The sequence below is a fragment of the Aythya fuligula genome, chromosome 1, assembly GCF_009819795.1.
Source record: "Aythya fuligula isolate bAytFul2 chromosome 1, bAytFul2.pri, whole genome shotgun sequence".
In the NCBI taxonomy this organism is placed as follows: Eukaryota; Metazoa; Chordata; class Aves; order Anseriformes; family Anatidae; genus Aythya; species Aythya fuligula.
Window position 1 is genome coordinate 127,831,505 of NC_045559.1, and position 117,358 is coordinate 127,948,862.

General features: G+C 39.6%; 2 protein-coding genes across 2 annotated transcripts; one reads left to right on the plus strand and one right to left on the minus strand.

The window, feature by feature from the left end:
- The first annotated feature begins 3,323 nt into the window (after positions 1-3,323).
- On the plus strand, positions 3,324-27,037 carry ACE2 (angiotensin I converting enzyme 2). The gene is given in 19 exon segments (XM_032202495.1): positions 3,324-3,561; positions 6,174-6,332; positions 8,174-8,267; positions 8,861-9,004; positions 10,064-10,176; positions 10,678-10,786; positions 11,496-11,593; positions 13,104-13,273; positions 14,301-14,527; positions 15,351-15,495; positions 17,116-17,214; positions 17,863-17,985; positions 18,443-18,566; positions 18,568-18,616; positions 19,024-19,076; positions 23,081-23,178; positions 24,167-24,283; positions 25,524-25,718; positions 26,376-27,037. Coding segments are annotated over 19 exon segments (2,418 nt in total). The 5' UTR covers positions 3,324-3,378; the 3' UTR covers positions 26,494-27,037.
- Positions 27,038-31,500: 4,463 nt separating this feature from the next.
- Positions 31,501-58,349, minus strand: BMX (BMX non-receptor tyrosine kinase). Its single transcript, XM_032198613.1, has 18 exons — positions 58,312-58,349; positions 57,448-57,594; positions 56,319-56,423; positions 54,067-54,148; positions 52,234-52,353; positions 50,338-50,399; positions 45,747-45,925; positions 42,537-42,596; positions 41,925-41,979; positions 40,656-40,738; positions 40,046-40,173; positions 39,561-39,635; positions 38,627-38,798; positions 37,500-37,716; positions 35,866-35,930; positions 34,701-34,819; positions 33,057-33,214; positions 31,501-32,050 (listed from the first exon to the last, which is right to left on the minus strand). The coding sequence occupies exons 2-18, from the start codon at positions 57,583-57,585 to the stop codon at positions 31,976-31,978; spliced, it is 1,893 nt and encodes a 630-aa protein (XP_032054504.1). The 5' UTR covers positions 57,586-57,594; positions 58,312-58,349; the 3' UTR covers positions 31,501-31,975.
- Positions 58,350-117,358: the final 59,009 nt, after the last annotated feature.

The following is a 117,358-nucleotide window of genomic DNA, read 5'->3' on the forward strand; positions in this document are numbered from 1 at the left end:
CCCATGGCTGCTCATCTTCCCAGGGGATGCTCAAGGCCAGGCACCCAGTGCCATGCAGCCACAGCCCCTCTGAGCTCCTCTCTGAAAATCAGTCTCTGAGTACTGCTTGTGTCCATCTCTTATGCACTGGGCAGAAAGGCAGAAGACGAAGTATACGAGAGAGCTTAAGCTGCACTCCTGCCTGGAAAAAATGGCCTGATAATGGTATTTGATGTTATTTTAAGGGTGTGGTGCCCAATATGCAACTCAGTGCTTTCTTATTGAGGCATGCCCTAAATGCATTTCTGTTCTTCCAGCCCTAGTTTCACAGTACAGCTCAGCCAGTGACATGAGTGGTGAGGCAGAAACAGCTCTAACAGTCATGGTGCAGCTGAGTATACATGTAGCAGCAGGCAGCTATTCAAACAGATGTCAGACAACAAAGACCAAGGGGACTTGGAGGAGCTGGGAGACATGGCTCATGCTGCAGACCCCAGTGGCAGAGGGGAGAACTGGCAAACTGGTGAATGAGCCTATGCTATCATGTCAGGTTATCCTCACCCTTTGCACCATAATGGTAGCAAACTGTCATAGTCTCAGAGTGAGCCCAGCAGACTAGCCACAATCACATATAACAGCATCTTTGGTTGAGACCAGAACTTAACTCCCAGTTGGTTTCCTTGTATCACTGAAGCCCAATGGCTGCTGCCTCACAGCCTCTGATAGAGGTTTGGATGTCCTGAAAAGGTTCCAGGTACTTCATTTTCTCATTTTGCTGTTTCCTTTTCACTGTGGTACAAATGGTCTGGGTGCTCTTGCCAGCTTTCCAGAGCAGCCTGAAGGCCCACCCCAAGGCATGCTCCAAGCTCATCCCAAGATGGGCAGGATACACAAATCAATCCCAGCTCAGGACCCAGCATACATTAAAACATATCTAGAAGTAAGACAGAAATTTCACACTGCATTTTAATGTGACTCTCCATATTTCAGCGGTGGCTCACTGCAACATGTGCAGACACTTAAATACAGGCGCAGGTGCACTCCCTATACAAAATGAGATTATGCCCTTCAACCCCCCTGAGGTACCTACCAAGTATCCCACTACCAGGAAATCCCTTGGTCATGCAGGAACCTGTTAGGATTTTGGGGCAGTACATGGGTAGGTAGCAGGCATAGGACAGAGAAAGGAGCATGGGTTACTCGGGCACCATGACAGGGAAATAAGGCCTAGCAAGGATGCCCCAAGGATGATGCTAGAGCACTGTAACAGGGAAAAATAATATATATATATATAGTACCTGCATGTAAAACAGGAATTTTCAATCAGTCAGCCTGCTTTTAGTATGCCAAAAGGTACCAGGCTCAGTGATTGCAAGGTTACCTTACCAGAACAGAAGAGAAAATTAAAGGGTTAAAGCAAATAATCATCATAGTCCCTGTTCTCTGCTGGAAAAGAAGAAATCATATCAAGGTAATAGATATAATTCTCTGCTTTGACAGACAACAGGGTTCGTGGATAAGGGAGAAGCTGCAGCCAAAATGGCAACAACAAAAAAAAAATATCAACATTTCACCACATGACCAATCTCATAGGCAAATGAAAGAAAGATGAACCAGAGGAGAATTGCAAAATGCACATAATTATTTAAAAACCAGGCTCCATAATTCTCAATCAAGAAAAGGGGCTGTTTAAAGTGATAGTTCTCCTGGGCCCTGCTGTATCCTGAATGATCTGGATATAGGAATAGAAAACCTGGTAATAGGTTTATGGTCATTGCCAAGCTGTGAGTCCTTTGAAGGATTACAATTCCAAATCATCATAAAAAAAATGGAAAAATTGCCTGAAATCAGTGTGATGGACTTCAGCCCAGAGAAATTCAAAATGCTCTAATTAGTGCCACCCTAGAGCCAGATGTACAGAGGCAAAAAGGGAAGGGCTGGACAAGCAGCAGTGCTACCAGAAGGGACCACAGTGTGTCAGATACAGTGACTGTGTTACTGATAATTGATAAAGTGTCAGTTATGATCAGTTTTAGACATCATCTTTGAAGAAGCACAAATTGTGGAGAGTCTGGACGGCATCAGCGAGAATAACATGCCATTTAGAGAATGTGACCTCTGAGGAAGGGTTGCATGAATGTAGGATCACGTCCCAAGAGAGGCTATGAGTTCCTCTTTGCGTAGGCCTGTGAGAGCAGGTTAAGCTAACATCCTGGAAGGAGAGTACAGGAGTAATGAGTGCTGCTTCCCAGCAAACACCTGGGTGAGGTGTCTTCTCAAGGCCTTCTCGAGGCCTTCAAGCTGCTGCTTGTTGGTGGTGGCCCTGCTGAGGCCATGCTGTGCTCTGCCCTTCACAAACAAGAGGGCTGCAGCTTCTCTCTCATGATTTGGCAATGGAAGGGCTGATTGCTGCTGCCCCTGTGTAGGCAGGCTCGTAAAGATTTCTGAGCGGCTCCTCTAGGAACTGGAAATCAACCCCATGGATGTTTCTGCACAGTCACATCTCCCAGTCCAAGTGATCCTGAAGCAGAAATAGGCTAATTTAAAAAGTACTAAGGTATTGTCTGATCAATAACACTCAACCCAAGCTGCATTTCCAGAGCTAATTCACGCATTGATTTTCTCATTGATTTGCAGTAAGAACTCAGTCCCTAACTGGATTAGCAAACGTATTTAGATATTTAACTGAAATCATCTTAGTAGTCTTAGTTATCTTAGTACTTAAATCAAATTGATTTATAGTTAAAGTTAGGTCACTGCACAAGCTGCTGTGATTCCACTGTTTCTCTTGCTTCTTTTTGATAGTTCATAAACACCTTTAAAATCTGGTTTTATATGCCCCAGTCATTTTGAAAATGAGGAAGAGTCTCCAAATTACTCAGGCTTTGCAAAGACTTTTAAAACATGGTCCTGAACATCTAACCACATACCCTATGTTGGGCTAAGTGGATTTTCTTTCTGCCTGGGAAATAAGGTCATGGCTTGGTGTTTCAGTGAAGTTTCTAAATATTTTTACAGCTTATCACCAACCTGTTAAAGGATTCACAGATTCTGAGCTACCAAAGACACTGGCAGGCTATAGATAAAGTGACCAGCTGTATCATTGACAGCGCATTTGGGAAACATTAACCAAAAGTAAAAGCCTTTTATAAGAAGGCCATAAAATGGTAGGAGTAATTATGTTTTTCCAAAGTTAATCATTGACTTCTGTTTATTTGACTTTTTATAAAAAACTTTTTCCTTTCTCTCCTCAATGGATAAAACCTATAAAAGGCCTGGAAAATTGGATTCAGCCTCTTTAGTTCACATTAGCCATGCATAAATGCTGATGAGAAGAAGGTAGAGAAGCTCATCTGAGGAAAACTACTTCATTGGGAGGTTCTCAGCCTGGACACGAACATGTTGGCTCACGTCTTGCTTCTCTGTGGTCTGAGCGCTGTTGTGATCCCACAGGATGTCACAAATCAAGCCAAAATGTTTCTGGCAGAGTTCAATGTGAGGGCAGAAGACATCAACTATGAAAACTCCCTTGCCTCATGGGACTACAACACCAACATTACTGAGGAGACCGCCACAAAGATGGTAAGTGCTCTATTCTATGGGTTTTAATAGTGTTTTAGGAATCTGATAGTTACTTTCCAGTTTGTTTTGGTTCCACCATGGTTGACAGAAATTTGTGTGCTGCTTTGGGAGCTTGCTTTAACTCACTGGAGGTGCCTGGGCCATTAGCAACATCTGAAGCCTAGGGCTGGTGACAGGGCTGTCCTCACACTGCATTGACATGGCCAGAGGCTGGACTTGCCCTCAACTATGACCCTGAGTCACCCCAGTAAGTTGGGGGAAAAGGTGAAGGAGGAACATTTGGACCCAAAATCAGCTGGATGGAGAGGGGCACCTGCCTCTATATTCACTGATGTCCTGAGCTTATCCCTGTCTTGTATAGGGGATCCCATTCTTTATAGAGGGGAAGACCTACTGACCACATTCATCTCATAGCCCTGGCTGTTAGTAGACTGACTGCGGGTATTAAACTGGAAAAAAAATGAAGTGAGATTACAGATTTAGAAAAGCCACCACTGGAGTTTGCACCATGGTGGTCTAGAACATTGCTTTGGAAGTAAATATCTATCTGAAGTAAGGAATAGAACATTTTTACTTGAAGCACCTTGCAGCACAGTTTGCCCTGCTTTCCAACACCAATATCTTGCTGTCCCAGTCAACTGGGTCTCTTGGCAAGTACTGTGTTTGTTCAGAGCACTCAGCCATGATCTGACTGCCTGCTAATACAGCCGTGCTGCAGCCTGGCATCTCATAACCTTGGAACCTTTAAAATGAAGAAGAAAAAAAACAAAAACAAAAACCACCTTGAGTTTTGTAGCTACTTGCATTTTAAAGTTAAGTCAAGTTTTAGAGAAAAACAATTCAGAGCATAAAAATGAAGCTGAACATCCTACATCTACTTTTGTGTAACAGTACAAGTCTTCCACTTTGTCTTATAGCTTAATTAAAACATGGTTTAATTATAGTATTTCTTAATTAAAGCAAGGAGACTGGTTGCTGGAAGAAATCCTAATGACTAATCATTGTCAATCTGGAATGTTTTCCAATGCACCAGGTACTTAAACTATAATGTTTCCAAACACGTAAAATGAAAGCCCCATACAGCACTTTCAGCATTAATGAGATGATAATATAATACGTGAGGAGATACCAGCAATAAGAACCAATTAGTCCAGTGCTCAGAGAGGACGTTTTCTCTTGCTTGATCTCTTTTGTAGCGCTGGTAATAAACCCACTGCTTCCCCTCCTCCCTTTCTGCTGGAGGAGCAGAGTTAATGACTACTGTCCCTTTTGGCTCCTTCCCATCCATTTTCCTTGTAAATTGGGCCACAAACCTCATAACTATTCCTCTGACTTATCAACCAGTCTCTCTAATTAGGGAAAAAACAGACAGCAAACTGTTTTCCCCCAGCTTTTGTAACTAAAGAGCCCCCTCTCCTGCCCCACTGCTCCTAGAGCTCCTCTTCTTCTCTGGTCAGGACAAGCAATTCAAATGCAGATTTGCACAGTGCTGCTCTTCCTCTGGGTGCTTATTAAGCTCTTGCCCAGTGAGTTTTGCAAGCTGCTGAGCAATGGGCGGATCTGTTTGCTTTGCTCCTGAAAAGGATGAGTGTTTGGAAAGCATTCTGGGGTCTGAATGGGCATGTTATGCCTGTTGCTGTCTCTGTCCAGCAGAGCCTGAAGCTTGGTCCATCCTGCACAGTGCTGGACAACGTGGGCACAGCCCTGGAAAAAGGGTTGGCCTCACCGTGCATTTGTTGCATCCTGATGTCTTAGCAGGGTGGGACAGGCATTGCAGGTGCCCTCTTCACAGCCCAAAAAATCGTCATGTGCACAATTAATAACATTATCCCAAGGGCCCAGGTGAATTAGCACTACTCTTTTTGCCATTTTGGACAGGTGATGATGTGCTAATCTATGTACAAACATATACAAAGAAAGATGAAAAGAATAAGATGGACCTTTTAAAGATGGTCTCAAGTTCAAACGATGTTCTTATGGTGTTGCTTCATGCACTGAAATTTGGGAGTTTCACATGTATGTAATTGCAACAGTGAAAAAAGTAATTTCATGTAGCTTTCATGTTCTCAAGTTTTGCATGCCTGATCTAGGCACCTGTTTAGAGTCTTCCATGCCCATGTATAATCTTTTATTAATTAAAACTTCAGGAGAAAGTGATATTTGCATGAGAAGACTCGATATCAATATCTTGGCTGCTGCTTATTACTGCTACTGAAGCAGAAATGAGGAATGACATCAGGGTCACAGCCCTCCTGGGCCCTGGCTTGTACCTGTGCTTTGTTAGGCCCAGGTGAGCCAAAGGAAGCACTAAAAGAAGAATTTATGGTGATTTAAACTATCAGGAAACACAGCTAGATGATGCTGGATCAATTATAACAAATATGTTGTGAGGAGACAGTCCTGCTTTTTGCTATCACCAAAGAAAAATGTTTATTTGGAAAGTGAAGTCAGAAAGTTCTCCAGCTGCACAGTGCAAGTGCTAAACCTACAGTCCACATGTGGACTCCGCAAATGAAGCTCTTCCCCAGAAGAAATACTTTTGCTTGTTGAGTACATCAGGCTACTGCCCTCTTTCAGGGAAGTAACCCAGGGCTTGTGTGACCCTCTTGCAGAACGAGGCGGGTGCCAAGTGGTCTGCATTTTACGAGGAGGCCTCCAGGAATGCCAGCAACTTCCCACTATCTGACATCCAGGATCCTCTCCTCAGGCTCCAGATCCAGTCTCTCCAGGACAAGGGATCCTCCGTGCTGTCACCAGAAAAATACAGCAGGGTAAGTTGCTGAGCACAGCTTATTTGTGCCAGGTGAGCAAGGGCATGGTGCTGTCACCACCCTGCTTGGCTGAGGATCATGCTTTTTACAGGAGCACGTACCTGTGCTAGGTGACCTCAGCAATATGAGGGGCGTCTGGCTCAGGAAACTGCTTCCCTCTCAGGTCATCACCTTGCTGTGTAATCCGTGCCATAAATTGCAAACTCGCACCCGCCTCAGGGTTGCCCTTGCACAAATGACCAGGTTAGTCATACAGGGAAAGGAGGACCTGTGTCAAGTGCATGGCCAAGTCCAGAGCGAGGGCAATAAGCAGGAGATGCGTGAAAGGATGTTCAGTGAGCCAGACAGGCGGAGGCAGAGGCAACATTTCTTTCCCTGCACACGCTGCATTGTCAGACTGTGAAGGAGAGGGGATGCTTCTATGCAGCAGGTGCCCTGGGATGCTTGAAAGTGGTGAAGGTCAATGGCCCCTTTCCACAGCAAACTGCTGAAGGCCAGCATTAAGCAAGATTCAGAATGAGGTTTGACATTTCCACTGTAAAGTTCACATAAAACTCATGTGTATGGATAATGAGCATATGAGGAGTTGGGCTGAGCATCTCTGAAGACTCAAAAGGGATCTATAGCCCAGCTCTTGAGCGTTGAATTGGTTTCTTATTGTTGGAGTTCAAATTGAAACATACTGCCCAGATAGGGGATCCTTCAGTCCTGATTATGCAAGGATCCTGCGATTTTTCAGCTAGGATCAGCAATGTTAACCACCTCACACAAAATGCAGCAGGCTGGCTGGACATCCAGTTTGGTCTAAATGAGATGTCTCTCTGGAAAGACAGATTGCCTTGTTGGGAATGCTGGAGGATCATACAAATATGTATTTATTTTTGAGCACAGCAGTGCACTGATGGTAATGCTATCGCTGTTGAGGAGGTATTTTCTTCAGTATTGTCCACATTTAGACACTTGCAGGTTCCTAGATAAATGGCCTTTGGGGCTGAAATGATTGATTTTCACTTGAAAAGTGACTTTTTCCAGTCTGATGGGATTCCACAGAAATATTTAAATATTTTTCACTGACACAAAAATTTCCCAGGGTCCCCACTCATTTTAAAGCTGACAGAGATAAAGTTAGAGCTAGTCATCAACAACCCCTCCCACTGACAGCTCTAAGTGGTTCTGGTTTAAAGCTTTAAATGCGGAAAAGCCTAGTCCTAAAGGAAAAGCTAAAAGTGCTGCGTGCTTTTCTTGAGGTATGAAAACTTGAAAACATAAAAAAAAAAGATACAAAGATGCAGCTGTGTATCATAGCTTCTGAGCTGGGTGATTTCAGATGCACTTGGCCTTCAGCTGACCCAAGACACGAGCAGTAGCTTCTCTGCGGTGGAGGTTAAGCATTGGTGCGATATAATGTCATGCTGGCAAGCAGCAGTCAGCCTGACAGCCTCTGCAGATGGGGCCCTTCTTGCTCTTGCTCTAAAACACGAGCTACTGGGAGGCTTTAGGTGGGTCCACATTCATGGGAGCGTGCTGATAAACTTTATTGCTTTATTGCTGCTGTATATTGACAGTTCGTGTTCATCGAATGCAGAGATCTGCTGACTGGATATTAAGGACCTGTAGATTACATCATATATTCGAGAGATTATCTGTCTTTTCCAGCTAGGTCCTGGTTCAGTAATGCATTCGGGCAAATTCTTTCATTAATCTCTGCTGAGCTTAGACATAAGCTTAAATGTTAAACTGGTGGGTGAGGCATCAAATTGAGCTTTTAAGGAATTACCATAACTGGCTATTATTGTGCACATAGCGTGTTTCTAATGGGCTATCTCACATCTAATTTGTAGCTGAACACCGTGCTAAATACAATGAGTACCATCTACAGCACTGGGACTGTCTGCAAAACCACCGCACCATTCGACTGCATGGTGCTGGAGCCAGGTATGGTATTAACAGCTGCCCATATGGTGCCCTTCATATCACGGGTTCAAAAAGAGGAAGGAAACCCATGACTGTGAGAAAACAGGCTGTAGTTCCCATAGATATATCCTGCTATCTAAAGCTTAGTCTTAATTTCACTGTACCTTGGAGTCCAGGGACCTGCAGCAGGCCCGCAGCAGGAGAGGGCTGCTCAGTTTATGTGGCAGCCTGCCTGTCACCCGGGGCTTGCCCACACCGTAGAAAGTCTATAATTTTCCCTCCTGGCATCCAAGTCTTGCTGGGTTCGACATTGCACTGAGGCCAGTCTCAAGAACACGGTCAAGGCAAGGGAAGCTGATGCAGGGAGAGAGCATGGTTAATTTGAGTGACTCATGATCTGCTCTGTGTCTCTTAAAGATAAGAAGGGGAAAATCTTAAATCAAAAAAGGGTGCAATAAAATAATGGGATTTTTTAGTATATCAAACACAAAGTGTTATCTTCTTAGCTCATGAAATTTCTTTGGCTTTGGCTCATTTGCCTGCTGTAAAAGAAAATAAAGAGATTCTGCTTTTTCAAGGCCTAGTACTTATATACATATTTGTTGTTCTGACAGGTCTGGATTCTATTATGGCCAACAGCATAGATTACCATGAAAGACTGTGGGCATGGGAAGGCTGGAGAGCTGATGTTGGCAGGATGATGAGACCATTATATGAAGAGTATGTTGAACTTAAAAATGAGGCTGCAAAGCTTAATGGTAAGTTGCCTATTTTTATTTTTTTTTTTTCTGGCTTCCAGAAATTAAGAAGTATACCTCAGTCTTGCACACGTTTCCCAGAATTCACAGCCCAGACTGTTTTGCACATTGATGATCAACATTTTGTATGTATTTTGCTCTGAGTGTGCATGACGCCAAATAAAAGGTAGTGCAGACAGGTGCCAAGGACCAGATCAGAATTATGTCACTAGCCTGGAACAAAAATGGGGTATCTTTAGTGGCACTTTCCCAAATGCCATAATGTATTAGTGCCCTTCACTAGACACAGACTGCCTTTCCCAGAACTGCACTGTTTGTGACTTGAGGGCAAACACACTCAGTTTAAAAAGCTTTTGAGTGCTGCTGTATGTCCCTGGTGAGGTTTCTTCTTTCCTCTCGGCCTTCCTGCACCAGCCACAAGCAGTGTTACTTCTGCCCCAATTGGAATGATCAGGTTGTGCAGGTCTGGGGCAGCAGACACAGCCAGGTGCTTTAAAAGGATTTTGCACTAAGGGAAATATGCTTTCAGTCAGAGATCTCTCCACAAATCACAGGGTATTGTCTTTTCAAGGAGCAATGGCAGGCTGCTATTATTTTTCTTTGCAGGACTTCTAAAATAGCTGCTGAAGCAGTTACATTATCTGCCTCTTGGTAAAACTGCTGCTGGATCACCTACTTTCCTATAAACCTTGTTTCTTGAAAACTACCAATCTAGAGCTAGAGATCAGCCATGAGACATTATACTCCAAAGAGTTGGACAGGGGAAAAAAAAAAAAAAAGAAAAAAAAGATTGAAAATTTTAATCAAGCACAGGCATCACCTTCCTCTAAATCACTAGGGAAAAGACCTCAGCTATGAACCATTTTGTCTCCAGGCTCGATGGAGCTCAGTGGACTGGAAGATGTAGTGCCACTGGAAGCTGAATTTCACTCCTGGTGTTGGCTTTGGTTTTGGGGAAAGTCTGTGGCCCTGCACAGGGTCAGCAGGGAGCTGCACTGCTCCTGCTGGCTGAGCCACACCATGTGCTTTGTCATGGGGTAACACCTCCCTGCTTTACAGGTTATGCTGACTATGGAGATTACTGGAGGGCAAATTATGAAGCAGATTACCCAGAAGAGTATAAATACAGCCGTGACCAGCTTGTTCAAGATGTGGAGAAGACATTTGAGCAGGTAGGGGCAGAAAAATGCCTTTACCAAGTACAGCGGATTGTGTTTTGTGAGGGTAGGCTCATGTTTTGATGTTGTGAAGGAAGAAGACTAGACCTGCTGTAGATGGCCCAATCTCAGTGCACATGAGGTTAGCAGCTGTTGGGGGTCATAGGTGACAATTTTTACCTCTGCAGCAATGCCAGGACAAGCTCAAAAGAAAGGCGCAGAGAGCACATAGCCTTGTATGAATTTCTGGAGTGTCCTTCTCCCCATGATCCTTTTGTTGCAAAAACTTTGCAGCCAGCCTCTACTAGGGCCTGGCACCCATTTCCACCGTCCCCAAACAAACATACCACATAGGGACGGTGCAGCTTGGTCCCTTTTGCTGCTCCATGCCAAAGGCTTCAGGTTCATGAGGGAAGAATTTTGTCAGAGACACCTTCGAGGCTCTCTGCTCAGGAGGGACGAGTGGGGTGGAGACAGGAGAAATTAATGTGCTTCCTTCTCTTTCTCTGCCTCCAGATAAAACCGCTGTACCAGCAGCTACATGCCTACGTGAGGCACCGTCTGGAGCAGGCCTACGGCTCCCAGTTCATCAGCTCCACAGGATGCCTCCCCGCTCATTTGCTGGGTACGACAACGCGGCCGTGTCGCGTGAGCCTGGCCTTGTACACAGGACGACCACCTTCAAGGCACATGGGAACAGAGTAATCTGCCTGTTTAATATTAACAAACAGGGTACAAATAAGAGAAGGGGAGAGGAGAAACAAGAAGTCCCTGGCAGAGATGGCAGAGGTGCTTAGCAGCAGAGGCAGGTGGGGAAGGCAAGCATCCTGCCTGCTGGAGCCATGGGCACCCAGCTCAAAACTCCAGCATAGCACAGTGACATTTTTCTCCCCTTGGTGGCACTTGTCTTCCTCTGAAATTAGATTTTGGAGGGATTTATATTCTTTCCCTTTCAAATCTTGCCGTTAGTGGTGGTATTTCATGACTTTGCCTTCAAAGTGTGCAGCATCAAGCTGCTGTAATTTAATGTGCATGAGCACAACAGGCAGCAATCTCATGGGCTAACAATATGGGCATTCAGTTTTAAGCAGACCTTTGGAAGGTGATCAGTCCTGAAACTATACTGTACAGCTAGTTTTGGGAAATAAAAGGATCTGACTTTAACTTATTCATGGCTTCCCAGAACTGCTTCTCTCCACATCTGGATCTGACCTGTGTAGGCATATAGGAGTCCCTTCTTATGATATCACACAATTTATAGAACTGTCTTTAACAATTTAAACAATACATAGTCAACCATTTAAAGTATTTCTATGTTTCTTTCTCTTCTGAAGGTGATATGTGGGGTAGATTTTGGACAAATCTGTATCCCTTGACTGTTCCCTATCCAGCCAAACCAAACATTGATGTAACTGATGCAATGGTTCAAAAGGTAAGACATGATAAATTATTTATGCAATATGCATTATGTAATGAATTTAGATAGCATAAAAATTGCACATGTCAGCCAGTGTCTATAAAACTATAGCTGTCCAAAGGTAGCCATGCCGCCAGCAAAGAATTGCTTTCTGCATCCTTTTTTGCTCTTCACCTTAATATGTTCATTCATTTTCCACTGTACTTTTTCTTTCCCTTAGTTGTTCTCCTCTCTTTCTTCCCCACCCTCTTTGACTGGCTTAATCTTGGCTCCGAGTCTGTATTCCTCGGAGACACCTGTCCATTAAGAGATATATTTTGTTGATATAAATATTTCAGGACTCATGGAACTGGCTGTTATCAAATATGACCTTTGCCAGCCATTACAATAATCAAATAGTTTGTATGTTGCAGTTCTTTTTTTTTTTTTTTTCTTTTTTTTTTTTGCCATTCTTGTTTATTTGGGTACAGCTAGGAAACTGCAATTCTGCCTGTTATCTTTTGATAACTGCATAGCACCATAAGGTCTGTATTTGAGATCTACAGTGTTAGCAACCATGACACCTTTGCCAGACTGACAATGTGGATGAAGAAAACTCTCTGTATGCTTGCCTAAATCATGCTCCTTTTATAGAAAAATAAGGTATTAAATGAAAGTTTTTGAACTGCGATTATTTACCTGAATTCTACCCTCCTCACAGAGGCAGTGCTCCATTTAAATGCTATACTGGCAAGAGAAGGAATAGCTACATTTGATTCATAAGCAGCTTGCATTAGTGTGTATGAATCTCACTCATATTTTACAGAACTGACCCCCCCCGTAGTCTTAAATTACTTATACCAAAGCACCACCATGAGGAAAAGAAGCATTGCTTACAGAAACTCAGGGATGAAGGCTGGACTCGTTCTTGTTCATGCCTAATTTAGGACTGTTGTCCAAATTAACCATCTGCCACGTAAATCTCTGCAAAAACCCAGCCCAGCCAATGCAGACCTGCTATTTAGAGTAATAAAACTGCCGAGTGGCATTTGGAAATATTCTGGACATTAATGTGCAGTTACAATCTGATAGACAACTCCCATAGATACATTTGCCAGGTTTTATGGTTCCAGCCAAGACCCCCTCTCACACACATTTGCTACAAGCACAGCTCCACTCCCACAAACAATTGTTCCTGACTGAAGTGGCTGAAGAAATGGATCCCAGATCTGTCGTGTTTCTGACCTTTTTTATCTCCACCACCTTATCTTTTACTAAAGGCTTCTCTGGTCTGAGTCAGGTGCTATCTGCTGACTCTCGTGAGTGCAGAAGCCTATATGTTTGTGGGGAAAACACTTAAGTCCAGTTCCCAGCAGCATTTACAAAAGTGCCAATGATGGACACTGTCTCCTGACTTTCAGTAAGCCAGGTGCTGACCTGAAATCCCTGATAGACCAGCGTGAATTCAGCTGCTCTGTTTTAAGTTGACTGTTGGGAACGGGCTCCATGCAGAAGAAATGGTCAATGGTGTCATTGTTTTTTTCAGAACTGGGATGCAGTGAAAATATTCAAAGCTGCTGAGGCCTTCTTCAGCTCCATTGGCCTCTACAACATGACTGAGGGCTTCTGGAAAAACTCCATGCTCACAGAGCCGACTGACAACAGGAAGGTTGTCTGCCATCCTACAGCATGGGATATGGGCAAAAATGACTACAGGTACTGCAGCTATTATAAACCTTTCTCATACCATTTCCTAGAGCATTCATATTTTCACTGAAGGTGCACCATGCTGTTTTAAGATTTAATTGTTCCTTATTCATTATTTTTATTCTGTCTGATAAGAGAGGAAAGGAAAACAAGGGAGCAGGGAGCCTGCAGGATTGTAAGACTTACTGTGTAGCTTTTCCTGTGAAGATCTAAGGACTACTGTCAAATTTAAGCAGGGAAGTGACTATTATCTACTTGAATTAGAAAAATAATGACTGTTCCAGGGCTTAAAGAATAAACACAAATGCAGGTGCTTGTTGGTATCATTGGGATTTCTGGTCACCTACACATTCTGCAGCAATGGCACAGGTCCCTGGGCAGCAAATGAAAACCTCCTGAGACACCACCTGCTACCTTTAGTTGATGTGTCAGAACTGGTAGGCAGACTTCCAGAGTTTCATGAAAAACATCAGTTTATTTCATATTCCGGTAAGGAGAGAGACTGCAAGTTCCCACACAGTGAAGTGTCCTGGGGCAAAATCCATCCCCTCTTGCAGCTCCCTGGTGAAAGAGGCTGGTCCCCAACAGAGCTGTAATAAAAGCTGCCAGCCTCCATCCTCAGCACTCTCGGGAAGGAGAAAGGAAATCGCATTTGGAAGAAATAATTTCCTTTATTAAATGGTACCCACATGAGGATGAAAGCAGGAGTGACCAACACAGTTTTTTTAACACTGCCATCTGCTTAAATTTGACGACGGATGCTCACTCCAACATGCACAGCAAACTTATTGCCAAGTTTTAGGGAGCACCTGCTTCTTACAAAGCAAACATTTTCCCATACTCCTGGTGCACTAGGTGGATGGATGGAAGTGTTTTGCTGAGTTCCCCTCCAGTCCTCACCCTTGCAAGATAACCTCATGACATGCTAGAATTGCTCGAGGTGTGGGGTGCTCGCTGGCTCTGGAGGCTGCTTTGCCCCACAGCAGTGGCCCAGCCACCATATCGCTAACCACAAATGCTTTGCCCTGGCATGCAGGATCAAGATGTGCACCAAAGTGACCATGGATGACTTCCTGACGGCGCACCATGAGATGGGCCACATCGAGTACGACATGGCATACTCTGTGCAGCCCTTCCTGCTGCGGGACGGGGCCAACGAGGGCTTCCATGAAGCAGTAGGTGAAATTATGTCACTTTCTGCAGCTACGCCACAGCACCTGAAATCTCTCGACCTCCTAGAGCCAGCTTTCCAAGAGGATGAAGGTAAATAAATACATAAATACTATATATTTAACTGAGAACACTCACAGGCCTTCTTTTTTTTTTTTTTTTTTTCTTGTAGCAGAGTATTTTGTCTGCAAGATGAGTGAGCGACTCAGAGGCTTCTGCAAATTCTGCCCCAGAAACTTATCAGCAATCCTATTTTTCTCCCCAAATTGCATCACGAAGCGAGGAACACGACTTCATAATGCAGCTACATAATTTAGAAACAAATAGCTAGCTCTTCATTACTGAATAGTTCATTGCAAAATCTTCATAGCTCACCTAGATGAGACTGCAATAGTCTTTTCAATTTCTTGAAGACTATTTTCTTGAAAAAATTCTTGATTACATAAAGCCATACCTTTCTTTCAGAGGTATGCACTTAGCAGTTAAAATGAAACTGAAGCCTTGAGATTTACATCCCTCTTTTATGTGCATATTGAATGGACAACATAGGTGAGGTAAGCCCTCATTGCAATGCAGTTTGTTTGCCTTCTTGGAGCATTGCATTATAAGGATGGAGGTGTACTAAAATCTTCAACTTAAAATTCCCCATCGGAGAATGGCATGTAAATACCAAGGTGTTAAATTATTTAAGAGGTGGTGGTGGTGGACAAATAGATACAGAATGGTATACATTATTTAAGTGATCTTTCCTCGTGTAATTTTTTTTTTTCATTAGTATCCTTCCTTCCACTTTTTTCTTAGTAAAGCCTCTAACTCAGACATCTGTAAGCATTAGCTGTAATAGGAAGCAACTTTAGTTGCTTAATTGGATACTAACTGCTAACATAACCGTTACCTTAACTACTTCTCTCTTCAGAAACTGAAATCAACTTTCTGCTCAAACAAGCACTAACGATTGTTGGAACAATGCCTTTTACTTACATGCTGGAGAAGTGGAGGTGGATGGTTTTTAGGGGCGAGATTACAAAGCAGGAATGGATGAAGCAGTGGTGGGAGATGAAGTAAGTTTGAGAAATGAGTATTTTTCTGCAATTGACTCTGCAAAACCATTCCTTCATAGTTATTCAACATAACTGAGATGCCTGTGCCCCCCTGTGCAAGATCTGTTTCTCAGGATGTTTCTACGAAGCCCAGCAGAGTGCCATGTAGAAACACCCAATGTGGTGAAAACGTGGTCAAGGTCTCACAAGCAGTCTATCCCCATGAACACTGTGTTCAGCTTCAGGTAGCTCCCCTACCTTTCAGCAGACTTTCTCCTCGTTTCTAATGTCAGCTTCTCTGATAAAGACAGCCTGTGGCCTTTACATGGGATGTTCCAGATCCCAGGCTCAGCATTGCTGTTCCCCATGATACATACCTCAGGACATCACTTAGCTTAAGTACATCTCTCTTCCCTGAATCTCACTGGCCACATGCTCCTGTTTGCTCCCCACCTCCCCAAGGACAAGAGGAAGGTGAGGTTCATCACACGTGCCAACCTGAGAGGCATAGAGATATCAGTCCAAACCAACATCTCTGCATGCTTTTCTCTGTAGCTTTTCCTTCCCACTTAACAGTGGGTTTGGATGTAAGCTGTTCAAAAATCTCCAGACTGCTTTCCTCTCCTATGTATTGATATTTCTGCTAACTACCACTTTTCTCAATCAAGAAAATACACTTCCCTTGGTAAGAAGCAGCCAGAGGTGCCTCAAAGATTATCCCCACCAGCCAATCCATTTCACCTCCCTGGAGTTCAAGATTAAAAAGAGGCTTGATTCAGGCTGGAGTCCATCATTTCCCAGGGTGGTTACATGGGGGCAGAAAAATGCAAAGAAACCAGGCAATCCCCACACTGAAATTGAGTCTACACTCTAACAGGAACACAAGCAGTGAGCCTTCATCAACAAACAAAATCTGTAACAAAACTTGATGTCAGCAAGCCTCCTGACCCACCATAAAAAATCAGTCAGCTTCGATTTATTCAAAAGTAGCAGAGATGTCAGAGGAATGGAGAGTGACAAATTGTTCAGGGAAGCTTATCACATCTGTTGTAATGACACTGCAAAGCTTTGTGCTGAAACAAGACCTTGTCATCCAGGTTTGCAGATAAAATATTTCTGTGTAAGTTTATTAGCATTCTCAAAAATTAGGGTATGGGCTTGTTTCCGTAGTACTGATCAGGAAGCATGCTCTCAGGGGAGGAAAAAAAAAAAAAGAAAAAAAAAAATCACCTCCATCCCAGTGGGACACAGCAGGTCGTTCACCTTTTGGGCCACCCAGTCTCTGCATGCACTTACCCAGCACAAAACTTGGGGTGTCGCAGGGCATGAGGTGTATGTGAAGCATATCTTCTAAGATATTTCATACCACCAACTACTCCCTGCACACCTGCAAATCCTTTCTTTGTACCATCAGTTTCAAAGCAGCTTCTTTGTGGTCTTCAGCTGTGGAGCAGTATTCTTTTGGGGTTATGGAGAGCTGTATATACCTCTCGTGTTTGGAAGGGAGAGAGCTACCCATAGGTATCTGACAATACAGAGGAAAAGAATCTTTTTTTTTTTTTTTTTTTTTTTTTTCTCTTTCTTTCTTTCTTATTAACTATTAATGAAAATACCATGGTTTTTCTTTTCCTCCACCTGCAGGAGAGACATAGTTGGTGTTGTTGAACCAGTCCCTCATGATGAGACGTACTGCGACCCTGCTGCACTGTTCCATGTGGCCAATGATTATTCATTCATAAGGTAACTCCAGCCTTGCTCAATGTTTAATTCATGATTTACGTTTTGGGTGCAGAACAAGCTCTGATTACCTAAAACATACTGGAGATTTTTATGACACCATCTTATTTTGTTTTACATCCTGATTGAAGGCAACTGATTTCAGTGGGGGGTTTTCAGTGGACATCAGGAGATTCTCTGTAGCAGTCTCTGAATGGCCGGGTGTGTTGCCAAGCGGAGCAGCTTTGTGCTGCTATCAGACTGGTGGGATTATGTCGATATGATGTGCCTGCCTCATGGGGAGGCATGCCTTGTGCCACTGTCACCTGGGCCATGCACATGCAGCCCTGAAGAAACTATCTCTGGTCCCTCCGTGTCCCAGCCACCTCATCCTAGAGGCTCAGCTGGAGCAGAGACCCGGGAAAGGAAAAACCTTGAGCTATGTGGCAGCAAACAGATTTGGGGCATTTCTGCTGCCTTTGATTTTGGCATTTTGTTAAGTCAGAGTTAGCACAGGCTATAAATACCGGCTGGCCTCCCATTGCTGCAGTGCTTATTCCAAGCAGGAAAGAGAGCTGATGCTGCGGAGCCTCCCAAAGTCCAAGGACTTGGGATTTTCTTGACAGACAACTAACAAAATGTGTGCTTTCCTTCTCCCTGCCTTTTCTTTAGGTATTACACCCGGACCATTTACCAGTTCCAGTTCCATGAGGCACTTTGCAAAGCGGCCAACCACACCGGCCCTCTTCACAAGTGCGACATCACCAATTCCACAGCAGCTGGTGAGAGTCTGAGGTAACAAGGACAATTTCTCATAAGTAGCAAGTCAGAGCATAGCAAAGCAGAATCATTCCAGAATCATTGAGGTTACACCAAGAATGAACTTAGCTTGAAAATTTAGCATTTATCTTGTCAGTTCATCTTGACAATTTGGCTAAATTTATATCAGCTGAGGAAGCAAACCTCAAAGATTTAATCTCCTGTTAATGAAAAATAATTTATTTTTGTTAATAAGAATGATGGGAGTGAGGAGTGGATTCAGAAGCCAAAAAAATAATAAAAAAAAACAACACAAAAAACCAACCAACCAACCAAACAAACAAAAAAAAACCACAAACCAAACCAAACCAAACCAAACCAAAACAAACAAAAAAAAAACCAGAAAACTTTGATATTGATTGCAGATTGTTTTGCTGGATGCCTAGACGGAACATGTCAATAACATGCATTGTCTCTCCTTCCACATACACAGAGGATTGCTTGAATTAGGCAGATCTAAGCCCTGGACTCAAGCACTGGAAAGCTTAACAGGAGAGAAGTACATGAATGCAACACCTCTACTCCATTACTTCGAACCTTTATTTAACTGGCTGCAAAAAAAACAATTCTGTCAGATACATTGGCTGGAATACAGACTGGACTCCATGTATGTATTGATTGCGCATTGATTCTATTAACTCTTACATGTACAGTGCTGTGCCTGTCTCTGGTAGTGAGATTCACCTCATCAAACACCAATTCCTGCTTCTGAGCTGCCTATTCTCCGTGGAGGGAAAGACATGTTTCCTTTGGGAGATGTCTAAAGAAGGCCGGAGGACTGTCCTCTAGACGTGCTCCTTCTTTCTATCTAAACAAAACAAGGCTTGGGTGGCTTACAGCTCAGATGCAGATGTTGGCGGTAGAGATGGCTGAAGGGAAACAAGATAAATCCCACCAAGCTGGCCAGGGAAAGCAGGTGAACCTGCAAGAATACTGTAGCTGTCCCAGCATTTCCCAGTGACTACCTTTACGTCACTGCAGCTCTGACCCAGGTCTTGTTTCTTTTTCAATCAGATTCTGAAAATGCCATCAAAGTACGCATCAGCCTGAAAGCAGCAGGCCAGACGGTAAGTGTGCTTGCACTGGGATGCTCTGTGTGTCGCGTGGGCAACAGGAATGCTGTGCTGGTCACTCAGGAAGTATCTGACAAGTGGCATCAGCTGAGATGGAGGGTTATCCCATAGATGTCTCATCTGAGTTTGTGGTCAAGACTGCTGCTACAGTTAGCAGTGGGACCTCTCCTGGGAGTGGTCTCACCCATGGTAAAAAAGACAGCTGAGCTAGATGAGCTAAGTTATACCATGGAGTTACCAATCATTTTTTTTACCTGGAGGGCTAGCATAGGAGGACCTGTGTACCTAAAAACTGCAATATTTTGCCCTGCTATGCTGCTGTGGCTAAGTAAAAGACAAAAGCCTCTACCGACATTTTTTCCTAATTTCCATCATCATGACTGCAGTCAGAAGTTATCAGAGTAGCTACTTCACGTTTAAATATGAAGCTAAAACAGAGCGGTTAAATCCCACCCTGTATTCTCAAATGGTTTCACGCTGCAGCTCTCCTGTTACTGCCCTTTTGTAGATCCTTGTTTGCCTGTTTGCTGTAGCCCTGAGGTATTCTGCTGCCCCTGTGCAGTCACAAGCTTTATTATAAAGACTGAGAAGGGCAGTGCAGCTGCTGTGTTTCAGGGAAGGAGAAGGGCTTTCCTTTCCAAGAGTGTCTGCTCTCCCTGATTACACCAGCTGGCCCAATAAAATGTATTACAGCAACTGACAAAACTCATCAAAGCAAAAGAGGACTCTTCAAGATTTTAAGCAGAGCATTGGCTTGGCCCATCTGTTTAACCCAGACACCTGGCTAAAAATTTGCTCCTTATTCTCACTCTGTCTCTTCATGACAGTCTCATGGAGGCGTCCTAGAAGGTTTCAGGGCAGACACTTTGCACCTGTTAATCTCTGTTTTCACCTTGCAGAGCGTTAGTAATTTTCCGAGAAGGAGCATGTCATCAGGCAGGCCATTTAGACATGCACGCCGGAGCCTATTGGACTAGCAAGGACGCAGTACCTTGGGCTCATTTTTCATATGAATTGATGCTCTTGCTTCTATCACTGTCTCACATGCAGGCCCCACTGGAATTTTATTGCTTCCTAGACCACTGAGTCGAGTTAGATACAATTCAAAACTCATATCAGCAGCATGAAAAGGCTCCCTATTACAACACATTTATTAGTCATTATGGTTAATGTTTAGCTTAATACCATTTTTATGCTTGCCTTTTGCCATCACAGCCTTTTGTTGTGCAATTGAGCAGCTGTAAAACAATCTCATACAGATTACTTAATTTGAATTATTGTATGGACAGTAGGTTCCTATGCTCTGAAGAGCAAGTCGTGCATTTTCCTCTCACAACCAGTCCACGTCACCAACTTGCAAGAAACCTTCTCCATTCGGCAGCTTTATACTTTGCCCCAATTTTCACTCCTGTGGGGCTCCTGGGGATGTGTCTCTAGGCACTAGCGTGCAGAGAAGCAGGCAATGGCACACACAAGGACTGTCACTGCACAGAGCAATATGTTTCGGCTGCTTTATGCAGCTCACGGCACACAGAAGCCGGGAATGCGGAGCAAGTGTTTAAGATGGATTTGGAGGTGCATTGCTCCATTAGGACAGCAGAAGGCATTCTCAGTACACCAGCAAATCTATTTGCATTTCTGCTCCTTAGCATCGGCTAGAATGCAAAAGGAGGAATCCCCTGCTCTTCTGCAGGGGGATGGAGAGTGTTACTGGGGGATGGGGGCACTGGGGGCAGTACAGGCAATATTGTAGCTCTCAGCTACCTACCCTGGATGCTACCAGCAGGGAAGTTTCAATAGCACAAAGTGATAGCAAATTAAGCACCCAGGCTCACAGATGGGCCCGTGCCAGCTATGCCAGTGTGTGTTTGGCTGAAATTACCCTGCTAACTGTTCTCAGGCTGATGAGATTAAAGCTGCAGCCACAGCATCACCAGTGTAGCTGCTGAGGCTGAAACACCCACAGCTTTGTTCCAGCTGGGGCATTAAGCAAGCGCCCTATCAAGGGAAACTGTTAAAAGTCCCTTGAATGGGAATCCCCCGACCACCATTTGAAAATAAACCTTCCTTCAAACATCAATTCAGAATTCCCCACTGGGTGACTGTCACTCCTGTGGTCGAGTTGTAAAAGGCGGGCACAAAGGTGGTGTTTGGAAATGGAAAGCAGTCATCCTGCAGGCATTTACGTGTATTTTATCACGGAAAAGCCTTTTTGAATTAGAGGCACTGACTTTCAAGCTACACGTGGGGGTCTTGCAGGGAACACGGGACATTCATTTCACTCTGAAAGCCAAGCAGCCCCTGTGGCGAGCAGCAGGCACCAGGCTAGATCTCTGAGGTGCCTAGGGACAGCGTGCAGGCAGTCATTGCTCACACACAGACCAGAAGCCAGCCAGGTGCTTCTCTCCACCCAGCCAGTAATGTTATTTATAAAGGCACTTGAGAGGCACACTGGCAATTAAAGTACATTAGACATAAAAGACAAAATGCTACAGAAAAAAAAAATGTTTAAAAAGCAAAGGTGCTAAGTACAGAAAGCAGCAGTAGAGGAAACAAGCTCAATTAGCTCCTGGTTAAAAAAAAATAAATAAATCAAAAATCCCTATGGAGCCTAAAGATATTGGGCTAAACAAAAATAAGAGGAACCCTCCTTCCCCTCCCCCCCCCCCCAACAGCCTGCAAGCTGTGATGGTGAATGCTGCCAGCTGCCTGAGATAAAGAGTGGGAAGCGCTCCAGGGCAGGGCTTTGCCTGGCTCCTGGTGAGCTCCTGGTGAGCAGAACACCATTGCCTTGCCAGGGCAGGGGCAGACAACAGCCCCTGCTCTTGCTGGCAGGAGAAACCAGCCTGGCATGGGGGGGAAACGGGGGCTGCTCTTCCTGGGTCACCAGTGCCTTTCTTGGGGCATGATGCAGCACGGACCAGCGTCTGTGTGGGCTCCTGCTGTTCCCTTCTCCAGTGTGTTTGTCTTTATTTTTTTGCCAGTGGTGACAGGAGGACAGAGTAGAAGAATGCAGCTAGATTTTATAACGTCCTGTTACAACAGAGCTGTCTTCTACCGCACCTTCCCGAATGATGCTTGAGAAAGTCAGGAATGGTGTAAAACTACTACTGACAGCATTTATAGGCATTCCTGCAATGCAATCAAATCCAAGCCTTCAGGGGTTAGATACTTCAATACTGAATAGTTCTGAAAGGAATTTTCCCTTTGTGCACACATGGCATTGCACAACAGGCTGGGGTGCGTTGTCAGCTCTTGAGGAGGTTTTTGCCCTCTGTGAAGCTCCCGGTTCCTGCTCCAGAGAAGCTGTTTTTGACTTCTGTGCCCCAGGATAACTTTGGACTCATAAGGCAGGCTGGGAGGAGCCTGCACACAGGCAAGGAATTTTTTATATTGCCTGTTTGTTCTTAAGGGAAGAAGAACAGTAGAAATGCTGATGCAAAGAGCTTTTCATCTCTGTGGGCACAGGAACTAGCAGGGGCTTTTGAAACTCCCACTCCGGCTGTATTTCTGTACCACAAGCATCAGCATCATCAGCTCAGCCCTTTTGGCCCTGGCAGGTGCTACTACTAGCTTAACCTGCTGATCTGAATCATGAAGTGCTGTCATCATTATGGTCACTTTATTATCCTCTCTCTAAAGCACAGACTATGAATTACAGTAACTGGGACAGAGCACATGTTGCTTCTGCTGCCTTTGCTTCCTGCAAGGCAGGACTGCAACATCTTCAGCAGCCCCACATGATTGCAGAGGGATAGCACGAAGAGTTGTTTGGCAGTAGGGATGCCTGCTTGGTTGTTCTTCTGCAGAATGCTCAGATTAACAGGGAGAAAATGTTTGAGTAGGTTCCCAAAGTGCTATCAAGGTGCAAATAAATAAAGCAGAAATGCACGCCAAGAATTACAATTACTATGTCTTTTTAGAATGATTTCTTAGTGTCAGCTAACTTGCCATACAACTGTCACCTCTGATGAATCTCTCTTGTGCTGTTTTTGCAGTATGAGTGGGATAAAAGTGAGCTCTTCTTGTTCAAGTCATCCATCGCCTATGCCATGAGGAAATACTTCGCAGAAAAGCAGCAACTCATCGACTTCGAGTGAGTGGCTTGCCTAACTATGCTGGCTATGCCTGTATTGATTCTGGCTCACTAGTGGTATGGGTTGGTGGAATTAATTGTGATTTCTGTGGTGATAACAATGTTAAACATCAGCTGGTTGTAAAAAGCGAGGTGCCAGCTTCATTGCATGCAGTTCTTTCTCTTCCCCAAGAAGCATGAAGTTCAGGAGTTGTGTGCTAAGATAGGTAACTTCAGTGGCTGCAGAGGCTTTGTCTCCCACTGCCCATCGGTGATGAAAGTGAGCCTTGAGAATTTTTGCCCAGTGAAAATATCAGAGAATTTTTTTGCCCCGTGAAAATATCAGAGAAGACACATTGGTTAGAAATAAAAATTCCAATTGTATACATGTACGATACTGAATATCCAAGAGGTTTTGAGCCCAGGAAAGATAAACTTGTTCATAATAATGCACTTAGATTCCATATAGACTTACTAATCTTCTCTGGGTTTACTTACAAACAGAATCTATCATTTGAGATTGATTTTGGTAAGAAGAAACACAGTTTTTTAAGGTCTCTTGGAAAAAATTGAGAAGCTATCTATTTTAACTATTTGATATTACTTCATAGAACATCAGTCATGTAATGTCTAGGACCTGTTCTCTGCAGAGCATAAGAAGGATTTTTTTTTTCCCACTTGGTATTTCATGTATCACTTCCCTCATGAGACCTGCCCTAAACACACCTTAGAGGGCCTGAGCAGTCTTTGTTCTGTGTGCTGATTATGTGCTTTGAAAATTCGGATTGTCCCAGGTATAGAATCGACTTTCTCCATCTGAGGTTATTCCTTAGCACTTGCAAAAAGAATTTCTAACAGGATAAGTTTAACTTCCAAGTTGAGGTCACTAGGAAGCTTTCACTTGGCAAAAACTAGCATTACCTATTCAATGCAACCGTTCTCTTACTTGAATTTAAAGCTAATGTCATCTCAACAACCACAAAAGCTTTCTCTTCTGTTTCTTGATCAGGGCTACAGACGTGCATGTTTGGGAAGAGACGCAAAGGGTCTCCTTCTACATTACTGTCAGCATGCCAGGTAATGTCAGCAATATTGTGCCCAAAGCTGACGTGGAAAGTGCCATCAGGTGAGATTTTGCTTTCTGGGAAAAAACAAATTAACAAAAAAAAAACAAAACAGTATATGAAAAGATGAAAGGAAAAGCAGAGGTTAAGCGTGCTAAAACAGGAAGGGTAATAAGAAAGTCAGTTCTGCAGTTAAAATGGAAATACTAGGAGAGAAACGGTTAGGATAGAAAGAAAACAGTCCATCTATCTGATGGTGTCTTGGACAGCAGCCAATGTAAAATGCTTCAGGGGGCTTGTAAAACTGTCATAACACACCTAATTGCATCATACTTTGCCAGGAAATATCATTGCTTCAACTTTAACGGGAACTATTCTATATTCTGAAATATGAGGCACGGTAATGGTGTGTACATGCACAAGAGCACATGTGTTTTCTTTCTCTCATTAGAGAAAATTCAGTGTGAGAATTATTGTTAGTGACAACTGCAGAATGATGCATTAGAAAGAAAGCCAGTTGTATTTGACTGTAGAGAAAAGGAGTCAGAGCAGGAGCTAATTCCCACTTATGGGTCAATGAACAGCTCTTTTATAGCACAGTATGAAACCACTGTCAGTTATTACTGTAAAAATGGTAAGTAAAACTGCAAGTCTGCAGATGGTCACGGATAATGTACACTGGGAAAAGAAGACGGCACAAATCTAAAAGTAGCAGCAACACAAGATGGGGCTGAGAAAGCAGTTAGAGAAAGCAGTGAACCAAGGGAGAGGTATGACTATGAAAATTGTTGTCCAGATCAAACTGACAGAAGCAGAGGTTCAGGGAAAACAAGACACAGAAAAGACAACAGGGAAAGTATTTTCAGGGCAGTAAAGAGCACAAATCAAGGTAGTGGAAGGCTGTAGGAGGGAAAGAGAATAAGGCAAAGCTGAAGTTTTCTGTCATATAACCAAGAAAATTATGGATAAAGAGAATAAGAGGCAAAGCACAAATAGAGAATGAGATCATAAGGCTGCTTGCTGCATTTTGATAAGCTTTTAAGACTGGGTTTAAGAGCTTAGTCAGTGTCTGAACATGTTATTTAAGCTGCAACATGTTAAGGGCTTAAGTTATCATGTTTGTTACCTGCCACCCTGTGACTGAAGGAAGACGGAATATAAGTTTAGCGGTACCTCCTGTGCAGCCTGTTCAACTGAACAGTTCAGTGGGAACTTGGCCTACTGGAGAGTTATAAAGCAACTGAGAAATGTTTCTTTCTTTCCAATAAACATGTGAAACTTCTAATTTCCTCCTGATGGCAGCATGTCTCGAGGACGAATCAATGAGGCTTTCAGGCTGGATGATAACACGCTGGAGTTTGTGGGCATCGTTCCAACCCTGGCCGCACCTTATGAACCACCAGTCACCATCTGGTTAATTATATTTGGAGTGGTCATTAGCCTGGTTGTCATTGGAGTTATTGTCTTGATCATCAGTGGACAGAGAGATCGGAAAAAGTAAGTAGTATTTTTGACACAGTAATCATGACTAGTGGGAGAAGTCCCAATGGTTGACTCATCAGGGTGCTTACAGATTGGCCACCAAATCTAACTGAAGCATATCAGGGAATTACTGCTTATCATCTCCCTCCCTTCAACAGTAGTGGCTAACGGTTCAGCTCCCTGCCTTTCAGTGCATGGCAGCTTTGGCAGTGTAGTGAATGTTCATTTTCATCAGCAGTTTAGCCAAGGCAGCTGGATGTGCTGTGGCTGCAAAGAGCTGTGGCACGGCCAGGCTTCTGCCAGCCCTGCAGCAGGGCTGGTGGAGCAGCCTGTGTGTTGCGTGCTGCCTTCTTCAGCAGCAGAATTTGCCTGCACTCATCAGCACCTGCAGTCTTCAGTGGTCTTGTTGGGGGTTGTCCAGGAATGCCATTTCTCTTAAATATTATTGCATTTTCACCAATATGGTTAGGTTGTTCTCGTAAGTCTCTCCGATAATGGGATTTCTGAGAATGTAGTGGGCTTGCTGCTGTTCCCTTTAAAGCCAATGAAAAATTCCTTCTGGCACGAATTTTCCCAGTTGAGAACAATATTATTTGCAATTGCTTATTCTGAGGATCCAGAAGGACTTGAACAGAGCAGGGGCTTGTAATATAAAAATAATTTCTATTACAGGAAGGCGAAAGGAAGAGAGAGAGAAGCAGAATCAAACTGTGAAGCGAACCCTTATGATGATGATGGAAAAAGCAACAAGGGATTTGAACTATCTGAAGAGACACAAACATCATTTTAGATGACATGGCACAATAAGGGTTTCTGTTTTTCGTTTGGTTAGTTTGGTTGGTGTCTTTTTTCTTCACTTGTAGCAGTGATGCCTAGCAAGGACCAAAATGCTATGGATGTCATCAGACACCATGACTTCTGGTACACCCTGAATGTACTGGTTCCTAGACAACAGTAACTAATTCTGCCATATATGTGGTAACTAAAAAAATATGCAAAAATGCAAGATGTGTATGTCCTGTGGCTTTTCTACAAATTGTGTGCATCATATTACACACTGTCTCTGCTGCTTTTCATAGGTGTGCTGCATCCAATTTGTCTTTGTTTCCTCTCTAAAGAGATATAAACTCTTGGAAGTATAGAGCTGTATACAGAACAAGGCAGACAAGAATAATTCATATTCTTGTGATGCCCATAAGAAACATCCTGATCTTTCCAGATGGAGAACTCAAAAGTCTATCTGATAGACAATGAGAAAAAACAACTGTCCACCACAAGAATGTTTGTGATGAAGTACTCAATTTGATATGAAATAAATGCAATTTTTGCACCTACAGGAAATCTGTATCATTATAAAATGGTTACAGAATGAAAACTAACACGCACTGGAACTTAGAAAGCTGTAAGATAAGTTATTTTTCTAACTGGTTGTTGGATGTATTGTAGAGAACAATTAGCATGTGACCCCTCAAAAACAAACAAACAAAAAATAAAAATAAAAAATCCATGTTATGTTGTCATCTGAACATGAAATACATTTCATTAATACTAAATGTTCAGTACTTCAGCCATTGCCTCCACTGTTGCAAATACTGCATATTACAAATACAAATTGCACTATTACCTAAATAATATTACTTACTATAGTAAGCATGCTATATTTATTATATTCTATAATATACTATTATTCATACCATTGTGTAATTGTTATTACAAATAATTATCTCACAGATATGGTCTTAAGCTCACAAGAAGAATTTACACTGCATATGCATGGGTGTATAAATTGCAGTTTGCAGGTCCATTTCTGACATAATTTTATTTCATAGTTTTGGGAGTTTATTTTCTTAAACCTCTGTGTGTGTGCATTTGCAGGCATGCATTCATGTATGTAAACATGTATGAAAGTAACAGAAACCAGGCCAGGAGCTGTGCAGAAGATAAGAACTTCATTTCATGGAAGAGTTTCTACATTTCAGCAGTTTCCACTGTTACAAGGCTCAGAGCTCTCAAAATGTATAACAAAAAACAATAAAATAGGACATCTTCTCCTTGCCATTATTAACTATATAGGGAACTTGGAAAATCCCTGTTTTCTGTATGCTTAAAGCTTGATAAGATTAATCCCCTGTAATATTTTATCAAGTGGTGTATCATGACCTTGTCAGTTGCCCTAGATTCTCCTTTTGATATCTTTGTACCCAGTACTGTTGTCCTGTATCTGTCTCTAGACTTCACTTTCATCAGTTGATATATTTTATTCAGAATCTTAGACATGTAGCATGTACTTCACAAAACAATGTGGTGACTTTAAATACCAGCAGATTGCAAACAGGCAATCTCAACACCTCTCTGCAATCATACATAAAATAAATGTTATTAGCATTAAATATAAAAGCTCCAAATTGTGGAAAAGCTAGGTACAACATTAAATGACACCATAAAATTCTGAGAACCTATATACAGACTCTTTTTCTGTTATGTGGTGAGATCCTGAAAAAAAAGTCTACCCATTCTTCCCTCCTCTGCTATGCACTTTCAGTGGAAACCTGGGTGGAGTTTAGAAACCTGGGGATAGATGGCTAGTACCACTTTAGATGCTCTAAGGTAAACTGCCTTGTATCCAGCCACCCTTGGAGCAGTGGCAGCAGAAGGAGTAGGTGTGTTGATACGACAAGTGGCAGAGCTTCTGTCTAGAGGGATATGAATACACTCGGTGACTGGGCCAGCAGAAAGCTCATGAAAATGAAGAAGTGGAAGTGCAAAGTTCTGCACTTGTTGTGGAATAACCCTATGTATTGATGCAGGCTGGGAACTGAGTGACTGAGTAGCAGCCCTACCAAAAAGGATCCGAGAGCTGTGAACTACACCAGGTTGAACATGAGCCAACAGTGCGTGGCTGCTGTGAATGAAGGAAATCGCAGACTGGAATTCATTAGAAGGAGCATGACCAGCTTGTCAAGGGAAGTTGTTATTTTCCTCCGTGTAGTGGTTTAACCCAGCCGGCAGCTAAACACCACACAGCCGTTCGCTCACCCTCCCTCCTCCCTCTCTGGGATGGGGGAGAGAAACGGGAAAGTAAAGCCCGTGGGTTGAGATAAGACAGTTTATTAAGACAGGAAAAATGATAATAACAATAATAATAATAACAACAATGATGGTGATAATAGTACTACTACTAATAATGTGTACAAACAAGTGATGCACAATGCAATTGCTCACCACCTGCTGACTGATGCCCAGCCTAACCCCGAGCAGTCCGGCCCCCCCCATCCCAGCTAACCACCCCTATATATTGTTTAGCATGACACCAGATGGGATGGAATACCCCTTTGGCTAGTTTGGGTCACCTGTCCTGGGTCTGTCCCCTCCCAGCTCCTGCTGCACCCCCAGCCTGCCTGTTGGCAGGACAGAGTGAAAAGCTGAGGCATCCTTGGTTTGGTGTAAGCACTGCTCTGCAACAATTAAAACATCGGGGTGTTATGAGCACTCTTCTCATCCTAAGCCAAAACATAGCATTCTACCAGCTACTAGGAAGAAAATTAGCTTTGTCCTAACTGAAACCAGGACGCTTTGTTTTCCACCAGTGAGACAACTCTGCAATAACTTTTTGGTGGCTCCTGGTTCAAGAGGGATGTGGAGAAACCAGAGAGCTTTTATAGAGAGCTCCCACGGATAAAGGGCCTACAGTACATGTCCGATGAAGAGAGGCTGAGGTGTCAGGCCTTGCTGAGTAAGGCAAAGAAGAAGCTACAGAGAAACCTCGTAACTGCCTACAGCTACTTGTTTGCTCAGTCCTCTGTAGACTCAGGGTGTATATGTATTAACGAGACAGCAGGCTGAGGCTTAGGATGTTCAGTATGCACCTGGAAAGGAAAAGCTGTTCATGAGGAAGGTAGTACAGCGCTGGGACAGGTCGCCTATCCCACGCTATGAAAGCCTGTGGGATCGCCTTCCTGGAAAGCGTTCAGGGTTCAGGTAGATAAAGATATGTTGGCACAGTCCTTGGGAAAGTCCCGGTCTGTGTGTGAAGTTCGGTGGATGACCTCTAGAGGTCCCTTCAGCCAACATTTCCACGATTCTGTCCCTTGTAGGTCTCTACTGATCTAAGAGACAAGAACCAACTAAAGACAATTCAAAATGGTAGACAAATGATACTGGTTAGCTGCAAACTACACAGGAATGTAAAGGAATGGAAACATTTTTTTTTTTCTTTGAGTTGTCTATACCACATATCTCATTGCCATAATATCCCTAAACCTTAGTAGTTTAGCTGAACTTTAAGATAAATAATTCAACTATATGTAGTTTTCTCACTTACAGTGCAGCAACAGAAATGGGGAATGACAAATCTGAAAAAAATTAAATAATGTAATTAGACATGCCAGCCATCTTCGGATCTGTTGTTAAGATTAACATTTCCATTAAGACAAAGCTTTCATTTCAAAGCAATTAATCTTAAAAGCTGTGCTATAAATCAAAAGACCACAATTCAGAATTGTTAATATATAAAACCACTAAAAAATATAGCAGGATGTTGGAAGGACAGAAATAAAAAGACGACGTTTATATTAAAAAACCATCCCCATACATCAGCCCCAATGTCATTTCCTCACCCTGCCTGTCCTTGGGGCCCACCCTTCACTCATATGTTGTCCTTTAAATGGGTCTGCACCTCTTCCTTGAGGCACAGGCAACGTCATTCCATGCCCAGCCTCTCTCTCAGACCATACAAGCCTCCCATGCCCTCCCCCCCCCCCCCCCCCCAGGCTGTGTGTAGTCACACACATAATTATTTTCATGGTCCCAGATGCTATTTCCCCGGAAAGACACACTGCTCCCATTGTAGACAGGCATGTGCTCTGCAAGGGAGCTTCCAGTGGAGGGACTGGGCAACAACAAGAAGCACAGGCACCAGAGCCCCAGATTGGCCCCGGGTCTTCATTTCTTTCTCCCCTCTCCTCACATGTCTGCACCCTGCATTTCTTACTCCTTAGGCTCAGTTTAGGCTCAGCACCTCTGGACAGGTGCTGGCCCCAGCTCAGACGTGAGCTGCAGAGGTGTCCCCATTAAGGCTGGGACAGCTCCACCAGGGCAGCTGGTATGCAGCAATCACTTCGGCTCCTAGAGGGGACTCACAAAGACTTAGCTCAACTCTAAGGAGAGAGGAGATGATATATATGTATATATATTTTATTTTATTATTATTTTTTTTTCTTCCAGAAATTGCTTTATTTTATAACCCCTTCTTTTCATATACATTAGATCAGCATTTTACAAATGTCAGTGTCTAAGTTTAGACTACTCTGTTATGGTTAAGTAACTTCAGACGTATTTGGTATCTCTAGACAGAATGAAGTTAGTGTTAATTAGCATAGTGCTATGAGCAATTGAAAGTTGGGAGTTCTTATTTAAGAACTCAGTGTTAACATTAGGAACCAAATTTCATCTCATCACTAGTAAAATATCTGGCTAAGCAATTATATTAATAACATTTTCAGTTCTTCTAAAATTTTGGCTTCTCAGGTTTTATAGAGATTAGCATAATTTACCACCTACTATTGTAATGGCTACAAAATTCTGCAAAAACTTTTTTTTTTTTCCATTTTCTAAGTGCAGCAGAAAGCAATAACACTCCAAAAAAACTCCTCATATGTAGGTAAGTTGCAGATATCTTAGATACATAGTTTAGAATAAATTCCAAATCAAACACATACCCAGAAGGCCAAAATTAAAATCAATACTACTAGTAAACAAACTGATATAATAGAAATTTCTAAGTAATTGAAAGCGAGGCTATAACTTCTTATGTTACTGTTACTTGCAGCAGTTCTAAATTTGACCTCAGGCATCAGCTTCAAGGGATTGCAAAGAAAAAAATACATTCAGATGAGTTATGATAATCAGAAAACCTAACAAGCATGAATTTCCCTATTTACATTTCCAGTAAGGCCAAACAATGACAGCTTGGAAGCAAGGAAGGTGTATACACAGTTGCTGTATGCCTCAGTGTCTGCGAAGTCCTTTGAGACAATGCTAACAGAATGAATTATATTCTTCCACAGCATCCTCCCAGATTCTATCACCTGCAGCATATCATAAAAGCTTTCTCCATACACTTCTTGGTCAGCTCCCTGATTAAGTCAGAAAAAGACTAATATACAGAATAATAGAGATGGTTAATGTCAGGAAGAGTTCATATTTAATTCTCTCACAGAAGACAGGTGATATGAAACCAGTATGCACAGTCATCAGTCTATGAATCTTCTTTTTCAAGCCCTGCTGTCTTCTCTCAGTGCCTCAAAAAATGATAGAAGCTGAAAAAAGGCAGGACGTTTTTCTGGTAGCTGAATGAAGCAAAGATGATAGATACAGTTATTTACTTTTGAAATCATTCAGGAACTGCAGTCTGCATTTTTTTTTCCTTGACTTTAGCATGAAGAAAACAGAGAGACAATGATGTTTAAAGGGTAAAGAAAATTAAAGTTACTTTGTATATTTTCCTTATATTGTGGTAGTTAATATTCTTCCTTTGCATTAACAAGTCCTACAGTAAGTTTTTTTTTCTTTTTTTTTTTTTTCTGTCAGTTATATTTAAAAAACTATCATCACTGTCATTTCGTGGTATCACCAACAATATGCCAAATGGTCCTTTTTTGCTGGTGATAAACAAGTCATGGTTCATAGAGAACAGACTAAAATTTAGTTGAGGAGGAAAAATAAATCAGGATTAATTCTTGGCACAGCAGACACAAATCTTTAAAAATAATATGAGCGTGTTCAGCATTTGATTCACAACTCATAGAAGAATCACAGATGGGATAACACAACCTTCCCATAAAAATAACCCCAGTGGGGTTGCACAGCTTTAGTGATCTAAAAATGTAGAGATCTGTCTAAATTATTTAAGGCACATGTATATGAATAGAGATAAGTTAATTCTATAATGGCTAAGATAGAAAGGACGAATGACCATAGGGAGGTATAGCGGTAATGGTCCTGTAATCATGGAAAGGATTTAGACAATTACCTTGGATCAGGACTCAAATTTTAGAACAGTAAAATTAGGTGAAAATAAACTCACTCTGCATATTATGTTGACAATCAAGCATATTTTAATGTTATTTACTTAAATTTGTGGTTCTGAGGAGAATCTTCTTTTATGTCCTATTTCTTGTGCTTTCTCCTCTTATTGTTAACAAAGTCCTGAATTAGACTGTTATATGCAATGTACTACATACAAAGCAAGGCTTTTATAAGAGAATTTACCATTTTGAACATTAATTCATCTGTGAATCCCAGTAACTCCTAATAATCTTTTTTTCTGCAGTTAATATATGCAGTTATACATACCTCATGCCAGCAGTTGTACATTATCTGGTAGGTGATGTCTGAAACCAGTTGTGGTCTATAAAGTCTGTATCCCTGAGAAACTTTCTCAATCACTTGCATGTTATCATACAGCTCGTAGGGCTGCTTTCCCAAAGTGAACACCTCCCACATTAAGATACCTGCGAAATATTCACAGCAATGGAAGACAAGAAATGAAAGGCAAGGGAATCCTTTCCCAGAACAAGACGCACATGGAATGTGTAACCTACTCCACTTATTCATATTAATTAATTCATAAATTAATTCATAAAAACAGCCAGCTTTGTTAGAACTATTTTGTTGTAACTAAACATGTGATACAAACAGTAAAGTAAAAAAAAAAAGTAAAATTTTTATTTTATTCACAATATTTATTATTAAGACTGACAGTAAAGATTTTTTTTTTCCACTGAGAAATTTATTGGATTTTCAACTTCTCTCCAGCTTGACGACTTAAGCATTGTAGTGTCACAGTGAGATCAGAATAAAATTGTATCTGAATTCCAGCTTTCCCTGATGAAAGCATTAAGTAGCCAATATTATTTGTTCTCAGACATCTACTTTTGGGATATGAATGCCAAATGTTCAGTTCTTTAGCCCTTCAAAGATACATGAGTTTAAAACAACTAAACAAGAACCAATGGATTCAGGCTTTGCTTCCACTGCATCAATGGATAGTGGTAAAATGAGAAAACACCTTCTAAGGAAAAATAGTGTTTCCCATTGAAGTTAATGCTGGTATTGAAGTTAATGACAATAATGCCTGGAGTCAGGATTTCATCAATCAGAACAAAAAGAAAATTTATCACCAGAAAATCCAACTTCTGATTGAAATGTATATGTTATAAAAAAGCTTGTAAAGGTCATTAACAATATTGGGAGACTAGCTGAAGTTAAAGATAAGAAGAAACACTGCATTTGGAAACACTTTCATCTGCTTTATTCACCATTGTTCAATGTCAAGAAGAGTGGGTTGCCAATCTTTCACCAATTTGACAGCTGCTAAAATTTTCTTACTGCAGGAGCAAACCCCTGTAAGTGGAATTTAAGTCTATTCAGAAGAGGCTGCCCTTTCTTTGCTACCTTTTGAAGACTTTTAGAAACACTGAACAGGCTCCAGGGATTTTAAAATAATAGCTTGAGAACCACTGAAGTAGAAGTTCAAATGTTTTAAATTCATGGGTAGAAGGTGGTCTGCAAATGCATCTTATTCTTTGCAGAGTCTCCATTAGCACAGTTTCTCTGCCACAGCTGGCTCATGCAAAGTGTCTGTTCTGACCTCTGTGACTAATAGAAAAACTCTTTTGAGTTGGGCAGCGCAGATTTATGGTCTACAGTCAAAGATACTGTTTGATCTCCACTGCCAACAGTTCCCTTTGTTGCATCCTATTAAACACATACAAAGCAACTGGGGAGTGGACAAGGTTTCTATGTGACTATAAGAAAAACAGTCGGGCTAAAAATCCAGAGTACAGGCTTTGATGCATATAATTAATAAACAAGCTGTAACTTCTTTTTACATTCTTTCAGTGTGCAAATGTCTAGTATTTTCATGTGGTATGCTAAGGAAAGCCAAACATGATTGCATATATGCATACATATTTATATGTTAAATTCCATACTTACCGAAGGCCCATACATCTGACTTGCTGCTAAATTTGGTGTAATTAAAAACTTCTGGTGCTGACCACTTCACTGGAAACTTGGTTCCTAATGAGCTTACATACAGATCATCCAGAACATACCTACAGTGCAAGAAACAAACTTGGTTGTGACTGAGTTATAGAATCATAGAGTCACAGAATGGTTCGGGTTGGAAAAGACCATCTAATTCCAACCCCCTGCCATAGGCAGAGACACCTTATGTGAGACCAGGCTTCTCAGTTGCAGTAAAATACTGCTTACTCTTTCTTCCTTGCATATCAGAGGGTTCCTAGGAACAGCCTGGACAGAATTCCAAATTTCCAAAGGATACCTGGTATCTATAATTGATAGACCAGGTCCTTGTTATCAACTTATTAGATAAATAATGCAGAATCAAAGATGAATGTGGTCAGGCCATCTTGTCCATTCTCCTGCTCAAATGTGATTATTCCCAACACCAAATCAGGTCAGCTATGGCTCTATGTAGCCAAGTCTTAAAAGCCTCCAGAAATGGCAATTCCACAGTGTCCCCAACTAACAAAGTTAAACTAAGTTGCCTGTTGCACTACCTCCTTGTGAAAAGCTTCTTGTTGTCCAAACCTGAACTTCCTGAGCTGTGTTATGTGACCAGTGTTCATGGTTATATCACCTGGCACTGCTGAGACAAATTTGGCACCATCAGTTTTATAACTGTAAGTAGCCATAAGCAGCTTTCAGGTTTCCTCTTAGCCTCCCCCTCTTCACCAGACTAAGCAGCCCATGCTCCCTCAGCTATCCTCAGAGAACGTGTACTCCAGGATGCTCATCCTCTCCCACTTCTCTCCACTGAGGCCACTGATGGAGATGTTTAGCCCCCAGATTAGTTGCATATCCTCTACACAAAGCAAGCTATGAGATTTCCTTGACAAGCATTAGTTGTGAAATCACTCAGCTACATCTGGGCTTTAAGCAATAACTTTTTGAGACAGCAAACTATCTTTATTCTAACCTCATGATGGTTTATGGTCATTAATGGATAGAAGACACAAAGAGCTGTAACACGTTGTGGCTTAACCTTGCCAATAGCCAGGAGCTAGCTAAACAATGCCAGTAAATTATAGCTACCCTAACATCATAGCTTCACAAAGATCCCAATTCTTTTACTTACCTTGTCATCCCGAAGTCAGATACTTTCACCGTAAGATTGCTGTCAACCAAACAGTTTCTAGCAGCCTTTAGTAGAAAGGTGAGAAAATAGATGAGTAGAAGAAGACCAAAGAGGAGCAAATAACATCTTGGTAGTTTGCTATCATTTATGATGTATCATCATTTCTGTCCACTAGCATTTCAAGAAATAATTATATTCTTTGATTGAAACAATGAAGTTGGGAACTGTAAGATAGTGGTAAGTAGCTCTTATCATTATCTCAGCTGTAATAATGATATTGGGGGATGAGAAACCCACATTTGCTTGGAAAGACAGCAACAGAGCTAGAAACTAAACCCTGTCTTTAGAATTGCATCATCCTCCAGGGGCTTTTTGTGTAGTCTCAGAATGTACCAAGGCATTAAAAGCAGGAAGGAAAACATTGATTTGATTATTCACATTGCATTATAAACAGAGTGGAACAATAAAAGATGATATAAACAGTCTGTTTTATGAAAAGTTCAGCATGAACCTAGTTCTACAAATGATCACTAGAGAACACTTATCTGAGGCTGTATTCTCTGCCTGCATGCTCATTAATTTTTGTGATGTAGTTTGAATCTACAGTCCTCAACCTGAAATCAAGCTCAAAATTTATTCCCGTTTTCCCATGGTGTAAAGCCAGTTTTCAGAATCTGATTTTGTATTTATAACTTGAGTTCTGCTACCTAAGCTGTCTGACATTCCTGATTTCTGAATCAGGTGTGAAAATTAGTAAGCTATAGATTTAACAACTTGGTTTACAAATAGGCACAAATCTTTGAAAACATCAGCAATGCAACATTTAAAATGCTACCTGAGGAGATGGCATCCCTACTGGAAAGTTAAGCAAGACTATAACAAATATTGTCACAAATATTCCAACATATTTTTGTCTGGATTAAAATGTAAAACATTGCTATTGACTCTGAAGCACAATATACCAGAAATTTGGGAAGGCTCACTTTTAACAGGCCCATAAAATAACCACTTATTTCTCCAAAGACTTATACTACCATTCTTGATAGCTAAGTTTTGCAGCAACTTGAAAAAATTGACTGAAGGCAGTGGCAGAGAAATGTATTTAAGGGAGAGGGCAACTGCAGACTTTCAGGTTCTGTTCCTGCTTGCAATGCACCAGAGTAAATTCCCATTTATCCTAGTAGTGGTCACACTCATTTTATAAGAGAAAAAGTTTCCAATTAAACAAATCCTTAACTCATTAACATGTGACCCACATCTTTAATGCTACACCTCTTTCTCCTGGAGGACTAAATTATCACTGGACAGACCTCTTTGCTTTATTAATATTATAATTGGATATCTCTGCTGCCAAGTGGTGCATAAACCCCTGAGGCCAGCACCCACAAATGTGGGCAGCACGGTATGCAGTGCTGTAGACTTGCCAGCTCAGCTCTGAAACAGAGCAAGTCAGCTTGTTTACATGGGCCTTTAGTGCCCCTGGGCCAGATTTGTACACCAGCTGTGTGTCTCTAACCTGCAGACTATGATGCTTTTTTGGGTGAAGGCCTACAGAGCCAGAGCAGCTGTGACTGAACCTAAAGGCAGAACTGCCTCTGCCTATCCTGTTCCAGTTCTCCTGTGCGATAGCTTACCAAGTCTCTGTGTATGAACTGACAGCTCTCCAGAAACGCCATAGCATCACAAACGTCATAACATATTTCCAGAAGCTGAAGGGGTTGCAGCTCCTTCCCATGACTATGCAAGTAGCTAAGCAAACTGCCGTTTGACATATATTCCATCACTATATAGATGGGATACAGTTTTGAGCATACACCATACAGTCTAACAAGTTTGGGATGATTAAGTTTCCTGAAACAAATAAAAATAAAATAGTTAAAGAATAAATAGCTACGATTTTTCATTTCTGTAAGTTTTGTCCTTCAAATATTAATGTAGCATACTCTGAGACATTCGTGAGACTGGATACAATCCTATCACAGGCTGTAAATTATTCCTTTTTAAGAAGTACTGAGATGGCTTCTGCTCATTACTGGGAGACTCAGTATTGATGGTAACCAAAAAAAGACTCAGTATTGATGAAATGACAACTTCATAGTCGAAATCTGAAATAAGATTAAGCAGTGCAAATGTGCAGCCTTATTAGTGGAAGAAAATAGAAATGAGCAGGTATGGTGGGTCTTTTACCTTAAAATTTTCTACTAAAATCAAGCTGCAAAATTTTCAGACTTGGAATTCTGATTGTATCAGCTAGTTGACTGCCTGAAATGTAGTACATACATTTAAAATATAACAGAAATATTCTTGAATTCATGTGCCTCGGTTATCATTTCATGGAATTTCATTGGACATTCTAACATGATTGCCTCTTTGGAGTCAGACTAAAGCTGCAAGTCACATGTTCATATTGATGGCATTTTCCTGTTATTCATCTCATTCCTACCTGCAGGATGGCAGGAACATCTTTCTAACCATTTCAGTAAAAATGCTAATGAAGCATAGTTTTAAGTGATGTATGTGGAACCTCTAACTTGTAGAAGAGATGTTAATTGAAAACTTTTTTGTAGATGACCCTATCAATCTCTGTGTTGTTCTTTTGGTAATATTACATGGCTACATATTTAGCCTGTGCCTAATGTACCCAACCCTATTTAATGATATTTTTAAGAGGAAAATATTTTTTCCTGTGTCTGCTATGTATTACTGATTAATGAATGGAGAGATCATTGCTTCCAAATAATTAAGCACTGCCACAGCTTACATCATGGTCTGAGCTTCTTCTGTGAATTCATCTTCTGACATTGCTCCCTCTTTAACCATCTTTACAGCCACATCATATTGTCCCTTCCACTTTCCCAGATGCACCTCTCCAAACTGACCACTTCCTAGCTCTCTCAACAGGACAATTTCTTCTCGCTTCAGCTCCCATATTCCTAGTGGGACAAAAGAAATTCCCTTTAGCAAAAAAATGGGCAAATGAGGGCATGGCATCTACCACATGCAATGGCTTTGTTTTCTCTGAAGGGTTGCAGAACAACCTGCACTGAGGCAACATACCTTTTTCTCATCTAAGCTTTGTGTTTGAGTTATAGAAGGACACTACAATTCCTGAAAGTGTTCGCTACTACCTGGATTTTTGCCTTATAAACAGATTTGAGGAAGTTTTAAGTATCAAATGACGATATATATTTATGTAGGGGATTAGAAAACAAGTATTACTGTGCCAGGCAATGTGGCAGAGGGAAGAAATGGCATTGACTCAGATGTGCTGGGGAAGAAAGCACACAAAGCCTTTCACGGTTGATACAAAATTTGACTTAGGGTCCCTTAAAAAGGCATAACATAAAAGTTGACATAAAATACCTTTGCATTCACCTAGTCCTGGACATAAACAAGACACACATGAAGGAAGGGATACCCTATTTCATAGAACCATAGAGTCTCAATGCTGTTCTGGACAACAGGAAGCTATGGAAGGGGCTGGATGACTGAAAGATCGTCTTTCCCAAATTCTCACAGGGTAGGAGGCTCTGCATTGTCTGCATGGACAAACTGAAAGGGCCACCAAACAGTGAGCTCAAGGATTCTGCAACCTCTTACAAGCCTGAACACAGTAAGGGTCACAATTTTCTGGTTATTCATTTCTTGGTGGCCAAGACTGACACCAGATTCAAAAATGAAAGTTATCTTCCTACCATTTCCCAGTGAAGCTGTGTCTGGGACTTTATTTACTTGCATAGATACTGCATGCCGTAGCCTTGTCACGATACCTACAAAGAAAACCTCTTAAAGTTGACAATACATAAATGACTTCTCTGAATCAAAGAAAATACAGGGGAATTAACAGACACATGCACACACCATATTACAACCATCCAGGTAATGACAGAGGACAACGTTTAGCAGATGCATCACTTCACAAGACTGAGTGTTTTCTGTGCTTAAGTGCTATTCCAGCAGAGGTATTGCAAGAAAAGGTAGTACAATACCCAAAAGCACTCTACAGAAAAGCAAAGCAACTATTTTGATTGTGAACATGGTAGATCAAGTTCCACCTAAATTCCCCCAAAAGATATTTTGATATTTAGAAGATTCAGTATCGAAAGTGATTCATGATAACTCTGAGAAGCCCAGAAGCCTAAGCCAAAACCAATCAAGTAGAAAAAACACACGGGATTACCTGCTGAGTTGTGCTGGTGATAGTGTATAAGTTTGGGAATTGATTCAAAACAGTAATTTTCAGCGAGGTAATACTTGTTCTGAGGGGTTTTGTGCACATGGTAATGTTTGACTGTTCCTTTTTTACTTCTGGAAAACACAACAAAGTGCTGTGTATGTTTGAGTGTTACAAAGTGCCTTCCAGACCATGGACGAATAGTTAGTTGCTGAATGAACTGCAACACCCTTCCCTTCCCTTCCCTTCCCTTCCCTTCCCTTCCCTTCCCTTCCCTTCCCTTCCCTTCCCTTCCCTTCCCTTCCCTTCCCTTCCCTTCCCTTCCCTTCCCTTCCCTTCCCTTCCCTTCCCTTCCCTTCCCTTCCCTTCCCTTCCCTTCCCTTCCCTTCCCTTCCCTTCCCTTCCCTTCCCTTCCCTTCCCTTCCCTTCCCTTCCCTTCCCTTCCCTTCCCTTCCCTTCCCTTCCCTTCCCTTCCCTTCCCTTCCCTTCCCTTCCCTTCCCTTCCCTTCCCTTCCCTTCCCTTCATTGCTGCAGAGATTTTGTTCATGACCAGTCACACCAAGCAGCATGTCCATAGCATGCTCACAGAAATGATATACATTCTTTGGATACTCACTCTTGAAACTTGCTGAATACAGACACAGTAAATGTTCCTGCCTGGCTAGAAGATTTCCGCACCAAAAAAGCACCTTCTTTTCCCTAATTATTAAAATAATAATAATAATACAAGAAACACTGAAGTTGGGATTCACCCCAGTGAACTTTAGATTTCTATCAAAGGAGAGAAGGAGACGTGACTCATACGACATCCTTTAAGTAGTAAATTAGGACAAGATAAATTATGTCTTAGAAATACTCATTTCTCTTCACTAAAAAGGGTATCTAGGTAACTGGCTGTGGTATCCCACTGTAGATGTTTAAAACTAGGTGAGTTGTGCCTCAGTCCAGACATGAAGCAAGTAGTGTGCCATTTTTGTGTGGTACATAGATACAGATTTATTGCAGGGGAGATTTAGCAGCTACACCTCTGATGTGCTAGATATGGCTAGTACATGGATGAAAGAAGACATCCAGAACTTCATATAGAGGCCAAGCTTCATTGTTGTGAAGTTCAGACTGAGACATAGACCCTTTTCTGATTTGCCACACTTGAATTTCATTCCTGAACCCATGGCACAGGCCTAAGGGAAAGGACATTGAGACAAGGCTCACAAAGAGTTGGGTTTTCTCAAAGTAGTTAGTGGCTGAGTGCCAATTATTGAAGCTGTGAGAAAGCAGCCAGCTGCCAAGGGAAAAGACAATAACTCGTTTACACTGGACACCTAAGCCGAAAGCACAGCTGAGGCTAGATCTCCTGCAGAAAGGTGCACAGATAAATCCTTCTGCAGTTGTCTTTTGTGATGGCTGGTACACCTGAGCCACCCCGCAGTTCTAGTCTTTGCTCTCAATCTGCAGGCATAGCACTGTTTTGCTCAAGTTTCCCTGCTTTTCTGGGTGAAGTTTTACTTCATATCCACATGTTATAAAACTAACAAAAAACTCGTCTAGACTGACCTGCAGGAAGAGCCACACTGGAGCAAACAGAGGCTTAGAGCTAAAACCAATACGCAGAGCCATGGGGGGAAATGTACATGTTATGGCTTTGCTCCAGGCCTATTTTTGAAGTGTATCATTTGTTTGTCTGTGTAACAGCCATCAACACATCTGGACATTTTTAGAGATCTGTTTATCGGTACCAAATTAGCACAAGAGTTTCCAGCACTGTGCAATACGACAGCTATTTGAAGAGCATCAGCATCCTCTAGCTACACAGTATAGCAAAGGCAACTGGCACACAAACATTTACACAGTTATTCATATACAAGCAATAAAAGATATGCAGGACCTTCTGACGGAGCAGCTGCTCAGACTGGGCACGGGAGATACCATCAGCATACCAACTGCAAGGAGAAATATGGGGTTTGTTATTGATAGGCTGATTTCTAGACAAGGCACAACAGATTCATGAAAAATGCCATACATTGTAAATATTTTCAAAACTGCTTTGAAAAGCCAGAAATTAGACTTGTTACGCATTTGTGATTTTGGGCCATGATAAGAAGGAAACCACTAGTTTCCATGTGCTTCTGACGTGTCTCTTCATTCTGAAATATCAGGGCCTACTCTGTGACTTCAACTTTTTACAGTAACTTTTTACAGGGTTGGAGAATAACTCCTAACACCTTACTAGTGTAGGAGACTGATTTGTCTAAATGTCAAAAGCTTTTTTTTTTTTTTCAAAACCAAATACATTCCTTCTTTTGGAAGCCTGTGGGTAGTGATGCTGATGATGACCTCTAAGCTGCTGACAAGTTATATAGTTATTACCATTAATATAACATCAATGTATAGAATTCCATTGTTCTAGGAAGTTGCATAAAGTGGAATGGCTGTGGAATAAAGTGGAGTGGCCCAAAGAATATTTCAGTTCTCACAAAGACATATCCTACATACTCACTCGTGCTGTGCAATACTCTGCTCTTCTGATGATGTGTGCTCATCGACACTTGAGTTTTCCCTAAAAAGACAAAATAATATACTGAAATTGTGAAAAACTAGTTATGGAAATTGCTTTCCTCAGGTCATACTATATATTTTTTGAGCAATTGCTGCTATTACACCATGGCCTATAGTGAACATTTAAACTGTTGAGACATATTTAATTCTTTTTTTTTTTTTTCCTGACTTGGCAAACACTTACATGGCCTTTCCTCTCCACTATGCAATGTATTGGAAAGACAAATCTGCTCTGTGCGTGTTGTAGCAGGCAATGAGGCTATATATGCCTTCACCGACCTCATGAAGAGATTGCATCTACCGTTTCAAAATTTACATGGAAGATTTCCAAACCTGTACAATGATATACTTCCCAAATAAATATTCTATGACAGACAATAGATAGAGTTCATGTGACAGAAAAAGATACCTCTAAAATAATCTTTTGTGCAAAAATAATAGTGATTCTAATTAATTCTGGATTTTTACATGTTACTATTATAGTGATTGCATTTTGTTGTTGTTGTTGTTTGTTTGTTTTAAAAGTAGGAAACCTTTGAATCTTATCCAGTATGGTTTACTATGAGAAAATCTTCTAAGCTTCTGTAAGATTTTCATTCAAACACTTTGGCATATACTTAGTACTTACAATGTCATATAATCTTACTAAAAAGTCAGATCTGATATATCACTTTGACAGACTAAGACTCACTTTACCCTGTACTGGAATGCTCACTTATTGCATGAGATGCATGAGAGTGCTAGCAAGGGTGACATTTTAATGCTGAAATAAGACTACAAAGACTGAAATCCCAGCACATTGAAGACAGTGGCCAAACCCTCCTGATTTAAATGAAACCAGGATTTTCAACTGATGTTTTTTGCATTATGAGTCAAGAAGACAAATTGTACTTGATTCTACACCTTGAAGTAAATGTTATGGTTAGTACTCAGAAAGTTACTTAAGAAGAAAAATATTCCAAAAATGTTGCCTGATCTTTTCTAGAGTGGTGAGGAGAACATTTAAGCAGTGGATGGCTGCATATTGATTCACCTTGGCTCATCATCATTCAGGGATAACTTTCTCAGGTAAGTGCTCGGTACAAAACCTTCATTCCTGCAAAATAAACAGTTCACAGTTCAGCTATCATACATGATTGCTTCTTAAAATTGGTCACTTAAAATAGGAAAAGGGATTAATCAGACAGTCGCTTTCTAGAATGCCACTAACAGAAATGCTCATGGTTAAAACATTTATGCTTTTTACATGATATGGAGGAAAATGCAGAGGTAATTTTGCTTTAGGAGGCTACATTTCAATGAGTTATTCTTTTTGCTAGTCACTGAAAAGGCTTCTTCCTCAGTGATTGGCTTCATCATATGGAAGATTGAAGCAACTGTTCAACAATATCATTACATGCCATCTTGGTTGCTGTGATGAAAGATGCCAGTGACTAACGGGTGCCATCAGAGTATCCAAGGTCAAACACAGACAGTCAATAGGTAGGCTTAGAACTCTTCCCCACACAATGTCAGATGCAATTGAGAAGCTAAGCTAAGGGAATATGGACAGCTGAGCTACCACTTAAAGCAGCAGGCAGCATGACATGTTGAACTAAGTTATGGGGACCTGTAGTCATCCACAGAGTGGTAAGAAGGTGGACTGTATGCTGCACCCATCAGAAAAATAAATAAGGGGAATTAACATACATTTGAATATGGATGGAGACAGAAGAGAAGGGTTTCTCTACCATGGATCTCAATAGAACAAGAAGAAATCTGAGAGGGTATGGAATCTGAAACAGGTAACTGCCATCTGTTTGTTTCTACTACATCTGAAACACCAAGATGGTCAGTATTTCCAAGCAGAACTCTAAGGTTTTGTTATGATATAAACGGACAGGGTTTGTCCTTGCAGAATCAATACTGCAAAAGTCTCAGTTTCTCAAGCCAAAGAAAAATGTATGTCTATAAATATATGTCTATAACTTTAAATGTCCTCCTTTCTCTTGATTTCTTTCTGCTCTTTCACTCATCTCAGAACACTTTGTTCAGCCTTCATAAGCAAAGCTGCCTGTATTGTACACTTTTACATAGCCATCATCATCACCATTCCAGTGATGGCCTTTAAAAGCATGTCTCAGATTACTCAGTTATTATTGCCTTAGAGTTGCCAGAGTTGTGTGCTGCTTTCTTCACCCAGAGCAGTACGCCAGTCCTGTGATTTTAATTTAATGTTGATTTATTTGTTTGCTTACTTGCAGATGTAAACTTAATCAATGAATTATGAGTGGATCAAGTCATTTCATTTTCTTCCAAACCAGATTGGAAATCCCCTAGCTCAGAAATTCTTCTCTTCCACATTTCTATCATGTACATAAAGTCAAACTCAGGTAGTATCTATCATGAGACAGACAAGGAATCATATCTCTTCCAGGCAGCCTCTGTTTTCTGTACTGCCTTTGTCTCCAGTGTACTCTGAAAGCTGTTTCTTATTTATTGACTTGGGAAGAGGTTCTCTTTTCTATACCAGCTGGATATTAATGAAAAATGTCTTATTTTAAGTAGTTGAAGGGGATTCCTCCACTTGTGAACCACAAAGGGAATAATTTAATGCTTCTGTCCTCTGCAGGATGGGGGTGCTCTATCTCTTTGGGAAAGTATTCCTAAAGCTTGTGAGAGACTGAAGTGAGAAATTATTCCTGCTGCAGCAGTTCCCACTGGTCTCCTGTGTTCTGACTGCTATTACAATAGTGACGGTGTTGGTCTAAGGTTGATTTCTGCATGCTCAAGAGGCAAAGGTTGTGAGCAGAGATTTTATCTTTTATTCACTGAAACTAAAATGGACAGCTTCAGAGTGCACAAGCCCTTCTTCAGGCACATATCAGAATTACTGCCAGTATAGTAAGGCTACTATTTTAGCTGGTATACAGGCAGTGATTACTGTGAATTGCACCCAGTCTGGCAGCCACGGATGTTAATGAAAGTGGAGTTGCACATGAGAAAATGAGGCTTCTCCAAAAAGGTTTAATAGCTACTAACATAGTTAAAACCTAAGGCTAATTTTAAAGATCCTGTAAGGTACCAGGACTGCCTGAAGTGTTGCCAATGAAGATAAGGTATGTGGAATATCACGATCATGAAAAAGAAGTATTCTGCAGTGCATACTTACCCTTCCAAATCTCTCACTTTCCACCAGGCAAAATCTTCCTCTTGCAATACCTGATATTTATTGCATTTGACAAGCCGGATAGCTGAATCTCCTAAGGGTTCGTAGTTGCATTGGGCCACAGCCATATTCAGGTCTGACTTACTTGGTGATAGTACCTGAGGCAGGCTTCTGCGTCTCAACTTTGAAGACAGAGGAAATACAATGACAAGCAGATGCATCACAGGGTACAGTAAGAAATACCACACAGCGTGTACGCTATTACTTCTATCTTCAACATGTACAATGATATTAAGCAAATTAATCAAAGCTAATAATGTCAGCACAGGCAAGCACCTTGTCCTTCATTCGTGTAGAAGAACATTTTAGAAACTGTTGTCCACATTTGTGAGACAGGTGAGAAAATAGCCAAGTTCCATCATGTCACCAGAAGTATTACATTAAGTGGAAGCTGACACAGCTGTAATTAACAAAGCTCTAATTAACATGATGACATAATAGACTGGACTCTACCAAAAACTTACCACCTACCTGAAGCTGATAATGTTTATTGAACAATTGCAGTTCATGTGCTAGGAACCATGTGACTAAATTGTGTTTACCTATAACGAGGTGAAATGATGTCCTGTTGAATCAGAAAATCCCATCATAGTATTATAAAACAACTTTTTTTTTTTTAATGTCTGTTGATCAATAGTAATCTTAGCATGAAGCACAACAAGCATTAGTCAATTGTTACTACCACTCAATGAATACAAAAAGCTATATGAATTATAAATTGTTGCCTTTTCTTATTGTCATTATTGACTAGCTTGGATGTTTCTCTGCTAAGCACACTCAACATAAGGAACTCCAGTTCTTGGTGGCTAACTTTCCCTATGCAAACTAAACAAGTGTATGTATGTAACTTTGGGACTCATTCATCTTTGACCTGGGTCTTCAGGTGAAATGTGTCTTCCTACAGAAGTCTCTATCATCAGGAGGTCTACACAAATAACTTGGATTTGAAGTCTGTCATTAAAGTTAGGTTATGTCAATCAAAAAGCCATAGGCAAAGGGGCATCTAAAATTTAGGTACAGAAATGCATTTAGAGATCGGAGAAATGTCATAAATGAGAAAATCCAGATATCACAACTCTTTAAGAGAAGGAAAAACTACATGCAGAACACTGACAGAAAAGGATAGGGAAAAATAACAAAGAGTTAGAAGGGACTCCAGATGCCAACTATTTATTTTATATTATTATTTTAGAATTGAAAAGCTCTGTAATACAATACTAGGGAAGAATGCCAAATGTCTTGAAGCAGGCTGTGATTCTTTGAAGTTAAGTCCAAAAAAACCATGGCATTGTATATTTGCTTGTCTCCTCTTTACTGACATTTCTTTATTTAAGCAAGAAGAAACCAAAGAGCCAAGTGAATGCATGACTGAGTCCACTAAGAAGACACACAGTATCTCTTCCTGTAAACACAGGGAGCCTCAGTCTGATCTCACTAAGTTCCTGTGGAGATGATCCTTTTTTTTTTTTTTTTTTTTTTTTAAAGAGGAATCACTAACAGAAGAACCCTCCTCATTTGCCTAGACTTAGATATGTTACTCATCAAGTGCTACTACTTGAACCCAGGAAAGCTGGCTCCTGTTTGTCATATCTGATTTCAGTGGAACAAAGATTATAGCTTGAGGGCCTGTGTTAGGCAGGACTCAAATCTTAGACTTCTTGTAGGTTTTGTGGAAAATGACAGAACTAGAATTGCCTGCAGCTGTCAGAAAGATGGATAAGTTTAAAATACAGAGATTTAACTGTTTGTTTGCTTGTTTGTTTGTTTGTTTTCCCCATAAAAACATGTAGCGATGTTAGAGCAAGCTGATGCTTAGAGCAAGTAAAAGTACTTATAAACTCATGTGCAACTCTGAATTTGGACTTGGTAACCTTTAGAAATTAAATTTTTTATTTCTTCACTTCCTCTGTTTTGCTTATGGAATGATCAGGGTGTCATGCTTTGATGGAGATTTCATCTTGCTGTGTGAGCACAAGAAAGAGCAAGGCATTGGCTAGAGTAAGTGGCAGAGTTATGATCACAGCAAGGAGCTTTGTTTTGTCCAACCAGCCAGGGGACAGAGCCAGCCAAAGATGAGCACATCAGATTTGCAACCTTTTGTTTTTTGCTGCTGGATGTGTACTTGTCTGTTGCAATGTTCTGGAATCTGGTACAGATTAATGTCTTGGTTTGTGTCCTTATATACAGCTTTCCATTTCCAGAACTGGCTGAAAGACCCAGGGCATGTAACATTCTAGTAGTAACTGAATGGACTCTGTTATTTCCTTTATGCTGTCTGTGATATTATTGTTATTTCCATATTGAGGACTTCACCACCACTATCTAGAGAAAGCTGTAGGTAACAGTCTGAGATTCAAGTGTGACAGGTACAGAGGTATGGCTGCTGTCTGCAAAACTGTGCTGCCACTGTGCAACTGGAGGCATGTGCAGCATCATTTAAGCTTCCATAAACCTTGTCCAATGCATTAGCATGAGAAGATACATGTGTGCACTCAGTGAATTTCTATCTGACCTACATGAAGCATTTGCCATTACACTGAGAGTGGCTGCCAGGCGCGAACAGAGATGAAAGTATTTCTAAGACAGGAAGCTCCTGCTGTTATCAAAGCACAGGGGAAGTGCCCAGTGCTCTCCATGAAGGCATGTTTGTGACCTTTATTCTCTGTAATGGCATCACTCTTCAGGAACCAGCTCCTCTGTGGGAGACTAGTGGTACAATGTTGAACTGATGAAAGGGATAGACACATCAAAGGTGAAAGATGTAAGGAAACACAGTAGTGCCTCTGGTCAACTGAGGTGAGAGCAAGGGAGCAAGACTTGCAGGGGTTGGAAAGGTGAGGGACATGAACTGGGAGGTAGATGGAAGGAAGGCTGGAAGTTCAAGTGGGACCTTGAATGACTAAATTGTGTTGATGAGACAGCAAAGCAAAAATGTGCTAAAAACTTATAGAAGTAGCTCTGGAACTAAATATAGACTGTTCCTTGCCATGAGAAGTCAGCTTCTTAATCTGATCTATATGATACATTTTGGGAAAATTAAGTCAAGTTGTAACCAGATCTGGTAGTTATTTTATCTGCATTTACTGAAATTGTTTTGGAAGAATCAATCTAAATATTGTCACGATCCTGCTTTTTAAATTTTCTTTTCAAAATATCATCTCTGAAATTGAGCAGACAATGAAAATAAATCGTAAAGGCCTAGCTGAAGCCAGTCTGTTCAGCAAGAGATTTGCATGGCTGATGTTCTCTCCAGATAAACAAAGCATCTTTTGATGGAAGCCAGGCAAAGCAGACCACAGTATTCAAAACAAGTTACATGGCTGCATGTTCACAATGCCATTGTTTTCAGATCTCATTATTAGAAAAAAAAAGTCAAAAGCTTCTTTGATAAAGTATATTTTCAAGGCTTTGTTGTTGTTGTTGTTGTTGTTGTTATTATTTTTGTTATTATTATAGAGCTTAATTTTACAGCTTGTGTTTTTATCTTCTGTGTCTTGATACTCTTATGTGTTTCTTAAAGCCCTGGTTGTCTGTGTCAATTGCATACATCAGAATTCCATTCTTTTTTAAAATTACTTTCTGATTAACAAAGAAAAGCAAGGAAATGGACCCAAAGTGTATCCTAAAGATATAGAAGACAAATGAAAATAAGGCAGAAAACAGTTTTTAAAATTCCATGATTCAAAGCCCTTTTTCATCAAGCACCTTGATAAACTGCTGCAAGCAGGTGTTTTGTTTTGTTTTGTTTTGTTTTGTTTTTTTTTGGTGTTCTGTTGTCCTGTTTGCCCTTTGGGTCTGTATGCCTAGCTTTCTCAGATGGAGAGAAAGGCCCTGAAGGTGCTGGTGGGATAACACATTCCTGGGTTTCTGTCTGATATAAAGTCAAGATAAAGGCAGGAGTGCTCAGAAGCTCTTCCAAATTCATTAACTTAGAGGTTGTCTCTGTAGAGGCGGGCTAAACAGACATTCCTAGTGAGGCATCTGTACTCCTGACCCAACCTCAGACCAGCATAACTTGAGATTTGAGTGAGAAAAGTGTAGTCCATCCACCACTTCTCACCCAAACAGTGGCATATTTGTTTGTGTCTTCAGTTGCTATGTCTTCTCCAAGTACTGCAAGCACCATTTTCTCTGGTGACTGTGGTAGAGGGGAGTTTTGGGCATCTCTAGGAATGGGGACCTCCTACACACTAGAGCTCGTTTTGATGTCATTCCCTGATCCTGCTGGAAATGTCTGTAAAGTAAAAGATGTCACTGCAAGGACTGTAGCTTCTACTGTCACCAGCCTGTTAAGTGAACTGAAAGTGGCTGAGACTTTCCCAGTTTGCCATTTACAGCACACTGAAGATGGAGCTATGTCCTTCCCTTCACCATGCTGCTGGACAGAAGGATGCTGTAGTCTGACTGCATGTGAGAGGCTGAGACCAGCTCCAGTGAGATGCTGTTTGCAATTCTCTCTCCCACCCTACAGCACTTCCCATCACCTGGATGCTGGGTCTTTCTTTGTAGGATGATACTTGAAATTTTGACCTACCAGTGTTTGAGGAACTGGAGGCAGTGGTTTCACGGACCAGGTTGTGCAACACAGAGTCACATCTGGAAGAGAGGGATTAAAAACATACCATGAATTAAGTAAGGATGTGTTTCTTGAGGCTTTCTCACTTGCAGTTCTATACAGTGGCAGTGACAGCATAGCAAACAAATATTTGTGACAGCTGACATTTTACCTCACTGTGATATAGACCTGTTTATCTCTGTATTTCCCAACCTTCTCTTAATTCAAGCACCATATCAATATATTTTAAAAGTCCTTCAATCACTGCCTTCATCTATGCCAAAATAAAAGTTCAGGGAAATTTGAGGTTGTATTTTTCTCTTTAGTTTTCCATATTGTTTTAGATTATTTGATTGCATACTAAGGAGACTGAGAACTTATTTTTATTCTTTTTTTTTTTTTTTTTTTTTTTTTTTTTTTTATAGTTTTATGGATACTTATGCTCTATGGAGCATCAGTTAAGAAATACTGTTTTCAATTACCCAGTGCCTACAAGACTGAGGCTGTCTGGAGTCTTCCCTATGCAGGCTGTGTCCCTGTGCTCCACGTATCTCCACTAGCAACCTCAGGAACTTGTTTAGGAACAAATGTAGAGTAGACAAAGCGCAATATCTTGCATGTATGCATTATTATATCAGGCAGAAATGAAGCATTCAAAATACCAAATTTCTCTTTGCAGTTCTTCTTTTGGCTAAGTCATCCATGGCTGACAATGAGGTATTTCCTTGCCCTTGCAGATGACCAGGGGTTTCACAGACTTACTGGCTTATGTTGTGAAGCTATATGAAGCTATTCAAATTAGTGTTACAAAACAGTTGACAACTCTCTATATTATTCAGTGTTCTATAATCATGAAACCTGTATTAATAGCAGATAAGCCTAGGTCATTAATTTCAGTTATCAAAAGCAAATGCTTCATTGTTATAAGTGTCACAGATATAAATCAGGCTCCCAACTACTCACACCTACTTTTCATATTTTGTCTTTGAATTTGGGGTCTTAGATTTTTGACTGTGACAGTAAATGCTCAAGAGCAAATTTCAATCATGATTGAAATTAACATCTCTGTCAGTGCTCTACACTTCTTGATAATCAAGCTTTAAAAGGCAGAAACCCAGATACTCTTAATCTGCTATTCCCTTTCCTTAATGTGGGATTTCTTAAGCGTGTACACAGACATAAGGGAATTCCCTTCTGAAAACGTGAAAACTGAGAGTACCATTTTACAGATTTTCCTCTCTCAGTCTTTACAGATTGAAAAATAAGAAATACAACTAAGTTCAACAAAAATGCATATGAAAAGCATGTTAAAAGAAAAAAATATATATGTTGCAAATTAAATCACATTGTTTAGAAAAATATTCATCATATATGTACATAATTGTGTATTAATATAATAGTTTTACTTTTGTTCAGTTATGAAGCTGGATTATTTTACACTCATTCATACACACTCTTGTGCTGAACTTCTCTTGTTCCTACCTGTCCAACTATTGGGACCTCATCACTAAAAAGGTCTTAGAGCACAATGCCACAATTTAGCTAGAGTTCTTAAGCATATTTTTTCTATATTCGTATTTCTTCATATTCTTAATATTTCTCTAAAGAGAAAAATATTTCAAAAATGTCACTGTCCTTTTAGCTCAAACTCAACAGGTATCATTTTGGGGTATTATTCTCCTCAACTATATTATAAGGTACAATGTATAGGAGCTATGATGTTAGAAGGAGCTTAGCACATGCATAGAAAGGTATTAGTAGATCAGGTTGTATATTTATTACACTGTCCATGTGGATTAAACGTCCATGTGGATTTGGTAATATTGTGAAAAGCATCACTGAGATTAAGCAAATAGAAGTGAAAGAAGATATTACATTTCTCCCAAACTGTACATCCAGGGGCCGCTTTACAAGTCTGGTTGCAACAGAGAAACCTCCCATTGGTGAAGAATCTTCTATGATACTTGCTTAGTAAATCGTTATTGTCTTTAATTTCTAGGGAAAAAAAAATATGAAAAAAGAAAAGAACATGAAAGACTGCATAACTGGAATGTTCCTTATGATTAATATAGTCGCTGCAATAAACTGCGGAACCCCAGATAGTTTATTGACTCCTAGATCTAGACAAATATCTTGGTAACATTTTGTCTATATTTTATTTCTCTATACAAACTAAGTCTGAATTCCATACCCAACAGTTACCTCTTTCTTTGAGAAAGAAAACTGTGTGTCAAGAATGACACGGTACAGTCCTATCAATCAAGAAACAAAGTGGAATCTAACAGTTATGATTTTAAATCATGTATGTTATAAAGATTTCACAAGCAATAGTGAAACTAATTGAAAGAAAATATTTTTATATATCAAAATATGCTGAATATTTTCCTACAACTATATATTGCAAGAAAACGGTAATAATTCATACTCAATATCAGAACAGATACCTAATACCTCATATGGCAAATCCAAACTAATGTTTGTCTACTAAAATAAATTTGTTATTTAAGCATAGCAAAGAGGAACACTATCACAGACACATTTTGTACTCAAAGCACTGCTTTGAGTGGTCCCAGTACTATTACTGTGCTAGTGATATATTAGTTCTGCAAACCATAATAGCACTTTTGGATTCACAAAGTACCTAAAAGAAATGTAGGATGCATAGTGTGAAACTTTAAAAGCTGACTCCTTCAGAACAGGATTTCAGACCTTCTGGGATGACCCATTATAAGCCCAAGACTCCTGAACATGCAAGAGACTGCCAAAAGGATCAGTGCACCCCTTGGCGACCAGTACTTTTATACACTTTTTAAGAGGCTTGTAGGCAGCTAGAATATTTGCGCTATTGTTTACCTGATTACCATTACAAACTATATCATTAATGCAATCTTTTTATTCACGAATGTCATTTTGCAGTATACCAAATCTTTCCTTAATGATTTCATAACAATATCTTTCTTTCTAAAAGATCCAATGCAGTTAATCTTTCCTATTCTGCTCCTGGTCAACATTCTCCATAACCCTGCTAAAGTAATTGACATACTCTTACTCTGTATGTGAGAACAGTCACAAACAGAGAGGTATCTCATACACAGGTTTAGAAGTAAAATTGCAGAGGATGTTTATTCACAGCCAACTGTAGATTGTCTACTGTTTCCACAATGACCAGCATGTGTGAGAGTTGCCCTATTCAATGCGAGTTTTTTTTTCCTCCACTGAAGAATAAATTTTCTGCCTAAAATTCAATATTTACATATCTATGAATTTGTTTCATTGAAAAAAAACCAGAAAGTTTATTGGAAAAAAAAAAGGGGGGGGGGGGGGCGGGTAGGGGTGGGGGTGGGGAGAGAGAGAGACGGGGAAATAGGGACAAAAGCTAGCAGTATTGGTTACCAAAGTAGCTTTTTGAAGGTAAGTGCTACACTAGCTGAACCATAAATTATTGTTCTCTATTAACTTGCATTGGTAAAGGCTGAACATATGACAAAGATTAGAAAATGCTCATGAAAAATAAGTTTTATTCTGGTTTATTTTTCACCGCATTTTTCATCCTTTACATTTTCAAATTCATTTCAACCAGTCAGAGATGAAGTATGAGTGAGACTAAAAGCAAGTGACAAAGAATGGCACAAAATGAGGGAGCAGGAGCATTTTCCTATCCCCCCTCAAGTTATTTGAATACATTGAAAGGCAAAGGTCTAGTGTTACCTTTATGCAAAGCTGCAAGCCACTGCTTCCGTCTCTCTTCATTATCTGCATAGACATAAAGTAGGCCACCTTTGTACACAATCTGGAAGAGGTTGAGAAAGACAGCATGGTGAGAGTGTGCTGCCTAAAAGTTTCATACCAAAGCTTGGGAATTAGAAAAAAGTAGGCTTTGCAGACCTACTGACATCAAACTCCTATAATTTAGTAATGTTTTGCCAAGGTCACCTGTAAGCACTGCCATGTTATATAAGATGTCTATAACAAACCTTGCATATAGTACCTTAACCACAGTGGTTTGTGTCTGAAAGAACAGTTGCAGAAACAAAGGACAGAATAGAATATTTCTAGATATAATTGTCTTCTGGGTACAAAAGACCTTATAGACCACACGTAAACTCATTCTTTCCATTCCATTTTTTTCCAGATGCATCTTCCAGCTTTTTGCTGTTGTTATGCAGGCCACAACACATCTACAACAATGTTCAGTAACAAATATTGAGGCAGAGTGTAAGCTCAGGGGAGCTGTACTGTGACCAGGGAATCCTGATCCAAAGGTGATGCATTCTTACCTCATCACCTTGGATAGATATTTTTCTGCAAATTAGTTCAGCTGCCTTTTAAAGCAAGAAACTAGTATCTACAAAATCCTGCAGTCAGTAGTCCTACAGCTTAGCTAAATTAAACATTGTGAACAAGCTTCTTTTTCTTGTTTTCAACCAATCTTCTGCAAGCTTCATTTGATGCCTACCTAATAATTACTAACATCTGCTTTGCTTTTTGGATCATGCTTAATACTGGGCTGACTGTGTGTGTGTGTTAAGTCAGGGTTTCGTTTCCCTTGTGTACATTGCTTTTCAGTCATCTGCAATGAATTTCAAGTATCACTTTATTGCCTTGTTTGTTACACTGAAGAGCCCTTGTTATTAAATGTGTACTCCCACTGGTATGCATACGTGACTGATCAATCTGCTTCTCATCTCTTTATTTAGTCAAATGGTGGAGCTCTGAGAGCTTTTCTCTTTAAGGCATGTTATCCAATCTATTAGGTACTCTCAAGTCTCTCCTCTGACCTCTCTTCAGTTTACAACATCTTTCTTGAATTATAGCCACCAGAACTAGAGACAATATTCTCCTGCTGATCACAGTAGTGTCAAAACAAACACAGCCTTCCTGATTTTACTGAATGTGTGCCTGCTTCCAAGTCCAAGGATGCCATTAGCAACTTTGGCCATAGCATCACACTGGAATTGATGGGAATCAGCTATCATTATCCTAAAGCCCTTTTTAGAGGTACTGTTTCCCAGAATACAGTCCCCCTTCATGGCACTGCAGCAAACATTCTTTTTTTCCACTTAACTGAGTTATGAACTCCTGAGATAAACACAACTATTTAACATAAACATGCCATTCAATGCCACAAAGCTGGGGAGGGAGAAGGGAAAGGAAGACAGGAATGACACCTAGGATTAGTCTGGTGGTGAAATACTAAACATAAGGTTGCCCTCGGCCATGGCAATTATTACAGGGTCATGGATTAACACGCTGTTCAGCAGCTGTTAGTCACTTCCTTGAGCAGCCCATGCTGTTTGGAGGTGGCATTCCAAGGGGGATCTATGACCTGCATGCCCCACTACTCATAGAATTGAGATTGATGGAGGCTCAGGGAGGAACCTGAGCTGGGAAACTGAAAAAGATGAAAGGCAGAAAATTTGAAGTTATGTTTCTCTCATCCCATTTAATTCCTGAACATGTGTTGTGCATTGTGCAGCTGTATGCATAGCCTTGGTTTCCCTGACTGTGGCACATTTGAATGGTAATCGGGCAATCTGGGGTCAAATTCTGAACTTGGTATTGAGGAAAAAAAAAAAAAAAAAAAGAAAAAAAATGAAAAAAAAAAGAAAAAAAGTGGAAAGAAATACTGAGAATTTAAACAAGAATTTTTAAGTGTTTAATTCTGCGTTTAAAAAGTGACAATCACATAAGCATACTAATCTATATATTTCAGACCCTATTAAAGCAAATATCTGATAGAAATTTAAACATAAAGGAATCAAGACTTGACCCAAATTTTATCCCAGTCAGGTAAAAACATTTTAGCAAAGTCACAGCATCAGTTACAGGGACTGATTTTCTACTTTTTGCAAATATCTGTAACACTTAGCAATAGCAGGTATCAGCACTTGAGACAGGAATGATCAGTGTAACTCTAGAATGACTGATGAAATGTGCATTAACCTGATTTTGTGACTAACCTGAAAAGGATATTGTCTTGCAACGGGTGTTAATTCCTCAAGATTCACTGTCTCAACACATCGGATTTTCTCAATCTCAATAGACCCCTTTTTTCTTCCTCTTTTCTAAGAGATAAAACAAACAAACAAACAACAACAAAAAAAAACACAGCAGATTGAAATCTATTTTTAATACAGTATGGACTATTCCAGTTTGACTATTCTGCACAATTTCATGTTTCAAGCTTTATAAGCCATTGCTTTGTGTTTGTTAAAGTTTAAAAGAAAGGTATTAAAAAACAACAACCCTCCCCAGTGCCCTATCCACATCCAATTTATCCATCAAATGTCTTTTTAAGTCAGTTGCAAGAGCTACAGGACACAGCCCTATATCTGAGAAAACATCTGATGCAGCTGTAGGCGGGGAGAGGAGGAAAAGAAGAAGGAGGAATTAAGAGGGGAAAAAACAACAACACCTTAAGTGCAAAACAGAAGCCCAGCTGCAGCATTCATATTGAGGTGGAGCTTGTTCACACTGAGTTTCCACGCAGGGTCCTAATGGAATGTAACTCACAGGAGGGGTCCAAAGGAGCAAAAACTTTGAAATAAGTTGCCTGGGACCTATATTTGCATTCCCAATAGGAGATCTTCTGAGTGAAAAGCTACCCTTGTGTGACGCACAGTCAGTCTTTAGAAAATGATGGCTTAACCATCTGCTTTGTGCAGTTGAAGAATAAGATTGTGAACTAATTATGCCTCATACAAGTAATTTCTGAAGCCAGTTATTTACGTCAGTTCAGAGGGAGGCCTGAACAAGGAAAACATCCCTATTCAAGACAATGTGTAAACATATGCCACTGTTAATTACTTGCTTAAGTTTTGTTGTCTTTGGAAGGACAAAAACAGATGCTCAATGGCAAGCATGACTGTAAGAGATGTTGTGAACAGATACACTATTAAGCCTGTGGCTAAGTGCTTTCCCAAAATGAAAATAAAATTTGATACTCCGTAATTTTTTTATCTACTCAAAACAAAGTACACCTGTTGTTCTAATTCATAGCATCTATTCAAGTTTCACAGAAGAAAACCAGAAGAATGAGGTGGTACCAGAATATCTCAGAACAGTTAACTTTAGAAAATGAGTTTTTACCTCTTTGTCATATTCATAATATGAAAGGCTTGCTTTTGTCAGAACAAACAATCTTTTCTTATAATTAACTGGTGATATTTTTTTCTTCTGTTGTGACTTCTTCAGAAGAAGTTCTTCTAGAATTGTTTTATTCTCCATTTTGTTTCCCTAAAAGAATACCACAATAACTTTTATTATTATTGTGAACAAACATAACAACACCAACTATAAAAACTGTAATCACGAATATATTGAGTCATTGTCTTCTGTATGTTTTGAAATTTCATGGCTTTTTTTTTTAATTTTTTTTTCTTTTAATTTTATGAAATACATGGTTACAAAGTGTGCATTTAATATTGCATGAGCAAATAAGGTTGATTAACTTATTCAGGGAAAAAGATTACATTACAGAAAAATTAAGATACAGATCTACTGTAGTTCTAAACAAGACACCTCTGTGACTTTACTGTCGGACTATCTCTTCTTTTAAAGCCATGCACACTTTCTGGCAAAGAGCACAGTCTACTTTATGCACAAATGTATCACATCTGCAGCATAATATGGAAATCATTACAGCAACAAAGAGAACAACAACAACAGCAAAATAGAAAACTCTATTTACAGACTAGAAAAACAGACCTAGTGTTAACAAGTGTGTTCCCTGAACTGGAAATTTCCCATTTTTCTTTCAACTGAAACAAATACACATTTATGGAACAATGGCATGTATAGAAGATCAAAAAGTAAAAATGTTCTTGCACCACATATAAATACATATATCAATGTACTTTTCTCTTAACCCTGATAATCATACAGTAGCAAATGCTAAGAAGAATGAGGTCCACAATATTTCTACAAGTTTAGTATGGATTCAGCTTATCTTACCCAGATGTAAAGAGAGAATGTCCTTTGCCCTCTGTGTTCTGGAGCTCAAAAGGAAAGTGTTCTGCTAAGCTACGCACTTTGCTATGTTCCTGTTCACCACAGAGAGATCAGCAGAAAGAGAATATTTGCATGATATTCATCACACCCACATATTTCCACTGAATCCTAACTGAGCCCAGAATGCAACATATATCTAGCAGGAGTGTTCTGAGGAGGAAAAGGGGAGCTTCACTAGACATTGCTCTGTATATCTGGCTACCCCCCTGTGGGGAGGAGGACTAAAAATACCTTCATCAATTCCCTTTTGGATGGGCATGTTAGCGCTACTGGTAGGTCAGTTTAATGACAATCTTGCCATGATGTGTGACATCGGAAGGAGATATGAGCTGGGGTAGATAAAGGAGGAGTTGGGGCTGAAATCTTTCTATTGAAAAGATCTGATAGAAATGTCTGCTCTGATGCAGGGGAGAGGGAGAGCATCCACCCCACTTTAGGGATTTTGTCAGTGTTAAAGTGTAGGCACTTATCCTGACTGAATGACTAAATAGTTCAAAGTTAGAAATTAGTTCAACATAGCTTAGACAAGCTCTTTGCAATGAAAATATTAGGTTTGACTTAAAAATCTTGTAATTCCTATTGTGGAGTAGTAATAACTCCTGCTTTTTGTAACACTATGTTGGTCATCTTTCCTTATGCTGGGAAATGTTGGTCGTGTTTCCTTATGCTGGGAAATATCTGATATTCAAGTCTGACCCACAGAAGTTCATGGAAGTCACAGGGAGCCACAGGATATTGGAGGCCACAAAACAGTGAAATGCAATTTCAGCTACTTTCTTTTAAAGCTCTATTTGCAGATTATTTTTTCTGGAATTGCTGTTGTGTGGTCTTTACAACATTTTTTAGGTAACTGCTGCTTGAATTAATCTGAACAATTTCCTGAACGACGAGGACTGATAACATTGCTTATGTAAGGCAAGTCCAACCCAGGTTGGCTCTAACACTATGACCACTGAAAGCCCCAAGATTATCACCTGAAGCTATACAGGGTAACTGTAGCCACATGGAGTGACTTGCTGTGGCTTAGAAAAAAACCCTAAGTACCTATATTACTACCTCACACAAAAAAAAAACCACAAAACTACCTCTGGTTTTGAAAAAGCTGTCCCATATCTGCACACCAAGAAATGAAAAGAAGCAAAAGGATTTCTCATATGTAATTTGGTTTAAATATTATAAGTTTATGTTCAGTAAACTGTACCTTGCTATACTTATTTGTAAGCAGTGTTAAAAATAATGTATTAAATATATAAAATATAATAAATAAATAGTAAACAGAGATTGATTAAACAAAAATATTTACAATAGTTATATTTTTGTTTTCTTGATATGGGAAAAAGCACCCTTATTTCTGTAGTAATTACCTGAAAATAACAACCTGTTAAATGTAAGAATTCAGTAGCTCTGTATATGTCCCCGTAGTCAATGGATCACCTAGTAATCCAATACCATGAATTCCACTTTGCTGTCTGTGGACCTGTAGCAAGTCCATGACATAGTTCTAAGAATGCAATTAAAGTTTAAAGGTATATGTTGAACAAAACACTTGTAAGACCTGAAAAAGCCTATAAAGTTATTATATCCCTTGGTTTGTCTAAACAATAACAGTGTGTATTCAGCCTTACATTGCAGTATATGGAAGGCATTTCCTTATTGGAGTGCATTGGCTCTTTTAAAATAATAATAATAATAATAACAACAATAATAATATATATATATATATTTCCAGATTCTGATTTCTCATTATAATTTGAAATAGAAAACAATTTCAAGCTCTAAACAGAAAGTCTTGGCAGCTATACAACTTCTTGCCCAGATTCACTGCACAATGTTCTTCTTTATGTTCACCAAAGACAAATTGCAATAGCTAAAATTATGCCAAATTAAACATTCAATATTTTTTTTTTTTAAACAAGAGTATGGCTGGAGAAATAAAATTTGTTTATGTTGTGCTGCCTTTTCCCTTTCCAGGCTGCCCCTCCTCTGTGAACAGACTCTTTTGTGCTGAGTTAGAACTCGCTTGCACTAACCACCCTGTCATGCTGAAGGAGGATGCTTCAGTGCAGAAAGTGCCCAGAGGGGTCAGTGCTGTGTACAAACGTCTGCTTACCTGGAGAGCTGCAAGGTGTGGCATCCTCCTGCTTTGGTGGATGGAGCTCATATCCTCCAACTGTGAAATCTGATTTCACTGTGGAAGAAGATAAAAAAGCTGTATGGAATTAGATGTAAAGTTTTGTTCTCTGTGGTTTGAAGAGATGGATTTGGGGATCCTTGTGTGTGTGTGTGTGTTTTTGTTGTTTTTTTTTTTTTCATGATGAAATTTGTGGTTTAAGTTCAAGATAGTTGCATTTGCACATGAGGGCACTTGCCTTTTCTGTGCTTTACATGGTGACAAACATAACAGGTTTGTTTCACCAACGTATTTTTAATCTTAGAAGCAACACTCTCTCAGAAAGAAGACTGCTGTCCTGAGACATTATAAGATGTTATAAGAACTGGACTCAGCAACGATCAAGCAAAAGGGGCCAGGATATACTGGAGTGATGTTCTCTAGCATTTTTTTTTCTGTTTCCTTTCCTGGTGAAGTGTTTTGGAAGTGGTGGTCACTGACAAGCATTTTCTAATGGTAGGCTTTAATGCAGTATGCAAGCCACAGAGTACTCAGGCTCATCCATTGCTGCTGCTTTTTCTTGGTATTCTTTAACTTCAGAAGAGACGAGTGAACAGCTGGAAAACTAAGAGGCAAAGGAATAGCAATTGTGACAGGACAAGTTTGAAGAAAAAAATGGCTAAGCTACGTTGGCTGGGGAAACAGGCATGTTGGAAGTGTGGTTCCTGGCTCAGAAATGATGGCAAAGTGGAGTTCCTGACTCCCAGCCAAGTAGAAATGTGTCCTTTTCCCTGGATGAAGTAAGCAGACTTACTTGAAAGCTTAATAGTCAAGTAATTCTGTGTTTTTCCCAGGTTCTGGTTTCCAATCTTCTCTGACAGAATAGGACAGAAAACTGGCACAGGCTGCCCAGAGACGCTGTGGGGGTCTCCTCATGGGAGATCTCCAAAAGCCTCCTGGACATGCAGCCTGCTCTGGGTGTCCCTGCTTGGGCAGGGCTTGGAGCAGGTGATCCCAGAGGGCCTTGCCAGCCTCAGCCTTGCTGTGAGTCTGTGATTCTGTGAACACGAACAGCCACTGCACGGAGTGCTGGGTCACTAAGGAACCTGGTGTCTGCACATGATGAGCTCTTCTTGTGCAGCCACTCCTCATCCCCACCACGGGGCAGCAGGCTTTGCAGGTTTACTACACAAAAAGTGGAAAAGCATGACTCCACTTCATAGAAATACTGGACCTTTTGCAGGTGTTCCATCCTGCAGGTTCAGAGGGAGTCCTTTCCTTCATTTCAAGTTAACTACTTCAGCTCAGTAAGCTGTTCATTCAAAGTGAGCAAGTAAACAACCAAGGGCTTGGAATAATACAAAATTTATTCCCTTCTTCCAAATAAAGTAGACGTAAAGGACTAAAACTACTAATTCTAAAACTTTAAAGAGTTGGGAAGACATACAAAAACAATCATCTCTAGTTAGTTATGAATTGTGTCAGCTTTGCTAGGGAAACATCAAGTTCTTATATTTGCATATTTCGATAAACTGAACTTTTTCTAATCCACCACACTTGAAATACATTCTAGTTAATTAAACTGGTTGAAAAACACTACCTTGGTGTTGACAACTTATGATTAAGGTGAGTCTAACACAAACAGTGAATAAAAAGCTGTCTATAGTGAGACAAGCAATTTAGTTTTATTAAGATAAGAATGTAAACATAAAAACAGAACAGAATTCAATTAACACATGATGCTATTTAAATATAGATATTTAAGATGCATCCTCTAGGCACTCATTTTAGTAAGTCATATTTAGGGTAAGGGATGGAGCTGTTTCCTTATCCTGGTGTAATGAAAACTGGTGAAGGAGACAACTGAAGTGCATATGGAAAATAGCCCCGAGTCTTAAGCTTTCTTGTCTTTTAATTTTAAAATTTAATTTAATATGGTAGTTTTATTATCCTTCATGTATCATTCACTTTTCAGTGAAAGTGAACTGTTTGGTCTTGTGTATTTTTCCTCACGTTACAGGACATGTAAAATATTTCCAATATTATATTTACTTTTTGTATGTTATGCAGCAGTCTAATTTCACTACATATAGCAAACATATCTGCCCTAACCAGGAGACCTCTTGTTCCCTGAATACTTTTGCTGCGTAGTTGAAAATTACTGAGGATCAGAACAATTTGTATGCAGGATATACAAACAAAGCTACTTTTGGGGAGGTATGTCACAATTGTCCATTATTAAAAGGGATATTAGTCAAGACTCAAGTCCCTTATAATATTATCACAGATGTATATTTAAACATACGCATTTCATTTATTTAGTATTAGTTATCTGTTTATAACCTAACAGGTGACTTGTATTAAATATAATATATTCACAGATTCACAGCGTGGCTGAGGCTGGCAGGGCCCTCTGGGCTCACCTGCTCCAAGCCCTGCCCAAGCAGGGACACCCAGCGCAGGCTGCCCAGGCCCATCTCCAGGTGGCTTTTGGAGATCTCCCATGAGGAGACCCCACAGCTCTCTGGGCAGCCTGTGCCAGGGCTCCTCACCTGCACAGCACAGAAGTGCTGCCTGGTGCTTAGAGGGAACCTTCTGTGGGCCTGTTTGTGCCCACTGTCTCTTGTCCTGGCACTGGGCAGCACTGAAAGGAGCCTGTGTTGTGGTTTCACCTGGCAGGCAGCTAAGCACCACACAGCCATTTGCTCCATCCCTCTCACCACCAGTGGGATGAGGGAGAAAATCAGGAAAAAAAAAAAGAAAGGTATAACTCATGGGCTGAGAAAAAGACAGCTTAGTTGGACATAAAAGGAATGGAAAATAATGGTAATAATTATGATAAAGGAATATACAAAACAAGTGATGCACAATGCAACTGCTCAGCACCCGCTGACTGATGCACAGCCAGACCCTCGGGAGCTGCTGCCCCCCCTGGCCAACTTCCCCCCAGTTTTATTGTTCAGCATGATATTTGGGCCAGCTGTCCTGGCTGTGTCCTCCCCAGCTCCTGGGGCAGCCTCAGCCTCCTCACTGGCAGGGCAGTGTGAGGAGCTGAAAAGTCCTTGGCTCTGTATAAGTGCTTCTCTGAAACAAATAAAATGTCAAGTGAGTTATCAACATTATTCTCATCCTAAATCCAAAACACAGCACCATACCAGTTACTAGGAAGAAAATTAACTCTATCCCAGCTGAAACCAGGACAGCCTGCCTTCATCCTGCACCCTCTCTTCAGGTGTCTATAGACATAGATGAGATCCCCCCTGAGAATCCTCTTCTCCAGGTTGAACAGTCCCAGCTCTCTCCTCCTCTTTTCATAGGAAAGCTGCTACAGACCCTTCATCATTTTCACAGCCCTTTGCTGGACTCTCCAGTATGTCCATGTCTCTCTTGCACTGGATGCAGTACTGCAGAGTACTCAAGGCAATGTTTTTTGGCCTGTAGTTCCCTGGGTCCTTCTTCCTGTCCCTCTTGAAGATAGGAGTGACATTTGCTTTCCTTCAGTTGTTGGGCACTTCTCCCAGTCACCATCACTGATCAATTTTTTGAGAGTAGCCTCTCAAATGACATCAGCTAGCTCCCTCAGCACTCATGGGTGCAGCCCATCAGGACCCATGGACTCTTGTGTGACCAGTTTGCTTCAGTAATTCCTGATCATCAAGGGTACATCTTCTTTACCTAATATTGTTCCATAGGATGACAAATAGTGTTTTTAATTGTTCATATGATGATGCAGATGTCATACTTGAACTATACTTTGGAGTAGGACCCCCTGAAGGTCCCTTTCAAACTGGAGTATTCTGTGTCTGGTTTTGATTGTTGCTAATATTATGCAAACAGTACATCTCGCAGGAATAGGTGCAGAGTTCTCATAAACCTTTTGCACTGGTCACACACACCAGTGTGTGCACTGGTGCTTTGCAGATTTCAGAGCACGATTGGCATAAAGCTGTAGCTGAGGGCAAGACGTGGTTTACAGAACCTTTACTAGCATTGTGTCCCTTAAAGAAAGTCCTCTAGTAGATTAGTATGAATGCTACTTTATTGTTTAGGTGAGCTTGCTCTGTAAGTACGCATGGAGTTAGTATATGTAAAGAGGATAGTTTGTTAGCCCAGCAACATGTTTGTAGATAGCTGAGGCTTAGCAGTGATCACTTACCTAGACAAATAACACTAAAAATGTAAATTTTATACATTTGTAATATATGTATCAAGTATAAAATAATACAGATTATAGTTTATTTTTGCCAAGCAATCAAAAAGTGTCAGTCAGGTTCCAAATGACTGTGAGATTTAAAAAAAGGTATTTTGTAAGTCTTTTTTGGCAATGGTGGTGGTTCACCTCTTCCTCACTTTTTTTTTTACCACAAGCTTGAAAGCTAGTTTTATCTTCAGTCAGAAGTGATTATTTTCACATGTATGCTTTATTTCAGTAGCTGAAGACTTAAGCAAATAGCTTGGCATTGTTTGTTCTACATAGTTCTTAAATAAGGTGTTTATGATAGGCCCATATACATGTGTAGCCACCAGCACTGGTTCTGCACCAAAATCAAAGAATGAAACTGTGCACTACCAAGAATAATATCAAGTCAAGTAGGGACTATTTGTACAAATAAGAGACACATTTTTTAAGTCTGTGGGATTTCTGGGATGAGGGTGCTAAGAGAACCTGCTCTGTCATTGCAAAGCCACTCTATCAGCTTTGAGAGGTCACAGAGATCAGAGGAAGGTCCCAGACAACAGGAAAAAGACAAGTATTATCTGTGTCTATAAAAAGAAAGAACCAGGAAGCTGTAGACCAGTCAGCAGACACTGTAAAAAAAAGTCACATGTCCTCACAGAAACTATTTGCTTACATGTGAATAACTAACCTTACTGCCTCCTGTGGTAGAGTTTTAGTGGAAGCAAGGGGCTGTTTGTGGTGGGGGGGCCCTTTGGGTGGAGGCAGGGAGACCTTTGGGTGCCAAAACTTGATGCATAGCAAGGTGTTTGACACTGCTTCCCAACAGCCTTGCTGATGATCTAAGATATGGACATGGCAGATGGACAAAAAATTTGGTAGGAAGAGCGTTCAATAGTGTGCAAAGGGCTCAAAGTTGAACTTATAGAGCTGGTCACATGTAGAATTCCACTAGGGCTAATACAGAGTCTGATAGTATATTTTTTATATTAAGGTAACGGTCCAGGTGAAAAGATTGAATGTACCCTCAGCAAAGTGGTGTATGAAGCCAAACAAGAGGAAAGTAAATAAGTAAGAAGGAAGAATCACCACACAGTGAGATGTCAGCATACCTCAGGGCCAACAAGAATTGCATTATGTTCAACACAGACAGACATGAAGTGCTATGTGTGGGATAGAACAAGCCCAGGCAGCAGAACAGCCTGGGGGTGGACTGGCTGGGAAGCAGCTCCATGACCAGGGCCCTGGAGGTCCTGGTGGGCAGTGATGAACATGAACCAGCAGCAGACCCTGGCAGTGAGAGACATTGAGAACTGGAAGAGGACCACCAGGATGGTTAGAGTGTGGAAGAACTCTATGTACAAAGACTGAGGCGCTGGGTTTGTGGAGCCTAGGGAAGAAAACGCTTGGTGGGAACTAGTCACATTCTTCAAATATTTACAAGGTATTTCTAGAGCAGATGGAGGCACACTTCACAGGCACGCACAATAAGAGGGCAAAAGGCAGCAGACAAATCACCCTGGGGAGTTCTGTCTGAATAGAAGGGAAAAATGCTTCACTGAGAAAACAGTTAAATATTGAAATAATGGAATCTGTTTTGCTGGAAATAATTGATACTCGATCTGACATACTTAGGGCTTTGGGTTACCTAATCTGAGGCCATCCTTTCCCTCAGGACAGTGGATGGAATAATCTCTGGATGTCCTTTTCAACTTCTGAAGAAGCCTGTGTTTTGAGCTCTCATCAGTCTGTCTTTGTCCGGATAGCCAGTAGATGGCATGGTTCAACAGTGGGAAAAAAAAGAAAAAAATGCAGTAAAATGTGTTTCTTCCTGGGATAAATTCATGACGATTTAGGAAAAAGGGTTTAATAAGAACCACTGCTACTTCAGGCAGAGGTCTTCAACATAGTAAGTAATAATAATAACAAAGTTTATTTTGTGTTTGCTTTTGTATTAAAGGTGTAGTTTCCAAACCAGGTAACACTAACCTGCTCCAATATGTTTTCCTGGAGTAAAGTGATTCTCATAGATTAATGATGGTCTCCCCTGGCTGTCCCTTTCTGTCTGAAAAAAAACATTGGCCTGCAAAGGAGCATTTTATAGGTGCTTTGCAGGTAGGCAGTCTCATGACCTCAAGTTCATATACAAACTTATTGGATGAATGGCAGACGTGGGCCTTCCAACACAGCTAAGATATTAGAGTTCAGCCCCCAGAAGATGCATTGCCAGTCAGCAGCAAGGCCATGTTTAGCTGTTTACCATTTTAGCCTGTATACCATTCCTGGTGAGCATCTGAGTCCTTGGGGAACACAGTGTCAGGAGCAGGCTGCACTGTGCTTGTGACCACTTTTGTGTGAACAGAAGTGGTTGTTAGCGGTGATTAGGCTCTGTCTCATTCCACTGTTGATTTATTTTGCTGTTGGTGATACTGTACTCTGACACAACCCTTGAATATATCAAAAGAGATATAAAATATACTATTTCTGTTGTTGCAAAAGGCTTCTGGTTAGGTAATATTTGCATTGGTAAACATATACGGATGAGAAAGTGAGTAATTGTAATGTATTATGCTCAGGTATATCTGGCACAAGTGAATGTGCAGCTGAAAGGTTTTCCTCGTACATGTGCATTACCTTAATCTTAGAGAGGAGCACAAGGAAATGAGAGGCTATGCAATATAAACAGTTTTTATAAGCTGATGGCTCCCTGTACCTGACAGCTTTGTGATTACTGTCAGTTTAGAAATTTTAACTGAGTCCTTGAAGTAAAAGCTTACTTATCTTTTTAGTATTGGACTTAGCATTGAAATGCCATTTCTCTCCTAATTACACAACAAACATGTAGATCCAAACTGAATAGTTTGAAGATGCTTAATATGGTGTATTAGAAATACATTTTTATAAATGTTTGCAGGGACAAACTGAACTGACAGAATGGGGCATTTAACTGCTTGGTGATAGTGGGTGAATTTGATAAAACTTGTTTAAAATAGACTCAGAAGCAATATTCGCAGGACTTAGATCTAGTCCCAGAAGCCTTCCCTTACAGCAGAGAGGTGAGTGTCCATTATGAAGTGGAGAAGGAGAAAAAACACCTTTCCTCAAGCAGTATTTTTTGCCAGATTTGGGAGAGGAATTTGAACCATAGCCCTTTGTTTCCAAGGGAATTTGTTTTGCTGTGGGCTGCAGGGGATTCAGGGTGGTTTGCTCTAGTCTTTGAAACTCTGAAATATTTACTGGATTAAGAGATGAAACCAAAACTTCCCCAAAGAACTCCTTAATCACCATCACAGTGTCAATCTCTTTCTCTGCAGTCAGTAGTTATCTACATATTTTTGGGTATTGGAATGAGTAGAAAAGGACAGATGTAGTGGGTCTCCACCCTTGCTTAGAGCAGGACACAAAACCTTTAGATCAAACTTTGGCTTACAGTGAAGCAGATAAAAAAAAAAAAAGAAAAGAATAAACAAAAAAAAAAAAAGAAAAAAGAAGAAAAAAAAAGAAAAAAGAAGAAAAAAAAAATAAAGAAGAAAAAACTTGCATTCTCTGCAAGTGTGCTAAGATTGTGCTGTGGAAGACAGAAGAGGGATTTTGGGGCTGTTTCTCTGCATTTACAAGTTTAGTCTTGAATGTTATAAAAATGCCCACAATGGATGCTTAAACAGATTGTTTTCTTTTGAATGTTATTTTTTCATCTTTGGATTAGAACAAATGAGCTTTTATTTCAATTTAGCCACAAAACCAGGGATCTTGAGTCTTGGAAACCAATATTTGTAGGGTGCTTCTCGGCAAGATTAAATAGTTCATGGAGCAGTGCTGGTGTAATTAAGTTGCTGCTTGTTCTGTATCTCATTTGTTGCAGGGTAGTTTGGGGATCTTTGTGCCGTAATCCACTGCACAGTGTTAAGTTGCCCTCAGTCATCTTAATCTCTTCCTTAGGTGTCACTCATGCTTTCACTTTGAAAAAACAAAACAAAACAAAACAAAACAACAAAACACACTACTCCCTTTCCTCTCAGTGTTGAGCACTTTCTGAAGTAGGCAGACAAGGTAGGGTTTCAAAATGTGGTCGGTCAAACGTATTGGTGGAAATCTACAGCCGTGGAGGTGGTGCAGCAGCCAGAAAAGAAGGCCAGAAAGAGACAGACAGAACATTTCAGCAGAGCTTCATCAGGCAATTGGGGTCTGTCAGGTCACTCGCAAGCATATGCTGAGCTATGGAGCTCTTTGCCCCAGGAGTGTTGGAATTTCAGGATGTATGTTTGTCCTCAGTCTGATAACGTGAGCACTCTGACACCAGCACCCAGTTGTGCAGAATAACATACAGTTATTTTCAGACTAATTCCCTTTCATATATAAACGGTGCCATCAAATAACTCCCAGCATGAGGACATAAAAATAGGAGGGGAAATAGCATACATACTCAGAAATGTGATGCAATACACAGAAAACACACTCACTGTAGATACACAAACTTTTCCTGTGGTATAAGTGTCTATCCTTTCACCCTTGTGTAAAGATGTAAATGCATGTGCAAAGCAGTCACACTTTCTAGAAGAAGAACTAAAATTGTCGTCTGTCCTTTCACTTACCTATGTTTTTAGATCTTTAAAATGTGTAAAATAACAAATTAGTTGACAAGCCTGGATGTTCTCCCTGTTTACTGAACAGGATCTTTGCATTTGAACTTAGAGAGGTTGGGATATTGGTATTATCTGTATAATAACCGCAATTATTATCTGTATAATAATTTGCAATAAATGATGGAACATTGACTTTTTCTAAGTAAAAATGTCCAATGAACTCAGAGTTGTGTTGGAAGTCCTTAAATGCTAAACATTGTATAATGACAGAGGCAGGCTAACAGCTCTTTCTCCTAAAACTACAGTCAGTTTTATACTATTTAAGGAACTCTGTTATTGCTCTATAAAATGTACTGTCTTGTTACTTGGGTGATTCTGCTCTACTCCTTTATGAAACACCATTTCAAGAGTTTAAAAGCTTAGATTTCATTTCACTGTATTCATGTTTTTCCAGACTTTCTGTGCATGTTAGCAATCAAATTTTATCATTCTTGTTTACTTCTCTGGACTATGTCAATGTCCTTTCTCTATCATGGTGCCAAATATTTAGCAGAGGTTTATAAGTGTTTTAAAAGAACAAGATTTACTTCTGTCTTCTTGTTTATTTGTAGACATTTGTTGGTGTTGATGGTTTCATGAGTCTGCCTCACACCCAGATCCTCACTATGTGTTTGTATATTATATGGGGTTCAATTCTTGTGGCCTGTGCAGCTGATGTAGGAAGCAATTCTGCCACTAGGCTCAAACTCCAAATGAGGCTTGTTAGTTACAAACCCATATAAATCTGAGACCAAAAAAATGTGCTGAATCTCATGCAAATTAAAATTACAGGGTGCTGCGCATTGTTGTTGATGAGGTTTAAAAGAAAGTGCAACATCCCTCTAGCTGAACTTGAATTGTGTTTGTGAACTGAGACTGTGTTACATAATGGCTTTGTCTAACCAAAATTTTGTTTGCATTTGTAAAATCATCCTCTAAAAGGACTCCTGGAATATTCCGTGCTGCAGATGTTCCAATCAAAATGCTTCAATGCACAGAGTTAGTGCTTAAGATAATCAGGACCTTTATGGCATATTGTGTGCTGTAAATCTGAACCTGGAGGACACAGAACAGTGAAACTGTGAGTAGATATACTGAGCAAGGGGCCAACCATGAATGTTTCAGGCCTTGCATTCTTTGTACATGAGAGAGCTTTTGTTATCCAATAGGTCTACTTTATGAGAAGGGCTGCAGTGAGGTTAAATGTTAAATGTCAAGATTCAGAGATAAGACCAAGAAAAATTCTGGAAAGGGTTGCTTGGGTTTATTTTTAACTAGCAGAAACTGTATTGGACTTTTGTGGTCTCTTCACAAGACCAGCTTATTAGTAAGTTTTCAAATTGCATTTCTTACAGAACAAAAATTGTAGCTCCTTGATACCTTTGTATCTGAAACTTAGAGATTTCACTTAAAAGGATTTTTTTTTTCGACTTTGGAGTTGAAATCAAGAGTCTTTGGAGACAGAAGCCTTCATTCTAGGTGTATCTAAATAATTTCTGATGCCAATGCCTCGTGGGAACACTGAAGGGAGGCAATAGCCTTGTTTGTAGCTACCAAGGACTTTGATAATAATTCCCAGAATCTGAAAGGTTTTATATTTTTCAGGAAATGGTTGTTTCAAATGGGGATTTTCTCAATGTATAAGGCTTTTAATTCAAGCAAGGGAACCCCAAGAAGGTGCAGAATGCAAGGCCAGAAACTGGATACCTCTCCTATACCTATCCCATCACCGAAGATCTGAATGCTAGTTTAGATCTTTGTAAAAGATCTTAGTTCTGTAGGCAACACGTCTGTTTACATGGCAGCTTAAAAGCAAAAATTATTTACATTCAAAATCTAGGTCAAGGTCTTGAATATGAACTACTGAAGGATGCCAAACTGGTTGTCAGCTTCCTACCTCCTGAAACAATGATGTGCCCAAAACTTTTATGTGTTTTCACAGCAGAGGCATAGCTCTGTCTTGGAAGAACTGAAGCCAGCTGTGCTGAGGCAGAAATGTGTCCAGAGCACATGGCTATGCAATACTAGCTAGAGCCCTGAATACTGGTGTAGCTTACTACTAGTTAAGAACAGTGTATGCACAGCTAGAAAGAGACTGATAAACACATTTTTGTGTTTATTTATCCTCCAATTACCACATAACTAGCTCCTGGTTAACTACAGGACAACTCAAACTCTCAGAAAACAGAAACAAGTCTGGCCAAAACAACTGGATGAAGTTCATGATTGTTGTGGAGATAAACACCATTTCCTTCTTCTGCATGCCTTTCTGCATACCTTTTTCTGCATGTCTCTCTTTTACAGGAAGAAAGCTGAGGTAAAGGAGTAAATTATCAAGGTCACTCAATGCTTTCTTCTTGGATGAGGCAGTTGGTTAGTGGTTTATCTACCAAAACAGCTTAAACTTCAAAATATGATTTAGGACCTCCCTCCCTCCCTCCCTCCCTCCCTCCCTCCCTCCCTCCCTCCCTCCCTCCCTCCCTCCCTCCCTCCCTCCCTCCCTCCCTCCCTTCCTTCCTTCCTTCCTTCCTTCCTTCCTTCCTTCCTTCCTTCCTTCCTTCCACAGTTTGTTCCATCTGGACATGGATAAAGCCCATGGCTTCTCTCTGAATTTTGTAATCTTTGGCTATATTGTGGGCATTTGTGTTTATGTACAGAGAAAAAACTTCTGATTTTAGTTGCATTCATATTATACAGGCATTGGGAAGTTGATTTTGTAGGAAACATGGACAAACTGAGGGGGTTGGCCTGTTCTCCCACGTGCCTGGTGACAGTATGAGGGGGAATGGGCTAAAGTTGTGCCAGGGGAGCTTTAGGTTGGATGTTAGGAAGAACTTCTTCACTGAAAGGGTTGTTAGACATTGGAACGGGCTGCCCAGGGAAGTGGTGGAGTCACCATCCCTGGAGGTCTTTAAAAGACGTTTAGATGTAGAGCTTAGGGATATGGTTTAGTGGAGGACTGTTAGTGTTAGGTCAGAGGTTGGACTCGATGATCTTGAGGTCTCTTCCAACCTAGAAATTCTGTGATTCTGTGAAACCAACCCTGTGTCCTACTTTGTCAAATGCATATGGGAATGCTCTGTTGCAGGTGTTGAGCCTTACACTCATGAGGAAGATCAGGAAGTCATGAAATCAAGGCATTAGCAAATTACTAATTTCATGCAACTATTTTCCTTCTAGATGTGTTGAGTCATCGGGGTTCACATTAGCATATTTATCTTTCAAATAAAAAGTGCCTTTTTTTTTGTTGTTGTTGTCATTTTAATATAATTAATATTATCTTGATTCCAGAGCAGAATGGCTACCAGAAAACAGCTAATATTGTGAAATAATCATTACTGTGGCAAAAGCAACAGATACTGAGAGGGAGCAGATGTGCTGGGCCAAGGCCTGGGGAGTAGTTCTGGATAGCCAGAAGCCTGGCTGAAGCCAGCTGAGCTCTTGGGAGGCTGTTCCACAGCTTGTTTTCTTTGGAGACAAGAAGTTCTTGCCCTTTCCATTCTCCTGGCTGCTCTTTCCTATTCCTGCAACCCTCTCAGTTGTGCTAGCATAATTGTTTGTGGTCTGTGCTATAAACTCATTGATATGTGCTAAAAAGAATGAGCATTTTCATTATGCGTACAGGGAATTGGGACGCATGGTCAGGGATAAGGAACTGAGAAAGGAGGAGATGGAAATGAGATGGGATCTTCAAGTGCCAGGACTGCCACAAAAGAAAACAAATAATGCAACTACACCCACTAAAGATTTAAAGATAGAAAGATTTTGGAGGGAACTGAAACAGACCTTTGTAGATAGTTGCTGCCTGCCTGTCTTTCTTTCTCCTTTAGGAAACATAGGGATTAAAGGGGTGGGCAAACTGGGAATTGAGGCACTGGACTGATAGAAAGCCAATTCTGCCAGGTGCTGGCCAACTTCATTGCTCAGGTTCAACTGCTGATTTAACTTACTCTTTTCAGTGAAAGTTTTGATTATTTTGAATTATCAACTTTGTTAAACTATTAGTTTGAAAGCATTTATGGTAGTAAGTCATTTTTAGCTGAGCTGCACGTTCACCTCTTCTGTCTTCAAGCGGTAGAGACATCCTGCTTCCAAACTTTGCTTGCTGACTTTAGTTCATCAGAGCAGTCTCTCTAATCCTGTCAGTTCCTTCTCTTTGCCTTCACCTTTCAAGGAAAATAATTTCAAAGGAGCATGAGTGTTAGACACATTTACTGGATTCCCCTATGTAAAAATAAATACAAAGTAGTCTCATTTCATTAGTAGCCTGAGCCCTGTGCTGTTTCAGTGTAGCAGTATGTGTGTCTGTAGGAGGGTGGGCCTGGGGGCAGTGACCTTTAGCTAGAAATGTCCCAGTGTGCCTTCATCCTTATCCTCAGGACAACAGCTTTTTTTTTCTTTCCATTCCCCTGAGGAGAATCTGGTTTCAAATTATATTAAAAGACTTAAGGCTTTTTTTTTTTTTTTTTTTTTTTTTTTTTTTTTTTTTTTTTTTCCCTAACATTGCCCCAAACAAATATGTTCCATTGGCAAAAACGCTCTTCATTCTTCGGTTACTGTTAAAGTGTTTTTTGTTCCCTCTTCTCCCCCTTTTTCAATCTGGCAGAATCTCCTAGACTGAAAATGATGACCCAGTTAAATCTACAAATATTGATGTGGGCAGACCGCTCAGTATCCAAGTTGCTGGAGAGACTGTTATCTTATTTGTGTCAGATTTGGCTATTATGAAACAAATTTTGTATGTAAAACTTTCTTCAGCTATTTCTTGAGTGGTAAGCTCTCTTTTGAGGTAAAACTTTCATTCACTGCAGTTAATGGTAAAATTAAGAGCAAGTACTTTTTCCGGATGAAGAATTGACTCTATGTGATGAACTTTACATGGCACTTGTCTTAAAGATGGAAGATGCTTCACACATACTTCAGTAACACGATTAAGTGATGATTAATACATCTGTAAATTTTTCTATTTGTACATTGCATTTTAAATTACCTGAGCACAGCCAGTAGCAATGCTGCTGTGGATAATAAGTTAGAGATAGTGCTTGCTTCTAACTGTTGGTTGACTTCACCTGTGCTTTATCTCAGCAGCATTTCATTTCAGCAAGAGATCCAGAGTCACCTAGATATAGTTGGCACGATACTTTCCTCTTTTCTGTACTTTGGTGGTTTTCATAATTAGATGAGAGGTCTCTCTGTCAATGGCAGCTCTTTGAAACTCACCTTAGTCAGATGAGGTAACCAGAAGGGTAACTGTATTACCTCTTCCCATAGCTCAAATATCTGGTGGTTGCTTTCTCTTGAATTTATATACATTATCTGTAGATTGATAGTTTAGCAAAATTCAAGCTAGATATTTTAGAGGAATGTATAGAGGTGTATAGAGGCTGTATAGAGGTGGTATAACACAGTCTAAGGCAGTTTTTACTGTTTTGGACCTTTTCAGAAGAAAACAGAATTAAAGGGTGAAATGTAATCTGTACAAAAGCACTCAGCATGTATTTATCCATACAACTTTTATTTTGTAGATCTCAGGGCTTGCTACAACATAGTTTTGTAGCAATGTAACACTGCTGACTTTTTCTCCTTCTGAAGTTTAAGAGGCATAAAACTAAGTATGGCAGTATTTGTTTAAACTTCCTTTTTAAAATAATAGTTCTTATTGTACTTTAAAAGAAATAATGAAGTGTAGATTTTAGTTAACTACTGATGATTAAGCCATCCAACGTCAAAGGAAGAATATATTAAATTATAGTGCCACAAATTTTAAGAGAAACAAGTTTTTTACAGAGAGGAGCAGACAAGGCACCCGAAGTTTACTGAATGAAGAAGTGGAAAATCAGTGGGGAAATACTGCATTTGGATTACTAGGGTGGCATGGAATAAAGATGCAGCACTGTGGATTATAATTCCTATCAGAAGTCATTAGTATTGAAAGTTTTAACTAGAAAATTATAATCACAGATTTTTGTTTTGAAATATTGTTAGGTCTTACTATGTAACTCCAGAAGTTTAAGGTGAATAACCGGGTTGTACCGAAAACAGTGGAAGGATTAAATGAAAATCACCAGATTCTACGTAAAATAACAAATACCCTACAGAGATTTCATTTCACTTGATGCATAGTGCAGTGCAAACATCATAAACCACAAAAAATCTAACTATAAAAAGCTAAAAATATTAGCAAAGCCCCTGTAATTGAGTTATACATTGAAGTAACTTCTTATATATCTAGAATAAATGTTAGAAATAACTCAGTTTGAAGCTCTTTGATGAAAAGGGGAGCTGGTTTTACTTTAACTTCATACATGAGTTGAGTTAGAATATTAATGCAGGTATAATTCTGGAGATGGATTAGCTGTCCTTAAAATTTGATTTTCAGCAATCTTTTTATGCAAACGGTGAAATAAAGTCATAACTTTATAAGATTCTGCCTCACTGTAGCATGTAAGGAGATCCATGGCTGCAAATCAATATAGATATTTTTGTTGAGGTGCTGATATTTTGTGCAGACATTCTGGATTTTTTTTTTAATATTTCAAAATAGTTCCATAAATTCATGTAGCTCTGAATTTATTCTTGCGATACTGAGGTGAGCCCCTAACTTCCACAGCTGCAGTTTCCCATCACTTTCAGTGGAGTCAAAAGGGAGCAAAATTACTTCCATCTTAATTACTCGTTTAAAGACAAGTGCAACTTGTTTTCTTAAATAAATAAATAAATAAAATCTGTTATGTGTAGATATAATGGGCCTGGATGGGGGGAGATAGGGGTAATGTGGGTGCATAGACAAAGAAGATGGCCTGGGTAGAGGCCCAAGAGATAGGTAATACAGAACAACCCTTTACCGAAAGGGTTGTTCTTTACCAAAAGGGTTGTTCTTTACCAAAAGGGTTGTTCTTTACCAAAAGGGTTGTTACTTTACCGAAAGGGTTGTACTTTACCGAAAGGGTTGTTAGGCATTGGAACAGGCTGCCCAGGGAAGTGGTGGAGTCACCATCCCTGGAAGTCTTTAAAAAACATTTAGACATAGAGCTTAGGGATATGGTTTAGTGGGGATTGTTAGCGTTAGGTCACAGGTTGGACTCGATGATCTTGAGGTCTCTTCCAACCTAGAAATTCTGTGATTCTGTGATTCTGTGAAGAAACTAGGTGTGACAGGAAGGGGTGGCTAAAACACCTATCTGCCTGGTGCAGTGGACTTTGATGCAACAGATCAAGCCTCCTTCATGCAGAGGGAAGGAGGCTGCTGTTTGCTGCCTCCCTTTCATGGTAACTGTTGAAGTTGAATCTTTCATAATAACTGTTAAAGTTGAATACTTTTGTCACATCCTGATTTTAGGAAGCTTCCTTGGGGGGGAGGGGGGTCAGGAACAGAAAATATAACAACACAGATACAGTAGGCAATCTTCAAAAACTGCTATATATTTATAAAGCAGCATGATTTCTGGAATGCTGACTACTAATTTATAACTGCTTAGGCTGTACTGAGGCTTCAGCTTGGAGTAGGGGGCAGAGGCTTTTTGGCAATAACTGTCTGTCAGTCCCTGTGTGGGACATCATATTTGATTGACTTTTTTAAAAAATTATTTTTTATTTTAGATGCCCACATACAGTGCTTTATATTTGACTTCTAGCCCTCTCTCTAGCCAGGTAGTTCAGCAGCTGGTTCACCCAGGCTTAATTTGCAGTTCTTTGAAAGACTCAAAGCAAGTATTATGGGCTGGTAGAAGTGGCCAAACCTGCACAAGATATCTGCAGATGTCTTGGCAGTGCTTTCCTCCATATGTTGTTTCAGGAAAAATTGACCGTGGCTTGTGCTGCTGTATTTCCACCTGGTTTCCTCATTGATGGCCATGTTAGTGAAATGTGTTTATTTGTGCTACCATCGTAGCAAAACCTGTGGTGTGCAGGTTCAAGATCTTAGCTTATTTCTTCTGCTCTTCTTTCTATCCTAGAAACAAAAGAAAACAAAAATGGAGAAGGCAGAAATGGTGGAAAGGTTCAGTAAAAATAAAAGTGAGGAAAGGAGAGGAATGAAGAAAACAACAAAAATATGTAGTTTTCACATCAGGTATAAAAACCACACAGCTCTTTTCTGTAGTGGAATGAAGTATTTTTCTTATTCAACTGCCTATTTTATTAAAGTGTGTATTTTTACTTTTAGTGTAAAGTTTTGGGGTTTGTGTTTATTTTAAATGTAGCTATCACTCGTTGAATTAGTCTGTATCCCTTATTCTTCAAGGTAACTTATCTAGTAGATAGAGATTTTATGTTTTATGAAGATTCCTGTAGATACAAAAGTAAACTGAAGCCAAGCCATTTACAGCTAAGACAATCTTCACAGAAAGGAGTACTGGTATTTTAAGAGCTCCTTCTGCCTTCTTATATGTAGTGAGGAAGACTCTCCAGCACAGAATTACTACTTCTTTATTACTGCATCTCTTGGTTATTTTGCAACCAGCTATTGAAGTCAGCCAAAATACTGTACTCTGTTTTCACAAAAGTAACATGTTCACATTCCAGATGAATTCTCAACATGCCATGCTTTACTGAGAATCTTCAGATTGGAGCTGCTTGAATCTCCACCAACAGCGAATGGTCATGCTTTCTTGATCTGCTAAAGCTGATTAACATTTTAGTGGCATTTTTCCATGCAACACTTCAACACAGGAAAATCAAAAGATAAATAGATATGAAATGTATTTTTTTTTCCTAACTTATCTTCAAATCAGATGAAAGCTTCAGCCATATCAGTTCATCCCATAAAATATAATTCTATTATTTATTTTTCTCTAACATGGTCTCTCCCGTTGAAGGAGCACAGAGTATTAATGATGCCCTTCATGCTGTATGTTTTCCATTTGTGTCATCCTTTACTTTGTCTTCTAGTCTTTTGCTTTGGGTCTTTCTTACTCTGGGAAATGTTTTGCTCTGCCTCTGTGGTCCTGGGTTCTAAAATTCAGTGTCTGACTTCTGATTTTTTTCATGTCATCTGTCAGCTTTTTCTTTTACTTTAGTGGACAAGATGGACAGGTCTTCATGAAGAGATGTCTTACTCAGAGAAACCAGAGCATGGCCTGCAAATCTGAATCAATGTGAGAAGTTCAGAGAAAATGGTGAGGACTCATCGCCATGAAATAAAAACAAAGCAATGCTTTGCAAACCCTGAAAGAATGGTGCAATCCCATACATCATTTCAGGAGAGATGCTGGGGGCAAAGGTAAATTCTTCAGAACACTAGGACAGTTGGTAAGTGTATGAAGTGAATTGTGTGCTGTGGAGCTTTATTTATCATACATCTGTAGACAAGTTCAAACATAGCTCTTTTCTCATCTTCCTTATACTTTAAGAGTCAAGATTCTCTGGATTTTAGAAATAAATTTTGAGGGCTGTAGATACACAGTAAATGTTCCATTTTGTCATTTCTAATTAGCAAGATATATTTCTTATAATGCCTCATTTTATTGCAATCATTCCTTCATAGGATACACTATAAATCATGTTTGTGGCACAGCTCTCCACTCAGAAGGAAAAAAGTATTATGCATATGTGCTGTTAGGGGAAGAAAATCATCAATGTTTCATTGTACAGGGCTTGTCTGTACAATTCTGACTTGCAAGAATATTTGAAATCCACTGTAGGTGTCTATCTGAGGACTAGCTGTCAGATTACAAATCCTTGAAAGTAATATTTTAAAATGGTTATCAGTGTTTCTTTGAGACAGCAACCCGTCCTGCTGGGGGCGGGTGCCCAATCTTGTTGGCAAAGGGTCCTTTGATATAGCTTTTTCAGGATGGGCTTCATAGTTTGTGGAAAGAATAGTAGGAACTACCAAGACAGGTGGGGTGAAAAAGGCTTTGTGCTGCCCTTGTTCCTAGAAAACTCATTCTTTCCACTCTGTAGCACTGATCCTGGAATGTTTGTGCTGTAGGAACTGAGTGCCAGAACAGCAAAGCTGGGCATTTGCCCAACCTGGGCCCTGGAGTGGCTGTGTTCCTCTGGCACTTAAAACCAAGCAAGAGGGAGAGAATGACAGCCTTTCGGTCTTGCTCCATGTGTGAGAGCTTATGGCACAAACCATTAGGAAGCCCAGAGGGAGGTGACCTCTTGTTGGTGCTGTAACAACAAAGGTTCTGGCCTGCTTGCATAGCTGTATGAAGAGAAGCATTGCGATCGATCTACTTTAAGGCATGTTGCACTTTACACCTTCAACTTGACACGTGCATTTTTTGCCTTTGGTAAGCAAGCTGTTCTGAGGCTTGTAAAGATAGAATTGATCACCACAGTTTTTACACTAATGAATATCCAGATGTGTGTGACTTTATTTTTGATATTTTAGCATAAATAGCAGGGTAGCACACTGCTGCTTACAGAGTCAGAGAACAGTTCAGGTTGGAAGGCCCCACTGGAGACTGTTGAGACCAACCTGATGCTCAAAACATGGTCATGTACAGCAAACTGCTAGGGTTGTGTCCTGTGGGAGGGTTGAATAGCTCTGATGATGGAGACTCCAAAACATCCCAACAAAACCTGCTCCAGTGTTCTATCACCCTGACAGAAAAACATTTTTTGTTATGTTTAAACAGCGTTTCTTGCATTTCAGTTTGTGCCCATTGCTTCTTGTCCTGACACTGTATACCACTGAAAAGATGTTGGCTTGTCTTTACATGCTCTTGTCAGGTATTTGTACACATTGGTGTGATCCTGAACTTTCATTTCTCCAGGCTAAATGATTCTAGCTCTCTCAGCCTCTTCTATGTCAGATGCTCCAATCTCTTAATGACCTTTGTCACCTTTTTCTGGTCTCTCTCCAGTATGTGTCTCTGTCTTTTGTACCAGGGAGCCCAGAAGTAGACCCAGCACTCAGACATATCTCACCAGTGTTGAGTAGAGGGGACTGCGGGCAGTATTTTTTTTTTCAATGCACAGCATTGTATGGGCTGCTGCAGGGAAAGTTAACATTCCAGCCAGACCCAGTACAAGTCCAAAGATACTGGGAGATGTCTGCCACAAGGGCACATTCAGCCTGGTGCCCACCAGGATCCCCACATCTTTCCATGCAAAGCTGCTTTCCCTCTGGGCAGTCCCCAACATGTGCTGGTGCCTGGGGTTGTTTCTCCCCAGGTGCAGGACTTTCCCTTGTTGAACTTCATGAGGTTGCTGCCAGCCCATTTTTCCAGCCTGTCCAGGTCCTTCTGGACAGCAGCACCACCCTCTGGTGTCAAATACTCCTCTCATGCTTCTTTAGAAAGCATAAAGTTGTTCTATAGACTGTGTTAAGATATTAGTGGGGAAAAAAAGCATAAAACACATTTCTTTCCAAAAGTCTGATCAAATAAGAACTTGTTTTGGAACATTTTTTATGGAGTGTAATATAAAATGGTAAAATTCAAATGTGAAAAATATTTTAAAAACAGTCATTTAAGTTCTCCCACATGTAATTTTCTATCCTAGCAATTGCATTTAATTTTATTTATTTACTTATTTTATTTATTTTGTAGCAAAGTGTGACTTGCTTTGTAAGGATGAAAGTTCAATGAAACTGTTTTGTTTTATGTTTTGCCTTCTTTACCTTCTCTTTCAGAACAATATAGAGATAATTCAATCTTTCTTGTCTTTGTGGCAAATAAGAGGTTTTGAACATGTATGAGGTAAGCTGCTTATTTTAACTCTTAATTTTGGTACTACAATGTAAATTTTTATTAGGATTTGATTGCAAACAGATCTAGAAGTAAGTGGAAAAATGAGAGGGTTTCTCAGATACAAGGTTTAGATAAGAGCACCTTTGTCATCTACAGGAATGTGGCTTGTCAAATAAGACTGAGCTTTTGTCTGTGCTGTGAACCAGCAGGATGTTTTCATCAGAGGAGGTTAGAAGGGGCAAACAAGCAGCACAGCATGCAAAGCAGGTTCCTGGTGCCCACACAGGGATCTGAGGAATCCATGTAGGGATCTGGGGAGCACACCCGCCTGCTCTCAGCTTAAGCCCCACCTCAGCCTTGGCATCCATCTCCTTCTTTCAACATGCCAGACAGCTCTGTAGCAAATCAAGAGCATGCAAACACCTCTGTCAGAAATGCATGCCGATTTGGTTGTCCCCAGCTCAATGGGAGTTCATCCCCTGTGCCCAGTCAAGGAATGGCTTTAGAGGAGAGAGACTGCAGGGTTAGAAAGATCTGGGCAAAACAGACAATTGTGCATAATGAATATTCCCTCTAGTAAATCTCTTTGCTTTCCTCCTTTGCACTGCAGCAAGTTGAAACTTCCTACGATAACTTTTGGTGCCCTAAACTACTGCCTAGATCTTACTGTTGTACTTCTGGTTCAGTGAGGATGAGTAAGAGGCACTAGACAGATAAACCATGTCTCCAGGATGCATCATTTTTGGTCAGAAAGCTTGTACTTTTGTACGTGTATTTTCCTACTTTTCCTGTAAAGCCTGTAGGGTTTTCTAGAAATTAGGTGAACTTCTCGGTATTGAGGGCAACTGATGGAAAAGGAAGCATTTCCCTCTCCTTTATGCATGTTTTTCAGAGAAGGTAAACTAACTGTCCAGGTGTTTTATTTTTCTTTACTGCATTTACAGAAAGTTAGGCAGCAAAACTTTTACACAAAGAGTATGCCTGATGTGTAGTTTTTAGGACACTCAAGGCAAGCTAACTGGATCTCACTGGAAACAATACTGTGCTGAAGGAAGAAAATTGTGGACATATAAGTAACAGGGTAACCTAACCATGTCTTCTAGCAAGTCTCTGCTTACAAGTGATTGATATAGAGGGCCAGGTCTACACAGTGGTTGCAGGTTGTAGGTTTTTGTCCACAGGAGTTAAACCAGGTCAGGAACAGGGTAGCCTCCCTGTGCAGCACGATGCTATGCTTAGGTTCAGGTAAGCTATTTTTCACTGGGCTTATTTACCAGTATCCTTTTCTCTGCCTGTAAGGCATCTGGTCCCTTACTGGCTTACAATTGACTCACTTGCAGTAGGGACAGCATTCATTCATTGCTGACTGCATGAATGCACCCAGAGCTACGGAGCAACAGTACAGCATGTACAGAGGAACCATTTCCTAACTGCGGAAGTAGGGGATAATAGGTTCCATCTGGAGCTGAGGACAGACAAATGAAGAGAAGAAAAAGCATCAACAGTTTCAGGAATGTTTCGCTTTTTTTGGCTGTTCTAATTTTTCTGATAGGCAGATATGAACTAGTATGCTGGGGACTGTGGATCAAAAGGGATTCAATTTTTCTGCTACAAACTATAGTTTGGCACAGGAAATCTTTTCCTCTCCAAGCAGTCTGTGAGGTATAGTAAGAATGTGAACAATGCAAAAAAACAAAACAAAACCAACCAACCAAACAAAAAAACAGTAAAACAAACATCATCAACAAAAAACAGGCTTTTTCCATTGGACATGAAGAATATTATGGGTGATGGAAGAGATTTTTGGAACAACTTTAAAGAAAGTGCTAGGAATCCCATCAGGAACTTTCATCTTATGAATGAGGTGTCTCCCAGTCTGTGTTTTACAAGGTATTACTGTGTTGTTGTTGTTTTTGTTGTTGTTTTGTTTTGCTTTGTTTTTTTTTTTTTTTTTTTTTTTCCATTTATTCTTTCTGTAGACCTCTTTCTATCTGCTACTAGATGCTGTCTCAACAAGACAACTTTATTCTGAAGTCCAGTTGTTTCATACCAACTCAACAACATATCAGTGCAATCATTAAAAACAAACTTAAAATTACAGAACATTGCTTCAGAGCACAGAGCTTGTGCTATCCAATGATCTCCACCTGTAGTGAGGCTGGCCTTACCTAAGAAAAGACCTAAGAGCATCAATCTACAACTATAAAACAATGCAGCTAGAAGTCTCTTCATGTGCAGAAGAATTGCTAGATACAGAAGTACTTAAATTTTGTCTGAGAATTATATCCTGATTTTTTTTTCCTCAGTCCCAAATAGATTATTTACTTGACTGCAGCATATTGAGAAATATTAAGGATAATGAAAATAGACTTATCTCTGCTGCAAATGTGGAGGCATTTGTATCTGGTGCTGCAACAAGTATGAATTTGTAGTAAGGTCAAGCCATCAAAACAGCTGAAGCCAGAACAGATGTTTGAGAGATGCTGGAGTGGATGTTGGATTACTTCTAATTGAAAGAATTTGAAAGTTTCTCTTAAAACGTAATAAAAGATAGGCTTGGATTCATTCCAGGCTGTACTCATCATTGCCTTTTTCAATGAAGAAAAATAGGCACTTCCAAGGCGTAGTGCAACCTTGATCACACTGAGAAGTATTTCTTTTTTGCCTAGATTTAAAGTTCTCTGGTTGAAGTTAGAAGGATTCTCATTTTAAAACCTCAGCTGGATACGTAACAAGTCTGTGACCTGCACATATGCAGGTCACATGAAATGCTGTGATTGATTTATTTTTTTATTTTTTTATTTTTTTGCAAAAATGATGCCTTTAGATATAATCAAGCTAGCTAGAGGAAGTATTTGATGTCTTCTGTTCTATGAGTAGGTAATTAGTGTGGATACTTTTAACTACATAAGACTTGACCAGAGAGAAACTAAAACATTTAGGAAGGACCAGGATTTTAGGAATGGACTAAGAACTGCTGCTCTAAGAACTGCTGCCAGTCCATACCTATACTTTTTCTGCAAGACAAGTTTTGCTGTTGCTGGCTTTGTGCTTACAAAAACACATTTGATGACACTCTTTCTGAAGCAACAATTTCACCAGAAGATGTATTGAATAGACTGGACAATATACTTGCTGCAGGGAGATGGTTATAACCACAACAATTGTTTGCCACATTTTTAACTGGCACAAACTGTGAAAGTGTTTTTAAGTTCTAAAGATAGGTAAGAAAAACTAAAGAGAGAATTGTAATTGCCACAAAAGAGGATCTAAAGATTTTGATACCTTCATATGCATTAGGAAAGAAAGGTAGAGCTGAATAAGGAAAGGAAATTTGTAAAAAAATGTAAGAATGCTTTGGGAGACCTTGGAGCCTTGACTGTTTTACCTGTGTAATCATGGTACCAATCAACAAGTCCAGCAGTCTGGTGTTGCCAGAAGGCTGTGAATCAGAGCGCTCATAGTATCAGTAGCACCAGGAATCAATTTCAGTTTTCAATGATATAACCAAATATTTTTTTTCCCCCTAATGACATCTCCTCTCCTTAAAGGGGCAAAACCAACTAGCCAGACTTAAAATTCTAAGCAGTTAAATGTCTTCTAGAAAAGATGTAGGGAATACGTAAAGATCACCTCATTAGTGGACGCAAGAGACAAATGGTAGCTAAAAAGGCGAGTTACAGGATTTGGATCTATAGCTACATTCAGAACACTGGGGAGATAGATGAGTGATTGCTTGCCAAAACCTATTTTTTTTGACAAAAGGGAAGTTCTAACTACTGGGAGTGTCCCTGAGTGAGGGCAGAAGCCTGGGAACTGACAAGCCACTGTGTTTAAATTACAATCTAATTTATGATGAATTTTAGCCTTTTGTTGTTGTTCTTTTTGTTTAAAGAGGATTGTTTAGGTACACCTTTTGGTTGTTGTTTAGTACCGTTAGCATCTCCCAAATGTCACACTAAATTGTAGATGACATTGGATTAGAAAAATATATTACAAAAGTGGGATTGCTATTAAACTGAATCCTGCATTTGAGACAGTCTCTATTATAAAACAGAAAGACACATCTTCTGTCTGATGTAGGATTTCCTGCTTTTTCTCTGAAGTACATAAAGCTTGTTGCTGCTTGAAAAAAATGATGTTGTCTAATTGGATAGACACTGGACCGACTGATTTAATAATTCTTTTTCCCTATGTCTCTATGCATTGTATAATTCCCACATACATCTATTTAAAATGATATCCAAAACAGTTCAAGGCAGAAGGTCTAAGTCCTTCTTTTGTGGGAATTTATACATGAGTATGTAATGCCTAGCATGTGGTGTTCCTGTTAGCAAACTCTTCTTTGCCAGACCACTGACACAGGAAAACAAAAAGCAGAGCTCATCTCAAATACAAAGCATACAGCAGTGCAAAACCCAGATGTCTGTCTTTCTTAAGCCTCTTTTTTTTCTTTTTTTTTTTTTTTCTGTATCCACTTCCACCATATTCCTTAGAGATAATTGATTGTATGTATTCAGTTATCTTGTAGATCCCCAACTGTTATTTGCAGCAGTTTCTCAGTAATGAAAATAGTGATGAGAACAATTTGACCAAGAGCATAAAGGGCCTTAAAAATTGATTTGATTTCTAAGACTGGAGATCTCTGACTGAAGACTCAGGTGCAAGCTTGTTCTTCAAATAGTTCTCAACATTTTCATGTCTTTTAAATCCTATGAATAACAGTGCTCAAGTTCATGTATTTGAAGCAGACTTCACTTCTGTGGGCTCTAATAATAAGATATTTGTACCTCCACATCAGCTGTGTCAGTGGGGTAGTTAATAACATCCTCTGCAGACTATTTTTCAAATTAAGCTTAGCCTTCATCAGTCTTGGATTATTAAAAATACAAAATGAAAAACACAAAATTATTGCCTGTCTATTAGGCTAACAGGAGCAGGAAGTGTGGGATATACTGCTTCTTTTTTGCATGTCTTCCATGCCAAGGGATTTTTAATGTTGTATAATTTGCATATTTTCACAGGATATCTGTTAAGAAATAATAAGATAATTCAGGCATATAACCCCACATACCACTTCCAGTACATGCACAACAGCAAGGTGTGTGACCCCAGATGCTGGTCTGGTATCTGGCCATACTGGTTCTCCTCACTGACTGACCCCTTCTACACACCTTTATGTCCAGTCCCTCTTTGTTCCTCCCCATACTCCTTCCCTAAATATTCCATATGTCTGGCATTGTCCCACATACACTGTTTGCATATCCCAGATCTGTATGTTCCTCTTGTTTCTATCTTCTTGGTGGTTGCAAAGTCTGGGTTGGCCTTTTCCAAATCTGTACCTCCAGTTTCTTAATAGCCCATCAATTACTGACATGAGACTTCTGGTCTTTGGCATTGTCTCTGTTATTCCTTGTTTACCAGGTTTGTGTCTCTATGTGTCCTCATTCATTGCTTTCCCCTATATGTATTATCGCCTTTTGTACTGACAACATCCTTGATCAGATCAGCTTCAGGAAGCAGACACTCTCACCTTCCAAATACCATTACAATTTATTTTCTGATCTTGTTCTCTTAGTCCCAGCATCTACAGATGTTTTAAGAACTTAAATTTCTGTTGGCAATATAGTTATTTGGAAGCTGGCCTTCAGGCAGATTCTTTAAAAACGAACAACCCCTTAGGCCACCCCCCCAGAAAGTTACAGTTTGCATACAAATGTTTCTCCTAAATTGTGTTATTGTGTTGAAAGAAAGTTACCTAATATGAAAACAAAACAACAACATCAAAGGACAGATTGCTGTATAACTATAATTTCAGCACCTGGAGCATTAAAAAGCTGAAAATGCTATGAGAGATAACAACACTGAAATGATACATCTCTTACTAGCAAATACTAATATTTCTTCCTTTGTTATGTACACAAAGACTCAATAGTTTTAGCACCATGCTTTTTCTCACAGTGCAGTCCACTTTCTGCCCCCAGTTCTTTTTCCTGCTGGGCACTCTGACCTGTAGTTCAAGAAATCTGAGGCCCAGAACTGAGGACAGCCTGCAGCAAAGGAAGCCACATGCATGAGGCTGGGCCACAAAGCCTTGTGGTTGTTGTCCCATCCAGAGACAGGATGTGCATGATAGTGCTGGTGCTGATGGATGTGGAAGGAAAGGAAACTGCAGGAACCAGTCTCCTTCACCTGCCTCCCCCTCCCTGCCCTCGGGGCCCTCAGCAGGACTCCTTCATCAAGGTGAAGGCAGGTGTCCCTGTTAGGTGACCTTTCTGCTTATGGAGCTCTTAATTGAATTGGTTATCTTGGGTACCACATTGTACTGTCAAGGGCTCTCTACTTTGCTGTTCCTATTACACATTTGTGCCATTCAGCACCATGGTTACCCTGTTTCCTTACCGTATGCATCAGTATTTCAGAGTACTTCCTTTCCTCCGGATGTATGATCCTCCGTGACATAGTTTCACCAAGCTATTTTAATTTTCTTTTGATCAAAGGCTTTTTGCATTATTCCTTCCTTTTGACTGGTGGTTGTTCTTCCCAGTTTAGGAGCATCTAAAAATTGCATAAATTTGGTATCCCAGGTACTTTTCCTGATCCTAAATGCATACTTTAAATAAAAGCAGATTTACTCTGATCCCTAAGTTCTCTATTAGCTTTCTCCCCTAACCTCTGTACTTGGCTATTCATCACCCTCTGTTTATGCTCATGGAGTTTTTCAGTCTCCATGACTGTTTTTATGCTAGCTGGTTCACATTAATTTTGCAATTGAGACTGTAAGATGGAGAATGAAGGGTTTGCTGTAACACAAGCCTGGCATTTGCTGCATTCTCTTGATCCACTAGTCTTGCATTTCTGACAGAAAGCAGTCATGAAGAAACAACGAACATAGCACTGGAGGACAGAGGTGCAGCTGAGTTCAAGATGTGCAGAATCAGGAACTCAGAGTAATACAGTAGAAACACTGTTCATAGCTGATGCTTCCACTTAATGCATCCAGAAGTGTTTTCCTTTTGCCATTTGTATAAATACATGTACTCTCTGTCAGTGTGAACTACTGCAAATATGCCAGAATAGCCAGTAGAGTCTGGGGTGATTTATGGTTCCCATTGCCAGATGGAGCAAAAATATGTTTACAGAAAGGGGAAGAAAATGATGTAATTGAATTTTCAAAGATCACAGATGGGTGTCGACTAGGATAAATCTGGACTTGATGCTGTATGAAAGGTTTTTGGAAAGATGGAAAGTGAAATTATTTCACCTGACTTTAAAGGTCTCAGCTGCCACTGGAAAAGATTTTTATTTTTATTTTTTTGGTATTTAGATTTCCGCTTCATCTCGAGCTGAATCAGGCCTGCTGACCTCAGGAAGTATCTTAGATGCAGATGTCTGCTTTTGATCAAATGAAGCTACTTTCTGATGTTATGAGAGAGGAGGAGCTTTAGTAGCCTTTTTTTACCCTGTGCTGTGCCAGAAGAGCAGAGAGGACAGGCAGGCTCTCAGCTCTTAGGGCTGATGTGTAACTTTCCACAGGTCACTTTCCACATTAGGTACTTCTTTTGGTGATATTACAGAAGTTGCTTCAAAGTGCTACCCAAGCCCATTCATCCTGTCACATTTCACATGAGAGATGAACTACAGTCAAATGCCTCTTCCTGTGCTCATGAATGATGCATGGCCTGGAGGCGCTGCTGCTGCCACATCCTTCTTCACATCCGAGTGTCAGATAAGGCTGAAAACCTATCTTCCTACACTCTTTTGCAGGCCCTGACACAGAACTGGAGCTGCAGTTGCCCCTACTATGAACATAATTAAAAAATATTTCTCATGAGGATGGCACATAAGCTTGGGTAAACATAACCATTCCTAATTGATTTGTTGAACAGGACTTAAAAGAGTTTGAAGATGATATCATCACTAAGGAGAATACCATTGCCTTCTCCAACCCCTTCCCTTCTGAAGACTGTTGCCACTTCATGCCCTGTACATTTAACTGGTGAAGGGTACCTGATTTTTTTTTTTTAAAGCCAAACTTCTGATGCTGTTTTGTCCATCCACAACAAAATCCCACTGCTTTCTGACTGCTGTGCCAGCTTTTTTTTTTTTTTTTTTTTTTTTTTTTTGGGTCACAGAGAAATGAGAGAAATGTTCTGAAGGTTATAAATATGAGATCAAATCAAGATAAGAGTCAACTATTTGTTTCCAAAATAATGTAGTCATCTTTTTCAGTACAAGTGTAATGGGAGACTTTCTTTGCCAGATGATAATTGTTGCTTTGACTCTTTATACAAGTTCATGTGGCTTTTTGCATTTTTTCATCCTTGGTAAGGCCATTGCAATTTAAAATGTCAACCCAATGGAAGGACTGAATTGATGTTTATTAACTAGTCATCACTAGTTAATGACTCAAAATTGAACATCGCATTACCTCTGACATAAGCTCACTCCTGGCACCCTTGATGCATGAGAAAAGGCAGTCATAGACAGCTCCTTCATTTTCATCCATGTTTATCTGCTTTGCAGAGATACACAGCTCTTTGGCTTCATTGTTTTTATTATGAATAACTTTTACAGGGGAAAAAGAAGATGAATGCATACTGAAATGACAAGTCTACCGCTAACATTGCAATCAGATGCCTTTCAGTTTTCCGTGGGTTCTCTTACATAAGAAATTTAAACACGAGCTTCTTATTGCTCTGCAGCTGCGATGCTTTCCTTATCTATGGGAAAAAACATATAGGGTATGGGAACAGCTCAAGCCTCTTGATCATCTTTTTCAAACTGGCGGCACATTCACAGCTGTGATAGGGATCTTTTCTGCTGTGGCTGAGACTTCTGATTACCCAAAATGTTCTATTTTTTAAGTTACTTGAAACATTTTATGACCAAAGTGATAGAACATTAGTAGTCTTTTGCTATTATTTTAGCTGGATTTCTGCGTAGAAATCTCAGACAGATTTTGCTGTTCATGTGTGAGAGGAGTTATATAAAAAACAAGAAAGTTCCTTGCTCTTTAAATAATTATCTAAATAATTCTTTTTAAAATATTTTAAACTTCTGGTTTTTATGATTTAATATCTTTTAAAAATATGTTATCAAATGCAAGCAAAACAGGCAAAAATAAACACTAACATGACTGATTGAGCCAGTGTAAATCTAAACTACTATTTATGAAAGAAAATACAAGCTCTGTGTTAGAGATACTTTAAGGGCAAAAGTAAATCCAGAAGCTAGGATACAAAGATAACATGATTTTTTTTTTTTTCTTATATTTGCCTTATATCTTTGCTGTTACAGCCACAGCCTCCTTTATTTTTATTTTTTCCTTTTTTTTCCCAAGGTAGTGGTAGGGTACATTTTCTCTTTGTCTTTCATCAGGTGAAAGTACCTGTGTGCAGCTACAGTATGTTGAACACTTAGTGGCTGTCTTCTGTACCCTCTACTAGGTTGTTTGCTTTGACTTTGAGGAAGAGCACTGTGGCTGCCTACCTCTCTAGACAGCATCTAGCTTCATGTATTGCTTTATATAATAAAATAGAGAATAAGACCATTATTTTGTACCAAGCTCATTTATGGATGACCTTTCACTATTTTGTTCCACAGTCCCATGGATGTTGATGAGTGGGGTACAAAAGAAAGTCCGAACCTGCACTACTGGATCTTAATTCAAGTGGTTGTTGAACAAAGGCTTTAGTGGTTGGCAGTTGCAGCTACAAACATAGCTACATTTCCAATGAGGATTTTACCATCTATGCTGGGACAGAGCACAAGAGAATCTGTAGCTAGATAAAAAACAAACAAACGAACAAACAAACAAAAAAAAAACAAAAAAAAAAACTCAGACTTGTATCTGATCATACTGCTCAGATTTCATGCCCTTGCTCCCTCTCTAAGACCAGATGCTGTTCTTAATGGGCGCCTTTGAACCAACGCAAGAAAAACAGCAGCTGCCCAGCCTACAAGTAGAGCATGAATTGTGGTATGGCCTTGATCATCTTTGACAAATGGCCATTGAAAGGTGGATATTTATACCCAGCCTCAGTTGTTAGTTTGTTCAGTGATCTTGCTATTAGTATTAAGGAATGAGTAAATGAGAGTAAATGAACATTTGGGCAGGATATGCATTTTTATTAGGTTAACTCATCCTTGGGGAAAGAAGGAAGGCTCTGATCAAAGCACTGCCTTATTGCAGAAATCTGACTGCAGGGATAGTTTCATTTGTTGAGGATTCGGTCTCTAGCATGCAGCAGAGTTGAGTGATTTAAGAGACTGGCCCAAAGCAAAGGCAACACACAGGAAGGGGTTACCACTGCTGTGAAGTTTAATGGTTCTGAATTAAAAGCAGTTCATTTTAGAAGCAGGAAGTATATGACAGTGTTGACATTTACTGCCCTCTGGCAGGAACGTAGTAGGTCCATGTGGTAGGTTTGATTTTTTTTTTCTCTTTAACAAAAAAGAATTACTTTTTTTTTTTTTTTTTTTCCCTGTTACCATTTGTTTGTCTGTCACATATCTTCAGCCAGTAAATGGGGAAAGATGCTTAGAAAATATCATAAAATGGGGAAAATAAGGGACGTTCCACCAATTACTAGGTCTGTTTATAGATAAGGAAGTGTCTACCAACCCAGATACTTACTTGGAGGGCTGGACATAGAGCCCAGTCTTCCAGTTTGTTGTCCACAATGCTCTCTTCAAAACCACTCTTTTATTGCACTATCATTGCAGATTGCAGTTTTATAAAATATCCTCACACAAGCCTTCTTAAGATATATTCAGTCACACAGTGACAGTATACACGAATCAGGGCTTATGTTATTGTCAATAAAATTAACTGGGAAAATACAATTGTCAGGTTTTCCCCATATTAGAATTCCTAAGGGTATAGAATACTTTAACGGAGAATCACGAGTGAAATTACGTTTATACTAAAGTCAGTAGTTATTTTGTCATCACCAGGTGAAGTAAGAAAATATTCTGTGTATGCTGTCTTCCAGAACCAGGTGATATTCAGATATAACTTGATTGTGTTATATCTAACTTGTCCAAATTTGGAAATAAAGTCATGGATCCTCATTATAAATAAGTTTCTGGCAATTCTTTGCCTGTACACAGAGGAGCATTTTCTACTTCTTTGGCATTGAACACTGTAACACATCTGCACCCTGTAATTGGCAGGGACTCTTGTTTGCTAAAAAAGGAATGAGGTAATCAAGAACTGAATAAACCAGCTGATTGCTCACCAGAACAGGCCTAGCAGGGAACGTAAAGAAGAAAAGCTTATAAGTCACTAGAACAAGTAAGTATATGAAAAATTATATAGTACATCTGGGATAGATAAGTCATTGCTATATAGGAAGCCCGTTCTGAGCTTCAGTTATCTGAAATTGTTCTGATACCAATGCATGAACACATGGATTAAAAGGAACCCTACCTCTTCCAACTGTGCCATTTTGCCTTTAGCACATCATCCAGGTTTTTCCCTCATGTGTTAAGGAGCATCTCTCTATGTGTGGAAGAGGCAACCCAGACTCCATCATTCACCATGGACTGGTAAGTGCCAGTCAGAGGCAGTGTTGTGTCAGGTCTACAATAATGCATTGTCTCTGTTCTAGGGGTGTTTCAGGAGGTCTGTAAAGAGAGACAGCATGGCAGAAGTGATACTAAGGTGTTAGGATTATGCTTCATGACTACCCAGCCTGCTTGTGAGACCCAGTTGTTCATGTACTCTTTGCATAGACATCCCCAATTCACTGATGGATTAGCTTAATAGCTCACAATAGTCATATCTGGAATTAGTAATGTATACACGTTGATGTTACTAAAGATTTCTTCTCCTCTCCTTTATAAATCATCTATTTTCAAGCACAATTAGAAGGATTCCTTTTGGGGGTGTTGGATTTTTCTCTGTGTTCTTCTGTATTTCAGAAAGCACCACAGAACCTCTGGCTGTTTTTGAGATACTCATTTAATAAACTTAAATTAAAAAAAAAAATGATAAAATGCACTGGTTTATTTTAATTGCATCTCCCTGCTATGAAGACTTCAGCAAACATACAAAAATATACTCTACTGTAGTAAAATAATGCAGAAAAAAAAGGGGAAGAAAATAATAAGAAAGTCGTCTTCTCTTTTCCAAGAAAACAGCTTTGTCCCAGTGCAAACAAGACCTCTCCAAGAATTTAACACATCTGCAGCATATGATAAAAACTAATTTTGGCATATTTGGGATACAAATCTCAGGAAAATGAAATATGCAGCATGTGGGAGCTTGTTATGAAGCTTGCTGGCACCAAGGACCTCCAGAAGACCTAAGTGTTGTAATAATTTTAACTCATATTGTGTTTTGTAGATTTCTCATAAAAGCTAGTGTTTATCTTCAGACGTGTAAATTGTAATGATATGGCCTTATAGCACCCGCACCAAATACAAAATCACTGATTAATTTTGCAGAAACAAACAAACAATTTCTTCATTAGCTTTATCTTTCTAAGCTGAGGGTTAACATGCCCTTTGTGTAAAATTGGTGCAAAAATGATATCTAAAAGTGGCAAATATATAGAGAATCTTTCTATCTCTGCAAAGGAGTGGATGATGATTTTGAGCAAGAGTATTTGTAACTTTTGTTAAAAATAATAGAAGTAATATAGCTTTAGGTTTGCTCACTGCACTTTTGAAGGTAGTCCTTCTCAGCTCCACTGCTTTTTAGTTACCTTACATTGCACAATAACATTAGCAGGTTATTTTTCCAAAACTGTTTTACCTATAATTTCACAAATAGTTCTATTTTCACTTCATAAATGTTCATGTGTTTATTTATATATATATGTATAGATGTGTATACTTATATATGTGTATATATATGTATATATACATAAAGAGAATCAGAAAAAATATTTTTGAAGATAGATTAATGATCTATCTTTAACTTTGGATATTTTACAATAAATCAAGCTCAGATTGATTAGGGATTGTCCAGTTAGTTTTACTGTGCATTTTTTTGTGTCAATAGCTAAAAGTAGTTATATGTATATACCACACATGATTAAAAAAAATACCGTTCTCTGTTTCTAGAGATTGCTTGGAAGAGATATTTTAGTCTCTCTTTGAATATGTTAATATGTGTGTGTACCCTAAAACTAAATGGTTGTGCTTTTTGCGCTTTAGATTTTTTGTCTTTGTCCTGTTAATACTGATCGCGTAACCTAATCTCAATAGTCACATAGTTTTTTGGACATCTTAGCAGGGAAAGCATGAGTTGATTTGGCATGGAGACTAACCTTTCACCCCTTGGGGTGGTCCTGTCAGGACATAAGAGAAGGCACTTAAGTGGATTAGTGTGTGGAAGCTTGCAATGATGGCTTTCTCTCTTCAATGATTTCCATGAGCGTCGCATTCTTATGGTTCTAGCAGCAATACAGCTCTGCGTAAGCAAAATACATCTATTTATGCTGTTTTCATACCTGCAGTCTGTTCTGGTGTCTTTTGAAACTAAGATTTTCTGCTGCATTCATATACTCAGTGCATAGCAACATCATATGAATGGGACTAATGAAGAGCAGTATTCTAATGGTGTTTAAAGCACTTATGGCCAATGAGCTGGCTATTTCCTGGCAGTTAATGACCATCTGCAGGAGGTCTTAATCCATCTGGTCGTTAACTGTCAGGAAATGATTGACTTGGAGGTCATTAGGACTCTTAAAATAAATAAATAAATATTTTTTTCCTTCTCAGTCTCTGCGCCATCATACCACTGGCTAGCAATCCTTAAACACTGTCTCCCATGAGCATTTTTTTTTATTGATTATGAAGTTCTTAGCTGTCTGAAGTGTTTTCTGCACTTCTGCACTTCAAAGAATCAGACAAGTATGATCCCTACCTGAAAGTCTATAATCTAAGGTTACAATTTTGCATTTGTATCTACATAGGAATAATCCTGAACTTGTGAAATTCTGTTTAACTGAAGGGATTTCTACATACAAAGAGAAGTTTTGGTCTTTCACATACAACTAATAGACTGTGAGTGTGACAGAAATGATATCTGTTGAAAAAGAACTAAGCAGTAACCAATAGAAGAATGTTAGGGAAATAATGATTAAAATTATTTCATGTGTTAGGAGAAGTAAAATTGAATATGGATAGAACTATGAATTGTCCTGGCTATCTTTGTCTTCTCCCCACATTTCTTTCTTTTTCTGCTATATGTTTAAATACGTAAGAGTGCAACATTTTAAGTTTCATCTGTTTATTATGACAGATATGGAAGGAAAACTCCCCCATTTGTCTGTGCTGATCTTTGCCCTAAAGTAAGATGAAGCCATACTGTAAGCTCTCTAGGACCCATAAGGATGTGTTAGTTTGTTTGCTGTTGTTGTTGTTCATTTGAATTTGCATTTGCATTTATACAGGACATGGCAAAATTGCATGTGGTTGATATGCGAGGAACCAGATGTTATGTTACTGCAAAGCTGCTTGACTGAAGTTGGGTCTGAAACTTCAAATATCTAGGGAGAAAGCAAAGACGAATTAAAAAGATAGAATTGTTATGGAATGCTGTCTCTATGTTATGATTCATTGACACTGAGGGGAGGGGAGGGGAAAGGGGCGTAGGGGAAAAACTGGAAGGAGGAGATGTAGAACAGAAGAATAAATGTAGGTGAAGCAAGAGGTCAGGTAAAATAGAGTTAGTACTCCAATATGTGAATCAAAACAAAAGCACAGGTGATTATCAACACACTGTTTACTTAAAACAATAAGTATTCTAGAAGATTTGGTGACTAGATCCAGGCCTAAAGAAGCAGCTGTTAAAAGAATGGATCTGCTCAATACACTGCATCTATGTAAGCAAGAGTAGAGAAAATTTTGTCTGATTTCCATCCGAATTTCTCTTTGAATACTGAGTCTATATATTTTTGGAATTATTGATAACTGAATCTAATATGGTGTCTGGATGCAAATGACTAAGTTTATTGAGTCTGTCAGGAAGTAAGTAATACAGGAAAAAAAAAAGAATTGAGAGGAAGACATTCTTTTTTTTTATAATGTCATAAGACATGGTGTTGCAATTTATAATTAGGTCAAGAAATTAAACAGAATATGCTATATAAGTTAAAAATGGAGTAAGGTTAAAGAAAAAAATGTCTTTAAAATATGATGGTAAAATACTTATGGGTACATTTGAAGCCACATGTTGAAAAATTTATGACTGCTCTGGTATGCAAACCCCACTACATTTTATCATCTCTTTTTATTTCACTTTTTAAATTTTATTTTGATTCAGTTTGGCAATAAAATGGACATATTGAAAAAGGTTAGTAAATCAGTTCTGATATCCAGAAGAGGAATTTAGTGTGCTCATACTTGTGCTAGGAACTCCAGTGTTCCCTGTTGGAGCAGCTGTGATTTCAATAGGCTGCAGAGCTTACGTGTGGCAATGTCTTTCTTCTTATAATTAAGAACACCTTTACAAATAAAACCCAGGAAAGGAAGGAAAGAATGTTAGGGGTGATAAAATTAAAGACTTCTGAAAGGAAACTCTTTGAAGGGCATACAATATAGGTAATTCTTCATTTCAGAAAGGGATTTTTTATGTTTAGTCCAGTTCCAATATGTACATTTTCTGTATTGAGAGTGTGCTTCTGGTTACTATGTGAGACTGCTTGCTAAGGGCCCCTTCCTGAACTGGTTCGGTCCTTAGTTAGGGAATTATCTAGTGGAGGTGATAGCAATTGTATGAGTAAAATTATAAGAACAGAAAGAAGGAATATCAAAGAGTTTCAATTTTTAATCTCATTTAATGTTTACTTAGGAGTTAGACAGTTCATTCATTATCCACATGGGCCCAGGGTGCTCTGTGGGCTCCTGTGTTCCCTGGCAGATTCATCATTTTGGATCGGTGACTCAATACCAAGGCTGACCGAAGGGTTTACTAGTAGTGAAAATCCTGTTCACCATTCCTTTTCCAGAATAAAAGATCTGGGAAGTCTATGTGAGCCACAGGAGAAGGAAACATGACCCACTGCATGTAAGGAGACCGATGAAACTACAGCTTAGACTTTTGGTGGTTATGCTACAGAAGCTTTCACTCTTAAAAAGGTACACATGCCTTTCTTTGATCCACAGTTAGAATTAAATCTTAGGGTGTATACTAAAATATGTTAACCAGCAAGCAGTTTAGATCTGACTAGGCAGGCTGCATGTGTGTTAAATAATACTCAAAATAGGCTATTTCTATTTTAAATATGACTGATGAAGGTATATTGATTTCATGATTGTAATGGAGAACAGAAATTAATAATATCACAAACTCTAGAAATTCTCTGTAAGAAAAAAAAAAAAAAAACAAGAAAAAAAAAATAAAAATAAAACATGTCAGACTATTTCTCCTGACATTTTTTCAAACCTGATATTTTTGAGTAATCTCTAATGCTTTTCTCCGCAGAGTGAGGAACTGTTCTGTATCCTATCTTGTCTTTGATGATGTTTGATGCCTTAATGTAAACGACCATTGTATGAACTGGAACAGGTTGCCCAGAGAGGTGATGGAGTCTCCATTCTTGAAGAAACTCAAAACCTGACTGGACTCAATTTACTTAATTCTTATTCAACGAGTATGAATAAAAAATGTACAGCTGCAAGGGCCTACAATAATTTATCCATAAGACACGTTTTGTTGGTTTGGTTTGGTAATTTCAAGTGCGTATCTTACTTCTGAAAGTTGCCACCACTTGGCCAGAGAACCCATGATATTCTGTCTCAGAACACAGAGTCTTTGTTGATAGTCTCTTGTAAATGTCCAGTGACCACTATGCAGTTCATTACACATTGAGATGCATTTGGTCTTTTTATGGATACTCAATTTGTCAAAGTAAGTAGCTGAATATTAAGTAATAGTAATATTAATAAGTAATTCTTATTAATAATAAGAATAAAATAAGTAGCTGAAATCAGCCCTCAGAGACCAGGAAAGATCATGTCTATGACCACGTGTTGTATTTGAATAGGCTCTGTTACCATGGAGGAAGAGGAAGAAAGTGTTTCTTCTTACTGTTGTCCAGATTTTTGTAGCCAGTTCAGTGTTAGTTTATGGTTGGTTCTACATGTGAACATCATGCAATACTGTGAAACTTCCTGTGGTCTTTAAGGAGTTCAGTGAGTAAAATACACTTAATAATGACTTCATAATGACTTAGCCACATCTGAAATGCTTCATTAATTTTGAATAGCTTTTAGACCTTTTTAGGATTCCTGAAGAAGAAATGTGGTACTCTATTAAAATCAGTTAAACCTGTCACAAGGATTTTTTTTTTTCTTTTGCTTTGTCTGTTAAATTCAGTTGGCCTGCCAAAAACGACATGAGCTCAGCAGCAATTTTTCCAGGAATAATCCCTAAATTGTTCACTTTGAAAAGAAGAAGTTCCACCAAAATTGCAAGGTGATCTAATCCAACAGCAGAATTCCACTGACATGGTGGAAAATGTCTGCCAACATTTAAACCTGGGCAGTCTTCTGTTGACCTCTTAACCCTCTTCATTGCAGCTGAATGGCTTAACAATGTGACAGTCCCTCACAGGAACAAGCTAGGTGTCTTTTATTCTGTGGTAGAGAGATGAATCTAGGAGCACCTCAGGGCTGTTATACAATACTTCAGGAAGTTCCAAAGAATCTTCATTGCTTTTCTATTTGGGAGGACTGATGTATATTTTGGAAAACATATGTGTCTAACTTAAATGGACTTACACTCTCTTTTTATTTAGCTGGGTGGGGGGATTGGGGAGGAGGAAATGAAAGGATTTTCTAATGTACATTTGGAACTGCCTCTTAACTAGAAATACTTCCAAATAAGAGTAAGCCAAGTAAACACCCATTGGAAAAGCTATTTTACTGCTTTGCTATTCCTAGTGGATATTTTCATTGGTTTTATTTATTCAAGTTCTGGTCACATCACTTGCATGGATGAGGTTTCATAGTTACTGTTGATTTCTAAAAGAACAACCAATGTGAGGTAACCCATTTACCACCAGCATTTGCCAATGATTATCAGGTCAAGGGTGATCACTCCTCTAGTTTGCCTGTTATCTATGAAGTCAAGTGTGGAATATCCCATGAAAAGTAATGGTGCTTAAAATTGTTTTTCTTCTATGTTTCCCTTAATTTACTTCACTATGTGAATGGTGACAGCAAAAAGTCATGTCTCTATACATGCTATCAATTTCTCTCCTGTTTCAAATTCCCTGTTGCTTTACTGAAAAGAGTTCATAGATACATAACTAGGTCAAGAATACAGAGAAAAATGATGTGCTGGAGCTGTTGAGCAGAAAGGAGATGCAACTGTTGTCCATGACCTTTGCCTTTTGTGAGAGACATTACATAGTTCTGCTCAGTGTACCCATCTGAAGGAAAAGAGACACCTCTGAAACATGCAGAGTGAGGAAATGTTCTAAATATTAACCTAAAACTTTTCTGTTGGCCAAATTTCCCATCTGTTTTATTTGTTTGCTTGTTTGTTTGTTTCATGTCTTGGCTTCCGGTTTTACTAGGAATCTTTCTTTCCCCATTTCCACATTATGTTTATGCAGCTGCCATTGTAGTTACTATTACCACAGCTGTAAATGTGAAATTCTTCTTCAACTATTATTTTGCTTATCTAGGATATTGGAGCATTCTTATGAGGAACAAAGGAAAGCAAAATGTTTTTGAACAATGGTCCTACACCTCCTCTTAGAATCCAGTTTGTATCACAGTAATATTCATTGGTATGTGTATTTTAGTGGGCACATGACAGATAAGAGACTGTGCCTTCAAGCTCTTCTACATTCTTCCTAACTGACCCTTCCCTCTGCAAGCAGACATTCCTTTGTGCATACTGTATGCAGTGGAGTAGCTAACTTATACCTCTACAAATGTTTCATGTCTGATGTAAATAGAACTCTGTTTGTACCTTCTGATCTCTCTCTTTTCTCACTAATATATTTTTCATTTAATTCTGTAATGGAACAATTTATGTCTGGAAAGCTCTTTAAAATACACTACATATGAACATTCACTCAAACTGTCATTGAGGAATGATATTTGTAGAATGTAACTAGTATATATATATATTCTTCTTCAATTAAATAGTATATTTTTTAAATTAATTTAGTGTCTTACCTGATCAGTATACCATGTTAAAAATAGCTTCCATGTATTTAAACAACATTTTTCTTCCCTACCTCTTCTTTAGCCACATGCAAACACAAAATGTGTAACTGAGATTCAGGATGGATGAAAAAAAGAGCTAAGGTTGTGCAGATGTCCAAAAGGTAAGAAGCTTAGTACTTTTTTTGGGAGTAGGAAAGTGGGAGAAGAAGAGGAAAGTACTGACCTGGGTGTGAGTCATAGCAGGGTGAAGAATTTCAACTTTATGGGGTGAGAAACACCTTATTTTTGCAATGTTCTTCACCCTCATTGTTTGGAAATGAATAAAAAAAGGCAGCTGTGCCAAATGCTACTTCAGGTACAGTGCAGCACAGTGCTTGATGGGAGCTGGATTCCTGTAGATGGGAACCGAATATCTTGATTTGTGTATTGGGTTTATGTGACAGGGTTTTGGTAGCAGGGGTGGTGCAGGGGTGGCCTCTGTGAGCAGCGCCCAGCAGCTGCCCCATGTCAAACCAGAGCCAGCTCCAGCCAGCTCCAAAAGGGACCTGCTGCTGGCCAGAGCTGAGCTAGGGAGCAATGTTGGGTGGGCCTCTGGGAGAGCAGATTGAAGGAAGGGAAAGAACGGCTGGACAACTCTGGGAGAGAGGAGTGAGAAAATGTTGAGAGAAGCAGCCCTGCAGCCCCCAAGGTGAGTGCAGCAGGAGGGCAGGAGGTGCTCCAGGCAGGCAGCAGCAGTTCCCTTGCGGCCTGTGGAGAGGCCCCTGTTGGAGCAGGCTGTCCCCCTGCAGCCCATGGGTCCCATATGGAGCAGATCTCCACGCTGAGGTTGCTCACAAACAATTACACAAGTGGAAATGCAAATTTCCTGCAAACAGGCATGGGGATTCTATTAGAGCTCTCTACTGAGGAAGACTGTATGAACTCCACTCTTACTGTCCCATGAGAGAGTGCTGCAGGTGGCTTAAAATCAGAGGGAAAATTTCATGCACAATTCTCATCAGAGAATTCACACAGGAGTGAATGGAAACAAAAAAAAAAAAAAAAAAAAAAAAAAAAAAAAAAAAAAAGAGCGCCACAGACCCATTAGAGACAACTTTTCAGGGATCTAGTTGCTTTAATTGCATGAGCGATTCATTTAAAACAGGCACATATAAGAGTTAAGCAGCTGGTCAGTGCCTGTACAGTCACAGAAAACAGATGTTTTTGCACGGTACAAGGCAGCTGAAGCAAGGCTGTGGGTTTGGAAGCAGTGCATTCCACATGGCTTGGAAAGAAGCCGGGGCCACATCCTGCAGCCTACATGTGCCTGATAGCTCCCCTCTTGGGAACAGGTCTCCACAGAGCATGTACTAGTTATGTCAGTCAAAGATTGCCCTCAGGATTAGTAGAATCTCAGCACCACATAATTCTTTCACATTTGTAGCACGTTTTTCCCTGCTAGCTGTATAAAAGGGAATTCTTTATTATCCACTACTGCGGTTTTGATTTGCATAAAAAAATTGATTTATTTGCCATATGAGATACAGTTGTTAGTTGCTTTCACATAAAAAGAGCAGATGAGGAACAAGATTATATCAAGCATTACAAGCGTGTAACACCATCAGTGACTCTTTTGCCTTTATGGGCACAGATCACAAATTACATATTAGAACAATAATAAAGATGGGAAGTGAATCACCCCAAATTATACATTATATGCATCATACAGGTGTATATGAATAGACTTGTAGTTCAGTGGTCAAGACCATATTCAATTACTGTAATCAGCTTACCAGATCTTGGCTTTGAATTGCTAGTGGAATGACTGGAGGTGGCCATAGCACATGAAGTAACAGGAACCTAGTGAGCAATTATGTTAAATTTATCAAATTTGCAACTGTCTTAAAAAGAAATTGAATCCTAATTGTTTGTTGTATTTGTATTCACAGCACAGTGTTTGTTTATTTGTTTATTTCATTTTGTCTAAATTTTTCCCTTTGTGTTTTATCACTCTTGCAGTACTTTCAGCATGTTTGTTGCTTTGATGGTGGATTTGGTGTATTGAAGAAGAGAAGCATTTAGCTTTCTGTTTGCCATGAGCACACTTCAGTGAACAATGTCCTGTAAATCTAGTTCCAGCATTTGAGAGTTTTTAAAAATATTTTTAAAACCTAAAAGAGCTGAAAATGCTCCCATATAAAAATATATATATAGATGATGAAAAGACTTCCCTACATCTTCACAGACAAAATATCATAGTGTTTAGTTGAATGGTGATGATGTAAAATTGCAAATGACAAAAACATAGATACAAGCAAAACCAAATAAGGCTGAGTTATTTTTATTGCTTAAGGTGAGAGAAATGCAAAACAATTAACCAGTCCCTTGCAAGACAAATATGTGTAATCTTTTCAGTTTTCATAATCAACAGGGTTGTTCATCTGACAAAGAAGTTGGAAAATTTTTCTTAACCTGAAGTGCCTTTCTAAGAACAAATCCTTCAGGAGGATGCAGCATTGTTCTCTGTGGTAATACCATCTCTGGAAATCTGAACTGACTTAACACTTTTCAGTCATTCTGGAGAACTGTATCAGCCAACAGTACTGAGCCAAAACTAACAGTCTGTAATTTGGTTTGAGGAGCACATTGGCATCCAAAATCAATTTGCAAGGTAAGAACAGAAGAATCAATTTGCAAGGTTAGAACTGGTGTAAACAGATGTTCATAAAGGAAGGATTGGGTGAGGGATTTGGAGTCTAGTGTTACTTAGGAATCAAACCATGATTTGGGAGCTAATAGTGGGTGGAAATAAGTTATTTTGAAAGGGTCATAGGGGTTTTCCAAAATTATGTATTTCTAGAATTAAAAGTATGGAGAAAAAGATAAAAGAAAATTACCAAGGTATACTCTTCATTATATATATATATATATGTATGTATGTATATATGTACATATATACATAAAAGCATAAAAAAATAGGGACTTGGGAGGCATAGAATACAAGAGATGACATTTTAAACAAGAGATGGTGTTTTTAAGAACTTCAGAGCTTGTGTTCTTTACCTCCATATCCCAATGTCAGAGCTGTTCACCAGGGATTGAAATGATTCCTTGTACACAGCACATGGAGGGAATGCAGGAAATGTGGTCAGTGTAATGTAGGGATTCCGATCAGCTGATTTAATGCAGATTTAATTCTGATACAGTAGTAGCCCTGAAAAAGAAAAGGTGGTGTTTGTTAGCTTGTTAGTAGTTAGTGAATGTTTACATATTATAGACATATGAATGTTTCTCACTCTCATACTTATTGAAAAACTGACACATCAGAAATCCTCTTAGTGCAAAGTTAGAATTTTGATAGCAATATTAATCTGGCTGCATTAAAGGGTAAAGCATAGTTCAATGTGCAAAGGACACACCACATTTCAGAATTTGATTAATAATTAAAAAGAAGTTCCTTCTAACACCCCTTAACATTAGAAAACATATACCAGTTGTGGAGTTTTGGCATATAACAGATATGTGTGTAAGATCCAGTATAATATCTCCAGTGAGATTACTATACATCTCAAATAGCAAGCCACAGCTTCTATTAAATGTAATCACTTCTCCCAGCGGTACAGCAGCATAGTTCAATACAGAACAAAATCGTTTTCTCAGTTTAAAGTAATCCCCACCATAGCCTGCATGGTTAAATTGTGACTGGGAAACAAGGGGAAATAACGATGGAGGGTAAGCTTCTAAAGATGAAAGCAATATGTTTTGCCAAAAGAAAGAGATCAAATCAAACAGGGAGTAAAATGATCTACAGGGAAATCCTTTGCTAGAGGTTAATGCTACATGATAGATCTCAGAAGAGACAGACATGGGTGGAAATTCTTGGAAAACAAGGGTGCATTAAGTTAGCTATATTGAAACTATATCAACAGGAGACCAGCCTCATGGTGTTGTAAGCATTTCATAAAGGAAGGTATCACCATAGGTGGGAAAAAATGTGCTCCTAACAGAGAAACTCAAGCAAGCTCTGGCACTAATACAATGGAATCTCTGTGAGGGAAGTGATAAAGTGCATAGAATTGCGGTGATTATATTTTACAGCCAGGAAAGGAAACTGATAAATATCTACTATGGGGAGAAACAGGGTAGATACATGTATATGCATTTTTACCCCAAGGAGAGTTACATGGAATTTTAGTATTTAATAAATAAATAAAAACAGGGTTACTGAAAGTTATTTAAGAAACAGACAACATCAGAAACCTGCAGAAAATTTTGGAAGACCTTGTTTCACCTTTGGGGAAAGGAGGACATGAGGCTGAAATATTTTTATTCAGATGAAGCAACAAATCCAGATGGGATACTTTGTGAATTCTGTAAGAAGTGATAAGTGATCTTTTAGGTTATGTGGCAAAATAATTTAAAATGTTTCCAGGAAGCCGACATTTTCCAGACAGACAGTATAAGAGGAGAAGAAAAAATGCTTCTGGAAAACACCCTGATTCTACTACATGGCTATACATCTGAAGAAGATGCTTACAACGCTTGAGCTGGTCCTCCTAAAGTCACTTCAGAGTCAGTGGAGGGAAGTAAGTGGAGAGCACAGTCCTCATTTTAAAGGATGTGCATGTACTTGGTCAGGTAAATAGCATCCTGAAACTTTCTGTTTCTCTCCATTATAAAGGGAGTTCAGAGTGGCAAAACTGGATATAAGTCTACATACTTGTTTGTAGAAGTCTAAAGTTAGATGAAATGAACCCAGCCAAAGCTACCAATAATTCCCTTTGACACAGCTTGATTGGGCTCAGTGCAAGGAGTTTCAGAGGTTAAACTAGACTTCACAGGTGCACAAACACAAATATGCACAAAGATGAGAAGAAATAGCATATACAGAGCTGTCTGATAGGGCCTACATGCACACACAAATATATACAGCACTGAGTTTGAGGGAGGTGCTGGACTCTGCCGAAGAAGCTGGTCATTGTCAAAAAATATCTTGCTCAGTGCAAGCAAGTCATAAGATAGCATTAATAATTCCCTAAGTCTGTCACAAATGTCTCATTTGTGTCTGTAGTGTTGGGAATTAGGAAAAAGGACACCTCTGCAAATCTCTAACTACCCATAACTCAGATGGCAGCTGTACCCAAAGGTAACCAGTTAACCAGTAAGTTAACCAGAAGGTTACCAGTAACCAAAGAGGCCACCTATGCCTGGGCGTCTCAGTGTCCAAGCCTGTGAAACAAGTCAACCCACTCCAGTGCTGACCTCTTGGTAATTTTTTTTAAAACTCTGTACACTAACCTTGATTTTCGCATCTCACTGTATGTCAGTGCTGAAACCCTCTATTCATACCAAATGTGATGGTGGGTATGTTGGTAACTCTCTGTATTGAACGCTCCCCAGAGCTTCTGTTCAGCTCTCCAAACATGACTTTCTGGCAAAAGATGAGATGACAAGATTTGCAAATATGTAAGATGCTGCTCTTAATAAAAATAACACTCTCTTTGTGGCTGAGCAGAAAAATGTGTCGGTGGATTGACAGCTCACTGCTTTCATTTCCTCTTCAGCCTCAGAACATTGTTGATACTGTTGAGTTTTAAACACAAATGTGCACAGAACAGGTTTATATCAAGAGATTATTATTTACATGCTCCAAGTCATCTATCAGATCTGTTTTACCACATGCTGGAGCTGATTTTGGACCCACCGCTCTACACCCTTTCATCTCAGCGGATGCCCCTGCCTGCACACTGTTGCAGGACCACCCCTGGTGAGCAACCTGATGGAGAAAAGCTGTGCCCTAGCAAGCAGCTTTCCAGCCAAATGGCTTCAGCAGTGTGTTGCAGCATCCCACTGTTTTGCTATTTGACAAAAATCAGTCTCTTGCAGGTGGTGATTTCAGCTGTAAATTGTGACTAACTATGTGGTTTTCACAGCCTGCTGTGGAGACCATCACTGATGTAGATCGCCACGCTGTAAGCTTTCTGATATCCCAGAGGGTGGAAATCAGATCAGGGTGGAGAATTCCTGGCTCATTTCTGACTTGTTTGAGAACAGGGATGATCTTCTGCCCATTTTGGTGCTGCAGTTTCCTCCTGAGGATATACCCACCAGCATACAGTGAGGCAGCATGTGGCCATGGCAAGGATATCTGAGGTCCTGTTTCATACCTACAAATGCATGAAAGAAAACAATATCTTCAGGAAAACTTTGGTTATCTATGCACTAGATGAATAACCAGGGTGATTCAAACACAGGGACATTTTTATATGTATTTATATTTTTTCCCTATTAGTGTATTTAATCCTAAATCCCTTGCTAAGAGACATAGGACAATCTATAAGTCTGGTCAGTACTTCCAACCAAGAAGCAGTCATCAGAATTTTAATACATATGCTATTGTTTAATTGGTTTGGTCTGTATGCCTCAAAATGTTGGGAATTACTGCTTAATCCTCAGCCTTGGAGGGAAGTAGACCCAATGGGAACTAACCAATAATTGTCATACTGTATGAAAATACACTTATAAATGAAAGCCAGTCTTTCCAGGTAGCTATCTGCGTGCTTTTGCTGATGTTTAGATGTTGTAATTTAACCACATATTTACATGTAGAACAGCTATTTTCAGTAGAGACCCTTATGAACTGTAGTGTTAGCATTCTTGGCACAGGTTAAGCAGTGGAAAATATTTCTTATCTGATTTGACTGTATCTATAAGTGAAAGACACGTAGAATGTCTTTCAAAACATTTTTGATTTACAAATAATAATCAAATTCATAATGTATCAGAAAAAATTGCCTGTGAACATTTCTGTAATTGTCTTTGATGCTACTGTGCGAGTCTTTTGTACGTACTTTATATATGAATAGTAACATATTTTACATGTATTATCTGAAAAAAATATGAAAATTATGAAAAAATATGTTCGTAATTTATGACTCAGTTCCTATATTTTTTTTTTTATATTTAGATGTCTGTTTTCTTCAAAGATCCTGATGATGCTAAACAAAAACCAGAACTTCATCACATAATGTATTGACTGATGGTAACTGTTCACTCTGAGAGCAATGTAGCTCTGCCCTAACAATGTAGCTCTGCCCTAATAATTGCAGCCTGAAGGACATTTCTTGATAAAACTGAGATGAGAGTTGTTTACATTGTTGCCGTAAGCCATAACTGTGGGCTCATCACCATCCAAGTATCTTCTTGCAACTTTTAATATATACATTTATAAACATGCTCTCAGAATTTTTGGAACAAAAGTTTCCTAAATATTCCTGAATTGTTGTGCTTTTACTAATTGCTTATTGTTTTCTTAATTTTCATGATATATATCAATCTCTCAACCTCCTCATTTTGAAGTCAGCACTGGAAAGGGGGCCTTCCCATGTACATCAGCAGGAACAGATTAATTCTGTCTGATCATTTCTTTTAAATCTCTTTTGAAAATTTCAAAATTTAAGTAGCCAGAATAAAGTTATTCTTGTTCCCCAAATAGAATAATAGGAGAACAACAATAGGCCTGCAGTTACACTTAACAAGCTAATTGATCTCCAGAAGAGTTTTCCTTGTGTATTGCCTACTTTTCCAGTCTTGGGGATCATCTGGTGAGACGATAGTCTCTCTTAGGAAAAGCAAAGATGTGACCCTAACTCACTTCAATGTCTTGATGAATCTACATCATGTTGGTATCCTCTCATTCCCTTTCTGTATCATCTGCTCTTGTGCTGTGTCCTGCTTTCTCTTGAGTGCCCTCTATTGTATTTGGAACAATGGTGGGTGGGGTGGTATGCATGCCAAATAAATATTCTTAACATGGAGTCCAGCTTGGAAGAAAGATTCATAAGTAATTATCTGTTGAAATGCATTTACTGTATTTGCTTTGGTCCCTCAGTGTCAGAAAACAACTAAAATCCGTAGTCACGGTTGATTGCATCATAGGTCATAGAAAATGTCAGTCTGCACAAAACATTCTTAATTACATACATTTTCTAAGTTTCTGGTAGTCACTTGGACTATCTGTGTAATGTTGATAGGACCTCTCCCTGAATCCAAGAAACTCTATGCCCAGATTGCTTCAGACCAACACATCAGACTAATATTTTTGAGCATTTGGCTGAAACCAAGCCCTATAGTAGTTGGCCAGGCACCTTGTCTGAGCTCCACTTGATGTTCTTGTGCTTTTAAATCATAATTAACAATCATTTTAATGATTTTTTTCAACATCATTAACCTTAATGACTTACTTATTAGATCATAATTATGTATATGGCATAAGGTGGGCCATGGTAGGAAGACACTTGTGCATGTTTGAAGAAGCAAAGCCTTCTTGGAGATGCCGTAAAGCTCTGGGTGAGGGGAACCAGAGAATCCTTTGCTACAGTCTTGTTCACTGATGAAGAGATCTCTGAAATGAACTATTGCCAGAACCACGCCTGTGTGTTGTCTTGAAGTAGGCTAACCAGAGTGATCTAAAACAGGCCCAGGGAGCAAAGCAATCATGAACCAGGGAAGAGCAGAGGTCCCATACAGTCTCTTTACTATCTCTCTTTTATATTTAACAATCTTATTCCTCAAGAACATTCCATCAAACATACAGCATCAGAAGAGCAAGACCTGAATATTTAGGTACAGAAAGAAGATAATGTATTTTTATTTTTTTTTCCATGTTTTTAATCTTGTCTTTTTTTTTTTTTTTTAATTTTTAGTGACGTGTATCTAGCCTGCTACAGGAGTGACAGATTCCTGGAAGATTTTAGATTTTTTAGGTTTAATTCCTTTTGGACTTATGTTCACCACCACCACCCCCCCCCCACCTTTTCATAAGTAAGCACTATTTCAGAATCTAAATTGTGTTCACTTTTTATATTATAAATGTGCCTATCAAATTTCTTCACTGCATTTAAAGATTAACCTAGCAGTTTATGTGAATTTAAGATTATCTCATCATTTTGCTTGTCTCTTGTCTTTTCCTTTTTCTTTTCCTTTTTTTTTTTTCTTTTAAAGAACATAAAATTGCTTTCCAACTCCCTGACAGCCCTCCTAAGCCTAGACAATTTTGTTATTAACTGCCTTGCCAAAAGACTGTGCTAGAGACTTAAGTTCAAAGTGTATTCATCAAATGCCACCAACAAAGTATTTCTCAAAAGGATGAGGAGGTCTGAATTTAACATTCAGAGCTGTTGTGACATTGTAAAATACTCTTTGTAAAATCTCATGTTTTGTATGGCCAAGTGAACTCATCTACTCCAGAACACAATGACTGGTAGCTGATACATCAGGCTTTTTATGTTATCTGAACACAGCTGCAGAATCTTACACTTGGTAGCAGACCAGGGTAACAGCAGGCAGGGGGTTGATCCTAAAAAAAATAAAAATAAAAGTGCGTGTATGTTAAATTAGGTCTGAAAACAGGAGACAAAAAGGTGAAATAAAGTTGACACGCTCTCTGTGCCTCTTCAGGATTCTTCCCATCCTTTGAGAAGCCTTGATGGTACCTGGTCTTCTGAATCCTGATGTCAATAATGGGAAATTAAAGATAAATAGATCATTTCATGTAGGTCACTGACCAGATGATGATAGGTATGAAGTGTTCATTTGACTATGGTTTAAAAGGCGGATTGAGCTTGAGTAGAGTTTTTTGGGTATAAAACTCTAAAACTCTTCACAAAAGCCACATGGCAGGCCATCTTTTATTGCACTTTCAATAAGAAATGGAAGGTGAGATTAAAAAACTATTTTTATATCAGTATACATTATTGATAGCAATAGGAAGTAATAAAGACAGGAAGCATGTTTTTTTATTTTATTTTATTTTTTTTTTTGGAAAAGGGTAGAAGTACATTTGTGTTTTAAGTGTGAAAAAAATCATCCTGTTAGAGCCAGAGATGAACTTTATAATATATACACTTCAAGTATACATTTACTTCTCTAAACATCCTCAAGAGAGAGATCATTAATTCTTTGCTGCTGACATCAGGGAGCTGACTTATCCTTTTATTGGCCTAGTGTTTGAGAATATTAAAGGAGTTAAACCAAAAGTAAATAATAAACATTTCATCCCCAAACTTTAAGTTGCACCAGATGGACTTTATTTTCAGATTACCGAGTGTGACTGTAAAGTGTCCTCAAATGGATTCGAATCCTGATATTAACTTGTGGGGGATCTGCTGTCATTGCAAACCACTATGTGCATGTTCTCAGGGTGCAAGGTCAGTTACGATGATGTTTGTACTTGTTCTCAGACCATCTATTATATATGTTTATATTACTTCAAGGATGTTTTTTCAGGGTGTTACAAAGTAGGCAGGGAAATCACTTGTAGAAAATAAATGAATATCCCTTCTATTGGCACCTACTTGCTGTCATACCTCCCACAAACTAATTTCATTTTGTCTAGGACTTGTAGCAAAATTTGCTCCTTCTGAACCTCCATCCTTCTACTTCTCTGTATGTTCTCTCTCATCTGTTAGTTGCTCTTATTTGTGAAAATGGCTGTATTACGAGTGGGGTCTTAATTTGATAGAAATGCTGGGTGAAAATAGTTGTTCTGCTGTATTTTTACTGCTAAAAGATCTTAGAAAAAACTGCTTTGTTTTTGATGAAGACAGGGAGAGGCAGAGAGGGGAAATTAGGCAGCATTAAGCTATTTGTTTTTATGGCTTGGCATCTTTTAAGACTTCTCTGAGTTTCTTGCTGGCTTAGAGAGGCAGGAATGTTGTCATGGTATACTCTGGCCATACCTAGTGGGTCAAGAGTTTGGGACTTGTGCACAGAAAATGTTCTCAAGGGGTTGTTTCTGCTTATTCCAAGGAATCATCTCCTTGACTGGACAACAGAATTAGGCAAGTGCTTGAATTTGAGGTATTTTACATTACTTTTGACTAAGAATGTTTCTTTTTGACTGGATAAAATTAAGATGTCCAGAAAAAAAGGACAATGACTAATTTATGCTATAGGTAAATATGATCAGTTGGGAAACCACTTTTTTTTTTTTTTTTTTTTTTTTTTCCTGTGGCCTTATTATGATAGATTAAGCCATGACTTCAGTTCCACTGACTATTTATTTTGGCAGTCTAGCCTGTTGTCTGAAATGCAAAGATGAAATTAATCTTGAATTTCCTTCTTTTCTCACAAAGCCTGCTTACCTCAAAGAAGTGTCATGATGAGTTGGGTGGAGCTCTCCAGGAGTACTTGAAGGTTATTTTTTGGTAAGGCCACTTCAGAAAATAACTTTGTATGAATTCGGCTTCAACTGACAAGGTCTGTAACATGTATTTCTTCTGCAGTCTCTAACAATGTAACAGTCACTAGATTAAATTAGCATTTTCACATCTAATTGATGTATTATAATGAAACTGTGGTCATAAAAAGGATGTGTCAGTCTTCATGATGTCTTGTAGATGCTCTGCTGCCACCATCTAGCTTGCAGCCACTTCAGTTTTATTGTTATAGGACTCTACTGTGCTGAATGAGCAAATGGAAAGTTTTAAAGTACAGGCTGCATTGTTTCTGTTTCATGTGGAAATATCTAACATTTTGTTCTGACTGAAGAGTCAGCTGATGCTACCTTGTACTCAGCCGCACTACAGAGTTTCTCCTGGTGTGCAGGAGGAGCAGATAAGGTTCTTTCACTTACTCAAGACAATTCCCAGAATTTGAAAGGTTAAAGATGTTGATGTCATCTGTAGTCACATCTTTCTCTTGAGAAACTCTAGGCTTAATATGCATAATACAACAAATGTCTATTCAGTTATACAAGTTGGTGCAAGCTGTGCATACCCTTAAGACCGAGGATGATTTAGCAAGAGTGATGTGCATACTGGAGAAAATGACTGTTGTTACCATTTTCTTCAATGTAAGCACACAAGATTTCACCTATTTTTGCTCACAATCCAGACAGAATTAATCCGTCTAGATACTCGTGTTTTGCAGTTATACCTCCCTTGGCTATTGCTTCAGATTAAAGGTAGATATTGAACTATTGACTTTGAATTCATCCTCTTGGTATATGCCTCCTTCATTGACTTCCTGAGCATTTTAAGGCACCTGAGTCAAAAAGTTAGGGATCCTCTGATGTACTCAAACACCAGCCAGTGAGCATTTCACAGTCAATTTGGAGTCACATCCCCTGTTATGATAGGTGTGAAGGATGGCTTTTGCTCCCTGGTCAGACCTCTACCTCTTCTTCCCCTCTCCCCTCACTCCTTCCTCTTTCTTTTCTTTTCCTTTCTTCTCCTTAACCTTGAGAACTTTTTTTTTTTTTTTTTTTTTTTTTTACCTTCCTGTTTAGCTTGCCTCACTCTTTTATAAAAAAAATAGTGAGGACTTAGAATATGTCACAAGAGAAATCAGGGGTTGTGAGTGCTATTGTAATTAAAGTCTGATTATTGTTCCAGTTGTGCCCTCATTAAGAGTTATGTAAATACAGATGGAGGTGAAGACAAGCCAAGCTCCCATTGTTGTAGATACTGGATTGTAGGAATTCAGAGAAAAATTAGGTTCTCTGGAATAGGGACAATGTAGTTTAGGTTCCTTAGAAGTTTGAGTTACACAAACAGACACCAAGGAAACAGCGATTTCTTCATACTTTGGCTAGGTAAAGCTGTCATTCATCACAGCAGCCATGCCCACTATGAAGTTAGAAATATGAACTAGAAAAGGGTGGCAAGGCAGCCGTGCCCTTTGCGAGTCTGGGGTAGAGCCTTTCAAAGACAGAGCAGCGTAAAGGTGTGTTCATCACTGAGAAGCTCAGCCCCAAATGTTTGTGGTTTTCATCTGCCCGGTGTTGACATCTATCCTGCTGCAGCACGCAGTTAACAGTAGAGTCCCTCCTCCGAGCTAGGCCTCTGTGCAGCGTGGTGGAGAACCGAACCCATGGATATTGTGGTTCACCTATGTTGAATCTGAGAGTGTGTCTGCCCTTCAGCCACGGGTGTGTTTGTAGCTTGTGCAGGCATTCCCTAGAGACCTTTAGTCTAGCTAGATTGGCTATCGATAGCGGTTTAGCCACCTCAGCCTGGAGCGCAGTGGATGCCCAACGCCTAGTTATGTGGCCCACTTTTCAGGCAGGTTTTTCAGCCTGCACTGAGCTCCAGGCTCACAGCAGCAAGGAGACGATGAGGCTGTCTATCTGAAGGGTAGCTAAAGAGTAACCTCACAAGGTGCCACAGCCACCTGGCTGGTATGTGGGGCTGGTCCTGGGGCTGCCTGGTGTGCACTGTCCCATCACCGCATTAGCACAACTTCAGCAGCAGCAAGACATGAATCTGGCTATTAGATTTTGCTTGCGTTTCTAAATTAATTCTATAAATCCAGTTTAGCATTTAGTGTGATGTCCTGAACACTCTCATATTTGGCAGAAATTTCTAATTCCAGTAGCTGTTATATTAACCTTTGCATTATTTAAACATATTTTAAATAACTACTTAACAATTTATAATAAATTTAGTAATTTTACTAAGTCAGCGGCCTCAAATTGCTGTATCGAGTGTTATATTAAATATAAGTAAGATTCTTGTTTGCAATATTTGAGATAATTGACCCATTTTTTCTTTTTCTATGTAATATTCAAGAAAACAAAAGTTCCTCTGTGTGAGGATTTTTTAGAGGGAATGTACAGATCTGCTCATAGAATCATCTTACAAATACTTACTTAATGGCCTTCACTGGGAATTATATTAATTCCATGAACATTACTCCATGCTGAGACTTGAAGCTGTGCAGAGTTCTCAAGCGCAAAGTATCTAATAGAAGAATACAATATTTGAAGTAAAGGCAATGAATTGCCTTTATTGATCTCCAATTTAATTTATGCTATCTGAGAGTGATTGATTAAATTAGAGTTAATTTAGGACATATCGTCACAAATACTATGTTATCTGAGTATTCTTATTGATTCATGGTTTACTCTTGTGGTAAAAGGTCTGAAGTACCTTTTTTTTGTGTGTGTTTTGCTGCATTTCTCTCAGTGAAGATATTTTTGGAGGTGTTTCCCTAGTAGTTTTGCCTGGCAAATAGTGACACAGGTCTGGACCTATCTGCAGGTATGTTATTTTCAGATAACAAAAAGAATTTATTTTATCAGATGAAAGAATTTCAGCTTAAAGAATATGGGTTGTACAGTATAGCCAATAAATTCTTCTGTTCTTTGGGTATGCAAGCATGCAATACATTTATAAGGTATTTATTTATTTATTTATTTATTTTTTGTCTAAAGCCTAAATATAGAACCTGCTATGCAACTCAATAAAAAGTCCTGGTAAGTAAGCTGTACTTGGTCTGCATATTCTATCTTACAAATTAGAGGAAAGTATCAGTAAAATATGATTAGTCTGTTTCTAGGTATATATACCTTATTATTTATTTATTTTTTTTATGTTCTCTTCCACCAAAAAAATTTATGACAATCAGTGAATTGGGGTTTCTGTGGAATGTATGTGAAACTGTTACTTTGGAATTAAGTCTCATATGCTTGCTTACAATAATATTGAATAAATAATATATAATGTTTATAGATAGAGATTTAAACTTGGTTTCATAAGTATTGTTCATTCATTTGAGACTTCAGCATTGATCAATATTTGAAATAGATTAAACCAAATATTTTAAGTTTTTCCTGCAAAGAGCTTACTGGTTGCCATAGTATGAAACAACTGCTAAGTCAGAAGTGATAAAGTAGGAAGATAAAGTCTCATTTCATTTAACAGAATTTAACTTTGTTGGCGTCAATGGAGCTGGATATTCAGCCACCAAAGTGCAGTAATGCAAATAGTCATGCAAAATTTATTGAAGTACTTCATTCTACAGTGTTAGCTTTAAAAAAATGCAGAGCAGAGCCATGCACAGAACTAAGCAGGTAGATTTGCAATAGCAAAAGGAAATAAAAACAAAAGCTAGTAGTGCTAGTAGTGTTAATTTGTGTTTAGATAGTAAAAGAAAACATAGGTCATAGTCCTAGGAGGCATCCGGTTGGACAGCAGGTTTGTTCACTGCTCTTGCAGGCAACCTGCAGTGTAATCTCAAAATACTTTAAGTTAGCATTAGAGAACTATTTACATTGTTATCAGTGCAGCAGCAGGCAGGAAAAATTGTTAGAAATGTGTGTGAAGAGTAGGCTTGAGGTAATGCTGGAGAGAGCCCTTATTCACATCCCACATTGGAGAGGAGAGACAAGAGGAATAGGGGAAGGGATAGGGACTGTGGAGCAAATGGTGAAAGGAAGCTGTTCCCAAAAGTCCATCATCAGAGTTGCTCTGCTGTCCTAGTAACTGTTTTCTCTTGCTTTGTCTGTGCTTTCGCTAACAGCTTTGAGCTAGATTTGAAGTCCATGGCAGTTAGCAAAAGGTGTTTTTCTTCCTTTGCAAGTCTTTGTGTCTGAGCCCTGAGGGAGAGATTAAGTATTGTGTATCTTCTGCCTGCAACATCTAACTTGCTCTTTTAAATGGATTTGATTCAGTGCCAGAGGTTCAGTTCAGTATTCCTGCCAAAAAGCCCACTGAAGCCAGAGCTGGGCAGACAGATGTGATGAACATTTTGCTTCCAGAAAGACATAATTTTGGTCTTTCTAAATGTTTTTGTGATTCAGAATTGAATTTGGTTAATAGCAGTGACGAACTAAAACACAAACAAAACATTATTGAGGTGTTTCCCGCCAGTGTTTCCAAAACAAACAGCCTTGATTTTCTAGTGCTAGTTTGTTAATAGTCCCTGAAGTAGGTTTTGTGGGTCCCACAAGGGCGGAAAGGCCATTGCCATTCTCACCGTGAGGCTGAGACTGTGAGAACCCTTGGGTTTGTGTCTCTTCCCATTTTGATTTAAATCTGAGAGCTGAGCTGCGCTCTCATTCTCAGACATGTGTTTTCCTTACTAGTTTGCAGATCATATCACCACAAGGCCTTTTCACTCTCCATCCCTCCAAGCCCTTTCACCTCCTATAAGCAGTTAAACACCCACTGGGATGCAGGAGGAATTCCACAGCTAGTGTTCAAGACCTTCCGTGCTGCTGCTGGGTTGTCCCTTGCTTCTGCCACCTTACAAAGTGAAGCGGAGTAGTGATGTTGTGTGAGGGCACCAGCCAGAAGCAGCCTGACTAGCAGCTGGAAGGAAAGCTTGCTCCAGTTACCTGGTCTGGCTGAAGAAAAGGTGAAATTTTGTGCCAGCCTTTCCAGGGGAACAGAGAAGCTCATCTGTAAACCATTCTGGAGACAGGCTGTGTAAGTAATACTTCGGTGACCAGGCTTTAGGGCACAAAGGATGTATTGCTTCTTGCCTGTGTTGTGAATCAGGGTCTGTGTTCAATTAATGATCCCCATAAATGAGAGAAGTTTGTAGGCAGATACCCCCTCCAGATAACTCTCTATTGACCTGTAGTTATTATCATGCAGTCCTTTCCTTGTAGTGACTATTTTGGGCTTGGTCCCTTGAGCTGAAGTAGCGTGCTCAAGGCTAAGGAGCATTCATTTTGTTCCACAAGGTTTCAGTTCCTGCAAGCAGATGGCTATCAGCATCAGAAGGGAAATGGGGAAACTAAATGAGGTCAGAGTGACCGTACATAAGCAAGAGATAACATGCTCCTTTGAAATGATGAATGAAATAGTTGATGTCTTTCAATGGCATACTACAGAATTGATGCAGAACATCCCCGGTGGTGTGGGGCTGGTGAAACTGCATGAACACAGCCAGCAGTGTGGTGGGGGGCAAGGTGGAAGGGGGAGAAGGAGGTATGCAGAGCAGAGGACCTTTCTCACATAGCTCAGAGAATGAAACTCATGCTGTCCTTACACGAACCACTGGAGGGTAGGTGGGGGAAGAAGCCACCAGCTAGAAAAAAGGGAGAATAAATTGCTTTCACAAAACAAATGGTGAAAGACAACAGTTAAAATTATTCAGTCACATATGTGTTTTTAAAACGTGATGGCACAGTTAACTGGCAACAACTGGAGAAAACAGATTCAAATAATTTTCTCTATCATATCCATTTGTGATGAACTCTTAGGAAAAAATTATGCAACCTTACTGATAGCAACAGAAATGTGGCTTATATTTAAAAGAGCTACTTCTTGGAAGTCAAAGGTAGGAAAGCAGTGCTGTGAAATATTAGCTACCAGACTGTTTTATGGTAACAATTGTAGCTCTGCAAACCCTAAGCTGTGTGAGAGTGGAGCTATTCTCCTGAATATTAAATATTACTTGAGTACAGCAATAAAGACTTAACATGTGTAATTATCAGAGCCTTTGTCTATGTTATAAATTTAAATGCTTGCTATCCATTTTGGCTTTAAACTGTGGAAAAGTGCAGAGAAAATTCAAGATCTTTTTATCT

Excerpts from the sequence above, each read along its gene's own strand:
- BMX (XM_032198613.1), bottom strand. The coding sequence starts at position 57,585 with ATGGAGAATAAAACAATTCTAGAAGAACTTCTTCTGAAGAAGTCACAA. Across the intron at positions 52,354-54,066 it reads GCTTGCAGCTTTGCATAAAG|AAATTAAAGACAATAACGAT; the intron begins GTAACACTAGAC and ends TTTTTTCCCTAG. Across the intron at positions 34,820-35,865 it reads TCTGACTTCGGGATGACAAG|GTATGTTCTGGATGATCTGT; the intron begins GTAAGTAAAAGA and ends CTTGCACTGTAG.